This window comes from Xiphophorus hellerii, chromosome 13 (genome assembly GCF_003331165.1).
Source record: "Xiphophorus hellerii strain 12219 chromosome 13, Xiphophorus_hellerii-4.1, whole genome shotgun sequence".
In the NCBI taxonomy this organism is placed as follows: domain Eukaryota; kingdom Metazoa; phylum Chordata; class Actinopteri; order Cyprinodontiformes; family Poeciliidae; genus Xiphophorus; species Xiphophorus hellerii.
This window is the reverse complement of record NC_045684.1, coordinates 25530847-25634210: the sequence shown is the minus strand read 5'-3', so window position 1 is coordinate 25634210 and position 103364 is coordinate 25530847. Positions and strand designations below refer to the sequence as shown.

General features: G+C 40.0%; 1 protein-coding gene and 1 long non-coding RNA gene across 4 annotated transcripts; one reads left to right on the top strand and one right to left on the bottom strand.

Annotated features, from left to right (window-relative positions):
* Positions 1-4419: 4419 nt before the first annotated feature.
* On the bottom strand, positions 4420-53635 carry LOC116731151 (uncharacterized). Of its 3 annotated transcripts, XM_032580696.1 has the most exons (9): positions 53107-53625; positions 49805-49926; positions 49466-49579; positions 49250-49306; positions 48310-48447; positions 43157-43204; positions 42838-42951; positions 18905-19003; positions 4420-5459 (listed from the first exon to the last, which is right to left on the bottom strand). In XM_032580696.1, the coding sequence occupies exons 2-9, from the start codon at positions 49889-49891 to the stop codon at positions 5352-5354; spliced, it is 765 nt and encodes a 254-aa protein (XP_032436587.1). In that variant the 5' UTR covers positions 49892-49926; positions 53107-53625; the 3' UTR covers positions 4420-5351. The 3 variants fall into 3 exon arrangements, with proteins under 3 accessions (XP_032436587.1, XP_032436591.1, XP_032436590.1); XM_032580700.1 differs by lacking the exon at positions 48310-48447 and having other exon boundaries at positions 53107-53635; XM_032580699.1 differs by lacking the exon at positions 43157-43204 and having other exon boundaries at positions 53107-53623.
* Positions 53636-62945: 9310 nt separating this feature from the next.
* LOC116731783 (uncharacterized) lies at positions 62946-63727 on the top strand. Its single transcript, XR_004341630.1, has 2 exons — positions 62946-63206; positions 63283-63727. It is a non-coding gene; the product is annotated as an uncharacterized LOC116731783 (long non-coding RNA).
* Positions 63728-103364: the final 39637 nt, after the last annotated feature.

Below are 103364 nucleotides of genomic sequence, written 5' to 3'. Positions count from 1 at the left end.
CTCCCTGCACCACTGCAACAGCCGCTCCACCTCACCCCTGTGGGCAGACTCGTCGCCTCCTGAGATGAGCCCCACCACTGTGGTGTCATCAGCAAACTTGATGATGGTGTTGCTGTGGTGGGCACAGGTGCAGTCGTATGTGTACAAACAATAGAGCAGGGGGCTCAGCACACAGCCATTATCTATGATCATTACTTTCAAACACAGATTTCAGGAATCATCACATCGGCTGATCTTGTGGGACTTAGTTGAGCAATTTCCACAAATCTTGATGCATAAGCCACAACCAGAATATAATTTTTCCCTTGCAAAGTAAACAGATCAGCAGCAAGTTTTTTGTCATGGTCTGTCTGGATACTATGATGGCATCAGTAGCTCAGTGTGATTTTCTTTCTCTCTGTTGCAGGTGTGGCATTTTAGAACCAGTTCCTTTAGCTGCAGGCTCAGTGACTGCCATGCTCGTTCTCGACATTTCACCACTCCCTGATGTCCTTCATGTTATCTCATGAGCACATCATTTTTCATAGTTGTTTTCCCCCTTTAACAAAAGACCATCATTCACTGTAAGAAATGCCTTTTCAGCCCAATACAGTCTGAGTGCTTGTTCACTGTTGTAGAGTGTGTCCACACACTACAACATCCTTCCTCACACAGCTGCATCACATGTGCGCATATGACAGTCAACATATAGCAGGATTAGTTTGGCTACAAATCATTTTAATAACTAAAAAAGATGACAGTTAAATAGGATTTAATTGACTCTCCTGTTACTAAACATGAGTTTGGCAAAACTTTGTGACAAAATTGCATTTAGTAATTTTTTGAAGCTCTATCTGAGTAATAAGGTTGTTATAGTTTCAGCAGCAGATGTAACAAGTGAGTAATGCATGAAGCATCAAGTAATGAATGTTTGGGCAAAGCAAGGGGCTGGAAAACTTTATTGCTTCAAGAAGCTTTATTTGGCCATCACTAGTGGAAGGATTGGGACCTCTGAGGGAATTGAGCCAATTGGACTATCCAACTGAAAGTCAGACAGGAAGGAAAGGTGCACATGCAAGTTCAAAGCATGGCTGGGAAGCATGTGAATTAATAGATGTTAGGCCTTATTAAGGGATTCTTGAGTGATGATTGACTAAATCAGAATGTAGAACTCTAAATTTGGGTGTCATACCAGGGTTGAGAGATACAGAGCTAAATGTATCAGTGTAAACATTTTTAAAATGTTCCAAAAATTTTCAGCAAAACCCTAGAAGTTTAAAGTAAGTAAAATGTTGTGTTCATCCATATCAAAGATCTTGTAAAAATGTTAAAATAAAGTTAAACCATCAGGGTCAATGGATTCTCGATCTAACACATCAAGAACAAGTATGCAATAATTATGAATACTCTGCCTCTATTAAAAGCTGACTGACATTCAAATATTTCTGTTACTTATATTCAATTGGTTTGCATACACATACCCTAAGAGTTTGTAATCATTACATAATAATGTTATTGGTCTCCAGTTTTTCAACAAAAGTTTTTTTTTTTTTTTGATTTAGGAATAAGAGTATTGTGGCCTTGTTTCATAGTTGGAAATAGTTCACCAGTGGAAATGCACTCGACAAATAATTTCTTTCCGCTAGAAGTTGTTTCTTCCACTATTTTATCAGACTTTTTAATGTTTTCAACAAATAAATGGCAATCATCCTTTGAATAGTTTGATTTATTCAAATGACCATAAAATTTCTTGTTTCTTTTTCCTTGGGTTTTTATGGTAATATCATTAATGACTAGCGTGTGAATTTTATCTTTTGCTTGCTCCTCTTGTCAGGATCTGTGTTTTCTGTGTTCATTTAGAGTTTTTTGTGTCCTTGAGTCTCTTCGTTGTCCTGTCCTCCCCTTGATTGTTCCCAGGTGTGTCTCGTTCTGTCATTACCCTCCCATGTATTTAACTCCACCTGTGTTCCTTGTTCCTCGTCGGGTCCTCGTCAATGTCTAGTCTATTCGTCGTCAGTGTGTCCATGTGCCTGCTGCTCGTTGTTGCTGGACTTATTCATCATTAAAATTTCATTATTCATCATACCTGGGTCCGCTGCGTCTGCCTCACCACCCCTCACCTCACCACTTCATGACAGAAGGACCCGACCAGACCGATCGGTGAGGCTCGCTCATGATGGACCCAGCTGCATTAAGGAGGTTCCCTCCAAAAGGGCAGAGCGGATCGAGGCGGAGATCCGGCAGGGAGGAGAGGACACTGGCTGAAGCTCTCTCTGACCTGCAGCGGGAGCTTTTCCGGGGAACAAGGCTGGTGTTGGCACCCCCCGGATTCGGCCCCCGTCGATACCTCCATCCGGGAAGTCAGCGACGTGAGCCACCGGCAGACCCGGCCCCTCGTCGCTTTCCGGAGCCGCCACCTCCGCTGCCAGCTCGGAGACAGCGACGTGAGCCGCCGGCAGACCCGGCCCCTCGTCGCTTTCCGGAGCTACCACCTCCGCAGCCGGTTCCGAGGCTTCGCTCCGGCTCACCTCCGCAGCCGGTTCCGAGGCTTCGCTCCGGCTCACCTCCGCAGCCGGTTCCGAGGCTTCGCTCCGGCTCACCTCTGCAGCCGGTTCGGCTCACCTCCGCAGCCGGTTCCGAGGCTTCGCTCCGGCTCACCTCCGCAGCTGGTTCCGAGGCTTCGCCCTGGACTTCCTCCAGAGACTCCCTGCGTTCCTCCAGAGACTCCCTGCGTTCCTCCAGAGACCCAGACCCTCTGCGTTCCTCCAGAGACCCTGACCCTCTGCGTTCCTCCCGAGACCCTGACCCTCTGCGTTCCTCCCGAGACCCTGACCCTCTGCGTTCCTCCCGAGACCCTGACCCTCTGCGTTCCTACCGAGACCCCGACTCTCTGTGCTCCACCAGAGACCCTGCCTCGGGGGGCTCGTCGTCGCCGTCTGTGAGCGGCCCCTGGGACTCCTCATCGCCACCTCCAGCGCCGCGGACGGCCGCTGGACCGCCTCCGGGGGTCCGGCCTCCGGGGTTCCCGCCTCCAGCGCCGCGGACGGCTGCCGGACCGCCTCCTGCGCCGCGGACGACAGCCGGACCACCTCCGTGGTTCCCGCCTCCAGCGCCGCGGACGACCGCCGGACCACCTCCGTGGTTCCCGCCTCCAGCGCCGCGGACGACCGCCGGACCACCTCCGTGGTCCCCACCTCTTTTGCCTCCGCCCACCCTGTGGGTAGTTTTTTGTTTATTTTTGGACTCTTGGCCCTTCCTGTGTTTCCGCCCACAATGGTGGGTTGTTTTTTGTTTTTTTCTGGACTCTGGCCCCCCGTCCAGCGCCCCTCCGCCCACCCTTGTGTGTTTTTTTTTTTTTTTTTTTTTTTTTTGGGCGTCTGGTAGCCGCCCTTGAGGGGGGGAGTACTGTCAGGATCTGTGTTTTCTGTGTTCATTTAGAGTTTTTTGTGTCCTTGAGTCTCTAGGTTGTCCTGTCCTCCCCTTGATTGTTCCCAGGTGTGTCTCGTTCTGTCATTACCCTCCCATGTATTTAACTCCACCTGTGTTCCTTGTTCCTCGTCGGGTCCTCGTCAATGTCTAGTCTATTCGTCGTCAGTGTGTCCATGTGCCTGCTGCTCGTTGTTGCTGGACTTATTCATCATTAAAATTTCATTATTCATCATACCTGGGTCCGCTGCGTCTGCCTCACCACCCCTCACCTCACCACTTCATGACACCTCTTACTTCAAGATTAAAGAAGAGCGGGTTTTCCTTGTCTTCCTCTACCCAATGAGCCATTGATTTACTGTTATTCAATTTACAGTAAAATATTGTTAAATTAAATGACAGTGAATGACCTGTTAAAAACGGTACATTTCTGGCATTCCTGCTGCCAGTAATTTACTTGTTTTTTTTTTACAGTGAATTCAGTGTGGGGTAGGAATTTGAATACATACAACCTAGTAAAACACCACTTATGAGATTTCTCACTTTCTGCTTATGTCAACGCATCATGTGTAAGCTTTAGATTCATTCTCTACAACTTTCAGAACTCACCTTTTGACTTCTGTTTTCAGAAGTTTGACAAAGAAAAGTTGACTGTGACTTTTTTTGATCACTGCCAGGAGCAACCAATTGCTTTGGTATTGTAATACAGCTGCTATGAAAAATAGCCTGGCATAGGTAGGCTATTTTTCACTTCCACATGATGAATATTCACTTTTCTGAGAAACCATTTCCATTGCTTTAAAATATTTATCTGACTTGGTGTTCCCTTTAACATTTCTTCTATGACATCCACCTTGTGTTTTAGGTGTTTCCATTGGATCTAAAGGAAACTCTTGGATAAAAGATGTTGCAAAGACAAAATAAAGGCCTTTCAGCTGTTGTCTTACCATTAGTATTATTTATTCACAACAGCAGTGAAATTCATGGTAATTGAAAAATCAATCATGAATACTGTTTGAGTTTTCAAATCATTAACTTTATTTTTACTGTGATTGCAATGTTGATACATTCATATGAAGATAGTAGACCTAATGTGACAGCAGTGCGTAGTATACATGAGTAGCAAGCTGTGCTGAATTATAAGCAGAATAAAATTCAATTCTATTCTATAATTACAAATGAAATAATGGCCGTTTACATTTCGTGGAACCCGTGATTACTCAGTGGTTAACACTTTGAAAAAGAAAATAAATAATACTTGGATACAAGCATTTCTCTGCATAATTTCTCACATTTCTAACTAGTAATTAAAGTGCAGCAAAGACTTATAGATTAGGGATCAGACACTGTGTGCCAATTAGAAGGTGTGTGGTATGAGTAAGTTTGCTGATGAGTGGGTGTATGTCAATATCTGTTAAAACTGTACAGATGAAGTTGTGCCAAGTGAACAGTACTGTTAGTGAAAAGCAAATTGGATGACCAACCGGACAAGGAAAGCGCTATATAAAAATGTATTTTAGCAGACAACACAAATTATGAAGATGGAATTATAGAGTGGACACATCTATGCACAGAGTATAGTACATCCCGATTCCTGAACTTCTTAACAAGATTTACCTACCTCACAGTCTCAGCTTTAAGTTCAATCTACAGTTACTGTATGTCTGCTTCCCAAGTTTAATTGTTTCTAATAAAATTAATTTAATTGACTTTAACTGAATTAACTTCAGTCCAAATTTCCCTATAAACTTGTAATATATCAGCTTAGGACAATGGATTGGAAAGGATTAAAAAATTACTGGGGCTATTTTTTTAACCTAAAATCATTTGTTTCCAGTTAACTTCAAATGCAACCATCAACAAATATGTAATCATACGGAGTTTCTGAAAACAAAATTTTTATTAATGACGATCAAATTTTCTACTCTTAGCAGTGAAAGCTCAGTTCAGGATTCCGTGGCAATGCCTTCAATTGGTTCCACCTGAGGTTCAGTCGGTGGTGTGGAAATGTCTTCAATTTGCTCTGAGTCAGGTTCTGTCACAACTACTGCCACCTAAAGATACAAAGAAAACAGTCACAGGTCAATATAGCTTGCAGAAAGGATTAACTGTTAAGACACAGTCTTTAAAGAATACTCTTGCTTCAGATGATCCATACCTGTCAAGTCTCCCATTTTAGCCAGGAAACTACTGTATTCTAACCCTCTTTCCCGCTGTGCTCCATTACTATTACTATTTTCCCGTAAATATCCCAAATTATAGTTATTCAGTGATTCTTGAGATGTGGGACAAAATGGGTTTAAATTTTCCCAATTTATTTTTCAATTATTCCTCAAGCTTATGTACACAAATATGACAAATAATGTTTTGGAAATGTAAAGATGCCTCTTACTTGCAAACACAAGTAAGAGTTACCTCTTTTTTTTGATGAAAAAGAGGTTCATCAAATTTCATCAAAGTTTTGTAAATTGTCAGTTATGATGTTGACACATCATAGTTGTGACGAGCAAATTAGGAATAAAATAGAAGAAAAAACTAAAGAATAACGTAAGCTAACCAGAGCTACCTAGCCCTCTTAGCAAAGGAAGAGAAAGGAAGAGGTCATGGGGTCCTCTGAAGTTCTGATGTCCCCCAATAATGCCTGATTTTTTTTTACATTCTTTTTATGCCTGACGGTGTTGACAAAAACTTGGGACAAATTCAATGGAGTTGGAAAATATATAAAAATTATTTTTAATTCAATTCATTGATACTTTTATAATTATTTATTTGAATACTTATACTTAATTGCATAAGTTAAAGATAATATATTATCTTAGTATTCCTTTAATTGTTTTAAACTATTATAATGTATTGAGTTTTGCTCCAGGACAAGGGGTGTCTGCTTGGACACCATCCACCTACTACAATGTTTAAAATAAAAAAATATTCAGCAAACACCAGAAAAACATACATTGTTGTGCTCACATGGCCCAGGTTACGTTAGTCAGATATTTGAACAAATTATATTTTGTGTATAATTTTATTCAAATTTTGTGCTTTATCCATAGGACCTGTTTTGTCTCTCTTCTCAAGAATCACTGAATTACATCATAATATATTTTATATCATTTGTAATTTCCTTTTAAGAAAAGAAAGGAAGAAAAACATAGATGTAAATCTGTTTTGGTATAAAAAAAATTTGAAATTTTATATTTGAGCCAGAACCTAGATGCATGTTGATATAATCACAAAATAGACCAAACAGACATTTTGTGTCTGACAGTATGTGACATTTGTCTGGGCAATTAAATAATATAAAAAACCCTCTCACGGCCTCAAGGTAAAAAGAACTTCCACACTGAAATGTACTTGTACTATAACACTGTTAAAATGCTGGAGTTGTCGGTACTAAATTTTAAACTCAGTACCGATACTAGGAAAAATACTCAATGCCATTTTTGATGCCATAGCAACATTAAGAAGTAGGGTGGAATTCAGTCCTCATTTATAAAAAATATATATAGAAATTCCACCTCCCTATTTGGCAAAGTAGTCAACAGGAGTTTTTAAATTGTAAATGGTCTGTATAGTGCTGTATCAAGTCTAGGGTACCCCAAAGCACTTCACACTACATTCAGTCATAGCTGTCCTGGTCTGACAGGGGAAAGGAAAACGGTGTCTTTGCAATAATTGTCATACAACTTCTGTGTTTGCTTCTGATCTGATTGAAAGGCACTAAATTTACACATGTAGACTGCACTGTCCTATCATCACAAATTGACACATCAAACTAATGGATATTTTAGTCAGAGTCTGTAATGATTACTTATTATTTCTGATTGAAATTATTAGAGTTGTGCCCATATTCCACCCAAGGCAAGTGGGTGCTCAAAGAACCAGACTTAGAGGCTGAAACATGATGCAGGGCAATTTCTAGCTCTTGATTCATTTTCTCAAATTGTCCATTGGTTTGGGGATGAAAGTCAGAGGGAAGACAGGATTAAAGTCAACAAAAGTCTTCTTTTCAGACCTGAGAGACAAACTGAGGCCCTCTATTGGATACAATCTCTGAATGGATGCCATGTGAGTGGAAAACATGTTGGGGCCTGTCTTGGGTTTAGGCACTTAGTAGAACATGTATAAGCTAGGTTTTTCTGGTATGTCCAAACTAAGGCAGGTTGTTCTGTGCCTTCAAGCCAGTGTTGTCACTCTTCCAATGCTAATTCAATAGCTAAGAGTTCCCGGTCACCAATGTTATAATAGAGTTCAGGCTAAGGCAAGGCAAGGCAAGGCAACTTTATTAATATAGCACATTTCAGCCAAAGACAATTCAAAGTATTTGTACAAGAAAGTTAAAAACAACATACAACAAGAAGATGGTTAAAAAAAATCAAGCATATTAAAAATAGACACAGTAAACATTAAAAATTTTAAATATAGTGAATGAATAAAATAAAATAAAAAAAATTAAGAATAGGCAACTTCAAATAAGAAGGTTTTTAACCTTGTTTTAAATAAACTCAAGGTAGGGGCAGTCTTACAATGAACAGGAAGCTTAATCTAGAGCAGTGGAGCATAGAAATGAAAAGCCATATTTAGTTCTGACTCCCAGAATAGTTAGTAGGTTTGATTCGGATGATCTTAAAGGTCTGAGTGGTATATAGGGCTGGGGAAGATCAGAAATGTAGTCTGGGTTTCTATTATGAAGTGCTTTGTAAGCTATTAAGGAGATTTTGAATTCTATTCTTTGAGCAACAGGAAGCCAGTGCAGGGATCTTAGAACTGGACTGATATGCAGATCTCTTTTTGTTTTAGTAAGGACTCTTGCAGCGGTATTCTGGTCAAGCTGGAGCTATCTTATTGCTTTTTTTGATAATCCAGTAAAAATGGCATTGCAGTAATCAAGTCTACTAAAAACAAAGGCATGAACTAATTTTTCAGAATCTTGTGGGGACATAATTTTAGCAATATTTTTTAGATGGTAGTATGACGGCGAAGAGAAACGTTGAACGAAAAGAATGCAAATGGGTGAAGTTTGTTGTTGAGAAAGGAATGAAAGCATTGAAAAAAATCTTCCTGAGGTCTGAGAAGGTTTGGTCGGCTTCTTGAGTCCAGGAGAAAGATTTCTTCTAAGGAATGTTAAGGGAGCTGCAATAAGGTTGAAGTCTTTGATGAGTCGTCTGAAGAAGTTTGCGAAGCCAAGGAAACACTGCAGCCGCTTCCTGGAGGTTGGGGTTGTCCATTCCTTAACGGTACAAATCTTCTCTAGATTCGTTTTCACCTGTCCATCCTCCAACATATAGCCCAAAAAGGTTAAGGAAGACATATAAAAAAGTCACAATTTTCTGCTTTTACAAACAAGTTGTTCTCAAGTAAGCGCTGAAGAATAACCAGGTATTCAAAATGTCCAATGTGAGTTTTGAATGCAGCTTTCCATTTGTCTCCTTCTCTCATACGAACTAAGTTGCGTAGGTCGAGTTTGGAGAAGATAGTAGGTTTTTGAACTGAAAAATCAGGGGAAGAGAGTATTTGTTTTTAATGGTGATTTGATTTGAGCAGTTCAATGGCACAATGCAGACGTAGAGATAGAGCCAGTGTTTTGCTGAATGCTCTTTTTAGGTCATGGTATTCTGTAAGAACAGAGGACAGATCTGGAAATTCTGGTTCCGAGAACAAGGGGAGCGGGCTTCCTAGGAAGAACAAAAAATAAAATTGGTTTGTGATGATTTCCTGAGACCACCAAGGAAAGTGATCGGTATGGTACTTAATGGACCTCTGTCCAAGTCTCTGACTGGAATGGGAGAAGGGAGATTTTAAATCGGGATACCATACTGTTTAACAATTTATAGATTGATTAGGTTTTGTTCCGACCCTGAATCAATGAATGACAGTATGTAGTGCATCTCTTGATGAACACTGAGCAAAGAGGGGATAGTAAAATGAAGATTACTGAGCTTTCCAGCCAGCACCCCCACACTCACTGATGTGCCTCGGCTTTTCAGCGAACCGGGCAATTTGAAATAAAGTGAGTGGGAGACCCACAGGCAGCAATCGGTGTCTCATCTACATTGCAGCTTCTCAGGTGTAAGACGGGCTCGACCAATCTGCCTGGGCTCAGGCAGAAGTAACGGAAGGGAGATCTGGGTGTTTCGGTTCTCAATGGGACAGAGGAAGAAACAGTTCTTTGTCTGGACCTCTGTCTCATTCTGTTGTCAAAACAAACTGTTATATTGATTAACTTCTCTAGAGTGTCAGATTCGTCAAAGTAAGCAAGTTCGTCTTTTAATTTCTATGAAAGAGTATTGTGGAAGGCTTCTTTAAGTGTGACGTTATTCCACCCCGTTTCAGCTGCTAAAGTGCAGAATTCAAAGACCAACTCTGAAACAGATCGATTGCCCTGCTTTAAATTCCAGAGCCTTTTCCTCACTACTGGATCCCAGATCGAAAGTCTGTTTAAAGGACTCAGTAAACTCATAGAATGAGTAATAGTAGAGATTAGTTTAATTAATGACTGCCTCCACACATTTGAGGACCTTATCTCTTAAAATCCCAATATAAGATATTTTGCTGGAATCATCACAGAAAGAGTGTATTTGACCCATAAAAAGCATCATAATTTTAAAGGCTTGAAACTTGCTTTCTTTGGTTCAATACTGATAATAGCACAATATTTATAATAGCACAATATTTATTGCTCATGAATGCATGAGGATCGGAAATGTATAAGAGTAGGTCATCCGCATAAAGGGACACCTTATGGGTTACACCAGATCTCAGAATACCCTTAAAGCCCTCCTCGGCACGCAGGCACGTGCAGAGGGGGAGTGTGGGGGGCTTGAGCCCCTGCCCTCTTTATCCTTGATGCCCCTAGTGCCCTTTTTGAGTTTTTTTTTAAAATTTCTTTTTATGTTATTTTTAATCTGTATGTCAGAAGGCCTGTTTGTGCCCCTCAGCAATAATATTTAGCTAAATATAATAATTTAGTAAAAATAAACTATTCTTTCTGCCATCAGTCTAATAATGACTCTCAGAGCCTCCATGTTGTTCAGACTCCGGGTCCATGGTGAAGAGGAGGAGGGGACGGATCTGTGTCCTCTAACTATCAAATTATGGCCAAGAATATTTTTTCATACACTGGTTTGTGAATAAAAACGTAGGTCTGATGTTGACGTTAGAAAAACTGTTTTTATTTATATTTTCATAATCGTCCTTGCAATAGCGGGACAAAACCCGCCTCGCCCCTAAACTCATAAATGCTTCGACTGCAGAGAAAACTTCTGACTTTAACTTAATCATTCTGCTAAAAGCCCAGTTCACTAAAGGCAGTCTGAGTCAGTCCACCGACAGATATAAAGAATATCTGTCTTTATATCAGACATCCTGATATAAGACATGATACCGACTGTCACCGCAAGTAGCAACACAGCTCAAAGCCCAGGTACCACCTGGTACCACCTGGTACTACCTGCTCTCTGTTCTCTCTGCTTATCCTTAACGTTTCTACCAGGCGGGTTAAAGCCACTGCTGACGGGATCTGGGCTGGAGGTTCTGGGCTGTAAATGGAACTTATTGCAGAACCTCAAGTGTTAAAGGAAGATTCGGCCCAGAGAATTTAGAGTTCACAAAATAAACATCAGAGAAAATATTGTAGTAATAATTAGAACCGCAGCAAAAAGCCAAACATGCCACAATGAACTGAATCAAAATGTCCCCAAAGCATCAGGGGACTGACAGGGGCCACCGGGGGATTCCAGGTAGATTCCAGGTAGATTCCAGAGATGCACATCGCAGCAGCTGTTCCTCCAGGGCCGGCCCAAGGTAATATGGGGCCTTTCCCCCTCCTTCCGGAACCCGTCCTACTAAGAACCTCAGCATCGCTAACATGCTTAAATATAGATAAGGTGACTCTATGAGAGGGAGACCAGGTTTACTGGCAGAGTTTAAAATCAATCACTGATTATTGGTTATTTGCTTAGATGTATTTGTGAACAAACCCAATTCAAACACAAAGATTACACCATATTGTAGCCATGGTAACACAACAATCAAGCTATCAAGATGATTGTTTGAAGTTTTACAAAGTAAACTTCCTAATTAAATCCTAAATGTACTATTTATTTTACTCAGCTGATGTATTAAACACCTGCCCCTGCCCATCCTCAAGACGTTCTACAGAAGCACCATAGAGAGCATTCTGACCAGCTGCCTCTCTGTGTGGTGTAGAGGCTGCAGCGCCTCCGACTGGAAGAAAGTGAGGAGAGTGGTGCGGACAGCAGAGAGGATCATCGGGGCCCCCCTTCCCTCCATTCAGGACATTTCATCCCAGCGCTGCGTGTCCCGAGGCCGAAACATCATCAGTGACCCCTCACACCCCCACCATGGACTGTTCTCCTTGCTGCCCTCTGGAAAGAGGTTCCGCAGCATCCGGTGCAGGTCCACCAGGTTCCGAAATAGCTTTTTCCCACTTGCCAGACTGCTGAACTCTTAACTGGACTGCACTCAAAATCTGGTCTCCACTTCATACCTTGCACATGTACAGAACTAAGTAACTTCCATTTTACTGTCAGTCCTGCACTTTATATTTTATATTCATATTTATATTCATATTTGATACTGTATTTTATTTTATTTTATTTTTTTTATTTTATTCTGGAGTAACCTCACAACATTGGAACCTCAAAACACTGTCCTGAGCCGTATGCAACGAAATTTCGTTCTGTATACACCCTGTGCATGCAAAATGACAATAAAGTCAGTCTAAGTCTAAGTCTAAGTCTAAATCAAATTTAATAACATTGTCATTCTCTATAAATGATGCTACAGGTTTAGATCTATGGTCTGTGTTACAATTAAACCATTTCTAGGGGCCCCTGAATGGCCCCTACCAGCAGCTACTGAGTTTTCTTTGCCTTGATATTCCAGTCTTATAATTCTAGATCTCAGAGATGCTAGCATCAAACTATTATATAGAGTTAACCCCTTTGAGCTTTTTTGATCTATAAATCAGTCTGCAGCCAGGTTGCTCTAGAGGTTAAATAGATATTACTAGGGCTTAATTAGTAAAATGGAAGCAATTTTGGTTGTTTCATAACTTTATAACCTTTGACCTTCTCTCCTCTGGTCTGTTTAACAGCTACAGTCTCAGATCAGATCAGCCCTCCAGGACTGTCAGCAGCAGAAACAGAAACTTTATACCTGTTGGGGAAAATATAGACTATATTTGCTTTGCATTTCCCCGCATGATAAATTCTTGATTAATATGGGTTGTTGCTGTGTTGTTGTATGGAGTTTTTGTTCAATGTGCCCCTTTTTTAAATTTGAGTCCCTGCCCCTCCATAGGTCTCTGCATGGCCCTGTCGGCACGCAACCAGATGGCCAGAGGTTCTATTGCGATAGCAAATAGCAATGGAGACAGAGGGCATCCTTGCCTAGTGCCCCTTCCAAGACGAAAAGGCGAAGACACCATGTCATTTGTTTTAATTGAGGCCACCGGCGATGAGTACAACAGCTTAACCTAAAGGATAAAATTATTATCGCCCCATTTTTTATTTTATTTCTACAAACAAAAAATAAATAAATAAATTGTGAAGGGCTCCCTGTCGGTCAGGGGCACTTAGAATTGTCCTAACATTTCCTCCCTATATGGCGTCCCTGAGTGGATATCACAACTATGCTAATTTAATCAGCACAAGTAACGGGAACTCCAAAGCATTGTTTTCAACCATCAACACCATTCTACAGCAAGTCTATCTTATCTAAAAGTAATAGTTTAATAATTAAAGTTGATAATTCCACAATTTCTCCTTCTCCTACAGCTAAAAATCTGGGTGTCATCCTCAATAGGACCTAGTCATTTGAATCTCATGCCAATAACATTACTCGATCTGCATATTTTCAAATGCGAAACATCAACTGTCTCCGTTAATCTCTTACTCCCACAAGTACAGCCATCCTTATCAACATGGCCGGCCCCAGGCATAAGAAAACTAAGCGGCAGCTTCGGGCCCTGGAGCTGTTAGGGGGCGCCCTAAGTAGAACAGATTTTTATTTCTTTTCTAATTTTTTTTCTATGTGATTTTATTAACAAAAACACACCATTTCATTATAAAGTTGGGATTATTTTTATTAGAATAGTATATATTTGACAAATATAAAAAAAAATCATTCTTTTTATGGACAAAAAGAAAGAAGAAAATGCTCCTGGGGGGTTCCTGGTGGCCACAGGTCATGTTTCACTGGTACTATGAGCTGCCATGCAATGTGCAGCGCACATCCAAACGTCCAAAGCACCAGTGAAAGAAAAGTTAGCAAAACAATGAAAGAGGAAGAACAGAAAAAAGACACTATAAAGGTATGTTTTCATGTGTCTTGGTAAAGTAATGTTTATCCAAAACATTTGTGGAACTGCTAATAGAAACTTAGCTTGATAGCAACCTTGAATGGTGAAATTCAACAACCAAACATTTATGCTAGAATGTTTGTATTTGTGTGAAACTGAGTTTTAACTTTAAATGAGTTGATTCTTGTAGTTTGCCTTGTATGTTTCTGAGGGGTGTTTTTTTGGCTTCAAAACAGCATGTTTGATAGCGTTTGATAACAACAATTAAAACTTCTCAATGTTTGACATTGTTTAGCTTAATGTTTTTACATCCAGTTCCATGGCTACTGCATTTGCTGCTGAGCATGATAATTTATGTGGCTAAAAACAACACTATTTTTTACATCAACTTCTAAGTTATTTGAAACTTCTCCAATAAAAATTGTTTAAAGGCACAGAATCAGTCCAGTGTCGGTCCACATTGTCAGGTGAGAAATTCACCTGGTATAAATAAAAATTTTAGCTATTGTAATTACACCTAAAAAAAATTAATTTAATCAAAGAATGTTATGAATATGTATATATGTATTACATCTTAAGTAGGGGTGCACCGATTGCAGTTTTTTGGACGATCGAAGCTTATCGGTCTTTAAAAATACTGATATGCTAATTTTGACCAATACCAGTTTTTTTGTCTGAAATGTTGGTAAAAATAGCAAGGAAATCACTCAGTTGGTAACAGTGGGATAACTATGGTTAACTGTGAATGTGCAGACATGACCTGGTTGACCGGTCTGTCAGTCAAACCTCTTTCATTGTAGAACAGAAGAGGACAGTGGATGATTTCTAACCCTTTGCTGAGATAGATAAGGTCAGGAGATAAAATTGGCTTCACATGCAAGTATCGGTCGATCACGATCCCCAAAAGTTAAGAAAATCAGCTGGCCAATAAATCGGCTGATCAATAAATCGGCTGATCGATAAATCGGCTGGCTGATAAATGCATCCTATATTATACATGTATATAAGATAAGATAAGATTTATTTGTCATTGTCATCAACAGATTACAACGAGATTGAGATTTGCTCGACTCGAGTTAAGATGCAGGTTATGTGTATATACATAATATACAAAGATAAAGAAATAAATAGTACAAAATGAGAAATAAATAGACATCAGAAGATGGTTGCAGCGCCTGGAGGTGTCGCAACAGAATTTACATTTTTAACAAAGTGGTGTCAAGAGCAGAAGTTCTTATGCCTTTGAATTTAGTGCCGTGATTGCCATCGGGTAAAAACTGTTTTTTAGGCGATTTGTCCTGGTTTTTATTGCTCTGTATCTCTTGCCTGATGGCAGCAGCTGGAAGAGACCATGGCCAGAGTGTGAAGAGTCATTTAAAATGTCCAAAACTTTCTTGTGGAGCCTGGAAGTGTAAATCTGTTCCATAGTGGGGAGGGGGCAGCCTATGGTTCTCTCTGCTGCCCTAACAACCCTCTGGAGCGCCTTCTTGTCCGCGGATGTGCTACTGCCGTACCAGACACACAGACTGTACGTGAGCACACTCTCTATGGAGCAGTGATAGAAGGCCTGCAGCAGGTCTGAGGGGAGACGGTTCTTCTTGAGTATTCTCAGAAAGTACAGTCTCTGCTGTGCCTTCTTCAACAGCTCCTTGGTGTTGGTGCTCCAGGTTAGCTTGTCCTCCAACTCCATGCCCAGAAACCTGAACACTGGGACCCTCTCCACACAGGTCCCACTGATGGTGAGAGGCTGGATGTCCGTTTTGTTCTTCCTGAAGTCGATCACCAGTTCCTTTGTTTTGGAGGTGTTGAGGAGCAGGTTATTGACTTCGCACCACTCTGACAGCCACTTCACCTCATCCCTGTACTCCAACTCCCCCTTCCCGCCTGAGATGAGACCAACAACAGTCGTGTCATCTGCAAACTTTATGATCTTGTTGCTGAGGTGGTTGGAGACACAGTCATGAGTGTAGAGGGTGTAGAGAAGTGGGCTGAGCACACAACCCTGTGGCGATCCGGTGTTCAGGCTCAGAGCAGTGGAGGTGTGGGGGCCCAGTCTGACCCTCTGGGAGCGACCTGTTAGGAAGTCCAGGATCCAACTGCAGGTGGCTGGTGGGAGCCCAAGGTTTGCTAGCTTGGACACCAGACGTTGGGAAAGTATAGTATTAAATGCTGAGCTGAAGTCCACGAAGAGCATTCTGATGTAGCTCCTCTTCTTCTCTAAGTGGGTCAGGGCAGCATGAAGGACAGCGTCCTCTGTGGACCTCTTTGCTTTGTAGGCAAATTGGAGAGGGTCCAGCTCAGCAGGCAGGCCAGCGAGGATGTGACTCCGCACCAGTCTCTTGAAGCACTTCATGATGATCGGTGTGAGTGCCACTGGACGGTAGTCTTTCAGGGTGTTGATGTTGGTTCTTTTCGGCAGGGGGACAATGGTAGAGGACTTTAGGCAGGAAGGGACAGTGGCTTGAGACAGGGACTGGTTAAAAATCTTTGTGAAGATTCCAGCCAGTTGGTCTGCACAGTCTTTAAGCACCCGTCCCGACACACCGTCAGGTCCCGCAGCCTTCCTTGGGTTCAACTTCCTCATCACCTGCCTCACCTCACACTCCTCTACTGTGAGAGCAGAGCTGCTGTGGACAGGGAGCTGTGATGGAGCTGTGGTAGGTGTTGCCTCAAAGTGGGCAAAGAAGATATTCATCTCCTCTGCCAGGGAAGTGGTTCCCTCCGTGCATGGTTGCTGGATCTGTAGTTTGTAATGTGCTGGACACCCTGCCACACCTGCCTAGTGTTGTTGCTCCTGAGCTGCTTCTCTATTCTCCCTCTGTATGATGCCTTAGCTTGGCAGATGCCTCTATTCAGGTTGGCTCTGGCAGAACTGTAGAGTGCTTTGTCCCCAGACCTGAAAGCAGCGTTCCTGGCTTTCAAGAGGCCCCGGACCTCCTTAGTCATCCAGGGTTTCCTATTCGGATAGATTCTCATGAGTCTGTTCCTGGTGACATTGTCCGTGCAGAACCTGATGTAGTCCAAGACTGCTGAGGTGTAGTTCTCCAGGTCCTGATGTGCAAAAACCTCCCAGTCAGTTCTCTGGAAGCAGTCCTGTAGTTGGTGAGAGGCATCCTCAGGCTAGATGGTGACAGTCCGGGTTGTACTGGGGACACGTTTCCACAGGGGGGTGTAAGCAGGGATCAGTAGCAGGGACACGTGATCAGACTGGCCAAGGTGTGCTAAGGGTTTAGCCCTGTATGCTTGTCTGATGTTTGTGTACAGCTTGTCCAGAGTTTTATCACCCCTGGTTGTGCACTTTATATATCCAATATACAGTAGGATACAATGTAAACAGTACTGTCAGAGATGCGATAAGTTTAGAGCAGGTGTATTATTATTATTCTTAAAAGTTCTGCGCAGAGTTTCAGGATGATCATTTGGGGCAATCTAAGCGCTAATAAACCGTCATAATGTGCCAGCAGATCAATATGATCTCTGAACACATGCTCCCTTGATCACAAAAGAAACAGCAAACCTGAAGACATAAAACTGTAACTGGCTGAATGTTCTCTTTTGTGCTTTTGTGGTTTGTTGATTCCTCTTCCTGTTGTCTGTTGCCATGGTAACGAGTCTGTGTGTACAGTAAAGTCGGCACAAAGCGAGGAAAAGCACAATACAAATAGTGAAAAGTGGGGCTATACATGGTAATGGTGCATCACCAATCCATTAATATATATCGATGGGCAGCAGTGCAAAAGAGGAAAATCTAATCAACTATCCCACACTAATAAATTATATTTCATCCTCAGTGGTAATAGATGCTGTGAAGTTGAGATGATTAAAAATAAAAAACATATTCCAACATGTCTGCGATGGACTGGTGACCTCCTGGACGGATGTATCCTGCCTCTCACCCGTTGACAACTGGAGACAGGCACCAACAGCTCTACTAACCCCAATGGGATAAGGGTATAAGAAAATGGATGGATAGGATATTGTAACATGTAAACTCAAATGTTAGGTCTGTGTAAGCTGATATCCATTAAATGCTTGAGACTGAGACATCATCATCAAATAAATTCAGCCCAGTTGGTCCACAAAGTATGGAAATATTACTGAATTCTGAGTTACCTTTTCCTGAAGTTTCTCTCTATGGGACAATAAATTACATTTCTAATTTATTCCAGACAATACAAAATCTTGGTTTGATATCATCAAATAAATATTCAGATTCATCATCCTAATAACTATGCTTGCTTCAGAATGAAAAAAATAAAGATTTTTGGGTATTATGAAATGTTAAGAAAATTATAGTATTTTGTCCACAATTTTGTTCAAAATTAACCCGAAATGTTTTGCTATACAGAGTTTGCTTCAGAAACTCACTCACCCTCGAGTGACCTCAAGGGCTGTCAAAATCAGCAACAAGGAAACACTGAAAGACAGTAGTTTTTGTTCTCATGCAAGACGTGAAAGCCATGTCAGTGCAATGTATCCATGAACAGAGAACAATGAAGTTACTGAATTCAGTTCACCAATGAAAATGTTACTACATTCCCATGTAGAATGTTACTAGATTCTCATTGCTGTAAAAAACAGCACGTTATTTTACGTATAATTCTGGCATATGCTGCCACCCTGGGAAATTCATGCCTATCTAATTTTTCTAGATCCGTCATTGTCCCTCTTCTTCATTACTTGATCTAGCTTCTTCCTCCAAAACTGCAAATCAATTGTTCAAATCTTCACTGAAATTGCTCACAACTTCCTCCACTTTTTAAAAAATTTTTTTATTGAACATAAATATTTATCATTGACTCAGTGCAAGAGGAATCACTCACTGAAAATACTGTGTGTGCGTGTGCCTGTGTGTGTGAGACAGTTTTCTTGGCAATAGAAAAACAGTAAGTGAATCTACGTATCCATCTGGAAAATTTTCAACTTCAATATTATTGCCAAGTAAACAGAGTGTTGATGAATCAGGGACTCTGCAACTCAAAATGTTGCAGTTTATAATTTTTCAGTTACTGATAATGGCTGCTTCAACATGTATGTGTCTCTGTGTTGCTATGTGATAAATTGGCAACTTCTCCAAAAAGAACCCCACAAGACTGCATAGATAAATAGGCTTAGAGAAGAGAAGGGTAAATGTTTAATTGCAACTTTGTATTAGAACCAAAAACAGACAAAAAGTACCTGAGGAGGCTGAACTGCAGATTGAGGAACCTGAGCAGTCTGAACTGCAGGATCAGGTGGGGGGCGTGTCTGTGGATAGGCTGGTCTGTGACTTGAATCCTAGTGGTGAGATAAATACACAGAGTAAAACAGAGGTTTCTACACAACACATATTTCTATGTGATACAGGAAAAGTATATACATTTATTAAATCTTCAAATATTTTATTTATATTTTCAAAGTAAAAAATAAAAGTAAAAAATATGTTTGTTTTTCTTTCAAAAAATAAACCTAGAATACCAGATAGTTTAATACTCATCTTTAAATAATATCCTTTAAACTTGTTCTTAAGATCTGGTGAAATCACAGGAATGTGGAGCTTAGTTAGGAAATCATTAATCTTGTTACAATTGCAGGGTTTCCCCCAGAAAACTTGCTAAGCCCGGTGGCCGAGGTGCGGAGGCTGTCCACCATGTTTTTGTATTAAAAGACAGGAAAAGTAAAAATATTATTGGGTGTGTTACGGGAAGACATCACCAGTGAAACAATATTTAAACCCACAACTAGTCTTAAAAACAACAAATAAAAAAAAAACACAATTAAAATGAATATTAATTATTTGCACTTTTGTTTAATCCAAATTAAGTCAGCCAGGGGCGCCGTATGGGGGGAGGGAAAGTTAAGACAATTCTAAGGGGCTCCTGACCGACAGGGGGGCCTCCACAATTTATTTATTTAATTTTTGTTCATAGAAATAAAAAAAAAATTAATCATATTGTGTTTTCTAAGACTGTTTTTAGCAGTAAAAATTTTGTGTTCCCACTCGAAGAATAAAAAACATATATCCATATTTGCCCTGAACCCCCCTGGATCTGCATGAAATGGCTCATTCCTGCTTGGTGCACTTGACTGTGAAGGTGTTCAGCAGCAGTCAGTAGAAGACAAGAACGACTGTGGTGGTTATTATGCTGCTAAGAAAAATGATAAAATTAGGTTTTCAAAAAAAAATAAAAATAGAGAGGGAGAGAGAAAAAGGTAAGAGTGTCAATGTGTAATCCAATTTTTCTCCAAGAGGTGGGTAGACTGTGTGAAATTATCAACTATTTAGCTTAGCTATAAACTACTGTTTGCCTCCTTTTCACTAGCATTTAATGAATTAAGGAAAAAAATTACCAAGATATTCATATATTTAACTTGTCCCTTGTACCTTGTACTTACCACCTTTAACAACAGATGAGTCAGTCAGCAGCAGCTCTAATCCACGTCCCTCCTGACCTGCCTCTCCTGAGTGAAATTAAAGCTGCAGTATGTAACTTTTCTAAAAAATATCTATATATATTTTTTAAAAATTTAAGGAACCTACTTGCTGTATGCGGACTGTTGGATGTAAAATTCATGAGAAATAAATATTGTCCTAGAATCAGTATTGAACCAAAGAAATTAAGGTGCAAGTGTTACTCGTCTCTACTTATAGTGACGAATATAACAAATGATGTTTTGTTTTGTTTTTCCGTTTTTTTTTTCTTCTGAAGACTTTCTGCTTTCCCTTGATCTTGGAGAGCCTGTAATGACGAACAGTCAGTGAGAGAAAGAAAGGACAACCGCCGTCTTCTTCCCCAAACTCTATCTTTATTACAAATTATTGAAATTATGAAATTATTAACATTTCCTAGAACAATCACATTCCTGTGTCCTTTCTTCTGCTACAAAAAAAAACACACACAGCCTTCACCTGTGTAAAAAGGTATCAACTCTCACCAATCAATCCAGAGTGCAGCGATCTACATTAAAAAAACCATTTCTCAAATAAGAGGATTAATTATGTTGAATACTGCAAGAGGGAGATGTAATAATGGACAAAACCTTAAGCTCGCTCTAATGTGTTTTCAATAACTACTGTCCGACTGAATAAACTACAGTTTAATTGATTACATAGCAAGGGAGAAAAAGTAAAGTCTATAGTAATAATAATAATAATAACAATAATCATAATAATAATAATAATAACTCCTTTTTAACAGATAAAACAGCACAACGTATCTCAGGGTACCAATGTTTAATCGGGGAGTGGAACGGAGCTGAAAAAAAGATACATGTAGCGGTCTTCAGAACGACCGTTATGCGACCGTTGTAGCTAAAATGTAGCTAACCGCGATCCTAACGAATCCTTTTTTTCTTTATTTATTTTCAATGTTTCAGCCCAACTATCAATCAAATTACAAATCATATCCAAATATACATTGTTACTCCACATTTTTAAAGGGGGGGCGGCCCTCACCAGCTTCACACTACTAACCTGTAATGACGAACAGTCAGTGAGAGAAAGAAAGGACAACCGCCGTCTTCTTCCCCAAACTCTATCTGAAGAGCGAGGGGCGGGGCTCCTCAATTCCGGTCTCCTGGTGAGACGTTGCCCGAACCTTCGTTACCCTTTTTTTTCCTTTTGTTTTAAAAACCCATATATGTAATTAGTTGCAATACTATTAATTTATGTGTGGTGGCGTATATTTTCTTAAACAGATTTTCTGGACTATCACCAAGTGATAATTAAATTCTCCCACTTTATGGTGTATCACACACTCCCCAACAAACAAAGGTGGCTCCTGACACTTAAGTCTCCAAAATAACTTGACTGAACATACATTTCTTTCAAAACATTGCAAAACAAAAACATGTAGTGTTTTGTGTTGCAGGTCGCTCAAGGTGAGTATACAGTGTATGATGTATATTTTACAGTAGATGGATATGTAATGTATGGTGTATGTGTGGGTCAGGTATGTCACTATCTTTCCCAAGTGTTCTATCTACAGTGTATTGGGCACATAACAGGTAGGTAAGGGTTAATGGGTGGGGGTTGGATAGGATGGAAGTACGGTGAGGGGAAACACTGGTGCATACACTGCATTGGTTGGGTTCCAACTGCATTCACCATGGGGTGCGGCTGGTACACTGGTTGACCCAGAGTCGTGTAAGTGAACATATGTCTTGGTCGTCTTTCTCTTGTAGACCGTCTCAGGGGGACTGGGTGTTCCATGTCAACAGTTGGGGTATTATCCTCTTGAGAGGCAGAATGTATGTCCTCCATGAATGTGGGCTGGAGCTCCTCAACATATTGTCCATCTCCACTGCTTGACCCCTGCCTTCCACTCCTGACACATTCTCCTTCCTGTCCAGGTTCGGTTGGGATTGCTTCCATCAAACTGGTTTCATTCTCTTCAGCTATCTCTTGGAAAGCATCGGTAGTATTTTGATCAGGTGGGTGACCGTTTGGCCTGGGTCTCTCCACAGGTATTCGAAGCCAGTAATGAGGTGTTCCCTCATCCTCCTCTTCATCAGAGTCATCTGTGTTTGAGTACAGTACAGCATGTCTGGCCTGAAGGTCGTTTGAACTCTTTTTGGCTTTCCTTTGTGACTCTGCTGTACTTGTGGTCAGGTTCTGGACTGGTTCTATAGGTAAGTCGTTTACCTGTAACAGTAGGTTTCGGTGTAGAGTGCGTACTGGCTGACCTCCTCGCTCAGGGCTGACTTTATAGACAGGATTGTCACCCACCTGCTCTCTGACGATGAAGATCTGTTGCTCCCAGTAGTTTCTCAGCTTTCCAGGGCCCCCACGTTCACCGAGATTGCGTACCAGTACTCTGTCTCCAGGCTGAAGGACGACACCTCTGCTCTTCTTGTCATAGTATGTTTTTCCCTTTATGCTGGATTGTTGGCTGTTTGCATTGGCTATCTGATATGCCTCAGTCATTTTTCGAGCCCACCTCTCGGCATATCCATTTGGCTCTTTAAGTTCGGCCTCCTGGTCTGTGATGAGACCAAAGAGGATGTCAACAGGGAGGCGAGGATGTCGACCATACAACAGATAGTACGGGGAGAACCCTGTGGCCTCATGCTTTGTACAGTTGTAGGCATGGAGCACATGAGGTAGGTGATCCTTCCAGTTCTCTTTCTCTTTCTCCCCCAGAGTCCGGAGCATCTGCAGTAAGGTACGATTTAGTCGTTCGGCCGGATTGCCCTGGGGGTGATATGGGGAGGTTCTTGAATGGGCCACACCAGCTAATCGTCTGAGATTCTTAAAGAGCTCATTCTCAAACTCCCGACCCTGGTCATGATGGAGTTTGGCAGGGTACCCAAATCTCGGGATGAAATCATTGAAAAGCCGGTCGGCTGCTGTCTTACCAGCCTTGTTCTTGGTGGGATAGGCTTGGGCAAACCTGGTAAAGTGGTCAATCACGACCAGGATGTACTCGTACCCACCCCTGCTGGCTTCCAAGTGAAGGAAATCGATGCATAGCAGCTCGAGGGGAGAAGTCGATGTAATACTTCCCATTGGAGCTCTTTCATTTGTGACTGGTTTCTTCTGTTTGATGCATGAGCATTTCCTGGTGATGTAGTTCTCTATATCACTTTTCATGAAAGGCCAGTAGAATCGCTCCCTTGCCAAGCTCAGCACTTTCTCAACGCCAACATGATTCAGGTTGTTGTGGAGGTGAGTCAGAACTGTTTGTTTATATGTGGCGGGCAGAACCAATTGTTGTCGACTCACAGTTTTTCTGTAGAGCAGGTCATTCTCCAGGTATAATTTGCCCCACTCTCGCAGCAGCCTCCTCGTGTGTCCATCAACTTTATTTCTTTCTTCCTCTGTTAGTGGTTTGTCTTGTTGTTTCAACTCCACAACTTTCCCAATGGCGGGGTCTTTCCTTTGTTCCCTCACCAGCTCATCATGACTGACTGCCTGCAGACCCTCGAACTGGGTTTGGCTAGGGTGTGACAAGTTGAGGGCTGCCACCCAGGCCACATCTCTCTGTTGAGCTCTCCGGCTTCCTTCCCATGCAGCACCGACTGTGTCCTCTGATAGTTCTTCAGAGCATTCGACCATAAAAGTGTCTATATCTAGGGGCCATCGTGACAAGGTGTCAGCATCAATGGCAGTTTTACCTGGTCGGTATTTGATGTCAAAGTGGAAGTCAGCTAACTGCCCCACCCACCGGTGACCCACTGCATTAAGCTTGGCAGTGCTCAGGATGTATGTGAGTGGGTTGTTGTCCGTGAAGACTGTAAAATGTGGGGCATAGAACAGATAATCACGGAACTTGTCACATATCGCCCACTTCAATGCCAGGAATTCAAGTTTGCCACTGTGTAGGTGATAATTCTGTTCCGCTGGTGTCAGTGTGCGTGAACCATATCCAATCACCCTCATTTTTCCATCCTGAACTTGGTAGAGAACCGCACCCAGACCCTTTTGCGAGGCATCAGTATGAAGTGTGAAAGGGCGGTCGAAGTCGGGGTATGCCAGCACTGGGGGTTTGGTCAGTCGGTCAATGAGCTGCTCAAGGACCTGTTGATGTTCTTTGGTCCACTCTATTGGGGTTCGAGAGGACTGCTGGTGGCCTTTTGTTTTTCCCTGTGGCGATTTAAGCTGAGAAGTGTCGGCCTTTGACTGAAGCAGGTCATACAGGGGCTTGGCTATACGTGAAAAATCCTGCACATATGTTCTGTAATAGCTCAGGAACCCGAGCATTTGCCTGATGTCCCCAACTGTTTGTGGTGTCTTGTGTTTCAGTGTTTGTACTGCTTCAAAATCTTTGGGGTCCATCCTTACTCCATCTGCCGACACCAATCGCCCAACGTACCTGACCTCCTTGCGAAAGAGCTCGCATTTCTCTGGTTTCAACTTTACACCATGACGCTGTAAGGCTTGGAGGACTCTGCGTAACACCTGCACATGCTCTTCAAACGATCTGGAGAAGCACAAAACATCATCGAGGTAAGGGATGCAGCACTCATCTCTCAGCTCGTCAAGCATCCCCTCCATGCTCCTTTGAAAAGCTGCTGGTGCGTTTGACAACCCAAACGGTATTCGGACCCACTCGTACAGGCCCCATGGGGTTATGAACGCAGTCAGGTACCTTGACCCTTCAGCAATGAAGCCTTGATGGTAGGCTTTCCCTTGGTCCAGAATTGAGAACCAAGCATATCCTCCTAGGGAGTCGGTGAGGTCTTGGATTCTAGGGATGGGGTGGCGGTCAGGTACGGTTTTGCTGTTGAGGAGCCGGTAGTCGACGCAGAGTCGTAAGGACCCATCTTTCTTCCTGACACATATGACAGGGGCTGCATATGGTGACTGAGATTTCACAATCCAACCTTTAACCAGGAGTTCCTGGATGTACTCCTTCACTTCTTTGTAGAGTGGCTTTGGAATGGATGCATAGGCTCTTTGGACTGGGATATCATCCTTAGTCCTAATTTCCATCTGCAGAGAAGGGATGCATCCAATGTCATCACCGTCACGGGAGAAGGCTCCACACTCCTCACAGAGCACTTTCTTCACCACCTCTTGTTGTTCGAGGCTTAGGTGACTGACCTCGACAGGAGGGAGCCAGGAGTCAGTTGGAGAGCTGCTGGAGGATGCAACTCCATTGACCCTAACTGCAGCCATTTCTTTTTGGTGGGACCCTGGAGTGCTGGTCTCCAGGACCTTTGTGACATGTTGGATGGTTCCCAGGGGGGTTCTTTTGGGTAGGGTGACCTCATGTTTTGAGTGATTGGAGATGGGCACTTTAACATATGGTCGCCTGGCCTCATTGACTTTTAAGAGGCCCTCCCCCACACCCAAGTGTCCTAAAGCAGTGCTCCCCTCTGCAGGCTCATATAGGACAAAAGGGTCAATGATGTTAAAATTTGGGGGTACCCTGCACCACACATGAACTGTTCTCCCAGGGGGGATAATAGTGTGGTCTCTACCCACCCTTATTGTGACTGGATCATCATAGGCTCTGGGAGGCACCTGGATGAAACTCACAATGGCCTCCACCTGTTCCTCCTCTATCCCAAATGCATCACGGAGGAGACTGACCACTGTGGTAACCGCCTCACCCGAGGACTCCTTCCTTTTAATGATCTCTTCCAGTACATTGGCTCCAAGAAGGGGCTGGGGCAGGGGCAGCTGACTGACAAGAAATGGAGCCTGTATGGTCAGGTTGGGGTCATCGTTTCCTGCTAAGTTGACAGTGAGCTCCACCCATCCACTGTACGGCACTGAATGACCTGTAACTGCATAGACACTAAGTTCCTCCTCTAATAGCTCAGAAAGGGGTCTCACTGTACAATTTGAGATGTGAGTGGCAGCCCATTCTTGGTCAATTATACTCACTTGTGACCCTGAATCAAATAGGGCTGTAATTGGGTAGCCACCAAGCAGGCATTTCAGGAGGCTTTTCTTTCCAACGAGGGGTGCTTTACAGGTGACTGTTCTCTGGCTGAGAGGTGTATGAGGCTCCTGACGTTGTCTTCGTTGGAGGCGTCTGGCTATTTGACTTGAAGCTTGACCTACTGTTCGGGACTGGAACTGCTCACCGGTCTCTGGGTGTCCCTCATCAGAGACCGAGTCCCGTTTCCCTGTGGCTGGACTCGCTTCAAGCACCCAATCGCCCTGTGCCCTGCTTCTCCACATGTAAAGCAGTGGTTACACACCTGTGAGTTCTGCTCGGTACACACAGGGCAACGAGCCATCCTGCCCCTCATCTGAGCTGCGGGTTGCCTCAACAGAGGTCGTGGCCAGCTGCTTGAGGATGGTTGGTAGGGAGGGTGTGGCTGCATGTGGGCTGACCTAGTTAGAGGCAGAGACACTTGTGGGTTAGCTGTATGCAGGTCCATCAATGAAGCCACCATCTGAGTCAAGGCTTCAACTTGAGCACTGAGCTGTCCTATTGTCTGGAGATTCTTACTGTCTGCTGCGGCATCTTGTGACTTGTTGTAATCACCTCCTGTTTCAGCTTTGGTACTGTGTGCTTGTGTTGTCTTTTGTCTAGGGAGTTGGCCCAGCCTGCGTTGGTGCTCATTCTCATCACTCATGATTTTCATGACTTGGCTGAGGATTTCCTCATCTGTAACTTGGCTGTTTGCGATCAGGGGCCCCAGTCTCTGCCGGAGGTATGCATGTTTCGTTCCTAAACCCTGGTATATGGTGTGGAGAAAGACTTTTTGGATGGTCTTGGGGTCATATGTGATGTCTGTACTGGTGTGCCGAGTTTGAAAAAGAAGTTTCTGTTTTAGCCCAATCATGCGGTACAGGAACTGTTGAGGTGGTTCTTGGTCTGATTGCCTGGCACACATCAATTCTTGGAACATCTCAGTCGATGCTTTCTCACCGAGGTGGGACCTGAGGAAGCCTTTGAGCTCAGAGACAGTGATTGAGTCTTTGTTTACGAGCATGTCTTTAAAGGCTCCTGGTTTTATAATCCTCAACACCCCCCTGACCACTTCAGTCTCTGTGAAACCCTCTTTTACTCCCTCATCGATTTGTTTACTGATGTTGTTGTAGCTTAAATCAGAGTTCTGATCTCCTACCTGACCACCGTGTACTTTGAAATCTTTGCGCTGCAGGTAGGAGAGGTCCTTCAGACACACAGGTTGATCCGGGGTCATTTGTGGCCTGTTATATAACTCTGACTCAACTTGGTGGAGAGAAACTGGAATTGGTGTGGTCACACTAGATTCATACTGCCTGAGTTTCTCGCCCAGTTCTTCATACAGCTGTCTCAGACCTTCTACCGACCCCATTTTTGTGTTGGGTTGGGTAATAGAGTCAGGCTGGGACTGCATGACTGTACTGTTAAAGTGAGCATGGGGTTGTAATGTGGAGTGTTTGATTGTTATAGACTGAGTGTGACTAGGTTTAATGCGTGCACAAACATCATCTAACACACTTTCTCCAGAATTATCAGTAGCATCAGCATTCGTTAGCTTATATATCAAATCATTCAAATCCAGCAACCAACCCATACCTTTGTCTTCCCTCTCGAGTAAGGCATCAGACTGCAAAAAGGAGATGGCAAAGTCCATGCAGCTTTCTTCATCGTTTGGGTCCAGTTCACCTCCATACTGGCGATTAGTAGCAATGTCTTTTGCCACCTGATAAACACTGTCGCTTGGGAGTTGGAAAAGTTGTTTCTTAATGTTCCATATTAACCCTTTGCGAACCTCTGCCATGGTGTCTGGTTCTACTACCGATCGGTTCTCCAGTTCAGTGAGTTGACTCCTCTGAAGATAGCGTACGTTGTCCTCTGGATCAGCAACTTGGCTCAGCTCCAACTAGAGTACGTTGTCCACTGGATCAGCAACGTGGCTCAGCTGCAGCTCGAGTGCGCTGTCTTCTGAATCGGCGATGTGGCTCCTCGGCGATCAGCTTACGTTGAACTCAGGATCAGCAGTGCAGTTCCGGTGGAGGATCGCGGTTCCTTCCCACTCTGATCTTCCACTTTGGACACCCACGGGTTGACTCCTGGCCTTCAGCTGTGTCACCTTGGTCACGTGGTTCTGGTATCTCTGGATCTTCTCCCAATATTGTTGATGAGGAGATCCCGGACGAGCCCCCACAGTTTGTTACTCGTCTCTACTTATAGTGACGAATATAACAAATGATGTTTTGTTTTGTTTTTCCGTTTTTTTTTTCTTCTGAAGACTTTCTGCTTTCCCTTGATCTTGGAGAGCCTGTAATGACGAACAGTCAGTGAGAGAAAGAAAGGACAACCGCCGTCTTCTTCCCCAAACTCTATCTTTATTACAAATTATTGAAATTATGAAATTATTAACATTTCCTAGAACAATCACATTCCTGTGTCCTTTCTTCTGCTACAAAAAAAAACACACACAGCCTTCACCTGTGTAAAAAGGTATCAACTCTCACCAATCAATCCAGAGTGCAGCGATCTACATTAAAAAAACCATTTCTCAAATAAGAGGATTAATTATGTTGAATACTGCAAGAGGGAGATGTAATAATGGACAAAACCTTAAGCTCGCTCTAATGTGTTTTCAATAACTACTGTCCGACTGAATAAACTACAGTTTAATTGATTACATAGCAAGGGAGAAAAAGTAAAGTCTATAGTAATAATAATAATAATAACAATAATCATAATAATAATAATAATAACTCCTTTTTAACAGATAAAACAGCACAACGTATCTCAGGGTACCAATGTTTAATCGGGGAGTGGAACGGAGCTGAAAAAAAGATACATGTAGCGGTCTTCAGAACGACCGTTATGCGACCGTTGTAGCTAAAATGTAGCTAACCGCGATCCTAACGAATCCTTTTTTTCTTTATTTATTTTCAATGTTTCAGCCCAACTATCAATCAAATTACAAATCATATCCAAATATACATTGTTACTCCACATTTTTAAAGGGGGGGCGGCCCTCACCAGCTTCACACTACTAACCTGTAATGACGAACAGTCAGTGAGAGAAAGAAAGGACAACCGCCGTCTTCTTCCCCAAACTCTATCTGAAGAGCGAGGGGCGGGGCTCCTCAATTCCGGTCTCCTGGTGAGACGTTGCCCGAACCTTCGTTACCCTTTTTTTTCCTTTTGTTTTAAAAACCCATATATGTAATTAGTTGCAATACTATTAATTTATGTGTGGTGGCGTATATTTTCTTAAACAGATTTTCTGGACTATCACCAAGTGATAATTAAATTCTCCCACTTTATGGTGTATCACACAAGCCTTTAAAATTTTGACGCTTTTTATGGGTCAAATACACTCAAAAAATTGTAACAGCAGCTGCGCAGAGGGTGCCCAATCTAATTTTTTGTCAGGGGGCCCAAGATTCCTGGTGGCGCCCCTGAAGTCACCAGCTCCATAATGCTAATACTTTAACAATAAACAAATGTAACATTTGTTTATTGAGATGATCAATGCTGCTAAATTTGATTTAACGGTTTCAGCATACATAAATTAAAAGATTTTAAATCATTTAACATTTATATGTAAGATTTTAAGTAGCTGGTAAGTTTACTTTGTGAAAGTTCAAAGAACAATATTCATAGTTAAATTGTTTTGTTACCATAGCAACAATCTGATACTGTGAGTTTAATCTTTGAGTTTGAGCTCTGTTTGCCCACAAATACAAATTAGTAAACTGCAATTATAACTTATTGCTTTTTAGGTTGACCAGTTAAACTACTTCACCTCTCCCAGATTTCACCAAACAGAAGCCGTTAGAGATGCTGATGTTCTTAGCAGCAAATTCTGCTCAAGGCCTCATGCAGCCTTGGACCGGCCCTGCATGAGTTGCGCTGAGATGCGCAACAAACGGGACATTTAATTAAATGCTGCTAATGTGGCTTGTAGCTCTTCTATTTCGTGTCTGTTGAGTTTTTAACAAGGGGACACAGAAACTATTTTGGTTGGTCCAGTTTATGGGACGAGTTTCTTAGATCTCCGCGCAGCCGCGCACATTAACTCTGTGGACAAAGCATTTGATACGGTTTGATGCTTCGTAACCGGAAAAAAATACTAAAAATAATAATAAAATAGTATAAAACCAGCGTGACTACGAGGTGAGCGCGAAAGCTCCCCACCGGGCTGAACCTGCATGATGAGGTTAGCGCTGGTTCGTTAACCACTAACGCTCCGACCAACCGGGACCACATACATAAACTTTATCAGTGCAGACAGAGCCGGGCGCTGGGCAGCGTGTTGAGATGGAAAAACCGCACAAAATTATTTGTCCACAAATATAAATCATTCTCACCACTCGCTCAACGCACCTCTGAAAGCGCCACTACAAGTTATTTCTGCGGTTCACGAAGAGATGCGCAACCAAAGCTAACGCGGTGGGGTTTAAACTCTTACCTTGATCAAAAACTCTGAAAAGAAACATAATTCCTCACAGGGGGTTAGTATAAATATCCATACAGGTCAGCCTGTGTCCAGTTTGAGTGAAAGGAGGCGGCGGGATCCGCAAAAAGGTAAATTTAATCCAGCTGCTGCAGCGCTCGTGGCAACGCGCAGAGGCGCCAGCGGTGTGATTGGTCCGACTTTAAATGGATAAACAATAAACCTATCTTCTATAAACATATCTTTTAGGAATAAATCTGTTCGGACAGTGAAACGCTCAGACCAACAGAGACGCCTGCAATCCTGCTAAAATAAATAAACAAACAAATAAATAAATAAATAGCGTTTCTTATTTATTATTATAAAAAGATAAACAAGAAAGGCTTAGCTGGTTTGTGATTGTGAGCTGTAGGGTTGCTAATAGTTTATCAGGTTTGTCACCATTCACCTAAAGTTTGAATTTGTCATGTAAAAGCAAATGCTCAGCTGAGTGAGTTGTCAATAGGTTAAGCCTTGTTTTAAGTTCAACACACAAAGTTCTGGACACTGATTATGAGAATATTTTACATCGATCTATTTGATTTGTTACATTAGGTGGATTGTTTTTTAATTTTTTTATTTATATTTTGCTGAGTAGGCAATAATCTGGCCACTGATGTAGGCCTTAAAAGCATCCCATACTACAAGGCTGGAGGTCTCTCTGGAGGACTTAGTAGCAAAATAGAAATGTATCTCATCCTGAATAAACTTGACGAAGTTTTCATCCGACAGCAGGGTTGAATTGAAACTCCGTGGTCCAGTGCTTAAGGGAAGGTTAGGAAGGGACAGGGACAGAGTAAGTGGGGCGTGGCCTGAAATAACTATGCTTTGATAGTTACAGGAATGGATCTGTGGCAGCCATTTAGTATCAGTGATAAAATTCTCAATTCTTGAATAAGTTTTGTGTACATGCGAAAAGTATGAGTACCCCCTCTTGTCGGGATTTAAAGTACGCCACACATCACACAGTCCGTATTCAGATAAAAACGTTTGGATGATTGATTCTTATGACATTACATTTAAAGGATGTGTCGAGCCAATAGTTGAATTCGTCCCCTAGGACCAGTGAGTATTTATTGAGATCCGGTAAGGAAGAAAATAGTTGTTTTAAAAAAAATCATCATCATCTGGATTAGGATTCACCAGAGCGACCAGAGTGCTGTGCAGTTTCCCACTCACTATAATATACCTGTCATGATTATTGGCTACCACGTTATCAGCCTCAAATGGAGCATTCTGGGTGATCACTAGAGACCCCTCGTGCCTTAACCTGAAAAAGGGAGTGAAAACATTGTTTCTTCCAGCATGCCATGGTTGTCCACCATCCGAACTCCTGATACGAGTCTCCTACAGAAATGTCACATCTGTATTAAATTGTTTAATATGGGAGAAAACCTTGTTTCTCTTCACTGGATGGTTTAAACTTTTGACATTCCAACTGAAAAAAAATTAAATGCTGACTCATATAATTTCAGAAGTGGAGTCTGTGCGTTACCTTACTTTAAAATAACAGCAGAAAATAACATGTAAAAAGGCTCCAGTCTTTACGTACCTGATGTTGGGACAAAAATGAACAGGTATTTATGAAGCTACCCTTCCATCCAAAATGTCCAATAAGAACCAAAAGGATAGCTGGAATAAGTTAGCCATGATAACAGACTATATTTACAATATCTGCTGCACCCGGAGGGGAAAAGCAGTCCCCCTGTGTTTCTGGAGTAAGCCCTCACTGAAACGTTGCTCATTTTTGTTCTGTTCTCCGATATGTATATTTAATAAAATCTTGAGGCTACACAGAAGCACGCGTGAGACATCTCCATCTTAGCAGGTACTGCTTTATTCTGGTCCGCCCCCGAACACAATACAGCACCAAGGTTCCTATCCAACGATAGCCTGATACTACATCCCCCTTTCTGAATGGGATATGTTATGAGGGTTTATATACGAACATGTAGAACTGTAAACTTAAATCACACACCAGAAAGATGCACCCTGTGGAATACCCAAGATTAACTCAGTATCTTACTAGTACTTTTCCCACAGTAGAATGTGCTAGAACCTTAACTTGTTATTACTGTTTATTTATCTGTTTTACACTAAAGGTGCACAAACTTAAATCTCTTTCCAGTCACAGTTCAGCATTAGAACTAAGACATATATAAATCTCAGAACATTAAGTATTCTCTATAACATTTAACTTTAGCTACTAAGAGGAAGGGGTGGACTACCCAAATCCTCTATCTGAGTGTGGGGATTATTCTGCCCCATGCAGGAAACTCACTCAGTTCCTATGAACAAATATAATCATCCAGATAGGCTGGAGGTCTCCTACTTCTCAGTGAAACTCGACTCTCAGGTGGTGGAGTCTGATGGCTAACCTCCTGCTGGTCTTCATCTGGAACAGGTATGTGTGGAGAATTGTGAAGATTTCCTTCAGGTAATGTCTCGTGTGGAACAGCAGAAGTTTCAGGTGGAACAACAGATGTTTCAGTTGCTCCAGGAGTGTGTGAAAGGTGGTAGCTATTCCTTCTCAGCATGCCTCTGGGTGTCTCGATGATGTAGGATCGAGGTGACCCTGCTCCAGACACTACTGTTCCTCTGGTCTTCAGATCTGTCACCCACACCTTCTCACCTGGATGTAGGAGTGACATATTGTGGGCCCGGTGCCTCCGGTTGTAGTTTTGTCTTTGTTTCTGTCTATAATCGGTTTCTGCAGTCCTCAGCTTTTCCATATCAATAATCTTTGGCGTTAGCTGAGACTGAGTAACAGGAACAGTTGTCCTTATCCTCCTTCCCATGAGAAGCTCAGTTGGACTGAATCCATTTGCTAATGGAGCGGAACGGTAGGCCATAAGAGCAAGATACGGATCCCCCGCCTTTTTAAGGAGATTCTTGGTAGTTCTGACTGCTCTCTCAGCCTCCCCGTTGCTCTGAGGAAAATTTGGACTGGATGTTTCATGACTGAAACCCCATTCCTGTGCAAATCTTCTGAAGGAATCTGAAGCAAACTGTGGCCCATTATCAGAACGGAGACGCTCTGGTATGCCATGGCGTGCAAAGATGGACTTACAGTGTTCGATAACTCCCTCAGATGTTGTGGTAGTAAGCTTTGCAACTTCAAAAAATCTGGAGAAATAATCCACGATCATCAAATATTGTTTGTCCTTAAACTGGAAAAGATCAGCTCCCACCATGACCCATGGTCTTTGTGGGAATTCAGTGGGCAGTAGTGGCTCTTTGTGTTTAGTTCTCTCCCTACAACACGTGTCACAGGTCTCCAACAGCTTAATCAGCTCGCTGCTGAGACCTGCCCACCACACTGAATGTTTGGCCCTTTCTCTACATTTAGTTATCCCCAAGTGACCCTCATGTAGCTTTGACAGAATGTCCTTTCTGAGAGAAGCTGGAATCACTATTCTGCTACCATAAAGAAGCAGGCCATTTTGAACAGTGAGTTCACCTGAAAATGGCAAATAAGGCTGGAAACCTTTCTCAATAGAGAATTTATCTGGCCATACTTCCACACAGAATTTTTTCAGTCGTTTGAGTATGCTGTCGCTGTCCTGATGTCTTTGGATTTCCCTCAGTCGTGGTTCCGTGGCAGGTAAACATGCAACGACTGAGTCAACATACAAGTTGATCTCCTCTTCTTGAAGTCCTCCCAAATCGTTGGGGATTGGAGCTCTGGACAAAACATCAGCTGTAGCAATATTTTTGCCAGCCACATGGGAAATACTGTAAGAAAATCTCATTAGTCGCATTCGCAGTCGCTGTATGCGAGGAGGAAGCTCGTTTAGACTCTTCGACCCCAGCAGCGGAACTAATGGCTTATGATCGGTTTCAATGTGGAACCTCTTCCCGGTCAGAAACTCTGCAAACCTCTCACAGGCCCATGTTGAAGCGAGAGCCTCTTTCTCAATCTGAGCATACCTCTGCTCTGTGTCGCTGAGAGACCGTGATGCATACGCCACTGGCCTCCATCCTGTATCAGCGTGTTTCTGGAGAAGAACTGCACCGAGTCCATACGATGATGCATCTGCTGACACACATGTTTCTGCATTCGGGTCATACAATGCTAGTCCTGGAGGTGTTGTCAGATCTGTTTTAATAGCGTCAAAAGCTTGTTGCTGTGGTGGACCCCATGACCACATATTTGACTTCTTCAGAAGATCTCTCAAGGGTCGGGTTTTCTCTGCCAGGTGGGGGAGGAACTTCCCAAGATGGTTCACCATACCCAGGAAGCGTCTCACCTCACTTATATTTCTGGGCTCCTCCATGGCTCGTATAGCACTCACTTTATCCGGGTCTGGACTGACTCCTGATGCATCAATGACTTGTCCCAAGAACTTTATTCTGCGTTTAGAAAACTCACATTTGTCATTTAGCGTAACTTTCGCCTCCTGGAGTCGAAACAGTGCCGTCCTCAGTCTTTCATCGTGCTCCTGCTGCGTCGTCCCCCAGATGAGGACATCATCCATCTGACAAAGGACTCCATCCAGACCCTCCAGAATCCGTGTCATGCGTTTCTGGAAGTGCTCTGGTGCTGATGAAATCCCAAAGCAGAGCCGATTGTAGAAATAGCGCCCAAAAGGTGTAATGAAGGTGGTGAGCAGGGAAGACTTCCTTGACAGTGGAATCTGCCAGAATCCAGCATTGGCATCCAATTTGGAGAACACTTTTGCTCCTGCTAGCTGTACGAGCGTGTGCTCTACTGATGGGAGTGGATGTTTTTCTCTCATGACATATTTATTCAGTTCTGTGAGATCAATGCATATCCTCACCTTGCCCGAGCTCTTGGGAACCACCACCATAGGTGCACACCAGTCTGTTGGCTCCTCCACTTTGGTGATGACCCCTTCCTGCTGCATACGGTTGAGCTCCTCTTTAACCTTAGGCAGTAGGGGGAGGGATATCCGCCTCGGCGTTGAGAGGGAGAAAGGCTGCGCATCTGGTGACAGAACAATGTTATACTCGCCCTCCATCAGTCCTAGTCCTGTGAAAAGTTTAGGAAACTCCTGTTTCACAGCATCAATCGAGTCCAAACCTATTTGGTTTACCCTGGCAACCAATTTTAATGCCATTGCGGCACGCCCACTCAGCAATGATGTGCATAAATCCTTCACAACATAGATGTCCTCCTCAGTACTAACACTGTTGTTGCTGAGTGTTGCTGTAAACATGCCTTTCACTTTTAATCCGGTGCCTCCTGGTCCCTGCAGGATTTTCTTTGGTTTATCTAATTTGCCAAATTGGTACTGCGAATACAGTGTTTCTGGGACAGCAGTGACATCAGCTCCCGTGTCTATTTTAAATACAGTCTTATGCTTGTCCACCAGTATGTCAGTCATCCATGGATTGTCTTTAACGTCTGTAGAAAGCGATCCCAGAAAAGCAACATCATTGTCTGTATGTGTGCTTTCTGTTGCAAACCCAGCATTCACTTGACATATTTTTTTATTTCTGCAGACCCTAGCAAAATGTCCCTTTTTCCCACAATAATTGCAGGCTGCTTCTCTAGCAGGGCATTGCTGCAAACTGTGTCCTTTCGTGTCCCCGCATCTTCTGCACTGTGCCTTTTTATCTTGTGTAGCTTTTGTGACGACATATTTGTGTGGCGCCTTCGGTTGCCTGGAGCGCGCGCTCCCACTCGCGTGAACGCGGTCCAACTGCGCACCAGCAATGTCTGACTTGAAGTTAGCATGAAGCATTTCCTGTTGCTTTTTTACTAGCTCGCTCTGACGGGCTCTGTTTAACGCCTTCTCTAGCGTCAGTTCAGCGTCCATTTGTAGCTGTTCTGATAGTCTTTTATCTCTCAGACCCACGACGAATCTGTCCCGCACCATCTCATCATGCAAAGTCCCGTATCCACAGTATTCAGCCAAACAGTGTAACGCGGTGTGAAAGCCGTCAATGGACTCACCCGTCTCCTGTTGGCGCTGATTGAATTTCGCCCGCTCAAATATAATATTCCGGCGGGCTACGAAGTGAGCATCCAGCCGTCCCTTAACAGTCTCGTACTCACTCGCTTCTTGCGGAGTTAGATGCAGGGAAACCAGTATATCTTCTGCCTCGTCCCCCATGGTGTATATCAGCGTATTTACTTGGTTTTCGTCCGCTTGTGTCTCCAAACCAGACGCGATACGAAACCTCTCGAAACGCTTTATCCATTTCGTCCAGTCTTCAGCTCTGAACGTGAACTTTTCTGGCGGGGTGACTTGAAACTGGTTCATGACGTTGTCGTTCTTATTTTATTCGAGCCGTCAGTTCTCACTTGTTCTCTCTTCGCTTAGTAGTCTATACTTCTGACACCATGTTCTGTTCTCCGATATGTATATTTAATAAAATCTTGAGGCTACACAGAAGCACGCGTGAGACATCTCCATCTTAGCAGGTACTGCTTTATTCTGGTCCGCCCCCGAACACAATACAGCACAAAGGTTCCTATCCACCGATAGCCTGATACTACAATTTTGGGAGCCTTTTGATGAACAGTTGAGCCTCTTCCACTGAGCTGAGGAACTTTTGGGCTCTGCTGTGTTGCGTTATGTTAAGTCGGGCTGGGAAGTGAAGGCTTCAAGCCCCGCTTTAGAGATCCACCATGATGTCCTTATACTCTGCACGTCGGACCAGGACGTCCTTCACAATAATCCTCCACAATACGAAGAGACGCGTCTCAGTAGTCGAGCTCCCCTCTCCTTCTGACTTCCTGAATGATGAGGTTTTTGGTCAGGTATCGATTCAGGCGAAGGATTATTGGACGAGGTGGCCGCCCCGCGGGCCGTTTATCTGCGAGGAAGCGGCGCGCTCTGTCAATCTCTCGTGGGATAGGTGTAACTGGGTCTATATTAATAGTTGTATATTTTCACAAAATGTTTTCTTTAATGTATTTGTCCGCTTATACTTGACTGTCCTTGCATTCCTTTGTGCCTGCTATAAGGGGTTTGGTCCTCGAGCTCCGCCTTACTTTCTTCTTCTTTTGTTCAGGGTCCTCCAGGACTATTATAAATATTAAGTTATTAATTTCCTCTTCCCTTTTGTTACTAGTTCCACTGGGGAGAGGCAATTTTTATAATCCATTGTAATCATTTATATTGTTCAAATGTTTATTTTTCCTTCTGTATTAATGATAGGTAGGCCTGTCGCGATAAACGATAAATCGATTAATCGTACGATAAATTAACTATCGACGTCATTTTAATTATCGGCATTATCGTCTCTTCCGGCCTTTTTCTCTTTCTGTTAATGACACTGAATGAAAAAAAGGCTCAACTCCGGTGCTCTCCACTGACTCCTCCCTTCCTCATTTCCTCAGTGTAAAGCCCAGCGCACACCTGACAGATCACACATTAGCGACAGAAATCCTAGGTATATCGGTTCGATCGGATTTGTTCCTGCCATGTGGTGTCCAACAATGGGCACAGAATAATGGCTACAAGTCCAGTGAACTAATTTTAAAACCAGGCATTAATCAATGCTTTACTACAATCTACCTGCAATGCATGTGGCTAGTGTCAGCGTAAAGTCCTGACTGAATGAAAATCATTATAACCTATTTACGTGACGTTAACGAAGAACAGCTGAAAAGTTACGGGGTGCGGTAGCAATTTTGCTCCAACTCCTCCTCTTGTCATTTCTATATTCTTTGCATGTTGAATAAACATTAATGTTGTTTCCACATATCATCTCCAATGTCCGCTGGACTTCGGGTTGCGCCGTTTCAGCTGTTTGGGATTCCCCTCTGTAATTTCCCCTCAGAAAGTGCTGATTGGCTGCCTGTCACATTCAACAGGCTGCGTTAAAGCGCCCAGTCGGGGAAAATCCCTGATTTAGATCGGAGCGGCAACGACGATCTACCGTAACACACCACACAATCTTAGAAAGATCAACGTTTTAAGATTGTTGTAAGGGGAAAAATAGGAGCAAAAAACCGTGTAGTGTGAATTATTGCATCAGGTAGTCGATGTGCCCATCTTCTCTATTTAAATCTAATTATTACTGAAGGGCAACATAGTATACAGACTTCATAATCTGCACTCTTTTGGTTGAATGCAGTATTTATTTCCACTTTGACTTTATGTTGTTTAGTTTTTTTTTTCAAGTGCGTTTTTTGTTAATGGAGACTGAGAATCCATTTTATTTTCGTTTTTGGTTGTTTTGTTTATTTTGTTTATCAGTTCCAGTGTTTAGTGTTCTTTTGAAAATAAAGTGTATCTATCTTTTGCAAGAAATCGCATGGATTATTATGTCATTTCCATTAAATCAGTGTAAAAAGGTCTTCAAACAATATTATCGTTTATCGCAATAATTTTTGAGACAATTAATCGCTCAGCAAAATTTGCTATCGTGACAGGCCTAATGATAGGTGTTTGGATATTTTCATTTAAGTTGCTATTACGCCTTTATAACATTTGATGCATGCTAACACTATTATTTTGTATAGATCAGGTTGGAGAACTGGAGCACATGCTATGTGCTAATGGTAATATCCCCTGATTGACAGGTATGTTAGCAGGTCCTTTTGTTACTCGTTCCACTGGGGAGAGATCGGGTTGGAGAACTGGAGCACATGCTATGTGCTAATGCTAATATCTCCCGATTGACAGATTAAATAAACGGAGACCGCCTCCAAACCCAGACTTGGTGTTTTGTGGTTTGTCCGATCATCACATAACATACACAACGCAGAAGTCCACCGGTCACATGGGGAGCACCTCTTTCCCAAATAGCTCGCAGAGGAGGTTAGAGAAGAAATTTGTGCCCCACCTCCTTTTCACTGTCTTCAGGCAAACCTAGGATCCGGATGTTCTGTCGCCTGCTGCTGCTCTCCAGGTCAGTCACTTTGTCTTTCAGCTTGGCATTGTATTCACGGAGAGCAGCACACTACTCGCTGGCTCAGGTCCTCTTTGCAAGCCTTAAGGAGGAGACTCGTTCTGCCTGTTCCTCCAGGGCCTGCCCAACCTGATCTAGCTTGGAGCTAAGCATGTTGGTCGAAGATTTGAACTCAGATTTCAGATCCTCCCTGTGCTGCTGAAGCAATGCTCTAGCGTTATGCTAGCGTTATGCTAGCGTCAGCGGCGCCGGATTCATTTTTCTAGGTGGGGGGGCATGGGGTGTTTCCTCACCTCTGTTAAGCACTTTGAATGTCAGGCGCGCGCACTTGTTCAATTGATGTGATGGCGCCTGTCAATCAATTCAGTGGGTTTGTCGCAATTTGTCCCGAAGTAAACTATAAACACCCCTTACCTGGAGGACAACGTTTTGGGATCTACCATTCTCTGCGGTCTGGCTAGATTTTATGATTGTTTGCTGCGGCCATAGTGATTTGGTGGAAAATAATCAGAAAAAAAAATGTTAAGTAGTCAGTGGGGAACATGCAGAAAGCAGCTTTACACAGAGCATTTAGATTGCGGAATGGACTTTATTCCATTTTCAAAACTGGAGTCTGGAAAAATGTAAAAGACGGATAAATGCCTGCAGCCGACCTAAGGACAGCTGAATACAGAGATCGACGGTATTAAAAAAAAACGTTTTTGTATGAAGGTTTTGTCATCATTACATCATTGGTGTGAACGCACCAGGGTTTAAACAGTTGTCCAACCGGGTGACCTGTCAGCTCTTCAGTTCACCAAACCACACACACACAAAGCTCATAAACCGGCGAACCGCCAGAACCGCTCACATGGTAAAAAGCTCTGGCAGGATCCAAATGACCGCTCTTAGAACTACGGGAGGATTCAAACTCTGCTCATTCATTTTAGCTTACAAAAAAAGCGCCAAGTCGCCAAATTTACAAAAGTAAACTGACCAATAACATTGCCCACCTCCAGGACTCACACAGACCCGCTACGTAGATCTTTTGTTCTCCTTGTTAAAGTGAAGAGGGTTAGATAATAAAAAAAATTCAAAAATTATTTTTTTCTGTTTTACTTAAAGGAAAATCTCAAGGTACACACAGCTGTGTGCGCTCTGTGCTCAGCTGCTTATTACAAGTCCAAAATACACACAATAGGACTGTGCCGAGGATGGCTAGATATGACAAAAATCACGACTGGTCAAATATTTGGAACATAAAAAAAAAAAATAGATGTCAAATATCCTCCAGCAATTCAATCTGGAGAGACTCGGACAGAGAAAGGGGAACAATTAGGAAAGTTTATTAACAGCATGAGTCAAATCTTTGGCGCTCGGGCCCCGGCTGAGGACATCTATTATCGCAAACTTTGCGATGGGCTCGGATGAACATCCCTGACGTTGAACGGAACGTCATCCCCCCCGGACCCGACACTGGTGGTGGAGGCAATGAGGCATGCGGCCGGATGGCCGAGCGAGTGGAGGTGAGGGGGTGGAGGTGGGCTGAGCTCTGCTGGAAAGCGAGAGACGCCGTGGATGGTGGTCCTTTTCAGCTGGAACACGGTCGGAGATTGGGCGTGACTTGGATTTGGACCAGCTTTGGTTAATCAGCGGTGATGAGCAGGAAGCGCCGGTTGGATGATGCAGGTGGGGCTAAAGAGTCTTCCAGATTGAATTTACACCTAGGCTTCATTACCAATTTAGAGCAGCAGGACAACCTAATGGTTCCAGCACGTTACGGTGCTCTGGGTCTAAAACCAAAAGCCAGAGCAGATTATATTTGCTGCATGTTCCACAAATTGTGCGGGAAAGAGATGTCTGAGTGGGACAGATAACCAGCCAGACTGCTGACAATGTTTTTGCATTAAAAACAAAGCGAAAAACATCATGAATAAATTTTAATGTGCTTGTTATTTAGCAGACAAAAATGAATTTCAACAGCCAACAGACACCTGAAAACCATCAGTAGCCAATGATATTTATGGCTATGATGGCTGATTACCTTTTGGAAGAGAAAAGAGGGAATAAAACAAGCAGATTCACACAATTATTTTTTGATCTGAGCAAAAATGATCTGCTCTGGGCAAAGTGTGGGTGAGCATTTGATCAAGACCCGTAAACGGACATGGGCCCGATGTCCTTTTTTTCATCCCAACGCTATTAGAAAGAAAACATCGTCACAGTTCTATAAATGGTGACAAATACAGAAATCTCATTTAATTTTTAATTTTTTTTCCAATTCTGCCTATTGGATCAGAGTCAAAGCCTTTTTTCAGATGTCAGACCGGTTCATGATCCCAACCCGACCCGAAGCTGCCGCATGTGCGCAAACCTTTGGGTGACTGTTATGCAATCTCGAGCCTTATCTCAATGCTGTAGGTTTTATCTGTACCTCTGGCTGCATATAAAACACAGGTGTCAAACTCCAGTCCTCAAGGGCGACTGTCCTGCAGTTTTTAGATGGCTTAATTAGCTCCTCCTTGTGTAGATAAGTTCTCCAGAGCCTTTCTAATGACCTAATTATTCTATTCAGGCGTGGTGCAGCAGAGGCACATCTAAAAGTTGCAGGACACCGGCCCTTGAGGACTGGAGTTTGACATCTCTGATATAAACTGATAGAATTAAAATAATAACCTATATAAATATTAATCATTATATTTAAGGAGGCCTCACTGAAGAGAGCGGTCAACATGAATATTTTGAGTAAGGGAGTCGTTGCAGCCGGTTTCAGCAGATAATCGCTCGGCAAGAAGTTCCAGTGCCCTTGACACAAACGATTGTGTGAAGCTGTATAACTTGTTTTTGTTTAATCGTACATGGACCTGTGTTCCAGAAGATATGCTGTGTAACTCTGAATCACGTTGCAGCTGTGTGACCTATTTTCCTTAGAGATGTAACATGCTTTGTGATTAGGGCATACCCTGTTTCAATAAAAAGAGAGGGCTCGGCAGGACGTACTTCAAAGCGGGTAGAGATTGTAACTGAGTATGTCTCTGTCCGTTCTCCTCGCGAGTATAAGAAATCTAACTCTTTTGTCTTTCCTCTCTTTTTATTAATGATGTTTTAGGATGCTTAAACCTGACATAAACACAGAGAGATATCAGATGTCACGGATTGTCAGAGTTGTGTGTTGATGGTAGATGTATCAGTTCCTTCAAATCAAATCATGTAAATACTTATCACTGCTCTCTATAAAATTACATTCAAATGGTCTTGGTTTTTCTGGGTTCTTAGCTTTGTGGTTGTATCAGTAAACACATACAGGTTGCATTTCAGTTTTCATGTTGTGACACACAAAGAAAAAAATAAATTTATTGTAAAGTAAGTACAGTAAAGCAAGTACAGCAAATTCAGTTTAATGAGGAACACTTCTGTGCAACTGTTTGTCTTTTTGTTTCTTTGTTTGAAAATTACTTAAATAATGAAACCCTTACCTGGCTTCCTCCTGCAGCTAGAACACTTAGTCCAAACAACATGGCAGTGATGCAGATCAGCAGCTCAAGCACTAGGAAGATCACCAGAGTTCCCAAAATCCCATCAAGAAGTAGCTGCCCAGAGAATTTCAAAGTTAAAATGGTTACAATTAGTGTGAATATTCCAGAGACAAGTAGCTTCTAAAAAATACAATGTATTATTGAGCCTCTCCATAATGTATCTACAAAAATATATATTCTCCAACTTAGTTATTTTAGACTCCAGTCTGTAATCTAAAAATATGTGTGACCAAAGTTGTAGCAATAGTTAGTAACTTACTTTACACTTTTGCTCGACCAGCCCGGTGCATTTTCTGAAACAATGTTGCTGCAGTGGACAGTAAACACAGAGAAATAGGAAGTCTGCTTCACAACTTGTACAGTCCATTTTTATTTTTTTGCGGTATTACTAATTGCAAATACAATCATATCAGTGGTCACCCTCTTTGAGACCTAAGCTATGTCCTTCACATTATAATATATCTGTTATAGATATCAGTTAGGGGTGTCTAATGTATTGATATAAATATACTTCATTTATATCAATTTATTTTTGTAGAGACAATTTTTGTTACACCTGCTGTATATTTTGTTATAATGTATTAGATAATTTTATTTTATTGCAACCTTTTGGCTGTATTTAATTTAGAATCAAACATGAAATTTAATTTGATGTCTTACATTGAAGTTACTTACCAACAAATTTAATCATTTAGTTCAAATTTAGATTTTACATTTAAACAACCTACGGTACTTTATAATATGAAACACCCATAACAAAATTATGATTCAGGAGGGTGATACCTATTTCCAGTCAGAGGACAACATGTGAGGTACAGCTGAAAACAACAGCCCATCACATTGCAACACAGGGTGACCAGACAGCCATGCAAACAAACTCACATCTAAGGACAGTTTAGAGTGATCATTTTAACTTAGTATGTACAAAGCCCATCTGGTGACATGGAGAAAAACACCACAAGAAATGTGAGGGGACAACTGGTTTAATTGGTGGGAAAAAAATTACTTCTCTGTACATTGACTAGCTGTTGTCCATGTATTTCCAAGTGGCTGACGCAACAAGTCTAATTTCATTGTGCTTTATTTTAAGCTGAGAATTAATTGTTATATTCTTCAGTCACTTGCAGTTAGACATGAAGTAGTTTTTAGCAAGAGACACTTAACTTAGCCTACCCTGTAACGTTGCATTCTGTAACAAATTCTGGCTTCAAAATGTAATAAAATGTATTAAAAACATATTATGTAATAATCAACCCAAAACATAGTAAAATATTTGAACAGGTGTAATTGTTGGTCACATTATACAAAAGAGTTTTACATCTTTCACTGATTATTAAAAAAATGTGGAAGTAGCTCTTTTAAAAAAGATATGTAGTGCATAATGCAATAAATAACCACAAACCAGTTTTTGTGTTCAACAATATCACTCTTACAACAATCATATTGTAAATGCTAAGTATTTAAACCTTTGACACAAGTCAATATATGCCAACGTTTCCACCATTTAGTTGCCTTTTTAGCTTTACTGTCATGATCCCTGTTACAGAAATATTTACCATACACTCCCCGAAGACATCAAAAAGTCTGCATTATTGCAAGCAATACATTTTTCACAAACTTGGTAACTGAGATTAGGGTTAGGAATAGGCTAGTATTGTGGAGGGTTAGGGAAAATGTGTGGGTTAGGCAAAATCGCAGCTACTATAAAATGAAGGGAAATCAATGCAAAGTTCTAATATGGGTTGAAATAGTTTTGACAAACCTGTACAAACCTGTCTAAATCATTATAAACAATGATTATATAATATTAGGGTGTTTTTCTGCCAATTGCGTAGCTGCAGTACATTAGTAGTCTAATGTGTTGAATGTGCTGAGACACATTAAACGCATTATAAACCAATCAGAACCAAAAGTTTGCCTTTTGGTTCTGATTGGTTGTTTCTGGACAGTAGCAGAGCCAGAGGACTTTTCACAGATTCTCTCTTTCATATTCTACTGTCAGACACTTTTAACAAAAGTGGTTATTTGGTTATTTGGTTATTTTCCAGAGCAAGTTTCAACTTCACCTTCAGGTCTGCAACCTGACCCTGCAGATTTTATCGTTTCTTCCTGTGCTTTGATTTGGAAGTTTGCTCAATGTGACTTTTGAGCTGCTCCTCATATTTAAGTCTCATTCTGTATTCTGCAACCATTACTTCTATCAGACCCTTGTTGCGGGAGGCGTATTTTTCAGCCTCCCTCTTGAAGTACTCCAGCTGTTGAAGAATGCTCTTGTCGATTGTAACTTTGGAAGAGCAAGAAACCTTTGATACATCTTTAATCTCTGGCACGTTTCTTCCATATTCACGTTTGACTTGCATGTGATGTTCTTTTTCTAACATTTTTTGCAGTTTTTGAATTTATCCATAGGTAGATTTTTTTTCTTGAGCAAACTCCATGAAAGACTTGAATAAATCCTCACCTTTTGTGGACCCTTTTATTGGCAGAACAACAAGACTTTCTTCGCACAGTGTGTCACCAGCAGGATATCTTGCAATCACACTGAACTGTGACAAATGGCTTGCGTCTGTCGACTCATCCAAAGCCAGGGAAAAGAACGGCGCTGCATTTATGTCCTTGACCTGCGTTTCCTCCACTTGGTTTGCCATCATGAACAGTTCTTGCCGACAGAGGCATGTCTTTTATCCGTTTGATTATCTTGTCTTTGTTCGGAAGATCATCAAAAAGTTCATTGGCTACATCCAGCATGAACGTTTTAGCATACTCGCCATCTGTGAATGGTTTTCCGTTCCTCACTATTGCTAAAGATCTAGCAAAGCTAGCAGAATTATAGTCACCTTGTCGGGTCCATATGCGGAGTTGCTGCTGGCTAGCTTGCACGCTGCTCAGTAGCTCTTGGCACGCTTTTTTCTGCTGTCATCATAACCTGGTGCACCTCCTGCCACACTACCATCACTGCTGCAGTCCACCCTCTGTCTCCTTACCCCTCCTCACAGTCCTTCACTCCCATGTGAGTCAAACCTTCACACCTTAGGTGCTTCGTTGTGTGAGAACCTTGAGTGAATATGAGCAGGAGATTGCAAAATCACAAAAAGGAGAACTTCAGGTGCCTCAGAGCAGTGAGTCTGCATGGGGCACTTAGAAAGTTGGAGTTTCCTGACTGAAGAGTGCAGAGAATTTGGGGAAGTAGTTGTGTGCGTGAGCTCTAAGAGAAAACATTCTTATGTTTCAAAATTAAATAGTATTTACTTATTCTTCTCAATGAATAATCAGAAACTTTTATTCTTTACAGATTAATGTGGAAAGTAATCATTTTAACACTCAATCATTTTAACACTCAATGATATTCTTTCTTTCTTAAAGAAAATGTGTATTATGAGGATACGGAGATTTGATATCAGGATGATGCAACCGCAGGGTGGGGACAAGTGTAAGAAATAAGTATTGGGGAAGCAAAGTCAGATTTAAGGGTTTTTGTGTAACTTACACTAAACTTTAGTGATTTTTTTTGGTATGAAATAAATAGTCTAGGAATATCTAATTTATTCTATGTTTCAGGTTTAAGAGTGAAAGAGCGAGGTTTACAGAAGTAGAGAGAGCACACTGTTATTCATCTAGATTTTTTAGCAATGATGGAACAAAACTGATGGATTTAAAAGAGACAGTTATCTCAAGGCCCTTTTGGACAAAGACCAGTTTGCAGAACCAGTCTATGATTAGGCTTTTAGTAGTGTGGTAATACAAGGAAACATACGAACATGATACGTCTCCAATACATACCATGAAGGTGCTAAGGCGTTTTGGGGCCATATATTTTCAGGCAGTTTGCTTTTTCGTTTGAAATGAATAAATAAATAATAATAAAAAAATAGATTTGTGTTTTGTTTATTAAACCAAAATCAGATAACGGCTCACCTCGGGGTCCATTATTCGATTTCCGATTTTGGCTTAATAAACAAAAAACAAAAAAAGAATCTATTTTAATTTTTTTCATTTTTCATTTCAAACAAAAAAACAAACTGCCTGAAAATACACAGACCCTACATTTGCCCATTGGGGAAAATGGGATTTTTACCATGTTTTCCACACAAAGAACAAATGGATCAATCCAGGAAAGTGCTTTCCTTGTGATATGAGCCTTCCTCTCACTGTCTCCTTGCAAATGTATCATATTCAAAAGTTCACTCAGTCACAGTTTTAGGGCAAAATAATTCTGTAGGTTAATGCAGAGAAATCAGTCTGAAAAGACAACTAAATGACCACAGTTTGACATTTATTAACATAAGATTCAAAAATTTAATTGTGTAGGATTTATAACTTGATTGTTATTAGATATATATTGACTGGAACGAACACAAAGACTGGTTTGCGAACATTTATTGCATAATGCAACTTATCATTGAATTATCATTTTTTAAAAAGAGCTACCTCATTATTACATAATGCGACAATGTGTTCAAGGACTTTATTACAGTTTGCATTGATGTTTAATGTGGTTTTAATGATGTTTTATTTTACATTTTGGACCTTATATTTGTGCTTTTTGAGCACTTGAATTAAGTATCTCTTGCTACCACTTACTCCATGCCTAACTGCAAATGACTGAACAATATGACATTTCATTCTCAGATTAATAAAACAAAATGAGTGACTTCTCCATGTTTGCAAAGCAGCTGACAACTGCTAGTCAATGAACTGCCAGTCACTGACTCACTATTCATATAATTTTGTTCCCATGAATTGAACGAGTCGTTGCCACATGCTTTTTTTTTCTCCCATGTCACCAAATGAATATGAAGGTTTTTTAATGTGGGAAAAATTGAGAGTACTTTTAGAAATCCTATGTATTTATGGGGACAACATAAAAAGAAATCATACAGACCAACCCAGAATCTTTATGCTGTGATTCACTACCTCAAATAGGAAAATACAGAAAAACTTTTTTCAGCTAACTAACTTCCAACATTTTAAAACTTCCTAAGTTATTTTCTCTCTTCAGATAAATTTGAGAATCAAAATACCTCTGCTATTCCATAACAAATAAGTCTCTGTAAGGCCTTTGGCATTGGTAAGGCCCTTTTTCATGCCTGTAGTGAATAGGGGAATTGAACTGTTCATCTAAAATTCTAACTGTACATATTTTATAGTTTGATTAAATCCTATTAGGGACTATATTAATCGGACAAAGGTATCTTTTTGTCCCGCAAACATTGTTTCAGTCTTGCACCAGGCAAGACTTTAAGTATAAAACATCATCGTAGAAGACAAATCTTGGCTCCCTCATGCAGGAAATTTGGTAGATTTCTGGGTCATTACTGCTAGAAACATCTGCGTTTATTTATTCTGCGCTTTTTCTGTTAATAAAATGTAAATATAAAAGGAAATAATTTTTGTATATTTTAAACACAATACCACAGCATGTTGCTCTAGTCTTCGGCAGTGTTCACAGTGGTAAGAATCCTGGCGGTAGGGGAGATGTTTAGACATAAGACCCAGGGCAGCAGTAGCAAATGCAGCACTGACCAGATGCAGCACCAGGACACATTTCACCTGCAAATAACAATAGCAGCGTTCATGTGCAGAATTATTCTGGCTGACATCCAATAACATAATTTTAGGAAATATTTCTAGTTCAACAATGGATGCCCAAGTTAATTTGCTCCCACAGTCGGACTGTGCATTACTCAAAGAAAACATCATCCTCAGGAGTCAGTTGGCATGTTAATTGTTCTATCTCATGAAAGGAAAAATGGAAAAGCAATCACCATTTATAATTTGCTTATATGATTGGCAGGGGGTCTACATTTGTAAATCTGATTATGATTAAGTCAGTGCCTCACCAGCCATGTACCTCACTGCACATGATAGTTCAACACATTCTCACTCCCAACTCGTCATATATTGACGAGTTAGGACAATTTCTGACCATGCGTCACATATTGACGCAAAGGGTACCCCCTTCGCGTCAAAAGTTGACGACTTGGGCAGGGTCCTTCAGTGTCACATGTTGACGATTTGGGCAGGTGACATGTTTTACGTGGATTTTTCACGTGAAGGGTTCTCGTAACCCCTGCCGAACCTTCAAAACCCAACGATTTGGTTAGGTTTAGGGCAAAAATTACGGTAAGGCATAGTGTAAAACACCTCGCGTCACATATTGACGCGAAAGGGGTACCCTGCGCGTCAACATGTGACGAGGACGGACCGTCCCATGCGTCAATATATGACGAGTTGGGAGTGAGAATGGGTTGGATAGTTAGACAGACAGACAGGCAGACAGACAGACAGACAGATACATAGATGGATGTGTATTAAAGACAGTCAGGACTGTTTAGATTTTATTTAGACTTACCCAAAACATTGTTGGTTTTCTGCCACTATGGACCAATACTGAGCCAGACAATGTCACCTGATGCATTTCAAGAAAATCTGGTTAGGCTGCTGATCCAACAGAAAATAAAAGCAAAGATCATGGCAACATCTTGTCTTAGATAAGTAACACACAATAAAATATAGTAAAATTTGCCACAATTAAAAATATGCTAACTAAAAATTCCAACTGTCTTACCTGTATGACAACAATGAGGAACAGGGCTACATCCCCAGTGAAGTGTACTTCATGGAGCTGAAGCACAGAGGCACTAAGACATAGGATCAAAGCTCCAATAACTATTTGGATTGCCTGGAAAGGATACAGGAGGATACAGGAAGTAATCATCACAGATTTATAAAACAAAATGAGAAGTGTAATTCCCCTATTTTATTACTCAAAATTTTTTTATTGAGTAATAAAATAGGGGAATTACACTTCTCATTTCGATAGTAAATAGTATGGTATTTACCATACTATGCAAAAACAATAAACATTATACACTTTTAAACTTTAAAAATTCAAATGCCATTGTACCCCTAAAGTCTTTGGCTCCATCTTTAGGTGGGACTGGAGCTGGCGTGCAGAGAGACTTGGTGCTGAACTTTTATCATTGTTAGCCATTCTGCTGGTAACGAAGCTCAGTTGGTGTCACAAGACTAAGCAAAACAGAAAAAGACAGACACACAAGTTTACCATTTTCAAAACTGGAGTCTGGAAAAGTGTAAAAGACGGATAAATGCCTGCAGCCCACCTAAGAACAGCTGAATACAGAGAACGGCGGTTTTAAAAAACAGTGTTTGTATGAAGGTTTTGTCATCATTACATCATTGGTGTGAACGCACCAGTAGCGGGTTAAACAGTTGTCCAACTGGGTGACCCGTAAGCTCTTCAGCTCACCAAACCACACACACAAAAAGCTCATAAACGGCAAACCGCAAGAACCGCGCACATGGTAAAAAGCTCTGGCAGGATCCAAACGACCGCTCTTAGAACTACGGGAGGATTCAAACACCGCTCATTCATTTTAGCTTACAAAAAAAAGCTCCAAATTGCCAAATTTACAAAAGTAAACTGACCAATAACATTTAGGCTTTGGCGTGCGCACCTCCAGGACTCACAGACTCGCTACGTACTAGATCCTTTGTTCCCCTAAATGTTGTTAATAGTGAAGAGGGTTAGATAATAAAAAAAAATCAAAAATTATTCTTTTCTGTTTTACTTAAAGGAAAATCTCAAGGTCCACACAGCTGCGGGTGCCCTGTGCTCAGCTGCTTATCACAAGTCCAAAAAACAAACAGATTCACACAATTATTTTTCGATCTGAGCAAAAATGATCTGCTCTGGGCAAAGTGTGGGTGAGCATTTGGTCAAGACCCGTAAACGGACATGGGCCTGATGTCCTTTTTTTCATCCCAACTCCATTAGAAAGAAAACATCGTCACAGTTCTATAAATGGTGACAAATACAGAAATCTCATTTAATTTTTAGGCAGAATTGGTTCAGACCAGGACCGGATCAGAGTCAAAGCCTTTTTTCAGATGTCAGACCGGTTCATGATCCCAACCCAACCCGAAGCCGCCGCATGTGCGTAAACCTTTGGGTGACTGTTATGCGATCTCGAGCCGTAGACATGGTCCAGATCTCAATGCTGTATTTTTTATCTGTACCTCTGTCTGCATATAAAACACAGAGAAATGTCAGTCACAGATTGTCAGAGTTGTGTGCAGTCTGTGTTAATGTCTGGCGGGACCAGTGGACGGGCAGGGCAGGGCAGGGCCGTAAAGTGGGGGGCCAATGTCCCCCTGCCTCCTCTCCCCCTGTTCCGGTTCCTATGATTGCAATCAATAATCCATTGCTAAGCGTCTCTCCAACATTTCTTAGTGCTGTGATTGCAGCTTCAGCTCGAATAATGTAGTCTGTGACAGTATCATTGGTAGCTTTCTGGAGGGATGTCAGTTCCGTGTAGAGGCTGATTGCACGGCTTCCCTTTGCCCGCATAGTGCAGGATCTGTACCTTCTTCCGCCGTTATCTGCTGTCTCTCTTGTGACTAAAGACAAACAGTTGTCATAGAAACTGCATCAGTTCGGCATTTTTCTCCGATACATCTTTTTTCTCTGCATCAAGCTCGAATTGACGCAGAATCGTGTCCTTCAAGCCTTGCAGTCTGAGGTGACCCAAAAACATGGTCTCCCACAACTCATAATTTCTTTCGTCTCCGTCAAAGCACAGTCTTTGCCATCGACTTCCCATCTCCCATAACCTGGGCCCATAACCTGTTGGTGTGGTACAGGGCAGGGAAAAGTCGGACAAATGCCACACATCTCCAGCTGATCAGAGAGAAGTCACCGCTTTATTACAATCAGTCAATCATTTAATCAAGTGCACTGTCATGTCTTAAATAGGGTTACACAAAGATGACGTCAGTGAAGAGCATCCAATCACAAAAAAAAAACAAAAACACAACAACATAGTTTGTCAATAAATAACAGCAGTTGAGGTTCTGCAGTAACAGCGGTCCGCAGCGCTGCGAACACACCTGGTAGTAAGGGTAAAATGTAGCAGAGAGCGAACCGTGAGCAGGCGGTACGGGGGCTTTGAGGAGCGTCGCGGTGACAATCTGTTGTTCAGGGGCACAAGCAGACCTCCTGACCCATAGATAAAAACATTTTAAAAATCCAAGGAAGGGGCGTGCTGTGGTGGCGCAGGGGGTTAGCACGCCCCACGTTTGGAGACGTTAGTCCTCGACGCGGGTTCGACTCCCGGTCCCGACGACCTTTGCCGCATGTCTTCCCCCTCTCCTCACCCTCCTTCCTGTCTGCCTACTGTCGAAAAAATACGAGTCACTAGCGCCGCAAAAACTCTTCGGAGAGAAAAAAATGGAAAAAAAAAATCCAAGGAAAAGAAAGTAAAATAAACTTAAAGGGCACTTGGAGTATCAAGGATAAAGGGGGCAGAGCTCAAGTCCCCTCCGACCTTACCACCTTCTGCACGTGCCAGCCTATACGGTTGAAAAGCTTAACTCGATATTTTGGCTAATGATAGTCATTTATCTCACACACATTACTAGCTAATGTTAGTCATAATTTACATTATCATTATCATTATTATTATACATACTACATGTCATTATCTGCATCCAAACATCATTACTCAACTCACTGGGGTGGGGGCTGGAGAGACTCTGCAAAGGCACAGTCTGTACCATGATTCTAACACACATGTTAGTGCTCTGCACAGCAGCAGCATGTCTCAGTTGCCGCCGCCCAGATGTAAAACCACTACCAACATCTTAAAGCTTGGTATGGTAGTCGCTATCTACTTGTTATCTTGACAATGCCATTTCCGTTCTTCTGCAAGTGGATGGACAGAACTTTGTGCCGTTGCTCTGTTTTTGATTTAACTCCACAAGATTTCCCACAGACTGAAACGGGAAGGTTAGAGCATGCCGCATTCAGTCTCTTCTGCTTAAAATAGAACCACTTGGGAAACGTATGCAGTAAGCCGCATTGCTTACTGCGTATAGTGGCATATAGTGAATAGAAAAGTAAGCATGCGGCACCTGACGTCTCATTCTTGTCTGAGCAATGAGAATTTGCTAATTCCATGCTCCCTATGTGTTCTGTCCGGTTAGTCTGATATGATACAGGGATGCTGCGATGATTGCAGTTAGAACAGCTCCAGGAGCACCGGCCGTAACAACTCTCTTTAAAGCACACAGAATTTATCCTCGATCTTTAAAAATTGTTCAATGTTTTTAATTGGCCAAGATATATCTCTCAGACACAGAGATTGCATAACGGAAACTGTTAACAATATAATTCAGAAATGACCTTACCTTGGATGTTTTGTTCGTCCTGCAGCTTATTAATTGTTTATTTATTATTATTTTAATCCTGTGGAGGAGTTTGTGTCAGAGCCTTGAAATTGCATTGCGGGGTGATGCAGGGCGTGTCCAGGACTGCAGCGCAGTGACGGTGCAGCTGCAGGAGATAGGGGGTACAGCTGCTGTTGCGTAAGCTGCGGTCAAGCCAGCTTCCACATAGAAAACGACAGACCACAAAGCCTGTAATATTCTCGCTATACTTAGAAATGACTAAACATGAAGAACATAAATAAGTGTTTTATCTTGAACGCGCAGAATAACAAAAACTTAAGCTTTTCTTTATACTAGTTGTATACATGTTTCTTTTAATACGTTGGCCAACCGTAAACTATCCCTGAACTTCATTTTATCACTAGGGGCATAAAAAAATCTATTCCATCCACCCATCAATGCATTATGACATTCTTATCCTTGTGGAGTCAGCAGGTCTGCTGAGTTGGTGCCAATCTCCACCAGTCATCGGGCGAGAGGGGGTCACACTCCATCGCATTTGTTCCCTTTTAGATTGCTAATTGTAAGTCCTTTGAAAAATGCATTCCAATCAGCGATTCAAATATTATACTGCCTTAGCAATCTTACAATATAAACTTTACTTAAGGCTACAGGGGCGGAGCTAAGATGTGGAGGAGGGGTGAATAGGGTGGGGGAGGAGAAGAGGGGAGGCAGGTACCTTCCCAGGGGCCTAATGTATAAAGTGTGCTTCTGCACAAACAATATGCGGCGCCATATTTTATGCACAAGTCGGCATGTATAAAAATGAACTTTGCTCAAAGTCTGATATACGCACACTTTTTCCCTGGTGTGAAATTGTGCGGCAGCCACGCAAACTTTTTCTTTGAACAATATCAAACTACAAAGCTTCAAAACTCACCTAAATACACTGAAATTTGACTACATTCATTGTTATTTAGACCAAGAAGCATCAAAGCAGATGTTATTTTCATGATTTTAATATTTTATTGCTTAGACACAATGAAACTGAACCGCACACAAAATGAAGAAAATAAAAATAAAAGGATGTGAACACCTCATTCGAACGTAAATAATAATTTTCCCCAGTTTTTGTCTCATAAAGATGTAAAGAGTCTGCACTCACCCACCTATCCAACAGGGGACAGTCATGTCAAGACAAGAGGGGACATTTTTTAGGTCCCCTCTTGGTCGTGCTCTAAATCATGTTAAAAACCATCTGGAAAACATTCACACATGACGCTTTTTCACACACTGCACTTAACAATACAAAGGGGCCTAAAGAAGCCTTTCAGACTATAGAGTGGCTGAAAAACAGGCTACTTTGAGATCAATCCAAGATCTAGAAACATACTTTGGTATTTTCTGTAGCAATATATAAGAGTTTAATTTAAAGAGGAATTTAAAGGCAGTACTTGGAAAAAGAAATAAGAATAAAATGTGATGTAAAAAGGTCAGAAGTAAATTGTTTTCTTCTTCTGTGTTTTCATTAATCAATTTTCTTTAGTTCCCAAACATTCATTAGCAACTTTTAAAACGTATTTCAACCAAATTTAAAATTAACATTTGTCCTCCGTCTTTATTTAAAGAAATGCATTTTGTTTGACAATTTGTATTACAGAAAAATATGAGGCTACCCAATATAACTTTTTTTACACTTGTTGCTTCAATCTATATTTATAGGAATGGATTTTATTTGTTGATTTGCATTTCAATCTGGAGAGACTCAGATAAAGTGGCCCCCTTCTTCACCAGTCTTAAACCCCATGGACACTTGTGGGCTCTTCTTAAATGGGAGATTGAAGGTGAAGGAAAGCGGTACACGTTTCTGAACAATGTCTGGGAGGCTGTGGTTGCTGCTGTATAAAAAGTCAACAGATCGGCAACTGACAGGATCCATGAATGGAAGGCTTATAACTGTTACTGAAAAGAAGGGTGGCGATACTGGTTGTTTGCATGTTTATTATTCTCACTATAACAGATGATAACAAGTGAGATGGGAACATTTTCAGTTTTAATTCAGTTGTATAATAATTCTGCACACTAATAGTTGCCTAATAATTGTGCACACATAAATATTGTCCTGAGAAAGCCAAAATCTCACTTATACTTACTTAAATATTCAGGTTTGAGAGGTTATTAACATTTTGGACTGACCGAGAGGCTGTAGTTGTCCAACAATAAAATGAAACCTCAATACTACAACTTTTGTTATAATTGTTTACACAGTGTAGATGATCATGTGTGGTACACACATACCAACAGACTACTTTTTCAACACCTGTGATTTATTTACAGTCAACTATGATATACTTGTCACAACCTATATTTATTGGAATGCATGTTTTTGTTGATTTACATTACAGGACCCCATTTGGTTTTATATGGAATGACAGAACTGAAAAGAAAAGTAATAAGTGTTATGGATTAAAAAAGATTCTGTGATTTCCTCTATCTCTCTTATCTGCTTACAACACATACCGCTGCTGCCTAACCATAACCATATCATATAAGACTGGTACATAAACAAAATGAAACTGATTACACTACCCTTTAGGGATGCAACAGAATGAGAAGAATAAAAGCTAAACTCGCTCTACAATCTATGCTTCACTTAGTGTCAGCCTGTGGACAAAAATCTTGTGTAATAACGGATCAGGCTGAGACTCTGGCAAATGGCAAAGAGCAAAGCTTTATTTCATCTGCAGACGGAGAACAAACACAGCAGCAAGCTGCTCTGAATTCTGATTTGGAGCTGCAAGCCCTCACAATATATAGAACTCATGTTACACAATGTAGTCATTCCAGTTTCAGTTGAACAATATACAAGCCACGTAATCACACTGGAGGGTCAGTTAACTCCTTGGATGATAAACATCTTCTTGTTCAAATATGTGAGTTTCCAAAAAATCAGGTTTGCTAATGGAACAATTTTGCATAACAAGAACATTGTCAAACCAGAATATCCAGCAGGTGCATCAATTTCTTAAAACTCTGAGCTGGTGATTTTCCATAGAAAAACTACTTGAGCCTCAGAACTTCTATCTAAACCAGGGGTCTCAAACTCCAGTCCTCTAAAAGTCCTGCAACTTTTAGATGTGCCTCTGCTGCACCACACCTGAATAGAATAATTAGGTCATTAACAAGACTCTGGAGAACTGATCTACACAAGGAGGAGGTAATTAAGCCATTTCATTCCAGTGTTTTGTACCTGTGGCACATCTAAAAACTGTAGGACAGCGGCCCTCGAGGACTGGAGTTTGAGACCCCTGATCTAAACTATCTGTTCTTTTCTGTTAACAAATTCTGGTGCCTTGCCGTTGCTATCAGCCTGCTGCAATTGCTGCAGGGAGAGGTCAACAAGAAACCTATCTAACTGGTTCTGCAGTTAGATAGTCTAATAATTCTCTAGTCTTCACAGGTTGAACAAAACTAATGTGGTTAAAAGAATTAAATAAAATTAAGAGAAATAATAAAACAATTTTTACTTCACAAGCCCTAAAGTGAGCTGAGTGAAGTTCAGTGCTGGACGGTGAATATCACTCTGTTTTTGTTCCATTTGTTTGACTTGTAACATTTGATCATTTTTCGGCATTAAATCTTGTTTCATACTTATCCAAATCTCATTATTTCTCAAGGTAATAACACTGAGGGATTCTGGTCAGAATCCCAAAACTGGTTAACTCAACTTGGGGATTTACATCAGCTTGCTGACAGATTTTTTTTTTTTGAACAAAGACTTTATTTTATCAGATCAATATTCAAAATCAAAGATTAATACAATAAGTCAGAAACAACAATTTCCAATACAACCAGACAAACAGTTGAACAACAACAACCTAACAAGTCGGCGAGCTGAAGATCCAGGATTTTTTACATGGGGGATGAAATAAAGGAAAAATCTTACTCGAGTGACTTTTGTCTTTATCATAACGGAGATATGTGTTAAATCTACCTATAAAATATGTGCCTGTGTGTTTACATTTATCTTACTTACTACAATATTAATTGGAAATATGTCTTCAAAGGGTTCCATCTTTTCTTAAATAAGTCAGTGGACAAGTTTAATTTTGCTGTTATTTTCTCCATCGTATAAACGTTCACTAGTTTCTCTTTCCATTGATTTACAGTAGGGGGTAAAAGTTTATACCAACATACTGTTATCATTTTTTTGGCTATGAGAACAAGGATTCCAAACAAGTACTGTTCTTCTTTACTTAAATTATTTGGGGGAATTCCCAGAACAAAGATCCGGGGTTCCAATCAATATAAGTGTGCAAAATATTTGAAATTTCCTCTCTAATTCCCTCCCAAAATTTCTTAATCTTTGGGCAATCCCAAAAGACATGAGTGTGATCTCCAACTAGTCCGCACTGTCTCCAGCACAAATTTGATTTAGCTTGATCAAATTTGGAAATAATATATGGAGTTTTGAAATATCTAACGATTATTTTCCAATAAAATTCTTTCCATGTTGGACTGTTAGTCAGTTTATGTCCAGTTACACACACTTGCTCCCACTCTTCATCTTCAATCACAACATTCATTTCTAGTTCCCATCTTTCTTTTATCCCAGGAGATCCCGTCGACAGACATGATTGTAAGCATTTGTATAAATTCGACACAGTATTATTAGATTTTTTTTCTTTGGTGATCTTTATAAACAATAATTCTAAATCAGTAGGTCGTGACTTAAGAAGGGACCATTCGGTGTGGGACATCAGGTAACTTCGCAACTGTAAATATCTATAAAAATCAGATGTGCTCAATCCATACTTCTCCTTAATCTGGCTAAAAGATTTCAGAATCTCCCCTTCAAACAAGTCATCAATAAAAATTAAGTTCTTGCTTTGCCAGGTTCGAAATCCTGGATCTTGTCGCCCTGGTTTAAAGTCTATTATATCCAAAATTTTTGTAGCTCTGGATATAGATTGAGGAGTTTTCATATTTTTTCTAATCATGTTTAAAGTCCTTTGAGTGCTTTTCATCCATAAATTTGTAATTTTGTACTTATGCCAGATTTCAGTCGAGCAGAATACAAGGGCCTGTAAAGAAAATTTAGGGCTTGCGCTCTGTTCCAATGTCAGCCACGTTGTTTCTTTATTCTGTGTTAGCCAGCCTACACTTGCATGTAGTTGTGCTGCCCAGTAATATAATTTTAAGTTTGGTACATTAAGACCTCCATAAGGTTTACCACTGGTCAATTGAGTAAGTTTTATTCTGGCCTTTCTCTTCTGCCAAATAAATGTAGAAATCATTTTTTGCATTTTATTTAATTTTGTCGTTGGAACCCAAATAGGAAGGGCCATAAACAAATACAACAATCTAGGGAGAATATTCATTCTGATTGATTCAATCCTTCCAAAAAAGGAAAGCGGTAAAATATCCCATCTATCTAAGTCTTTTTGAATTTGGTCCAATAGCTTCCCAAAATTTGCCTTATATAATTTGGAAACATCCGTGGTAATATTGATTCCCAAATATCGAAATCCGTTAGGTGACCAGTTGAAATTCACTGATTTGGATAGTTCTGCGGGCCAGGAGCCTCTTAGCATCATGGCCTCTGACTTTGATTCATTAACTTTATATCCTGAGACCACACCAAAGTCCTTCAAACATTTTAAAATATTTGGTATAGAAGTTATTGGGTCTCTTATATACAGAATGACATCATCAGCATACAGTGATAGTTTGTGAGTCCTGATTTTATCTGGTATGCCTAGAATTGATGAGTCTGTTCTTATTAATTCTGCTAGGGGTTCTATACTGATAGCAAACAGGATCGGGCAGCAACCCTGACGAGTTCCTCTTTTTAAGGGGAAACTTTCTGACATATAACCATTAGCGCGTACTCTAGAGGTTGGACTGGAGTACAGCACCCCAAACCAACTGATAAAGTTTTCATTAAAGCCCATCTTCAATAGAACCTGCTTCAGGAACAACCAATCCACCCGATCGAAAGCCTTCTCGGCGTCTAGGCCGAGAAGCATGGATGTGTGAGGGCTTTGTTGACCAATTGAAATTATATTTAGGGTACGTCTGATATTATTTATTCCGAGTCTATTGGGTATAAAGCCTGTCTGATCAGGATTGATAAGTTTATTAATAATCTTTTGTAGTCTTTTGGCCAAGATGGCACTTAAAATCTTAACGTCATTACACAGCAGACTTATTGGTCTGTAAGAGGCGCATTGTGTGGGGTCTTTACCTTCTTTGTATATGACCGAGATAATTGTTTCTGCCCATGTTTTAGGTGGATCTTTGGAACCTAAAGCATAATTAAACACTCTGTATAAGAGTGGGATAAGCTCAGCCTGAAAGCATTTATAGAATTCTCCTGGAAATCCGTCCGCTCCAGGTGATTTATTATTTTTAAGCTTTCCTATAACAGATTTTATCTCTTCTTCGGTAATTGTCCCCACTAATGATTTAGCCTCCTCCTCGTCAAGTTTATTAAGATTAATTCGCTGCAAAAATTGCCTAATTTTATTTAATTTGTTAGGATTAGTCTCCGAATTATATAGTTGTCTATAGTATTTTGAAAATGCATTTGCGATTTCTTTGGGATGAGATACTAGTTTTTTGGATACTGGGCATGTAATTTTTTGAACGGTTCGACTTGCCTGCGATTTTCTTAGTTGAAATGCTAATAGTCTACTTGCTTTATTTCCCTGCTCATAGTATTTTTGGTTTGTGAAACGTAAAGCGCCCTCTGCTTTATAAGTTAGTAACTCGTTCAAATCTTGTCTACATTTTCTAAGTTCCTGTAATACATTATCTTCATTTGTTCTTTTATGTTTAATCTCAAGTTTCTTAATCTGTTCTTGTAAGTTTTCTTGTTTTTTCTCACGTTCCTTTTTAACTTTTGAAGAGAATGAAATAATTTTACCCCTCAAGTATGCTTTGGCTGTGTCCCATAGAATAGATGGTGAAATCTCGTCCTTATCATTAATATCTAAAAAGAACTTTAATTCGTCTTTTATATATCGGATTGTCTCCGGATTATTTAAAAGTGATACATTCAATCTCCATAACTTAAAAGGTTTCTCCAGGTCGACATTTAAAGACATTATCACAGGTCCATGATCTGAGATAGTTTGAGGTTCAATATGACAGTCCACCACTCTGTGAGTTGCTTGTTTGGGAACGCAAAAGAAGTCTATTCTGGAATGGCTTCTATGAACCTTTGAGAAGTGAGTATAATCTCTGATCTTTGGATGTTTTGCACGCCATATATCAACCAGCCCCAACTCCTCCAATAGGCTCTTCAACGCTTTTGTTTTTGATAATTGATATTTTTGTTCTAATGGAAATTTGTCCATGTAATGATTCAAGACACAATTAAAGTCTCCACCTAAAATAATCGTTCCTTTTGAATGACCCGCTAAAATTTGGGCTAGCTCTTTAAAAAAAACCTGGATTATCCTCATTTGGGGTGTAAATATTCATAATTGTAAGAGTGGTTCCTCCAACTGAACCAACAACCATTATCCAGCGGCCTTCTTTATCTTTGAGTACGTTTTCTGCTACAAAGCATAAAGAATTATGAAACAGTATTGCTACTCCTCTTTTTTTGTAGTTTCCATAGGATGCGCTAAATATCTGTCCCACCCAGTCTCTCTTTAATTTAGCATGTTCTATCTCATTTAAATGAGTTTCTTGTAAAAGCCCAATTGTACAATTCAACCTTTTAATTGCGTTAGAATTTTTTTCCTTTTTATAACGTGATTTACTCCATTAATATTGTAAGTAACAATTTTCAAAGTCGTCATATTTATATGAAAACAAAAAAAAAGTTACATCCCTCCAGTAATATATTGATCCCTATGCAAATATCTCTAACATTCAAAATCAGCTCGCCGAAAAACAATGAACAGAATGAACAAGTAGTCAGATCTTCATCTTCACAGAACTTCCAAGTATTCCATGTGCTGCCCTTTTTGAAAACATAGGCAGCACACTCCTGATGTAAAATGGACAAGGATAATGGTCTCCCTGGGCGGAGTACACCTTGTGTGTAAGCAGTAGACCACATAGTTTCCTATTCTACTGCACTAAATGCCCAATAAAAAAAAAGAAAAAAAAAAGGGAAAAAAGTAAAACACTCACTGCGAATACGCCAACCGATAGTCCATAAGTATTAATGTAAGTTTGTATGTTTATACTTTTAACAAGATCAACCTTTAAATAAAATGTCGGCTAAACCAGGATAGAATCAGGTAAAACAGTACCGTCTCAACCCTGCTTGTGCTGATCCACCGAGTTTAGTATGGCCCTGATGTCCATGTTATCCAGACCTGGATCGGCCCTTCCACGTCTCCCCTGGGTCTGCCAATTGTTGTTTAGAAAATCTCTCTCCAGGACGTCCCGCTCATCCACCTCCACCGGGATCCCGAGTTCCTTCAGAGTGGATTGGGCCTCCAAAAGAGAGGAGAAGGTCTTGACACCCTTATCCAAAAACAGTCTAAGTTGAGCCGGGTATGGTGACTGTGCCTTTATGTTGCGTTCCTTCAGCTTTTTAATGACTTCACGCACTTGTTTTCTTTTTCTCTGTACCTTGGTGGAGTAATCTTGGTCAAAGAAAATTTTGTTTCCCCGAAACTCCACGTCCCGCTGCTTCCAGGCACACTGTAGTACCAGCTGCTTAACATTGGAATCCAGAAAGCGAACTATTATGGATCTCGGTGGAGATGTCGACTTCGGCTTCGGAACTGTAGCTCTATGGGCTCTTTCAATGCAAATGTCCGTGCCTTCAGGCAGCTTCAGCGCAGATTTTAAAAATTCTTTAATAAACGGGATCATCTCTTTTCCTTCTGAATCTTCCTTTATCCCATACACTCTTATATTGTTCCTGCGCATCCTATTCTCTATATCATCCAATTTTGCAGCTACTTTGGCGTCTTTTTTGAGTAAGTAAGCTAGCACCCTTTCCTGCTGTAGGCCACGATCTTCTGCGTTACTCACTCTCTCTTCCGCTGTGTTCAGTCTCTCTTCCAGTGTATCGATTCTCTTTTTTATTTCTGCAATCGATGCCTCCATCCGGGATTGGGATTCTAAAATGTCTCGCTGCGCCGTTCCAGATTCTTCTCGAAATTTGCGGAGCTCTGTTAGCATTAACAAGTCGGTCCCTGTTTCATTCTGAGTTAAGCTAGCATCAAGTGTTAGCTGTTTCTGTGTCGTCTTCGCATCATCATTTTTCCCCATCTTCTGTTCTCTTCTTGTAGACTTTTGTAACGAGGTCATTGTAGTAGCGTCTTCTGGAAATGTAGGTGGAATTAAATTTTAATAACAGGTAAATTAAAAGATATTTCGGTCAGTGCGTCGTCTGCAAGCGTCTCTACTCAGGCATGCCGGAAGCGGAAGTCCTTGCTGACAGATTTAATAATTTTTTTTAATCTATTGTTCAAAATCTTGCAAACAAAAATCCATCATCCCTAGAAAAAATCTTACAATAAATATCTTGCAGAGCATTATTTGCACTCCTTTTTAAAAAGCCTACTGACGAAAACTAACTAAAGAGAATCATTGAAAATTTGAAAGGTTCTTACACAGAAGGGGTTGATGGGATTTGCAGTAAAATTCTGCTTGCAATTTATAATTCCATAGTTAAACCTCTGGAACACTGAATCAACCTTTTATTATTACATGGTATGATGCCAAAAATGGCTAGCGTTGCAAAAATTATTCCAATTTACAAATCCAGAAATAAAAATATTAACAATTACACCCCATTTCTGTTCTTCTAATTTTATCAAAGGTTCTCGAAAGAGTTGTCCATAGCAGATTAATTAAATACGTGGATAAAAAACTGATTCTTTCCAATTCCCGGTACGGTTTCAACGCACAAAAAAAGAGGCTCCACCTGATTGGCTATTTTGGACCTTGTTGAAAAAACAAGCGGACAGACATTGTTGGGTGCTGGAGTTTAGTTTTGTAGGGAGCTTTCTTTTCCACCAGGAGGAGCCATGAGGTCGCGGTCTGGGAGGATCGGTTCCGCGCACCTGTGCGTAATCGGCGTCATCATCTCCAGCATAAAGGAGCGGGCGGCCGGTTCTCCAGCGCTTGAGTGTTAACCTCTAATGGTACTCTGAGCTAAGTCCTTAGTGTTTCCCGTCTGCGTTTTTGAGCTACCTGAATTATTCTGGTGTCTTCTTGCAGGTTCTCCTCACATGGTACCGTGGAGAAAAATCCCTTAAGAAACCCTCATACAGGTCCAAGAACCTCCGTTGAAGACCGGTGGAAAGCCATTTATACTGGCCGAGATCCGCTCCAGGTTGCTGCCTACCTGCCCGCCCTCCAACGATTCTCCCATTAGAGACCGCAGAGAATTCTCCGACCCTCGAACCCCGGACTGGACTCCTCCTTCCTCCTGTCAGCACCCCAGGCTCTGGTTTCCCCAACCTCAGATCCCCCTCTCCGGCGGATGCCTCTCACCAATCCTGTAAGGTCGCTCCCGAAGTAGTTTTGGCTTTAGTTCTGCCTACCACTTGCCTTTCTTCTCTCCTGCCCTCAGCACAAGATGATCCTGTCCCACAGGACCAGTTAAATTACAGATCAGACCAAATATCTGTTTAATCAGAAAAATAAACTTTATTTATCTGATTTTTTCTCTCTCCTATTTTGTGTCTCTGCATGTGGGTCAAGCGTGTAGCTTTAAACATGACAGACATAAATATTCTTTAAACAAAGAGTGTCCTCTTTCTTAGGTGCTGGGCCTTCAAAATAAACTGTGCTAACTGAAACATAAAATACTTAAATAAATATACATTTTATCCCCATCGCTTAATATCAAGTATTTTAGTAAATCAATTCTCAACCTCAAGTACAAAGGACAGTAAAACAAAAAGTGGACTTCATTCTCAGTTTCCCCCAAATCACACAAAGAACATCTTCAGTCTTCCTCTGGGACTGAACGAAAACAAACGGTCTCCAAACCCAAAGTGCCAGATCTGAACTGGGCGCACATGGACAGTCGTTTCTTAGACAAGTTCCATGATGCATATGGCTCAAGACCATATAGGCATCCTTTAGTAAAATATAAGTACATAATTTTTGTTTATGTAAGATATCAACTGTCCACTAAACTTCAAAATAAAACCGTTTAAGCTATTCAATATTACATCTTATCTTATTCCTATATGTACCAAAAATCTCAAATATCTCACATATCTACTCCATATGTCTGGTCCAAGTATACCTATTTGTGAAATCCCAAAGGAAAATGTGTTTTGTTAATCTATGATCTGGCATATGAATGAACATATTCCACAATCCAACCATATCTGCAATATGTTTAGATATTGCAGATATCTAACTTCACATGGTCAACCCATATCTCCATATAATGCCATTTCAGGCATTACTGTATATTGCCTAAAATGGCCATATAATGCCATTTTGACCTTCTATGTGCATTATTTCTATGTACATAGAAGAAATATCGCAGACTCTACACTGAACTTTTTCACTGGGAGGTTTTTGACAGTAACCCCAGACTCAACTAGATGAATATTAACTAAACCTCATAAATATGACCTGAGTGAAGTTAGCCCCCCACCTTCTTCAAATCGGACAAATTTGGTGTCAAACAAACGTTTGACACCAAATTTGTGCTATGTTTGTGCTGCTTTGTGCAGCAAACATTTTCATTTGTGCTGTTATCATTGTAAAGATATAAAGAAAAATGTTCTCTAGGGCAGTGGTCCCCAACCTTTTCAGTCGCGCGGACCGGTCAACCCTTCGCAATTTTGCTGCGGACCGGTGGGGGGTGCACGTCGTAAGTACCGAGTCGGGTGGTAACCCCCTCGTTTTTCGCAAGGGTTACGTTCCAAAAAGAACCCGCGACAGGCGAAATCCGCGAAGTAGTAACTTTTTTTTTTTTTTTTTTTTTACAATTATTATACAATGAAATATTCCATAATACATTGAAACCAAAGAACAAAACCTTTTTACAGGCCCAAGCATTTGTTTAACAAATAAAAAGTACTGTATAAACATTTTAAAATAATAATTTTAATACGAACTGAAAGCGGATTCCCGTGCCCGAATTGCGGAGATCAGCGCCGCCCCACCGCGACCTGAGTTATTGGATTAGAACGGGAGAAAATAAAAAATGATTATGAAAAAAAACAAAACAAAGTACAGTAGGACAAATAGTGACTCACGTGTATTTCACTGCTCTTCTGACTGAGCCGCTGCATCCTGACTGCGCTCTGCAGCGTTTTTTTTCTTCTTCTTCTAAAGCCCGCGGTGCAGGTGTGTTTTTTCGAGAGCAGAACATAGTTATCGGTAGTTGTTGTCGCTCTTTTTTCTTCTGGGCAAAAAGATTCTTATAAACCGACATGCCACCATCGATAATGTTAAATATGGCAAGCTGTTTTACGTACGTGTACATATTAAACCGCAACGTTATTGACACACAGGTAGAGAAGAAGCGGAGAGATTGTTTAGCCAATCAGAATGCAGAACACAATGCACGATGCAAATCCGTGAAGCAGCGAGACCGGGAAAGGTGAACCGCGAAATAGCGAGGGTTCACTGTACTCTGATGTTGTTTTGTTACTCATTCTGCTGCAAGTTGGCTCAATTTTGACGCGCAAGACGTAACCGGTAAAATCCGGTTTAGGATTTTCAAAATAAAAGATCCGGAAGTAGTTAATTATTTCTTGCGCGGCCGGGTACCAATTGGTCCGCGGAACGGTACCGGTCCGCGGCCCGGTGGTTGGGGACCACTGCTCTAGGGGTCATCAGAGGTCAACCACTCCCCTGGCCCTGCTCACATTTGCAAAAAAATAAACAAATTTAGTGTCAATCAACTCAGCTATGTTTGTGCAACAAAAATTTCCATTTGTTGCACAAACAACAAATCATTTTGAAGATATTAATAAAATGTTTCTAGTGGTCATCAAAAGTCAATGAACATCAGTTCATGCTGGATCTGTGAATTTCATTTGAAATTGTTTGGTGCTAACCTATGAACATGAATAATTTAATTTTATCGTGGATGAAATTAGCTTGGAACTAGGTCTTTAGAATGAATCTGAACTAGTACAACACGTGGCCTTTGATGACCTCTAGAAACTCAGCTATGTTTCCTTACATCTTTAAAATGATAGCAGCACAAACAAAAAATTTTGCTGCACAAAGCAGCACAAACATAGCACAAATGCTTGACACCAATTTTGTCTGTTTTGAAGAAAGTGGGGGGGGGCAACTTCACTCAGGTAAGGAAAACACCTGAAGACAGGAAACAACAAAAGAAATCACAAGAAGAGAATTCTACGAGGAACACAGAGACTAGCTCTAATGGGCTCAGAGTACCGGCTAACACTCAAGCGTCGAAGTAGGCCTACTGGTAGTCCGCTCCTCTTGTACTCCAGGATTGATGAGATGATTAAACTCTGGTGTGCCGGATGACGGCAAACTTCTCTGAAAAGAGGAAGGTTTGGCGCCATCTAGTGGATGAATGGTGAGTAGAGGCAGAAGGAGAAAGTGGAAAACTAGAAAATTTCGGAAGAAATTTAGCCGGGGCCTGCCAAGGCGCGCCCGTCGGGCATGGGCCCGGCGTCGTCACGCTACAAATCGGCGTCGACGCTAAAGAACGCCGCAACTCAGTGGCACGCGGAGAATCGCAAGAACGTTAAGTGAGGCGGACGTGCACCATTCAGTATTATAAAGTAAGTATATCAGCTAAAATCAGCAGAAACGCTAATGTTAGCGTCATTGCTTTCATCAGTATGTGGGAAATCACTAGGATATTTTCTGTAATTGATTTACTCCATTCAGTATACTAAACATTGCTAAAAAGTAAAATAAATAGCTAATAGCTTATTGAAGCTAAAATGCTAACGCTAATGAACCTTGCATTGAACTGTTTAGTAACAGTTCAATGCTCATAAACTGCAGGAAGGCAGTTCATTAGCATTTACCTAATGATTGTCACAAATATAAATTTTCAATAACGCACACACACACAACATATTACAGTTTAAAAATATATATTGACCTTATGTTAAAGATTTCTACAAACTTTTTACAGGTAAAGTTTACAATGAACCAAAATTACAACATTTAAAGAATACCATAAATTTAAGAATCTAATGTCTCTGCAATAAAAAGAAATTGCTATCTTTTTTATTTTTAAACAACACCTCATATTGTTAAATAACTGATTTTATGTATTCAAGTTTTAAATATTACATTTGAGTTTGCATGGATGTAAAATTACTGCTCAGTTTAAAAATTACAGTATTTTTAAACTGAGCAGTTTAAAAATATGCTCAGTATTTTTAAACTGCTCAGCTAAACTTCGCTCTTTAGCTCGTTAGCTTGTCGATGTTTCAGTTTTATTCGCTGGGAAAATTATTCTTTGTCTGCTTTGAAGATAAGCAGACAAATAATAAAAAACAAGTTTTGATATTAACTCTCAACTTCATTCACAAAACTTTTTCGTTATTTATTACGCAACGAACTGTCCTTGAACACAACGCTGATCCCTCTTCACCCTGTCAATAACTCACACACATCCTCATTGTGTTGTGTTCTGTAAATAAACAAAACACAAGCAAAATCAATAAACTATATGCATATTCCAGTATACTGAGTTTTGGTTTTACATTCATTCTATTTAAATGTAGTTTGTTCGTGCTTACCAATGTTTTCTGGCCGGATGTCAGGCACCGTTTTCCCCTGGTCAGTTCGTCGATGTCTGGTTTGAGTTCTATTCTGTGGCAATCCGCAAAACGGCGTGTAGGTTTTCGTCAGTAATGCGCGATCTGTGCTTGGCCTTGTTTAAAGTCATTATTGAAAACATCTGTTCGCACAGATAGGTGCTTCCAAACGTGGACAAAACACGAGCTGCATGGAGTCGAAGCTGTGGCATCAAATCAGGGGGCAGTAGACGGTAAAAGTCCTCGATTGAAACATCACGGGACTTCGCTCTTTAGCTTGTTAGCTTGTCGATGTTTCAGTTTTATTCGCTGGGAAAATTAATAATCAGCTTGAGGTGACTCTGCTGCACTCTAGTGGCGAGAAGCCGTAATGTTGGTTGGTAAGAATCGGAAGGCATTATGGGATATGTAGTTTGTAGTCAATTCGTGCTCAAAACCTATTTTAAGTCAATCAATGGGGCTGTCAAACGGTGGTAGGGGGGAGAGGGCCACATAAAACGACGTAGCCGGCCACATGTGGCCCGCGGGCCTTGAGTTTGACACATGTGCAATAGAGGATCTATCTGCTGCTCATGCAAAACAGTCTATTTTAATCCCATGTGTAATAGTCATTGGATTAAATCAGTTATATAATGCTGAAAACGCAAGTAGTTGATGTAAAAATATTCAAGGCTTTTATTTTGAAATTTTCAGTATGCTTAATTTCAAAGTTCCGAACGAATCCCATGTGTAACAGTGCTTTGCATGAAAAAGTCAAATAAAGCCAAAAAGAGCAATTACATGATGTAAAAATATTCAAGGCTTTTATTTTGAAATTTTCAGTATGCTTCATTTCAAAGGGCCAAACTAATACCATGTGTAACAGTGCTTTGGATGAAAAAGTCAAATAAAGCCAAAAAGAGCAATTACATGATGTAAAAATATTCAAGGCTTTTATTGTGAAATTTTCAATATGCTTAATTTTAAAGTTTAAAACTAATCCCATGTGTAACAGTTACTGAGTTAAATCAGTTATATACAGCCCATAGCAGCAATTAGTTCTAAAGGCCAGTTCAGTCCTGATCTGTTTCAACTGAGCGGTCCACTATAGATAGAACTACAGCGATGCGTATTTGTAGTCCAAACCAGCAGCCAATAGCCTCTTGAGATCCGTTGCTATGGCAAATAATGGTCTCAGCAGGGTGTGAGCTCTGAGCTCTGAGCTGTCAAACACACAATTGTGTGTTTGAGCAAACACGTTTTACTGACAAAAAGCATTGGAAACAAATCCTTCCTGTTGGGGAACCGTAATACATATTCGAAAAGCGTTTAAAGCGTATGAGAGGTCAATGTGTCTTCTGCGATAGTCCCGAGATTCATATCTGTACCTCACTCAGAGCATTTACAGCGATGAGAGAAAGAAATGTTGTGCCCAGATCTGAAATTCTATTCAAATACATGGGAGAGAGCCTCAGACAGCCTCAGAAAATCCTGTCGCATGACTTTGCTCTGAAGCACCGTGACAGAAAACCGTACGGTCTAGATAAATTTCGAAAACATTTTACCGGAGCAGACAGGCGTATCAATGTCAGGACCGATTTTGATACTAATCGTGCGATATTTGTGGGCGTGATGGCGATTTCAAAAATGATTTGGGCTGAAAAAGTTGTCTTCATCTCTCACTCTAAGCAGCCAGAGACGCACTCTAACTTTAGGAAAAATGAGAAACTTTGGGTCGCTTAGAGGCAAATTGTGGACAAACCGTAACTGGTATCGACGAGCCGTCTTCACTTTCGAAGAGATCACAGACGTATCTACAAAATGAAATTTGAATGGCATTTCTAGGTGAATTTGTGACGACACAGAAAATCCTCAAAAATAGGGTATTTCTAGGATTTTTCCCATTGACTTATAATGGGGTTTTTTTCGTAGTTTTTTGCGAATTATGTCGCCACGTTAAGCCCAAATCCCACCAAAAGTAATAGCTGGAATGGCGTGAATTTTCTGCACGTTTTGATACCTCATTTGTAGGTGTGCACCCAGCAGTATGAGCCGCATTAACGGTTACGGAAGAAAAATAAAGAATAAAGAAACACTTTCTCCGACAATAGTAATAGGTTCCTGCCATTGCTTTGCATGGCAGGCCCCAACTAGAAAATTCCTGAAGAAATTTAACCGGGGCCTGCCAAAGTGTGCCCGTCAGTTTGGACCCAGCGTTCTGATGCTAGAAATTAGCATCAATGCTAAAGAAAGCTGCAATCATATGAGGACAATGACAAGAATGTTGACTAACATGTACTTGCACCATTCAGAATGATAAAGTAAGTGCATCAGCTAAAATTAGCAAAAATGCTAATGTTAGCATCATTGCTGTCACTAGCATGTGGGACATCACTAGGATGTTCTCTATAATGGACTTACTCCATTCAGTATACTAAACATGGCTAATAAGTCAAATAAATAGCTAATAGCTTATTGAAGCTAAAATGCTAATGCTAATGAACTGCCTTGCTGCGCAAGGCAGTTCCCTAACCTGAGAGAAAAAGATAATGCAGAATAATATTATTGCACCGCCTGCGGCGGTGCACTAACCTCAGGGGCATGTTGAGGCTTTTATTTTGAAATTTTTGTTAAGCTTAATTTCAAAGGTCCAAACTAATCCCATGTCTAATAGTCATTGGGTTAAATCAGTTATTTATTGCTCAAAAGTGCAATTACCTAATGTAAGATTTCTCAAGGCTTTTATTTTGAAATTGTTGTTAAGCTTCCTTTCCAAGGTGCAAACTAATACCATGTATAACAGTGATTGGATAAAATCAGTTATATAATGCTCACAAGAACAATTATCTGATGTAAAAATTGGCAAGGCTTTTATTTTGAAATTTTTGTTAAGCTTCATTTCAAAGGGCCAAACTATTCCCATGTGTATCAGTGCTTTGGATAAAAAAGTCACATAAAGCCAAAAAGAGCAATTACATAATGTAAAAATATTCAAGGCTTTTATTTTGAAATTTTCATTAAGCTTAATTTTAAATTGCCACACTAATCCCATGTGTAACAATTGCTGGGTTAAATCAGTTATATAAAGCTCAAAAGAGCAATTTTCTGATGCAAAAATTGTCAAGGCTTTTATTTTGAAATTTTCATTAAGCTTTATTTTAAATTGCCACATTAAATCCATGTGTAACAATGGTTGGGTAAAATCAGTTATAAAAAGCCCAAAACACAAGTAGTTCTAAAGGCCAGCTCAGTCCTCCTCTGTAGTAACTGACAGTTCCTCCATGTTTGTAGTTCTGACATTCAGCTCAGACCTCTTTTGTAGGCACTGAGTGTCCGCCATGTTGTAGTTCTAACCTTCAGTCATTGTAGTTCTAAAGAGCAGCTCAGCTGTCATGTGAGTGAGACAGAGAGGGAGAGACAGAATTGTAACTGTTTGAAGCAGTTAGTTTTTTTGATCAAAGCAGGCTGAACATATCTTTCTCTACATGCTGTCAATAGCATGTGGGATATCATTAGAATGTTGTCTGTAATTGACTTACTCCACTCAGTATATTAAACATGGCTAACAAGTAAGAAAATAGCTAATAGCTTATTTAAGGTAAAAGGCTAATGCTAATGAACTGCCTTGCTGCGCAAGGCAGTTCCCTGACCTGAGAGAAAAAGATAATGCATGCTAATATTATTGCACCGCCTACAGCGGTGCATTAACCTGAGGGGGATATTAGGCTTTTATTTTGAAAAAATACATAAGCTTCATATTAAATGATCACACGAATTAAAATGTCTAACAGTGTTTGGGTTAAATCCGTTATTTACTGGCCAAAACAGCCTGTAGCTCTAAATGGCAGCTCAGCCCTCTGTTTTAACTGAGTATTGATTAGAACTACAGTGATGCGTATTTGTAGTCCTAACCAGCAGCCAATCCCCTCCTGTGTTCCATTGCTATGGTTATCAATCCTCTGCTAACTGTCATGTGTGTGCGACACAGAGAGGTGGAAAAAGATTTCTATCTTTGTGAGACACCCCATTGGTTTACATGGAAAAAGCAGCCTGAACAACTCCTTGCCGTTCAGGAACCGAGAGACGTATTGGAAAACCGTTTGAAGCATATGAAAGAGCTATTTGTCGTCTTCCATAGTACCGCGATTCATATTTGTAGCTCACTCACAGTAATTGCAGTGATGAGACAAAAATGGTGCATGCAGAGCTCAGAAATTTTTCAGAAATACATGGAAGTGAATCTGGGAGAGCGTCAGTTATCCTGGCGCATGATTTCGCTCTGAAGCACCTTGACAGAAAACCGTAAGCCCTAGAGAAATTTCGAAAACATTTTACCGGAGCAGGCAGGCGTATCGATGTCATGACCGAGTTTGATACCAATTGGGCGATATTTGTGGGCGTGACGGTGATTTCAAAATTAATGTGGGGTCAAAAATTCTCTTCATTTCTCACTCTAAAAAAGCGGCAGTTGGTGTCAGTTAGGCTCTGCGTTTCGGCAGTTGGTAATTTTGCTCGTTTTTCGCTTTTTACGTCGCCATCGTAAGTCCGATTCCTTATAAAAATAATAGCTCCAATGCCGGGAATAAGCCGCACGTTTTGATACCACTTTTGTGGGTGGGCTCACAGCGGTACGAGCCGCATTAACGGTAACGGAATAATAATATATAATATACTAGAAAAACAAAATTTCGGAAGAAATTTAGCCGGGGCCTGCCGAGGCGCGCCCGTGGGGTTCGGGCCCGGCGTCGTCGCGCCACAAATCGGCGTCGACGCTAAAGAACGCCGCGACGTGATCAGTGGCACGCGGAGAACCGCAAGAACGTTAAGCGAGGCGGACGTGCACCATTCGGTACGATTTAAAATGTTGTCAAGGCTTTTATTTTGGAAGTTTTGTTAAACTTCATTTCAAAGGGCCAAACTAATCCCATGCGTAATAGTCCTTGGGTTAAAATAGTTATATAATGCTCAAAACACAAGTGGCTGATGTAAAAATATTCAAGGCTTTTATTTTGAAATTTTCAGTATGCTTCATTTCAAAAGGCCAAACTAATACCACGTGTAACAGTGCTTTGGATGAAAAAGTCAAATGAAGCAAAAAAGAGCATTACATGATGTAAAAATATTCAAGGCTTTTATTTTGAAATTTTCAGTATGCTTCATTTTAAAGTTCTGAACTAATACCACGTGTAAGAGTGCTTTGGATGAAAAAGTCAAATAAAGCCAAAAAGAGCAATTACGTCATGTAAAAATATTCAAGGCTTTTATTTTGAAATTTTCAGTATGCTTCATTTCAGAGGGCCAAACTAATACCACGTGTAACAGTGCTTTGGATGAAAAAGTCAAATAAAGCCAAAAAGAGCAATAACATGATGTAAAAATATTCAAGGCTTTTATTTTGAAATTTTCAATATGCTTCATTTCAAAGTTCCGAACTAATCCCATTGTGTAACAGTGCTTTGGATGAAAAAGTCACATAAAGCCAAAAACAGCAATTACCTGATGTAAAAATATTCAAGGCTTTTATTTTGAAATTATTATTATGCTCCATTTTAAAGTTCCGAACTAATCCCATGTGTAACATTGCTTTGGATGAAAAAGTCATATACGGCCAAAAAGAGCAATTACGTCATGTAAAATAGTCAAGGCTTTTATTTTGAAATTTTCAGTATGCTTCATTTCAAAGGGCCAAACTAATACCATGTGTAACAGTGCTTTGGATGAAAAAGTCAAATAAAGCCAAAAAGAGCAATTACATGATGTAAAAATATTCAAGGCTTTTATTTTGAAATTTTTGTTAAGCTTCATTTCAAAGGGCCAAACTAATACCATGTGTAACAGTGCTTTGGATGAAAAAGTCAAATAAAGCCAAAAACAGCAATTACATGATGTAAAAATATTCAAGGCTTTTATTTTGAAATTATTATTATGCTCCATTTTAAAGTTCCAAACTAATCCCATGTGTAACATTGCTTTGGATGAAAAAGTCATATACGGCCAAAAAAAGCAATTACCTGATGTAAAAATATTCAAGGCTTTTATTTTGAAATTATTATTCTCCATTTTAAAGTTCCAAAGTAATCCCATGTGTAACAGTGCTTTGGATGAAAACGTCAAATAAAGCCAAAAAGAGCAATTACGTCATGTAAAAATATTGAGGGCTTTTATTTTGAAATTTTCAATATGCTTAATTTTAAAGTTCCAAACTAATCCCATGTGTAACATTGCTTTGGATGAAAAAGTCACATACCGCCAAAAAAAGCAATTAGCTGATGTAAAAATATTCAAGGCTTTTATTTTGAAATTTTCAGTATGCTTCATTTCAGAGGCCCAAACTAATCCCATGTGTAACAGTGCTTTGGATAAAAAAGTCACATAAAGCCAAAAACAGCAATTACATGATGTAAAAATATTCAAGGCTTTTATTTTGAAATTATTATTATGCTCCATTTTAAAGTTCCAAACTAATCCCATGTGTAACAGTTACTGAGTTAAATCAGTTATATACAGCCCATAGCAGCGGGTAGTTCTAAAGGCCAGTTCTCAGTCCTGATCTGTTTCAACTGAGGATAGATAGAACTACAGCGATGCGTATTTGTAGTCCAAATCAGCAGCCAATAGCCTCTTGAGTTCCGTTGCCATGGTAAATAATGGTCTCAGCAGGTGTGAGCTGTGAGTCATACATGCTCAAACACACAATTGTGTGTTTGAGCCTACACGTTTTACTGAAAAAAAGCATTGGAAACAAATCCTTCGTGTTCGGGAACCGTAATACATATTCGAAAAGCGTTTCGAGCGTATAAGAGGCCTATGTGTCTTCTGCGATAGTCCCGAGATTCATATCTGTACCTCAGTCAGAGCATTTACAGCGATGAGAGAAAGAAATGTTGTGCCCAGATCTGAAATTCTATTCAAATACATGGGAGAGAGCCTCAGACAGCCTCAGAAAATCCTGTCGCATGACTTTGCTCTGAAGCACCGTGACAGAAAACCGTACGGTCTAGATAAATTTCGAAAACATTTTACCGGAGCAGACAGGCGTATCAATGTCAGGACCGATTTTGATACTAATCGTGCGATATTTGTGGGCGTGATGGCGATTTCAAAAATGATTTGGGCTGAAAAAGTTGTCTTCATCTCTCACTCTAAGCAGCCAGAGACGCACTCTAACTTTAGGAAAAATGAGAAACTTTGGGTCGCTTAGAGGCAAATTGTGGACAAACCGTAACTGGTATCGACGAGCCGTCTTCACTTTCGAAGAGATCACAGACGTATCTACAAAATGAAATTTGAATGGCATTTCTAGGTGAAATTGTGACGACACAGAAAATCCTCAAAAATAGGGTATTTCTAGGATTTTTCCCATTGACTTATAATGGGGTTTTTTTCGTAGTTTTTTGCGAATTATGTCGCCACGTTAAGCCCAAATCCCACCAAAAGTAATAGCTGGAATGGCGTGAATTTTCTGCACGTTTTGATACCTCATTTGTAGGTGTGCACCCAGCGGTACGAGCCGCATTAACGGTTACGGAAGAAAAATAAAGAAGAAGAAAGAAACACTTTCTCCGACAATAGCAATAGGTTCCTGCCATTGCTTTGCATGGCAGGCCCCAATAAAGAGACATTCTATCGGGTGTAGAATAATAGGTGCCTGCCATGCAATGCATGGAGGCAGTACTGACTTGCTTCGCAAGTCAGTACTGCTCTCCTTATGCATTGCTATGGGCAGGCCCCAACTAGAAAAACAAAATTTCTGAAGAAATTTAGCCGGGGCCTGCCAAGGCGCGCCCGTGGGGTATGGGCCCGGCGTCGTCACGCTACAAATTGGCATCGACGCAAAAGAACGCCGCAACGTAATCAATGGCACGCGGAGAACCACAAGAACGTTAAGTAAGGCGGACGTGCACCATTCAGTATGATTTAAAATTTTTGTCAAGGCTTTTATTTTGGAAGTTTTGTTAAACTTCATTTCAAAGGGCCAAACTAATCCCATGCGTAATAGTCATTGGGTTAAATCAGTTATATAATGCTCAACAGAGCAATTATCTGATTTAAAAATATTCAAGGGTTTTATTTTGAAATTTGCAGTATGCTTCATTTCAGAGGGCCAAACTATTCCATTGTGTAACAATGCTTTGGATAAAAAAGTCACATAAAGCCAAAAAGCGCAATTACCTGATGTAAAAATATTCAAGGCTTTTATTTTGAAATTATTATTATGCTCCATTTTAAAGTTCCGAAGTAATCCCATGTGTAACAGTGCTTTAGATGAAAAAGTCATATAAAGCCAAAAAGAGCAATTACGTCATGTAAAAATATTCAAGGCTTTTATTTTGAAATTTTTGTTAAGCTTCATTTCAAAGGGCCAATCCCATGTGTAACAGTTACTGAGTTAAATCAGTTATATACAGCCCATAGCAGCAATTAGTTCTAAAGGCCAGTTCAGTCCTGATCTGTTTCAACTGAGGGTTCCACTATAGATAGAACTACAATGATGCGTATTTGTAGTCCAAACCAGCAGCCAATAGCCTCTTGAACTCCGTTGCTATGTTAAATAAGTTTCACACCAAGGTGTGAAGTGTTAGTGAAAGAGCCTGAGAGCCTCAGAAAATCCTGTCGCATGACTTTGCTCTGAAGCACCGTGACAGAAAACCGTACGGTCTAGATAAATTTCGAAAACATTTTACCGGAGCAGACAGGCGTATCAATGTCAGGACCGATTTTGATACAAATCGTGCGATATTTGTGGGCGTGATGGCGATTTCAAAATTATTTTGGGCTCAAAAAACCTCTTCATTTCTCACTCTAGCCGAGATGGGCTGTCACTGTAATTTTAGAAAAAATGAGAAACTTTGGGTCGCTTAGAGGCAAATTGTGGACAAACCATAACTGGTATCGACGAGCCGTCTTCACTTTCGAAGAGATCACAGACGTATTTACAAAATGAAATTTGAATGGCATTTCTAGGTGAATGTGTGACGCCACAGAAAATCCTCAAAAATAGGGTATTTCTAGGATTTTTCCCATTGACTTATAATGGGTTTTTTTTCGTAGTTTTTTGCGAATTATGTCGCCACGTTAAGCCCAAATCCCACCAAAAATAATAGCTCCAATGGCGTGAATTTTCTGCACGTTTTGATACCTCATTTGTAGGTGTGCACCCAGCGGTATGAGCCGCATTAACGGTTATGGAAGAAAAATAAAGAACTATAACTAGAAAATTTCGGAAGAAATTTAGCCGGGGCCTGCCAAGGCGCGCCCGTCGGGCATGGGCCCGGCGTCGTCACGCTACAAATCGGCGTCGACGCTAAAGAACGCCGCGACGTAATCAGTGGCACGCGGAGAATCGCAAGAACGTTAAGCGAGGCGGACGTGCACCATTCAGTATTATAAAGTAAGTATATCAGCTAAAATCAGCAGAAACGCTAATGTTAGCGTCATTGCTTTCATCAGTATGTGGGAAATCACTAGGATATTTTCTGTAATTGATTTACTCCATTCAGTATACTAAACATTGCTAAAAAGTAAAATAAATAGCTAATAGCTTATTGAAGCTAAAATGCTAACGCTAATGAACCTTGCATTGAACTGTTTAGTAACAGTTCAATGCTCATAAACTGCAGGAAGGCAGTTCATTAGCATTTACCTAATGATTGTCACAAATATAAATTTTCAATAACGCACACACACACAACATATCACAGTTTAAAAATATATATTGACCTTATGTTAAAGATTTCTACAAACTTTTTACAGGTAAAGTTTACAATGAACCAAAATTACAACATTTAAAGAATACCATAAATTTAAGAATCTAATGTCTCTGCAATAAAAAGAAATTGCTATCTTTTTTATTTTTAAACAACACCTCATATTGTTAAATAACTGATTTTATGTATTCAAGTTTTAAATATTACATTTGAGTTTGCATGGATGTAAAATTACTGCTCAGTTTAAAAATTGCGTTGTGTTCTGTAAATAAACAAAACACAAGCAAAATCAATAAACTATATGCATATTCCAGTATACTGCGTTTTGGTTTTACATCCATTCTATTTAAATGTAGTTTGTTCGTGCTTACCAATGTTTTCTGGCCGGATGTCTGGCACCGTTTTCCCCTGGTCAGTTCGTCGATGTCTGGTTTTAGTTCTATTCTGTGGCAATCCGCAAAACGGCGTGTAGGTTTTCGTCAGTAATGCGCGATCTGTGCTTGGTCTTGTTTAAAGTCATTATTGAAAACATCTGTTCGCACAGATAGGTGCTTCCAAACGTGGACAAAACACGAGCTGCATGGAGTCGAAGCTGTGGCATCAGATCAGGGGGCAGTAGACGGTAAAAGTCCTCGATTGAAACATCACGGGACTTCGCTCTTTAGCTTGTTAGCTTGTCGATGTTTCAGTTTTATTCGCTGGGAAAATTAATGATCAGCTTGAGGTGACTCTGCTGCACTCTAGTGGCGAGAAGCCGTAATGTTGGTTGGTAAGAATCGGAAGGCATTATGGGATATGTAGGTTGTAGTCAATTCGTGCTCAAAACCTATTTTAAGTCAATCAATGGGGCTGTAAAACGGTGGTAGGGGGGAGAGGGCCACATAAAATGACGTAGCCGGCCACATGTGGCCCGCGGGCCTTGCTAAACTACGCTCTTTAGCTCGTTAGCTTGTCGATGTTTCAGTTTTATTCGCTGGGAAAATTATTCTTTGTCTGCTTTGAAGATAAGCAGACAAATAATAAAAAACAAGTTTTGATATTAACTCTCAACTTCATTCACAAAAGTTTTTCGTTATTTATTACGCAACGAACATGCATTTCACATAAGAACAAAACAATGAGGTGACGTTGCCTGTCCTTGAACACAACGCTGATCCCTCTTCACCCTGTCACCAACTCACACACATCCTCATTGCGTTGTGTTCTGTAAATAAACAAAACACAAGCAAAATCAATAAACTATATGCATATTCCAGTATACTGCGTTTTGGTTTTACATTCATTCTATTTAAATGTAGTTTGTTCGTGCTTACCAATGTTTTCTGGCCGGATGTCTGGCACCGTTTTCCCCTGGTCAGTTCGTCGATGTCTGGTTTTAGTTCTATTCTGTGGCAATCCGCAAAACGGCGTGTAGGTTTTCGTCAGTAATGCGCGATCTGTGCTTGGTCTTGTTTAAAGTCATTATTGAAAACATCTGTTCGCACAGATAGGTGCTTCCAAACGTGGACAAAACACGAGCTGCATGGAGTCGAAGCTGTGGCATCAAATCAGGGGGCAGTAGACGGTAAAAGTCCTCGATTGAAACATCACGGGACTTCGCTCTTTAGCTTGTTAGCTTGTCGATGTTTCAGTTTTATTCGCTGGGAAAATTAATGATCAGCTTGAGGTGACTCTGCTGCACTCTAGTGGCGAGAAGCCGTAATGTTGGTTGGTAAGAATCGGAAGGCATTATGGGATATGTAGGTTGTAGTCAATTCGTGCTCAAAACCTATTTTAAGTCAATCAATGGGGCTGTAAAACGGTGGTAGGGGGGAGAGGGCGACATAAAATGACGTAGCCGGCCACATGTGGCCCGCGGGCCTTGAGTTTGACACATGTGCAATAGAGGATCTATCTGCTGCTCATGCAAAACAGTCTATTTTAATCCCATGTGTAATAGTCATTGGGTTAAATCAGTTATATAATGCTGAAAAAGCAAGTAGTTGATGTAAAAATATTCAAGGCTTTTATTTTGAAATGTTCAGTATGCTTCATTTCAGAGGGCCAAACTAATACCACGTGTAACAGTGCTTTGGATGAAAAAGTCACATAAAGCCAAAAACAGCAATTACCTGATGTAAAAATATTCAAGGCTTTTATTTTGAAATTTTCATCAAGCTTAATTTTAAATTGCCACACTAATCACATGTGTAACAATTGCTGGGTTAAATCAGTTATATAAAGCTCAAAAGAGCAATTTCCTGATGTAAAAATATTCAAGGCTTTTATTTTGAAATTTTTGTTAAGCTTCATTTCAAAGGGCCAAACTAATACCATGTGTAACAGTGCTTTGGATGAAAAAGTCAAATAAAGCCAAAAAGAGCAATTACATGATGTAAAAATATTCAAGGCTTTTATTGTGAAATTTTTGTTAAGCTTCATTTTAAAGTTCAAAACTAATCCCATGTGTAACAGTTACTGAGTTAAATCAGTTATATACAGCCCATAGCAGCAGGTAGTTCTAAAGGCCAGTTCAGTCCTGATCTGTTTCAACTGAGGATAGATAGAACTACAGCGATGCGTATTCGTAGTCCAAACCAGCAGCCAATAGCCTCTTGAGATCCGTTGCTATGGCAAATAATGGTCTCAGCAGGGTGTGAGCTCTGAGCTCTGAGCTCTCAAACACACAATTGTGTGTTTGAGCAAACACGTTTTACTGACAAAAAAGCATTGGAAACAAATCCTTCTTGTTCGGGAACCGTAATACATATTCGAAAAGCGTTTCGAGCGTATGAGAGGGCAATGTGTCTTCTGCGATAGTCCCGAGATTCATATCTGTACCTCACTCAGAACATTTACAGCGATGAGAGAAAGAAATGTTGTGCCCAGATCTGAAATTCTATTCAAATACATGGGAGAGAGCCTCAGACAGCCTCAGAAAATCCTGTCGCATGACTTTGCTCTGAAGCACCGTGACAGAAAACCGTACGGTCTAGATAAATTTCGAAAACATTTTACCGGAGCAGACAGGCGTATCAATGTCAGGACCGATTTTGATACTAATCGTGCGATATTTGTGGGCGTGATGGCGATTTCAAAAATGATTTGGGTTGAAAAAGTTGTCTTCATCTCTCACTCTAATCAGCGAGAGAAGCACTGTAATTTTCGGAAAAATGAGAAACTTTGGGTCGCTTAGAGGCAAATTGTGGACAAACCGTAACTGGTATCGACGAGCCGTCTTCACTTTCGAAGAGATCACAGACGTATCTACAAAATGAAATTTGAATGGCATTTCTAGGTGAATTTGTGACGACACAGAAAATCCTCAAAAATAGGGTATTTCCAGGATTTTTCCCATTGACTTATAATGGGGTTTTTTTCGTAGTTTTTTGCGAATTATGTCGCCACGTTAACCCCAAATCCCACCAAAAATAATAGCTCCAATGGCGTGAATTTTCTGCACGTTTTGATACCTCATTTGTAGGTGTGCACCCAGCGGTATGAGCCGCATTAACGGTGACGGAAGAAAAATAAAGAATTATAATAATAAAGAGACGCTTGTTGGGTGTAGAGTAATAGGTTCCTGCCATTGCTTTGCATGGCAGGCCCCAACTAGAAAATTTCGGAAGAAATTTAGCCGGGGCCTGCCGAGGCGCGCCCGTGGGGTTCGGGCCCGGCGTCGTCGCGCCACAAATCGGCGTCGACGCTAAAGAACGCCGTGACGTAATCAGTGGCACGCGGAGAACCGCAAGAACGTTAAGTGAGGCGGACGTGCACCATTCGGTACGATTTAAAATGTTGTCAAGGCTTTTATTTTGGAAGTTTTGTTAAACTTCATTTCAAAGGGCCAAACTAATCCCATGCGTAATAGTCCTTGGGTTAAAATAGTTATATAATGCTCAAAACACAAGTAGCTGATGTAAAAAAATGCAAGGCTTTTATTTTGAAATTTTCAGTATGCTTCATTTTTAAGTTCCGAACTAATACCACGTGTAAGAGTGCTTTGGATGAAAAAGTCAAAAAAAGCCAAAAAGAGCTATTACCTCATGTAAAAATATTCAAGGCTTTTATTTTGAAATTATTATTATGCTCCATTTTAAAGTTCCAAACTAATCCCATGTGTAACAGTGCTTTGGATGAAAAAGTCATATACGGCCAAAAAGAGCAATTACGTCATGTAAAATATTCAAGGCTTTTATTTTGAAATTTTCAGTATGCTTCATTTTAAAGTTTAAAACTAATCCCATGTGTAACAGTTACTGAGTTAAATCAGTTATATACAGCCGATAGCAGCAGGTAGTTCAAAAGGCCAGTTCTCAGTCCTGATCTGTTTCAACTGAGGGTAGATAGAACTACAGTGATGCGTATTCGTAGTCCTAACCAGCAGCCAATAGCCTCTTGAGATCCGTTGCTATGGCAAATAATGGTCTCAGCAGGTGTGAGCTGTGAGCTCTGAGCTCTCAAACACACAAGTGTGTTTGAGCAAACACACTTTACTGAAAAAAAGCATTGGAAACAAATCCTTCTTGTTCGGGAACCGTAATACATATTGGAAAAGCGTTTTAAGCGTATGACAGTTCAATGTGTCTTCTGCGATAGTCCCGAGATTCATATCTGTACCTCACTCAGAGCATTTACAGTGATGAGAGAAAGAAATGTTGTGCCCAGATATGAACCGAGATGGGCTGTCACTCTAATTTGAAGAAAAATGAGAAACTTTGGGTCGCTTAGAGGCAAATTGTGGACAAACCGTAACTGGTATCGACGAGCCGTCTTCACTTTCGAAGAGATCACAGACGTATCTACAAAATGAAATTTGAATGGCATTTCTAGGTGAATTTGTGACGACACAGAAAATCCTCAAAAATAGGGTATTTCCAGGATTTTTCCCATTGACTTATAATGGGGTTTTTTTCGTAGTTTTTTGCGAATTATGTCGCCACGTTAACCCCAAATCCCACCAAAAATAATAGCTCCAATGGCGTGAATTTTCTGCACGTTTTGATACCTCATTTGTAGGTGTGCACCCAGCGGTATGAGCCGCATTAACGGTGACGGAAGAAAAATAAAGAATTATAATAATAAAGAGACGCTTGTTGGGTGTAGAGTAATAGGTTCCTGCCATTGCTTTGCATGGCAGGCCCCAACTAGAAAATTTCGGAAGAAATTTAGCCGGGGCCTGCCAAGGCGCGCCCGTCGGGCATGGGCCCGGCGTCGTCACGCCACAAATCGGCGTCGACGCTAAAGAACGCCGCGACGTAATCAGTGGCACGCGGAGAATCGCAAGAACGTTAAGCGAGGCGGACGTGCACCGTTCAGTATTATAAAGTAAGTATATCAGCTAAAATCAGCAGAAACGCTAATGTTAGCGTCATTGCTTTCATCAGTATGTGGGAAATCACTAGGATATTTTCTGTAATTGATTTACTCCATTCAGTATACTAAACATTGCTAAAAAGTAAAATAAATAGCTAATAGCTTATTGAAGCTAAAATGCTAACGCTAATGAACCTTGCATTGAACTGTTTAGTAACAGTTCAATGCTCATAAACTGCAGGAAGGCAGTTCATTAGCATTTACCTAATGATTGTCACAAATATAAATTTTCAATAACGCACACACACACAACATATTACAGTTTAAAAATATATATTGACCTTATGTTAAAGATTTCTACAAACGTTTTACAGGTAAAGTTTACAATGAACCAAAATTACAACATTTAAAGAATACCATAAATTTAAGAATCTAATGTCTCTGCAATAAAAAGAAATTGCTATCTTTTTTATTTTTAAACAACACCTCATATTGTTAAATAACTGATTTTATGTATTCAAGTTTTAAATATTACATTTGAGTTTGCATGGATGTAAAATTACTGCTCAGTTTAAAAATTACAGTATTTTTAAACTGAGCAGTTTAAAAATATGCTCAGTATTTTTAAACTGCTCAGCTAAACTTCGCTCTTTAGCTCGTTAGCTTGTCGATGTTTCAGTTTTATTCGCTGGGAAAATTATTCTTTGTCTGCTTTGAAGATAAGCAGACAAATAATAAAAAACAAGTTTTGATATTAACTCTCAACTTCATTCACAAAACTTTTTCGTTATTTATTACGCAACGAACATGCATTTCACATAAGAACAAAACAATGAGGTGACGTTGCCTGTCCTTGAACACAACGCTGATCCCTCTTCACCCTGTCAATAACTCACACACATCCTCATTGTGTTGTGTTCTGTAAATAAACAAAACACAAGCAAAATCAATAAACTATATGCATATTCCAGTATACTGAGTTTTGGTTTTACATTCATTCTATTTAAATGTAGTTTGTTTGTGCTTACCAATGTTTTCTGGCCGGATGTCAGGCACCGTTTTCCCCTGGTCAGTTTGTCGATGTCTGGTTTTAGTTCTATTCTGTGGCAATCCGCAAAACGGCGTGTAGGTTTTCGTCAGTAATGCGCGATCTGTGCTTGGTCTTGTTTAAAGTCATTATTGAAAACATCTCTTCGCACAGATAGGTGCTTCCAAACGTGGACAAAACACGAGCTGCATGGAGTCGAAGCTGTGGCATCAAATCAGGGGGCAGTAGACGGTAAAAGTAAAAGTCCTCGATTGAAACATCACGGAACTTCGCTCTTTAGCTTCTTAGCTTGTCGATGTTTCAGTTTTATTCGCTGGGAAAATTAATAATCAGCTTGAGGTGACTCTGCTGCACTCTAGTGGCGAGAAGCCGTAATGTTGGTTGGTAAGAATCGGAAGGCATTATGGGTTATGTAGTTTGTAGTCAATTCGTGCTCAAAACCTATTTTAAGTCAATCAATGGGGCTGTAAAACGGTGGTAGGGGGGAGAGGGCCACATAAAATGACGTAGCGGGCCACATGTGGCCCGCGGGCCTTGAGTTTGACACATGTGCAATAGAGGATCTATCTGCTGCTCATGCAAAACAGTCTATTTTAATCCCATGTGTAATAGTCATTGGGTTAAATCAGTTATATAATGCTGAAAATGCAAGTAGTTGATGTAAAAATATTCAAGGCTTTTATTTTGAAATTTTCAGTATGCTTCATTTCAAAGGGCCAAACTAATACCATGTGTAACAGTGCTTTGGATGAAAAAGTCAAATAAAGCCAAAAAGAGCAATTACATGATGTAAAAATAGTCAAGGCTTTTATTTTGAAATTTTTGTTAAGCTTCATTTCAAAGGGCCAAACTAATACCATGTGTAACAGTGCTTTGGATGAAAAAGTCAAATAAAGCCAAAAACAGCAATTACCTGATGTAAAAATATTCAAGGCTTTTATTTTGAAATTTTCATCAAGCTTAATTTTAAATTGCCACACTAATCCCATGTGTAACAATTGCTGGGTTAAATCAGTTATATACAGCTCAAAAGAGCAATTTTCTGATGTAAAAATATTCAAGGCTTTTATTGTGAAATTTTTGTTAAGCTTCATTTTAAAGTTCAAAACTAATCCCATGTGTAACAGTTACTGAGTTAAATCAGTTATATACAGCCCATAGCAGCAATTAGTTATAAAGGCCAGTTCAGTCCTGATCTGTTTCAACTGAGGATAGATAGAACTACAATGATGCGTATTTGTAGTCCAAATCAGCAGCCAATAGCCTCTTGAGATCCGTTGCTATGTTAAATAAGTTTCACACCAAGGTGTGAAATGTCAGTGAGACAGCCTGAGAGCCTCAGAAAATCTTGTCGCATGACTTTGCTCTGAAGCACCGTGACAGAAAACCGTACGGTCTAGATAAATTTCGAAAACATTTTACCGGAGCAGACAGGCGTATCAATGTCAGGACCGATTTTGATACTAATCGTGCGATATTTGTGGCCGTGATGGCGATTTCAAAAAAGATTTGGGTTGAAAAAGTTGTCTTGATCTCTCACTCTAATCAGCGAGAGAAGCCCTCTAACTTTAGGAAAAATGAGAAACTTTGGGTCGCTTAGAGGCAAATTGTGGACAAACCGTAACTGGTATCGACGAGCCGTCTTCACTTTCGAAGAGATCACAGACGTATCTACAAAATGAAATTTGAATGGCATTTCTAGGTGAATTTGTGACGACACAGAAAATCCTCAAAAATAGGGTATTTCCAGGATTTTTCCCATTGACTTATAATGGGTTTTTTTTCGCAGTTTTTTGCGAATTATGTCGCCACGTTAAGCCCAAATCCCACCAAAAATAATAGCTCCAATGGCGTGAATTTTCTGCACGTTTTGATACCTCATTTGTAGGTGTGCACCCAGCGGTATGAGCCGCATTAACGGTTACGGAAGAAAAATAAAGAATAAAGAGACACCTTGTTGGGTGTAGAGTAATAGGTTCCTGCCATTGCTTTGCATGGCAGGCCCCAATAATAAAGAGACGCTTGTTGGGTGTAGAGTAATAGGTTCCTGCCATTGCTTTGCATGGCAGGCCCCAACTAGAAAATTTCGGAAGAAATTTAGCCGGGGCCTGCCAAGGCGCGCCCGTCGGGCTCGGGCACGGCGTCGTCGCGCCACAAGTTGGCGTCGACGCTAAAGAACGCCGCGACGTAATCAGTGGCACGCGGAGAACCGCAAGAACGTTAAGCGAGGCGGACGTGCACAATTCGGTACGATTTAAAATGTTGTCAAGGCTTTTATTTTGGAAGTTTTGTTAAACTTCATTTCAAAGGGCCGAACTAATCCCATGCGTAATAGTCCTTGGGTTAAAATAGTTATATAATGCTCAAAACACAAGTAGCTGATGTAAAAATATTCAAGGCTTTTATTTTGAAATTTTCAGTATGCTTCATTTTAAAGTTCTGAACTAATACCACGTGTAAGAGTGCTTTGGATGAAAAAGTCAAATAAAGGCAAAACAGAGCAATTACGTCATGTAAAAATATTCAAGGCTTTTATTTTGAAATTATTATTATGCTCCATTTTAAAGTTCCGAAGTAATCCCATGTGTAACAGTGCTTTGGATGAAAAAGTCATATACGGCCAAAAAGAGCAATTACATGATGTAAAAATATTCAAGGCTTTTATTTTGAAATTTTCAGTATGATTCATTTCAGAGGGCCAAACTATTCCATTGTGTAACAGTGCTTTGGATAAAAAAGTCACATAAAGCCAAAAAGCGCAATTACCTGATGTAAAAATATTCAAGGCTTTTATTTTGAAATTATTATTATGCTCCATTTGAAAGTTCCGAAGTAATCCCATGTGTAACAGTGCTTTGGATGAAAAAGTCAAATAAAGGCAAAACAGAGCAATTACGTCATGTAAAAATATTCAAGGCTTTTATTTTGAAATTATTATTATGCTCCATTTTAAAGTTCCGAAGTAATCCCATGTGTAACAGTGCTTTGGATGAAAAAGTCATATACGGCCAAAAAGAGCAATTACATGATGTAAAAATATTCAAGGCTTTTATTTTGAAATTTTCAGTATGATTCATTTCAGAGGGCCAAACTATTCCATTGTGTAACAGTGCTTTGGATAAAAAAGTCACATAAAGCCAAAAAGCGCAATTACCTGATGTAAAAATATTCAAGGCTTTTATTTTGAAATTATTATGCTCCATTTTAAAGTTCCGAACTAATCCCATGTGTAACATTGCTTTGGATGAAAAAGTCATATACGGCCAAAAAGAGCAATTACGTCATGTAAAATATTCAAGGCTTTTATTTTGAAATTTTCAGTATGCTTAATTTTAAAGTTCCAAACTAATCCCATGTGTAACAGTGCTTTGGATGGAAAAGTCAAATAAAGCCAAAAAGAGCAATTACGTCATGTAAAAATATTCAGGGCTTTTATTTTGAAATTTTCAATATGCTTAATTTTAAAGTTCCAAACTAATCCCATGTGTAACAGTTACTGAGTTAAATCAGTTATATACAGCCCATAGCAGCAATTAGTTCTAAAGGCCAGTTCTCAGTCCTGATCTGTTTCAACTGAGGATAGATAGAACTACAATGATGCGTATTTGTAGTCCAAACCAGCAGCCAATAGCCTCTTGAGATCCGTTGCTATGGCAAATAATGGTCTCAGCAGGGTGTGAGCTCTGAGCTCTGAGCTGTCAAACACACAATTGTGTGTTTGAGCAAACACGTTTTACTGACAAAAAGCATTGGAACCAAATCCTTCCTGTTCGGGTACCGTAATACATATTCGAAAAGCGTTTGGAGCGTATGACAGTTCAATGTGTCTTCTGCGATAGTCCCGAGATTCATATCTGTACCTCACTCAGAGCATTTACAGTGATGAGAGAAAGAAATGTTGTGCCCAGATCTGAACCGAGATCGGCTCTCACTGTAATTTGAGCAAAAATGAGAAACTTTGGGTCGCTTAGAGGCAAATTGTGGACAAACCGTAACTGGTATCGACGAGCCGTCTTCACTTTCGAAGAGATCACAGACGTATCTACAAAATGAAATTTGAATGGCATTTCTAGGTGAATTTGTGACGACACAGAAAATCCTCAAAAATAGGGTATTTCCAGGATTTTTCCCATTGACTTATAATGGGGTTTTTTTCGTAGTTTTTTGCGAATTATGTCGCCACGTTAACCCCAAATCCCACCAAAAATAATAGCTCCAATGGCGTGAATTTTCTGCACGTTTTGATACCTCATTTGTAGGTGTGCACCCAGCGGTATGAGCCGCATTAACGGTGACGGAAGAAAAATAAAGAATTATAACTAGAAAATTTCGGAAGAAATTTAGCCGGGGCCTGCCAAGGCGCGCCCGTGGCTCTGGGCCCGGCGTCGTCACGCTACAAATCGGCATCGATGCTAAAGAACGCCGCAACGTAATCAGTGGCACGCGGAGAATCGCAAGAACGTTAAGTAAGGCGGACGTGCACCATTCAGTATTATAAAGTAAGTATATCAGCTAAAATCAGCAGAAACGCTAATGTTAGCGTCATTGCTTTCATCAGTATGTGGGAAATCACTAGGATATTTTCTATAATTGATTTACTCCATTCAGTATACTAAACATTGCTAAAAAGTAAAATAAATAGCTAATAGCTTATTGAAGCTAAAATGCTAACGCTAATGAACCTTGCATTGAACTGTTTAGTAACAGTTCAATGCTCATAAACTGCAGGAAGGCAGTTCATTAGCATTTACCTAATGATTGTCACAAATATAAATTTTCAATAACGCACACACACACAACATATTACAGTTTAAAAATATATATTGACCTTATGTTAAAGATTTCTACAAACGTTTTACAGGTAAAGTTTACAATGAACCAAAATTACAACATTTAAAGAATACCATAAATTTAAGAATCTAATGTCTCTGCAATAAAAAGAAATTGCTATCTTTTTTATTTTTAAACAACACCTCATATTGTTAAATAACTGATTTTATGTATTCAAGTTTTAAATATTACATTTGAGTTTGCATGGATGTAAAATTACTGCTCAGTTTAAAAATTACAGTATCTTTAAACTGAGCAGTTTAAAAATATGCTCAGTATTTTTAAACTGCTCAGCTAAACTTCGCTCTTTAGCTCGTTAGCTTGTCGATGTTTCAGTTTTATTCGCTGGGAAAATTATTCTTTGTCTGCTTTGAAGATAAGCAGACAAATAATAAAAAACAAGTTTTGATATAAACTCTCAACTTCATTCACAAAACTTTTTCGTTATTTATTACACAACGAACATGCATTTCACATAAGAACAAAACAATGAGGTGATGTTGCCTGTCCTTGAACACAACGCTGATCCCTCTTCACCCCGTCACCAACTCACACACATCCTCATTGTGTTGTGTTCTGTAAATAAACAAAACACAAGCAAAATCAATAAACTATATGCATATTCCAGTATACCGAGTTTTGGTTTTACATTCATTCTATTTAAATGTAGTTTGTTTGTGCTTACCAATGTTTTCTGGCCGGATGTCTGGCACCGTTTTCCCCTGGTCAGTTCGTCGATGTCTGGTTTTAGTTCTGGTGCTGTGGCAATCCGCAAAACGGCGTGTAGGTTTTCGTCAGTAATGCGCGATCTGTGCTTGGTCTTGTTTAAAGTCATTATTGAAAACATCTGTTCGCACAGATAGGTGCTTCCAAACGTGGACAAAACACGAGCTGCATGGAGTCGAAGCTGTGGCATCAAATCAGGGGGCAGTAGACGGTAAAAGTCCTCGATTGAAACATCACGGAACTTCGCTCTTTAGCTTCTTAGCTTGTCGATGTTTCAGTTTTATTCGCTGGGAAAATTAATAATCAGCTTGAGGTGACTCTGCTGCACTCTAGTGGCGAGAAGCCGTAATGTTGGTTGGTAAGAATCGGAAGGCATTATGGGATATGTAGTTTGTAGTCAATTCGTGCTCAAAACCTATTTTAAGTCAATCAATGGGGCTGTAAAACGGTGGTAGGGGGGAGAGGGCCACATAAAATGACGTAGCCGGCCACATGTGGCCCGCGGGCCTTGAGTTTGACACATGTGCAATAGAGGATCTATCTGCTGCTCATGCAAAACAGTCTATTTTAATCCCATGTGTAATGGTCATTGGGTTAAATCAGTTATATAATGCTGAAAACGCAAGTAGTTGATGTAAAAATATTCAAGGCTTTTATTTTGAAATTTTTGTTAAGCTTCATTTCAAAGGGCCAAACTAATACCATGTGTAACAGTGCTTTGGATGAAAAAGTCAAATAAAGCCAAAAAGAGCAATTACATGATGTAAAAATATTCAAGGCTTTTATTTTGAAATTTTCAGTATGCTTCATTTTAAAGTTCTGAACTAATACCATGTGTAAGAGTGCTTTGGATGAAAAAGTCAAATAAAGCCAAAAAGAGCAATTACGTCATGTAAAAATATTCAAGGCTTTTATTTTGAAATTATTATTATGCTCCATTTTAAAGTTCCGAACTAATCCCATGTGTAACAGTGCTTTGGATGAAAAAGTCATACAAAGCCAAAAACAGCAATTACATGATGTAAAAATATTCAAGGCTTTTATTTTGAAATTATTATTATGCTCCATTTTAAAGTTCCAAACTAATACCATGTGTAACAGTTCCTGAGTTAAATCAGTTATATACAGCCCATAGCAGCAAATAGTTCTAAAGGCCAGTTCAGTCCTGATCTGTTTCAACTGAGGGTTCCACTATAGATAGAACTACAATGATGCGTATCTGTAGTCCAAACCAGCAGCCAATAGCCTCTTGAGATCCGTTGCTATGGCAAATAATGGTCTCAGCAGGGTGTGAGCTCTGAGCTCTGAGCTGTCAAACACACAATTGTGTGTTTGAGCAAACACGTTTTACTGACAAAAAGCATTGGAAACAAATCCTTCCTGGTCGGGAACCGTAATACATATTCGAAAAGCGTTTTAAGCGTATGACAGTTCAATGTGTCTTCTGCGATAGTCCCGAGATTCATATCTGTACCTCACTCAGAACATTTACAGCGATGAGAGAAAGAAATGTTGTGCCCAGATCTGAAATTCTATTCAAATACATGGGAGAGAGCCTCAGACAGCCTCAGAAAATCCTGTCGCATGACTTTGCTCTGAAGCACCGTGACAGAAAACCGTACGGTCTAGATAAATTTCGAAAAGATTTTACCGGAGCAGACAGGCGTATCAATGTCAGGACCGATTGTGATACTAATCGTGCGATATTTGTGGGCGTGATGGCGATTTCAAAAATGATTTGGGTTGAAAAAGTTGTCTTGATCTCTCACTCTAATCAGCGAGAGAAGCACTCTAACTTTAGGAAAAATGAGAAACTTTGGGTCGCTTAGAGGCAAATTGTGGACAAACCGTAACTGTTATCGACGAGCCGTCTTCACTTTCGAAGAGATCACAGACGTATCTACAAAATGAAATTTGAATGGCATTTCTACGTGAATTAGTGACGACACAGAAAATCCTCAAAAATAGGGTATTTCCAGGATTTTTCCCATTGACTTATAATGGGGTTTTTTTCGTAGTTTTTTGCGAATTATGTCGCCACGTTAAGCCCAAATCCCACCAAAAGTAATAGCAACAATGGCGTGAATTTTCTGCACGTTTTGATACCTCATTTGTAGGTGTGCACCCAGCGGTATGAGCCGCATTAACGGTTACGGAAGAAAAATAAAGAACTATAATAATAAAGAGACGCTTGTTGGGTGTAGAGTAATAGGTTCCTGCCATTGCTTTGCATGGCAGGCCCCAACTAGAAAATTTCGGAAGAAATTTAGCCGGGGCCTGCCGAGGCGCGCCCGTCGGGCATGGGCCCGGCGTCGTCACGCTACAAATCGGCGTCGACGCTAAAGAACGCCGCGACGTAATCAGTGGCACGCGGAGAATCGCAAGAACGTTAAGTGAGGCGGACGTGCACCGTTCAGTATTATAAAGTAAGTATATCAGCTAAAATCAGCAGAAACGCTAATGTTAGCGTCATTGCTTTCATCAGTATGTGGGAAATCACTAGGATATTTTCTGTAATTGATTTACTCCATTCAGTATACTAAACATTGCTAAAAAGTAAAATAAATAGCTAATAGCTTATTGAAGCTAAAATGCTAAGGCTAATGAACCTTGCATTGAACTGTTTAGTAACAGTTCAATGCTCATAAACTGCAGGAAGGCATTTCATTAGCATTTACCTAATGATTGTCACAAATATAAATTTTCAATAACGCACACACACAACATATCACAGTTTAAAAATATATATTGACCTTATGTTAAAGATTTCTACAAACTTTTTACAGGTAAAGTTTACAATGAACCAAAATTACAACATTTAAAGAATACCATAAATTTAAGAATCTAATGTCTCTGCAATAAAAAGAAATTGCTATCTTTTCTATTTTTAAACAACACCTCGTATTGTTAAATAACTGATTTTATGTATTCAAGTTTTAAATATTACATTTGAGTTTGCATGGATGTAAAATTACTGCTCAGTTTAAAAATTACAGTATTTTTAAACTGAGCAGTTTAAAAATATGCTCAGTATTTTTAAACTGCTCAGCTAAACTTCGCTCTTTAGCTTGTTAGCTTGTCGATGTTTCAGTTTTATTCGCTGGGAAAATTATTCTTTGTCTGCTTTGAAGATAAGCAGACAAATAATAAAAAACAAGTTTTGATATTAACTCTCAACTTCATTCACAAAACTTTTTCGTTATTTATTACGCAACGAACATGCATTTCACATAAGAACAAAACAATGAGGTGACGTTGCCTGTCCTTGAACACAACGCTGATCCCTCTTCACCCTGTCACCAACTCACACATCCTCATTGTGTTGTGTTCTGTAAATAAACAAAACACAAGTAAAATCAATAAACTATATGCATATTCCAGTATACTGAGTTTTGGTTTTACATTCATTCTATTTAAATGTAGTTTGTTTGTGCTTACCAATGTTTTCTGGCCGGATGTCTGGCACCGTTTTCCCCTGGTCAGTTCGTCGATGTCTGGTTTTAGTTCTATTCTGTGGCAATCCGCAAAACGGCGTGTAGGTTTTCGTCAGCAATGCGCGATCTGTGCTTGGCCTTGTTTAAAGTCATTATTGAAAACATCTGTTCGCACAGATAGGTGCTTCCAAACGTGGACAAAACACGAGCTGCGTGGAGTCGAAGCTGTGGCATCAAATCAGGGGGCAGGAGACGGTAAAAGTCCTCGATTGAAACATCACGGGACTTCGCTCTTTAGCTTGTTAGCTTGTCGATGTTTCAGTTTTATTCGCTGGGAAAATTAATAATCAGCTTGAGGTGACTCTGCTGCACTCTAGTGGCGAGAAGCCGTAATGTTGGTTGGTAAGAATCGGAAGGCATTATGGGATATGTAGTTTGTAGTCAATTCGTGCTCAAAACCTATTTTAAGTCAATCAATGGGGCTGTAAAACGGTGGTAGGGGGGAGAGGGCCACATAAAATGACGTAGCGGGCCACATGTGGCCCGCGGGCCTTGAGTTTGACACATGTGCAATAGAGGATCTATCTGCTGCTCATGCAAAACAGTCTATTTTAATCCCATGTGTAATAGTCATTAGGTTAAATCAGTTATATAATGCTGAAAACGCAAGTAGTTGATGTAAAAATATTCAAGGCTTTTATTTTGAAATTTTCAGTATGCTTCATTTCAAAGGGCCAAACTAATACCATGTGTAACAGTGCTTTGGATGAAAAAGTCAAATAAAGCCAAAAACAGCAATTACATGATGTAAAAATATTCAAGGCTTTTATTTTGAAATTTTTGTTAAGCTTCATTTCAAAGGGCCATACTAATACCATGTGTAACAGTGCTTTGGATGAAAAAGTCAAATAAAGCCAAAAACAGCAATTACCTGATGTAAAAATATTCAAGGCTTTTATTTTGAAATTTTCATCAAGCTTAATTTTAAATTGCCACACTAATCCCATGTGTAACAATTGCTGGGTTAAATCAGTTATATAAAGCTCAAAAGAGCAATTTTCTGATGTAAAAATATTCAAGGCTTTTATTTTGAAATTTTTGTTAAGCTTCATTTCAAAGGGCCAAACTAATACCATGTGTAACAGTGCTTTGGATGAAAAAGTCAAATAAATCCAAAAAGAGCAATTACATGATGTAAAAATATTCAAGGCTTTTATTGTGAAATTTTTGTTAAGCTTCATTTTAAAGTTCCAAACTAATCCCATGTGTAACAGTTACTGAGTTAAATCAGTTATATACAGCCCATAGCAGCACGTAGTTCTAAAGGCCAGTTCTCAGTCCTGATCTGTTTCAACTGAGGATAGATAGAACTACAGCGATGCGTATTTGTAGTCCAAATCAGCAGCCAATAGCCTCTTGAGATCCGTTGCTATGTTAAATAAGTTTCACACCAAGGTGTGAAGTGTTAGTGAAAGAGCCTGAGAGCCTCAGAAAATCCTGTCGCATGACTTTGCTCTGAAGCACCGTGACAGAAAACCGTACGGTCTAGATAAATTTCGAAAACATTTTACCGGAGCAGACAGGCGTATCAATGTCAGGACCGATTTTGATACTAATCGTGCGATATTTGTGGGCGTGATGGCGATTTCAAAAATGATTTGGGCTGAAAAAGTTGTCTTCATCTCTCACTCTAAGCAGCGAGAGACGCACTGTAACTTTAGGAAAAATGAGAAACTTTGGGTCGCTTAGAGGCAAATTGTGGACAAACCGTAACTGGTATCGACGAGCCGTCTTCACTTTCGAAGAGATCACAGACGTATCTACAAAATGAAATTTGAATGGCATTTCTAGGTGAATTTGTGACGACACAGAAAATCCTCAAAAATAGGGTATTTCTAGGATTTTTCCCATTGACTTATAATGGGGTTTTTTTCGTAGTTTTTTGCGAATTATGTCGCCACGTTAAGCCCAAATCCCACCAAAAGTAATAGCTGGAATGGCGTGAATTTTCTGCACGTTTTGATACCTCATTTGTAGGTGTGCACCCAGCAGTATGAGCCGCATTAACGGTTACGGAAGAAAAATAAAGAATAAAGAAACACTTTCTCCGACAATAGTAATAGGTTCCTGCCATTGCTTTGCATGGCAGGCCCCAACTAGAAAATTTCGGAAGAAATTTAGCCGGGGCCTGCCAAGGCGCGCCCGTCGGGCATGGGCCCGGCGTCGTCACGCTACAAATCGGCGTCGACGCTAAAGAACGCCGCAACGTAATCAGTGGCATGCGGAGAATCGCAAGAACGTTAAGTAAGGCGGACGTGCACCATTCAGTATTATAAAGTAAGTATATCAGCAAAAATCAGCAGAAACGCTAATGTTAGCGTCATTGCTTTCATCAGTATGTGGGAAATCACTAGGATATTTTCTGTAATTGATTTACTCCATTCAGTATACTAAACATTGCTAAAAAGTAAAATAAATAGCTAATAGCTTATTGAAGCTAAAATGCTAACGCTAATGAACCTTGCATTGAACTGTTTAGTAACAGTTCAATGCTCATAAACTGCAGGAAGGCAGTCATTAGCATTTACCTAATGATTGTCACAAATATAAATTTTCAATAACGCACACACACAACATATTACAGTTTAAAAATATATATTGACCTTATGTTAAAGATTTCTACAAACTTTTTACAGGTAAAGTTTACAATGAACCAAAATTACAACATTTAAAGAATACCATAAATTTAAGAATCTAATGTCTCTGCAATAAAAAGAAATTGCTATCTTTTTTATTTTTAAACAACACCTCATATTGTTAAATAACTGATTTTATGTATTCAAGTTTTAAATATTACATTTGAGTTTGCATGGATGTAAAATTACTGCTCAGTTTAAAAATTACAGTATTTTTAAACTGAGCAGTTTAAAAATATGCTCAGTATTTTTAAACTGCTCAGCTAAACTTCGCTCTTTAGCTTGTTAGCTTGTCGATGTTTCAGTTTTATTCGCTGGGAAAATTATTCTTTGTCTGCTTTGAAGATAAGCAGACGAATAATAAAAAACAAGTTTTGATATTAACTCTCAACTTCATTCACAAAACTTTTTCGTTATTTATTACGCAACGAACATGCATTTCACATAAGAACAAAACAATGAGGTGACGTTGCCTGTCCTTGAACACAACGCTGATCCCTCTTCACCCTGTCACCAACTCACACATCCTCATTGTGTTGTGTTCTGTAAATAAACAAAACACAAGTAAAATCAATAAACTATATGCATATTCCAGTATACTGAGTTTTGGTTTTACATTCATTCTATTTAAATGTAGTTTGTTTGTGCTTACCAATGTTTTCTGGCCGGATGTCTGGCACCGTTTTCCCCTGGTCAGTTCGTCGATGTCTGGTTTTAGTTCTATTCTGTGGCAATCCGCAAAACGGCGTGTAGGTTTTCGTCAGCAATGCGCGATCTGTGCTTGGCCTTGTTTAAAGTCATTATTGAAAACATCTGTTCGCACAGATAGGTGCTTCCAAACGTGGACAAAACACGAGCTGCGTGGAGTCGAAGCTGTGGCATCAAATCAGGGGGCAGGAGACGGTAAAAGTCCTCGATTGAAACATCACGGGACTTCGCTCTTTAGCTTGTTAGCTTGTCGATGTTTCAGTTTTATTCGCTGGGAAAATTAATAATCAGCTTGAGGTGACTCTGCTGCACTCTAGTGGCGAGAAGCCGTAATGTTGGTTGGTAAGAATCGGAAGGCATTATGGGATATGTAGTTTGTAGTCAATTCGTGCTCAAAACCTATTTTAAGTCAATCAATGGGGCTGTAAAACGGTGGTAGGGGGGAGAGGGCCACATAAAATGACGTAGCGGGCCACATGTGGCCCGCGGGCCTTGAGTTTGACACATGTGCAATAGAGGATCTATCTGCTGCTCATGCAAAACAGTCTATTTTAATCCCATGTGTAATAGTCATTAGGTTAAATCAGTTATATAATGCTGAAAACGCAAGTAGTTGATGTAAAAATATTCAAGGCTTTTATTTTGAAATTTTCAGTATGCTTCATTTCAAAGGGCCAAACTAATACCATGTGTAACAGTGCTTTGGATGAAAAAGTCAAATAAAGCCAAAAACAGCAATTACATGATGTAAAAATATTCAAGGCTTTTATTTTGAAATTTTTGTTAAGCTTCATTTCAAAGGGCCATACTAATACCATGTGTAACAGTGCTTTGGATGAAAAAGTCAAATAAAGCCAAAAACAGCAATTACCTGATGTAAAAATATTCAAGGCTTTTATTTTGAAATTTTCATCAAGCTTAATTTTAAATTGCCACACTAATCCCTTGTGTAACAATTGCTGGGTTAAATCAGTTATATAAAGCTCAAAAGAGCAATTTTCTGATGTAAAAATATTCAAGGCTTTTATTTTGAAATTTTTGTTAAGCTTCATTTCAAAGGGCCAAACTAATACCATGTGTAACAGTGCTTTGGATGAAAAAGTCAAATAAATCCAAAAAGAGCAATTACATGATGTAAAAATATTCAAGGCTTTTATTGTGAAATTTTTGTTAAGCTTCATTTTAAAGTTCCAAACTAATCCCATGTGTAACAGTTACTGAGTTAAATCAGTTATATACAGCCCATAGCAGCACGTAGTTCTAAAGGCCAGTTCTCAGTCCTGATCTGTTTCAACTGAGGATAGATAGAACTACAGCGATGCGTATTTGTAGTCCAAATCAGCAGCCAATAGCCTCTTGAGATCCGTTGCTATGTTAAATAAGTTTCACACCAAGGTGTGAAGTGTTAGTGAAAGAGCCTGAGAGCCTCAGAAAATCCTGTCGCATGACTTTGCTCTGAAGCACCGTGACAGAAAACCGTACGGTCTAGATAAATTTCGAAAACATTTTACCGGAGCAGACAGGCGTATCAATGTCAGGACCGATTTTGATACTAATCGTGCGATATTTGTGGGCGTGATGGCGATTTCAAAAATGATTTGGGCTGAAAAAGTTGTCTTCATCTCTCACTCTAAGCAGCGAGAGACGCACTGTAACTTTAGGAAAAATGAGAAACTTTGGGTCGCTTAGAGGCAAATTGTGGACAAACCGTAACTGGTATCGACGAGCCGTCTTCACTTTCGAAGAGATCACAGACGTATCTACAAAATGAAATTTGAATGGCATTTCTAGGTGAATTTGTGACGACACAGAAAATCCTCAAAAATAGGGTATTTCTAGGATTTTTCCCATTGACTTATAATGGGGTTTTTTTCGTAGTTTTTTGCGAATTATGTCGCCACGTTAAGCCCAAATCCCACCACAAATAATAGCTCCAATGGCGTGAATTTTCTGCACGTTTTGATACCTCATTTGTAGGTGTGCACCCAGCGGTATGAGCCGCATTAACGGTTACGGAAGAAAAACTAGAAAAACAAAATTTCTGAAGAAATTTAGCCGGGGCCTGCCAAGGCGCGCCCGTCGGGCTTGGGCCCGGCGTCGTCACGCCACAAATCGGCGTCGACGCCAAAGAACGCCGCAACGTAACCAGTGGCACGCGGAGAACCACAAGAACGTTAAGCGAGGCGGACGTGCACCATTCAGTACGATTTAAAATGTTGTCAAGGCTTTTATTTTGGAAGTTTTGTTAAACTTCATTTCAAAGGGCCAAACTAATCCCATGCGTAATAGTCCTTGGGTTAAAATAGTTATATAATGCTCAAAACACAAGTAGCTGATGTAAAAATATTCAAGGCTTTTATTTTGAAATTTTCAGTATGCTCCATTTTAAAGTTCCGAACTAATCCCATGTGTAACAGTGCTTTGGATGAAAAAGTCATATACGGCCAAAAAAAGCAATTACGTCATGTAAAATATTCAAGGCTTTTATTTTGAAATTTTCAGTATGCTTAATTTTAAAGTTCCAAACTAATCCCATGTGTAACAGTGCTTTGGATGAAAAAGTCACATAAAGCCACAAACAGCAATTACGTCATGTAAAAATATTCAAGGCTTTTATTTTAAAATTTTCAGTATGCTTCATTTCAAAGGGCCAAACTAATCCCATGTGTAACAGTGCTTTGGATGAAAAAGTCAAATAAAGCCAAAAAGAGCAATTACATGATGTAAAAATATTCAAGGCTTTTATTTTGAAATTTTCAGTATGTTTCATTTTAAAGTTCCGAACTAATCCCATGTGTAACAGTGCTTTGGATGAAAAAGTCATACAAAGCCAAAAACAGCAATTACATGATGTAAAAATATTCAAGGCTTTTATTTTGAAATTATTATTATGCTCCATTTTAAAGTTCCAAACTAATACCATGTGTAACAGTGCTTTGGATGAAAAAGTCAAATAAAGCCAAAAAGAGCAATTACATGATGTAAAAATATTCAAGGCTTTTATTTTGAAATTTTCAGTATGCTTCATTTTAAAGTTCCAAACTAATCCCATGTGTAACAGTGCTTTGGATGAAAAAGTCATATAAAGCCAAAAAGAGCAATTACATGATGTAAAAATATTCAAGGCTTTTATTTTGAAATTTTCAGTATGCTTCATTTTAAAGTTCTGAACTAATACCATGTGTAACAGTGCTTTGGATGAAAAAGTCAAATAAAGCCAAAAAGAGCAATTATGTCATGTAAAAATATTCAAGGCTTTTATTTTGAAATTTTTGTTAAGCCTCATTTTAAAGGGCCAAACTAATACCATGTGTAACAGTGCTTTGGATGAAAAAGTCAAATAAAGCCAAAAAAGAGCAATTACGTCATGTAAAAATATTCAGGGCTTTTATTGTGAAATTTTCAATATGCTTAATTTTAAAGTGTAAAACTAATCCCATGTGTAACAGTTACTGAGTTAAATCAGTTATATACAGCCCAAAGCAGCAATTAGTTGTAAAGGCCAGTTCAGTCCTGATCTGTTTCAACTGAGTATTCCACTATAGATAGAACTACAGCGATGCGTATTCGTAGTCCTAACCAGCAGCCAATAGCCTCTTGAGTTCCGTTGCTATGGTAAATAATGGTCTCAGCAGGTGTGAGCTCTGAGCTCTGAGCTCTCAAACACACAAGTGTGTTTGAGCAAACACACTTTACTGAAAAAAAGCATTGGAAACAAATCCTTCTTGTTCGGGAACCGTAATACATATTCGAAAAGCGTTTTAAGCGTATGACAGTTCAATGTGTCTTCTGCGATAGTCCCGAGATTCATATCTGTACCTCACTCAGAGCATTTACAGTGATGAGAGAAAGAAATGTTGTGCCCAGATATGAACCGAGATGGGCTGTCACTCTAATTTGAAGAAAAATGAGAAACTTTGGGTCGCTTAGAGGCAAATTGTGGACAAACCGTAACTGGTATCGACGAGCCGTCTTCACTTTCGAAGAGATCACAGACGTATCTACAAAATGACATTTGAATGGCATTTCTAGGTGAATTTGTGACGACACAGAAAATCCTCAAAAATAGGGTATTTCTAGGATTTTTCCCATTGACTTATAATGGGGTTTTTTTCGTAGTTTTTTGCGAATTATGTCGCCACGTTAAGCCCAAATCCCACCAGAAGTAATAGCTGGAATGGCGTGAATTTTCTGCAGGTTTTGATACCTCATTTGTAGGTGTGCACCAAGCGGTATGAGCCGCATTAACGGTTACGGAAGAAAAATAAAGAAGAACTAGAAAATTTCGGAAGAAATTTAGCCGGGGCCTGCCAAGGCGCGCCCGTCGGGCATGGGCCCGGCGTCGTCACGCCACAAATCGGCGTCGACGCTAAAGAACGCCGCGACGTGATCAGTGGCACGCGGAGAACCGCAAGAACGTTAAGCGAGGCGGACGTGCACCGTTCGGTACGATTTAAAATGTTGTCAAGGCTTTTATTTTGGAAGTTTTGTTAAACTTCATTTCAAAGGGCCAAACTAATACCATGTGTAACAGTGCTTTGGATGAAAAAGTCAAATAAAGCCAAAAAGAGCAATTACATGATGTAAAAATAATCAAGGCTTTTATTTTGAAACTTTTGTTAAGCTTCATTTCAAAGGGCCAAACTAATACCATGTGTAACAGTGCTTTGGATGAAAAAGTCAAATAAAGCCAAAAAGAGCAATTACATGATGTAAAAATATTCAAGGCTTTTATTTTGAAATTTTTGTTAATCTTCATTTCAAAGGGCCAAACTAATACCATGTGTAACAGTGCTTTGGATGAAAAAGTCAAATAAAGCCAAAAAGAGCAATTACGTCATGTAAAAATATTCAAGGCTTTTATTTTGAAATTTGCAGGATGCTTCATTTCAAAGGGCCAAACTAATACCATGTGTAACAGTGCTTTGGATGAAAAAGTCAAATAAAGCCAAAAAGAGCAATTACGTCATGTAAAAATATTCAAGGCTTTTATTTTGAAATTTTTGTTAAGCTAATCCCATGTGTAACAAACTAATCCCATGTGTAACAGTGCTTTGGATGAAAAAGTCATACAAAGCCAAAAACAGCAATTACATGATTTAAAAATATTCAAGGCTTTTATTTTGAAATTTTCATTACGCTTCATTTTAAAGTTCTGAACTAATACCATGTGTAACAGTGCTTTGGATGAAAAAGTCAAATAAAGCCAAAAAGAGCAATTACATGATGTAAAAATATTCAAGGCTTTTATTTTGAAATTATTATTATGCTCCATTTTCAAAGTTCCGAACTAATCCCATGTGTAACATTGCTTTGGATGAAAAAGTCATATACGGCCAAAAAGAGCAATTACGTCATGTAAAAATATTCAAGGCTTTTATTTTGAAATTTTCAGTATGCTTAATTTTAAAGTTCCAAACTAATCCCATGTGTAACAGTGCTTTGGATGAAAAAGTCACATAGAGCCAAAAACAGCAATTGCCTGATGTAAAAATATTCAAGGCTTTTATTTTGAAATTATTATTATGCTCCATTTTAAAGTTCCGAACTAATCCCATGTGTAACATTGCTTTGGATGAAAAAGTCATATACGGCCAAAAAGAGCAATTACGTCATGTAAAATATTCAAGGCTTTTATTTTGAAATTTTCAGTATGCTTAATTTTAAAGTTCCAAACTAATCCCATGTGTAACAGTTACTGAGTTAAATCAGTTATATACAGCCCATAGCAGCAGGTAGTTCTAAAGGCCAGTTCTCAGTCCTGATCTGTTTCAACTGAGGGTAGATAGAACTACAGTGATGCGTATTTGTAGTACAAATCAGCAGCCAATAGCCTCTTGAGTTCCGTTGCTATGGTAAATAATGGTCTCAGCAGGTGTGAGCTGTGAGTCATACATGCTCAAACACACAATTGTGTGTTTGAGCAAACACACTTTACTGAAAAAAAGCATTGGAAACAAATCCTTCTTGTTCGGGAACCGTAATACATATTCGAAAAGCGTTTTAAGCGTATGACAGTTCAATGTGTCTTCTGCGATAGTCCCGAGATTCATATCTGTACCTCACTCAGAGCATTTACAGCGATGAGAGAAAGAAATGTTGTGCCCAGATATGAACCGAGATGGGCTGTCACTCTAATTTGAAGAAAAATGAGAAACTTTGGGTCTCTTAGAGGCAAATTGTGGACAAACCGTAACTGGTATCGACGAGCCGTCTTCACTTTCGAAGAGATCACAGACGTATCTACAAAATGAAATTTGAATGGCATTTCTAGGTGAATTTGTGACGACACAGCAAATCCTCAAAAATAGGGTATTTCTAGGATTTTTCCCATTGAGTTATAATGGGGTTTTTTTCGTAGTTTTTTGCAAATTATGTCGCCACGTTAAGCCCAAATCCCACCAGAAGTAATAGCTCCAATGGCGTGAATTTTCTGCACGTTTTGATACCTCATTTGTAGGTGTGCACCCAGCGGTACGAGCCGCATTAACGGTTACGGAAGAAAAATAAAGTTCTATAATAATAATAATAATATTAAAGAGACGCTTCTCTCCGACAATAGTAATAGGTTCCTGCCATTGCTTTGCATGGCAGGCCCCAACTAGAAAATTTCGGAAGAAATTTAGCCGGGGCCTGCCAAGGCGCGCCCGTCGGGCATGGGCCCGGCGTCGTCACGCCACAAATCGGCGTCGACGCTAAAGAACGCCGCGACGTGATCAGTGGCACGCGGAGAACCGCAAGAACGTTAAGCGAGGCGGACGTGCACCGTTCGGTACGATTTAAAATGTTGTCAAGGCTTTTATTTTGGAAGTTTTGTTAAACTTCATTTCAAAGGGCCAAACTAATCCCAAGCGTAATAGTCCTTGGGTTAAAATAGTTATATAATGCTCAAAACACAAGTAGCTGATGTAAAAATATTCAAGGCTTTTATTTTGAAATTTTCAGTATGCTTCATTTTAAAGTTCTGAACTAATACCACGTGTAAGAGTGCTTTGGATGAAAAAGTCAAATAAAGCGAAAAAGAGCAATTACGTCATGTAAAAATATTCAAGGCTTTTATTTTGAAACTTTTGTTAAGCTTCATTTCAAAGGGCCAAACTAATACCATGTGTAACAGTGCTTTGGATGAAAAAGTCAAATAAAGAAAA

What these genes read in the sequence shown, in the direction of transcription:
- LOC116731151 (XM_032580696.1), bottom strand. Translation starts at nt 49,891, where the DNA reads ATGGCTAACAATGATAAAAGTTCAGCACCAAGTCTCTCTGCACGCCAG. An exon ending in GACTAGAGCAACATGCTGTG is followed by an intron (nt 43,205 to 48,309) that starts GTATTGTGTTTA and finishes TGTCCACTGCAG; the next exon opens with CAACATTGTTTCAGAAAATG. An exon ending in TAGCTGCAGGAGGAAGCCAG is followed by an intron (nt 19,004 to 42,837) that starts GTAAGGGTTTCA and finishes TCTCACCACTAG; the next exon opens with GATTCAAGTCACAGACCAGC.